The sequence below is a fragment of the Globicephala melas genome, chromosome 1 (assembly GCF_963455315.2).
Source record: "Globicephala melas chromosome 1, mGloMel1.2, whole genome shotgun sequence".
NCBI classification, from domain to species: Eukaryota; Metazoa; Chordata; class Mammalia; order Artiodactyla; family Delphinidae; genus Globicephala; species Globicephala melas.
This window is the reverse complement of record NC_083314.1, coordinates 153,093,235-153,215,130: the sequence shown is the minus strand read 5'-3', so window position 1 is coordinate 153,215,130 and position 121,896 is coordinate 153,093,235. Positions and strand designations below refer to the sequence as shown.

The following is a 121,896-nucleotide window of genomic DNA, read 5'->3' as shown; positions in this document are numbered from 1 at the left end:
ATTATGTACAACGTGCTCCATCTTTATAAAGTTCAAAAATACATAAAAGTATATAATGCCTGGTTAAGGAAACACATGGATATTATGCATATAAAATTATGGATATTCTGAAAGCAAGATAGGCGGGAAAGGGTTTATCACATATTGGGGGACAGTCAGCAAGTTTGTTTATCAGAAAGCACATGTCAGGGTGCAGTTGGAGATAAAGGTAGTGAGTTAAAGAAGGTGGCTAATTGGTGGGTGTCTTTGAAACCAATCTTCAGTTTTACTCTGATTTGGAAAGTAAAGAGGAGCAAGCTTTTAAGAAAGGGTGTGATAGGATCACAATGTATCAAAAGCAGTCACTATGCAGTTGGCTTGGACGGGAGAAGGAGCTGAGGCGCAGAAGTCCCTTAGCCCGGCAGCACTGGGAGGCTTCCCTGCTTTTAGGGAGCTTCCTCTTTGCTCTGTTCCTTTATCGGGGCAGACAGGCAGGGTGTGGCTTGTTGGTGTATAGGAACAGCTGGAAGGGAGTCTGTCAGGCAGATGGAGCCCCTGGCTGAGGGCTTCAGGCATTAGAATAAAAGATGAACTTTTCTCGGGCCCACCTTCGGAGTCCTTCCTGATGTTCCTGCCTGATGCCTCATCTCCCTGAACGGGCAGAGGGATGTTCCCAGCTTGGAGACTCCAGCTCAGCCGGTGAGGGACAAAGGGCCCCTAATTCCAAAGTGGTGAGTCCTCCTCCCTCTCCCCTCTCGTCGTTCTTTTTAGTCCTTTGATTTTCTCAGGATCCTCAGGTCTGTTGGAGAAACTATCCCCTTTCTTCATACTCACAAGAACATTTTAGGGGATGAAATGGAGTGACAGGAAATGAGGAGCACAAAAGGGGACAAGTGACAAGGGGACTGGATGGGTTTTGTCAAAAGACTCCTTTAGATATTACCGTCATCATTAAGTATGACAGCTGTCACTTATTTAGCCCTTACTCTTAGCCAGGTCCTGGCCGTGTGCTTTCAGACAGAACAGCTGTAGATTTGCTGGGTCTTCTTAAGCTGCTTGGAGTTATCAAGGGAACTTCCATTGCATGTTTTTTTTTTTTTTTAGAAAGAAACACTTTTTTAAAAAATTAATTAATTTTTGGTTGCATTGAGTCTTCGTTGCTGCGTGCGGGCTTTCTCTAGTTGAGATGAGTGGGGGCTTCTCTTAGTGGCAGAGCATGGGCTCTAGGTGCACGGGCTTCAGTAGTTGTGGCATGTGGGCTCAGTAGTTGCGGTGCACGGGCTTAGTTGCTCTGCGGCATGTGGGATCTTCCCGGACCAGGGATTGAAACTATGTCCCCTGCATTGGCAGGTGGGTTCTTTTTTTTCCTGCTTTTTTTAAAAAAATTTTAATTTTATTTATTTATTTATACAGCAGGTTCTTATTAGTTACACATTTTATACATATTAGTGTATACATGTCAATCCCAATCTCCCCTCCACCGCCACTTTCCCCCCTTGGTGTCTATACATTTGTTCTCTACATCTGTGTCTCTATTTCTGCCAGGCAGGTGGATTCTTAACCACTGCGCCACCAGGGAAGTCCTCACTGCATGTTTTTTTCTGCTTTAGAAGTTTTTGAAATTAAACTGTTTCAAATTTAAATGTAAATGACTTCCTGTGGGGAAAAATATTTCCAACATACGTAGTAGAAAAAAAATTTGTTACTATATGAAGAATTTTACAAAACATTAAAGAGACAAATGCTCAAATAGAAAAATGGACAAAGTAGAGACAGGTAATTGACAAAGTCCAAATGACAAAGGAATAATCAAAGAAATACAAATTAAGATGAAACACAACTAATTATTTTTAGAGAGATATTGTTACTCATTAAAATAATAAAGATGTAAAACAAAAAAACCCAGTTTTGTTACTCATTAAAATGACAAAGGGACTCCACTGGTGGCACAGTAGTTAAGAATCCGCCTGCCAGTGTAGGGGACATGGGTTCAAGCCCTGGTCTGGGAAGATCCCACATGCTGCGGAGCAACTAAGCCCATGTGCCACAACTACTGAGCCTGCACTCTAGACCCTGCGAGCCACAAATACTGAAGCCCTCCTGCCTAGAGCCCATGCTCCGCGACAAGAGAAGCCGGTGCAATGAGAAGTCCGTGCACCGTAACGAAGAGTAGCCCCCGCTCACCGCAACTAGAGAAAGCCCGTGTGCAGCAATGAAGACCCAACACAGCCATAAATAAATAAATAAATAAATAAATAAATAAATAAATAAATAAAATGATAAAGATGTTAAAAAAAAAACCCAGTGGTGGCAAGGTTGTGGAGAAACAAACAATTTCATACACTTTGGTAAATTGATATGACCTCTCTGGAGGGCGATTTGGCAATGCAAATTAAAAGTCTCACCATTTTAAAGATGGGAAACTCAAGGCCTAAGAGTTTAAGTGACTTTCTTAAAGTTACAAAGTCACACAATTAGGAACCAAGCCAAGTCTAGAACTAAGCCTTATAACTTGGCCCTCAATCCACTATCAATTGTAGTGATAAAGCTTATAATAGCAATGCATTGGGGAAAAACCTGAATATTCTACAATATGGAATTAGTTTTTAAATTCTTGCATATTTATGATGGAACACTGAAATCATTAAAAGAATATTTGATGGCATGGGAAAACTACATAATATAGTTCTTGGTGAAAATGTTGGGTATTAAAAAATATATATACAGTATAGTCCTACTTTAAAAAAAAGTTATATACATACACAGAAAAAATATTTGAAAAACCATATTGTCTTCAGGTGGAGGAATTACAGGTGATTTCAAACATTTTTGTCCTTTTTTTCTTGTAATTTCCAGATTTTCTATAATAGCTAGGATAAAAAAAAGCAATAAATTTTATTTGATAAAAATTTTAAAACAACTGAAATGCCATAGGGCTATGCTGAAGGTGACTTGGAGCTGGCTGACCGTGGGTGCCTGTCAGGGCAGGGAGTGTCCATCCCAGAGGGCAACGAGAGGGGCTCCAGAGCCTGAGGGAATTTGAAGCCAAAGACTAGGGCAGTTCAGATGGCCAAAAAGCACATGAAAATATGCTCAACGTCACTAATTATTAGAGAAATGCCAATCAAAATTACAGTGAAGTATCAGCTCACACAGGTCAGAATGGCCATCATCAAGATATCTACAAACAATAAATGCTGGAGAGGGTGTGGAGAAAAGGGAATCCTCCTGCGCTCTTGGTGGGAATGTAAATTGGTGCAGTATGGAGGTTCCTTAAGAAACTAAAAATAGAACTACCATATGACCCAGCAATCCCACTATTGGGCATATGTCTGGAGAAAACCCTAATTCAAAAAGACACATGCATCCCAATGTTCGTTGCAGCACTATTTCCAATAGCCAAGACATGGAAGCAACCTAAACATCCATCGACACAGGAATGGATAAAGAAGATGTGGTACACATATACAATGGAATATTACTCAGCCATAAAAAGAACAAAATAATGCCATTTGCAGCAACATGGATGGACCTAGAGATTATCATACTAAGTAAGTCAGACAGAGAAGACAAATATCATATGATATCACTTACATGTAGAATCTAAGAAGTGATACAAATGAACTTATTTACAAAACAGAAATACAGACACAGAAAGCAAACTTATGGTCACCAAAGGGGATAGAGAGGGGGTGGGGAGAGATAAATTAGGAGTTTGAGATTAACATATACACACTTCTGTATATAAAACAGATAACTAATAAGGGTCTACTGTATAGCACAGGGAACTCTACTCAATACTTTGTAATGGGCTATATGGGGAAATAATCTAAAAGAGAGTGGATATATGTATGTGTATAACTGATTCATTTTGCTGTACACCTGAAACTAACACAACATTGTAAATCAACTATACTCCAATAAAAATTTTAAAAAAAAGACTAGGAGAGGTAGTGAGAAGACAGGGCTTTTAGTTCCTTGAAGTAGGATGGATACAAGAAAAAAATCAAAATCTTATATATAGCAATGAAAAAATATATATTTATATATAACAATTTTGGGACCTAATGTCCTACAGGTGACTTACAGCAAAGGTGGCATCTAGACTGCTGATGATGGAAAACTCTCACTCACCATCTGTTCACCCTTTTATTTTTTCAGTCTTTTTCTTCTACCCTGTTTCTCCTCTACCATCTTTTAGTTTCCTCTCCTGTTCTTTGGTTTCTTCTCCCTGCCTGGCTTGGAAACTTCCATTGAATACCATGGTTCTCCTTCACTGTTGCTCTGCCCATGGAAGGCACTCTCAGAAATAGAATCTGACTAATCCTCCTCTTAACTCAGTAATTTTGTAATCTGAAGCATCAAGTTTCCAAATTAGGTTATTTCTAGCGGAGAACTGAAAGTTAGACAAACACTCTTGAAATGCTATTTTTCCTTTCCATGAAGCAGAATTATAGCATATTGGAGCTGGAAAGGAATTTAAAGCTTCAACTTGTCAAAATTCTTTAATTAATAAATTTCAGTTTTGCTAAATTTAGTTACATGTTGCACATTTGTTCATCAATATATTACACTTTATCAGTAAGTTAGGAAATAGAGATGAGAAAAAATTGCCCATATTTCCAACCACCTTAATTATTAACAACTATTCATATTTTATAGGACTTACTTTTAGTTCCTTTCCTACACACTCTTTAATGTAGTTATAATCATTGTAAATGTATTATTTTGTATTTTGCTTTTAACACATCATTAGCTTTCATTTGAAACATAGGTTTGATGAACCATAATTTACTTAGTCATTGCCTTATCGTTGTACCTATAGATGGTCCAGTTTCTCACTATTATACAAATACTACTGACATCATGTAAACTTTTGTATTTCAGATTCTTTCCTTAGAGTAGATTTCCAGACTATTTCTCACTGGATCAAAAGGCAAATACATTTCCTTACTTCTTGTTGTTTCCCAATTTACAATGAACTCAGCAAATGTAAATGAATCTCTCAATTTAAAGATGGAAAATCAGGACCTAAGAGTTTAAGTGACTTGCTCCAAGTTACAAAGTCACACAGATAGTAGAGACCAAGCCAAGACTAAAACCAAGCCATCTGACTCCAGTCCTCAATTCAGTAGGGATGTAAGCCTTTCTTTACCTTTTTGTTTTATTTAGCCTTAGATTTTTGGGAATGTTGCCGCTAGCTTACTCTCTGCTCTTCTCGGATGAGATTATGAGGAAGGAAATTCACACCTTTAATAAAAAAGCTAAGATCTCATATCACGTTAGTCACACTCTACCCAACAACAGCAAAATACACATGAAACATTTACCAAAATAGACTATATGCTAGCACACAAAGCAAGTCAATAAATTTAAAAGGATTCAAGTCATACTAAGTATGTTTTCTGGTCACAGCAGAATTAAATTAGAAATCAATAACAGAGGCCTGTCTTCTTCCTGACTGGTCCTGGCGGTTTCTGTCTGAGAACTGCTGATAGCAATATGTTTTCAGGACATGCCAAAATTGGGCACCTTGCCCCCCAGTTCAAAGCAACATCTATTATGCCAGATGGTCAGTTAAAAGATATCAGCCTATCTGACTACAAAGGAAAATGTGTTGGGTTATTCTTTTACCCTCTTGATTTCACTTTGTGTGCCCCAGAAAGGTGATAGGGCAGATGGATTTAAGAAACTCAACTGCCAAGTGATGGGTGCTTCTGTGGCTTTTCACTTCTGTTATCTGGCATGGATCAACACACCCAAGAAACAAGGAGGACTGGGACCCACGAACATTGTCTTGATATCAGACCCCCAGCGCAACATTGCTCAGAACTATGGGTATTAAAGGCCTACAAAAGCATCTCATTCGGGGGCCTTTTTACTATTGATGATAAAGGTATCCTTTGACAGATCACCATAAATGACTTTCCTGTCTGCCACTCTGTGGATGAGACACTGAGACTAGTTCAGGCCTTCCAGTTAACTGACAAACATGGGGAAGTGTGCCCAGGTGGCTGGAAGCCTGGCTGTGATACCATTAAGCCTGATGTCCAGAAGAGCAAAGAATATTTCTCTAAGCAGAAGTGAGCGCTGGGCCATTTTAGGGCCAGGCTGCAGTAGGTGGCCATGAGAACAAAACCTCTTTTGTACTATTGTCATGCTTAAAATACAAGACCTTACACTCAGCCCAGATGTGGTGTGGGGACAGGACAGGCCTTTCCTGCAGGTGTTGGGGAGGCCACCCTTTCTTCCTCTGGGGGGAATGGTCTGAGCTGTATTATGGGGCAGGCCAACTGATGTGTACAGTAGTAGGGTATCACTTTTGATCTTTTGTAGTTTCTATTAAACTTGAACTGAGAAAAAAAAAGAAATCAATAACAGAAAGTAATCTTGAAAATTTTCAAATATTTGGAAACTAGATAACACATTTCTAAATAATCCATAGGTCAAAGAAGAAATTTAAAGGGAAATTAGAACATATTTTGAATGTAATGAAAATGAAAACCACTACATATCAAAATTTCCAGATGTCACTAACGTAATACCTACGGAGAAATTTATGACGAAGCAACTAATGACTATATTAGAAAAGAGGACAAATAAAGTCATCTGTATTCTACTAAATGACAGTATTAGGAAAGAAGACTACAAATCAACAACCTAAGCAACAACGAAAAGAACAAATTAAACCCAAAGTAAGCAGAAGAAAGGAAGTAATAAAGATCTGAGCAAAAACAAATACAATAGGAAACAGAAAAACATTAGAGAAAATCAATGAAACCAAAAGCTGGTTCTTTGAGATCAATAAAATCGATAAACCTCTAGTCAGACTGATCAAGAAAAAAGAGACACGAATTACCATTATCAAGAAGGAGAGAGGTGACATTACTACAGATTCTATATATAGTAAAAGAATAATAAGGAAATATTATGAACATACTTATGCCAGTTAATTAAACAAATTCCTTGAAAGAACTCAAACTACCAAAAATCACTCAAGAAGAAATAGATGACCGGAATTACCCTATACTTATTAAAGAAATTGAATGTGCCTTTACAAACCTTCTCATAAAGAAAACTCCAGGCCCAGGTGCTTTCCTGATGATTTCCATCAAACATTTGAGGAAGAAATAATATTAATGCTGTACAAACTCTTCCAGAAAATTGAAGAGGAGGGCATACTTCTTATTTCATTCTTTGTGACCAGCATTACCCTAATTACCAAAGTTAGAAAAGGATATTACAAAAGAAGTACCCATATCCCTCATGGACATAGAGGCAAAAATTCTTAAAATTAAAAAAAAAATTATCCAAAGATATATAAAAAGGACACTTCCTCATGACTGACTGGAGTTTACCCCTAGAATGCCAGGTTGGTATAATATTCAAAAAAATCAACCAATGTCATTTACTATATTAACAAACTAAAATTAAAAATCATACGCAAAAAATAGGCTCTTCGGCCATTTGCAGGACTCAGCTACAACCGTTGTCCCCAGGATAGTGATCCGTATGTACATTGCACCTTCCTCTGGCTCCACGGTGATTAAGAAGAAACAGCAAGATGCGCTTGATTTCTTAGAAGCTAACAAAATAGGATTTGAAGAAAAAGATATTACAGCCAGTGAAGACAACTGGAAGTGGATGAGAGAAAATGTTCCTGAAAAGTCGACCAGCCAAAGGGTACCCCCTGCCGCCTGAGATTTTCAATGAAAGTCAGTACCATGGGGACTAAGATGTCTTCTTTGAAGCCAGAGAAAATAATGCAGTGTTTGCCTTTTTTAGGTTTAACAGCCCCACCTGGTTCAAAGCAAGCAGAAGCACAGGCGAAGCAGCAGCCATGAACCTTAAACATTTTGCCTTAAGAATCCTGAAAAAGGAGTCTCCAAAATTATCTTGGCTTCAAAAGAAATAGTCTTGATGTTGAAATAATAGATTAGTTGGTGTTTTCACATGCAAACAATCAAAATGAATACATAATTAAAATGTGAACGTTATGATGAGAAGAGTGGGAGATGAACATAAAATTTTAAGTAGATGTCATGGAATAGTATTGTTGTCTGCTGACATTTTATGTACTTCAGTGATTTTGAAAAGCAAACGCCTGTTCCCTTTTCTGGTATTATTATTGCAGCTTAAGTATATCTGTAGCTCTACACTGTGTAATTTCGAAAGGAGGGTGAGAAAGAAAGAATCTGTCTCTTGTTGCCAAATTGCCTCATTAGTTTTAGTGAACAAAAATATGTACCTTTCTGATGTGAAATCGTTGTGATTAAAAAGTAGTTGCAGGGCTTCCCTGGTGGCGCAGTGGTTGAGAGTCTGCCTGCCGATGCAGGGAACACAGGTTCGTGCCCCGGTCTGGGAAGATCCCACATACCGCGGAGCGGCTGGGCCCGTGAGCCATGGCTGCTGAGCCTGCGCGTCCAGAGCCTGTGCTCCGCAACGGGAGAGGCCACAACAGTGAGAGGCCCGTGTACCGCAAAAAACAAACAAACAAAAAAACCAAAAAAAAAAAAAGTAGTTGCAAATGATGTTTATGATATTTCAGACATTATAATTTCCTATAGTAATTATAACATTCCTATTCTTTTGAAGTTGAAACTTCTATGTACTGAACCACAGGTTTTCTAAGCTTCTAAATGTAGCCTTTCATTGCATATTTCAGTGGTCAGAACAGATGACCTCACATACACACACACACACACACACACACACACACAAAGTTGTATTCAGTTTCTGGATTAACTACACAGCTATGATGCAATCACGTTACTAATTTGCTTGCCCAGTGAAATATGCTTATAAATGTTATGGAAGTGGGATGGCAGATAAGTTTAAAATGACACCCTTTTGCAAAGAGCTCAGACTTTTAATGAACTATTTTAAAATGGGTTGGAACTGGGAATTCCCTGGCAGTCCAGCGGTTAGGACTCCACGCTTCCACTCCAGGGGCACAGGTTCGATCCCTGGTCAGGGAACTAAGATCTCGTGAGCCGTGTGGCATGGCCAAAAAAGAAATAGGTTGGAACTCATTTTTCCCCGTTTAAAACAACTTGTGATCACAAATGCCATTATCTCTCAGATATTTGACCTTTTTGTTTCAGCTTAGGCATATATTGTATGAGTACGTTAATCTAAGCAGAGAGAATCTTTTCTATGCCTCTATTCTAGCGAATAGCAGATAAAAGGATAATAATAATCCTTTTATATTTAATAATAATATAATTTCATTATAATTTAATATTATTAAATATTATTTTATTTAATAATAATCAGATAAAAGGATCCATTTGAAAACTGTTAATTTTGAAAACTTCTAAGAAGCCAAAACATTATGGCCTAAATCACCCAGAAGACATATATATTGTATTTTAGTTCCACGTTAACTTTTTATCGATACTTTAGTTCCACAGTACTAAAAGCAAACGCCTTTTACTTTAAAGTACTTTATCATATCATTTGATGTATGCAAGTCTGTGCTCTTTGACAAAATCAACATATAATGAAGACATGGCTTTGTTTACTGAGATTCAAACTTGATGCAATCTTTAAAATAAACTCAGTACTTTCAGAAACATAAAAAAAAATGTATAAAATAAATAAGCTACAAGTATATATAGTACAACAAGGCAATATAGCCAATATTTTAGAATAACTATAAATGGAATATAACCTTTAAAATTTTTGAATCACTATGTTGTACAACTGAAACATATAATATTGTACATCGACTATACTTCAATAAAAAAAGGGGAAAATTGTGTGATCATCTCAATACATACAGACATATTAGTTGAAAAAGTTAACATCCATTCTTGATAAAAACTCTCAGAAAACTAGAAATAGAAGGGAATTTCCTGACCTTGATAAAAGGCATCTATGAAAACCTTATGGCTATCATTATACCTAATGGTGAAAAAGGAATGTTTTCCCTAGGATCAGGAACAAGGCAAGGAGCCAAGGCAACAAGGCAAAAAATAAGGAAATAAAAGACATTCAGATTAAAAAGGAAGACGTAAGACTGTGTTTACTCATAGGTGATGTGATCTTCTATACAGAAAATCCTATGTAATCTACAGAAATGCTAGCATTAGTGAATGAGTTTAGCAAGGTCAGGGATATAAGATAAAACATACAAAACTCAATTGTATTTTTATATGTTAGTAATGAAAAATCAGAAATTAAAATTAATAACTTAATACTATTTATAATAACATCAAAATATTAAATACTTATGAATAAAGCTGACAAAAGATGTGCAAGATCTATATGCTGAAAACTATAAAATACTGCTGAAAGAAATTAAAGAAGACCTAAATTACTAGAGAGATCAACTGTTCCTTGGCCAGAACACTCAATATTGTTAAGATATCAATGGTCCCCAAATTGTGTCATGTACATTGAACTTTAGGAAGTGAAATGATGCTTTATATTTATTAGGGGAGCTTTCTTCATAAAGGAATTTCATGATAACCACACTGAGAAGGAAGGAAGTGATTTGTGCATTTTGTAACTCATGACACAAGGCTGTGCATTCACTCATTCACTCATCTATTTATCCATGTTTTACATTCTACCTGCTTCCAGAAAGGATCCCGTCAGTTTGCTTGCATGATACCCTGATATGTGCAAGATTGCCTTGTTCTGAGTGTAAAATGAGGACAGTAATACCTATTTTTCAGGGTTGTTGTCAATAGCAAAGATAATATATGTAGAGTACCTACAGGTGCAATAAATTGGAGGCATTATGGATACAGAACAATATTAATAACTCAAAAATATATTTATGATTTAGTATTAATTCAATCTTACAGTAACACAATGTTGATTGTTATAATATTGATATATTATAATATAAGTTAACTGAGGACATGATGCAAGAAGGCCATCCTGGCTAACCAGATGAGAAGAATAGATCTGGAGATCAGTATGGTGACCAGATAGAGGGTTATTACAACCATGTAAGAAAATAGGAAATAAAAGATTTGGCAGCACTTAATTTTCCACTCAAAGCTCTGAGAAGAGATGCTGTAAAGCAACTGTGGCTGTGGCTTCTGACTTTGGACCTCGGGAGGCACTTCCTGCTGTGCTTCTTTGCCTCCTGGACTGTGTGTGCCTTTGCCCAAAGTGGACTCTGTTTCTTCTCCTCTTTCTCCTTCCCTTCCTGGTCATCCTCCTGATTCTTTCAATATATTTGTTTCCTGATAATCACAGTTATACATGTTCAAGGTAGAAAATTTAGAAAATACACAGCAAAAACCATAAAGCTCACCTTCATTCCCCTCTCCCACCCTCAGAAATACCACTGCTTAATATCTACATTTTTGCCTTTTTTCTAAGCATATTCTGCCTAAATTGTATCATCCTATGCTTCGTTTTAAAAATTTATTGTTTGGGATATAGTGAAAATTTCCCAGTGCTATTAAAGATTGTTCTATCATGTGATTATGAAATACTGCATAGTATTTCATTGCAAGAATGTACCATAAATAATCATTCCCATTTTAGTGGACTTTTAGGTTGTCTTCAATTTTTTTCTTTTCGTAAATAACTTTGTGATGAGCATCTGCACCATCAAATCCTCATGCACATCCTTATTTATTTCTGTAGTATTCTTTTCTGGAGGAGAAATTACTGGATTAAAACTTTTGCCTAGGGCTTCCCTGGTGACGCAGTGGTTGAGAGTCCGCCTGCCGTTGCAGGAGACACAGGTTCGTGCCCGGGTTCGGGAAGATCCCACATGCCGTGGAGCGGCTAAAAAACTTTTGCCTACATGTAAACCTTTTGATACTTATTGCTAAATTTTCCTTGTGAAAGTAGTTTAGCAATGGACAAGGGAGTCAGTTTGCCCACATGTGTGCTGACTCTGGGTATTTTTCCCCCTGATATTTGATAATTTGAAGGAAGACAAAGCATATCTAACTGTGGTCTTAATTTGCATTTCTCTAATGACTGGAGAGTGAAAGTCCTGTATCTGGTGTCATCCTTTCTAGCTCTCCTCCCGAAGCTACCTCACCTGCCCTCATTACTCAGAGTGACAATTGGATGGAAGGACTTCATTTGCTTTTTTAAAAAAATAGAAATATATATTACATTTATTTGTATTTTAACAACCCACATTGTCAGTTTTTAATTATTCCTCATTTATTTCCAACTTTTTTTTTTTTTAATTTTTGGCTGTGTTGGGTCTTCGTTGCTACGTGCGGGCTTTCTATAGTGGTGGCGAGTAGGGCTGGGGAGGGTTACTCTTCCTGGGGCACACGGGCTTCTCATTGCAGTGGCTTCTCTTGTCACAGAGCACAGGCTCTAGGTGCGCGGGTTTCAGTAGTTGTGGTGTGTGGGCTCAGTAGTTGTGGCTCGCAGGCTCTAGAGTACAGGCTCAGTAGTTGTGGTGCATGGGCTTAGTTGCTCCGCGGCATGTGGGATCTTCCCACGGCTCGAACTTGTGTCCCCTGCATTGGCAGGTGGATTCTTAACCACTGCACCACCAGGGAAGCCCTGCTTTTTTATTCTTAGTATCTGGTGCAGACCATTGCACCACATGTTTTCTATGAATGCTCACTATAGCCCTATCTACGAGGTGGGTACTATTATTAACTCCACTTCATGTGTGAATGAGAGGAGACTTGGAGTAAACTAGTCTGTCCAAGGTCACACCAGGGAGGTGATGGCAGAACCAGGGCTTGAACCCAGGCTGACTCTAGAGCCCATCCTCTTAATCACTTAATGAACTATCTGAATCTAGGAAGATGGGGCCCTGGGGGTCTCCTTTTATTAAATTTCAGGCAGCCCTTGTTCAGCTTGCAGCTCCACATCACTCTGGGCGTGGCTACCCAGGTTGTGTTTCAAAAATACCTTCTCATTGAGGGTTTGGGGATTGGGGTAATTCCAGGGCATCCAGGGCCCTGCCTACTTCCCCTTCAACCTTAATTGATAAGGTCGAGAGCCTTTCTCATTTACCTAACTTGTCTTGTTCACTTTCTGAGTAGCTGGTAACCTGCAGGAAAGTGGGTGGGATGGAGGCAAAACAAACAAACAAACAACAACAACAAAACCATCCTAACAGTATTCCTGACCTTACAATGTCCTAGCGTTATGTTGCCATTTGCAACATCAGGGGATTGGGGGGGTGTTATATGCATGCATCATGATTTTAAAACAACGAACAAAGAAAACAACCCTAAAGCAGTGTGCTGCTCGCTGTGAGAAAAACAGAACTGGAAACGTGTTCAAAGCTTGAGTCCATCCTCAGTTTCCCCATCTTGCTTTGACTGCCCCACCTCCTCCAAGCCCCACTTCGCCATCTTCCAAGACCTGCAGAGATCTGACCTTATGACTTCCATAAAACTCTCCTCTATTTTTTTTTTTTTTTTGGTCAGTGCCACATGGCTCGTGGGATCTTAGTTCCCTGACCAGGGATTGAACCCAGCCCCTCTGCAGTGAAAGTGCTAAGTCCTAACCACTGGACTGCCAGGGAATTCCCAAAACCCTCTTCTTTGGAAAGGGTTTGAAGTCTTGGAGAGAATGTAAGAGACAGTTTCTCTCTTCCTCAAATATTTGCATTTGAACTTCAACCCCAGGGGTGACATGAAAGATTTGTTTCCTGCTCAAGGAATTTCAGACAGTAGCAAGTAGGAGGGGAAAGAGTCATACAGGAGGGAATCCCTTAGGGTCTCCCTGTGCTTAGTGCACACAGTGACCCACACCTCCCAGGGACGATCGTCCTCTTTTAGTTTAGTAATAATAACAATAGGCATATGTGGCAAGTGCTCTACATGCATCATGTCCTTGAACCCTCACATTTGCCTGTGAAGAAGTTTCCCCATTTATACATTAAGAACTGAAGACCCACAGATGTCAACTTTCCCAGGGACACAGAACTAGTACACGGGTGGAGCTAAGACTTGAACCCAGGTCTTTCTAACTGCAGACCCTGAACTTGTAGGATTAGTGCCTTCATAATGAAATGCAGGAACTTCACTGCCCTGGTTTCTTGTTTCTCAATAGTCAAACTTGAAAAGCTGTCAGGGAAGAGCTCCAGGCTACATTGTGGGTTCACGATTGGCTTGCAATAGGCACTTCCCAAGCCTGACCTGGGACACTAAATGCAAAAAGAAGCCAGTCCTCCCGTGTTTACCTGGCTAGCTCTGGGTATAGGTTCTCATTCTTCTAGACTCCTCCCTGTGCCTTCTAAGTCACACTCAGAGTGTCACCCTGCAGTGCTCACTCATGGCATTTATAGACTTAACCATGATGCCAGCCTCCGTGTTGAGCACTTACCTCCTTCAATCTTCACAATGATTCTGCCAGGAGGCACAGTTATTATACCCATTTCAAAGATGGAGAAACTGAGTCCCAGAAACTCAGGCCACATGGAGGTAAGCAGCAGAGCTGGGATTCAATACCTGGCCTGTGACTCCAGAGTGTACCCAATGCAGCCTCCATCTCTGCCCTACCTCCTGGGTGGTACCCTTTCTCCCATCAAGCTCGCCAACTCTTTCTGATGCCTCCCTGTGTCTGTCCTCCTAGTCTGGATGAAGATGGCAAGTTCCTCAGGCTCCTGGCTCTCCAGATGCTTCATCACACTCGTCTTCCTCCAGTTGCCTTTGCGTGTGTCAGGTGAGAGTTTCCGTACCTCTTTCCCTGCCTGCGACATCTGACAAAGGGGTTCCAAGAATAAGGAGGCCTGGCCCAAGGCCTTGTTTCTTCTCGGGTGCATGTTCCAGAGGGCAGGCCGGGCTTGGCGAGCCTCAGTCTCTCTCCGGGGGTCACGCAGTGCTGAGCAAGAGCTCACATCCAGCTTAGGCTCTTCGCCACTTGTCCTAGAGCCTCTCCTGCTGTTCTTTTCTTTGCTCGTTCTTCCTTCCGTCCTTCTTTCTCTCCTGTCTAGACATTCGGCTTGCTGCTGTAACACCATAGAGATAGTTTTGCCCCTGCTAATAGGGCTCGGGCAAAGAGTTCGCTGACTGCTGTTCTATCTCAGAGTGAGGATTTGAAGGGGGAGCAGGTGGGTGCTCATGAGAAGACTATAGCGGTTCCTGAGGAAGCACCTCCAGTTCTCCAAAGTCTCGGGCAGGATGAGATTGTGGTTGAGATGCTGAGTTTGAATCAATGTCTTCAGGCGGGACCATTGAAACCAATCCTGAGAGATAAACATCTCACTTTAAAGTCATTCCTGGGTCATCTGGGGTTTGAGTCGCTGAGAGAAGCAGAGAGCCTCACCAACTTGGCTGGAGGTCTCTCGCAAGGTGATGGAGGCAGTTGGGATGTGCCTAAGTCACCTGCCATTCGAGGTGGGGCCCTTGCCACGGAGAAGCTCTCAGAGGGTGGTCACAGGTGGTTTCTGTTTCAGCCCCATCTCCAGGGAGGTTCTCCTCATCAGCAGTGGCTCTTGCTGTGATCCTGCCTGTCCTGGGGATTTTCATCATGGTGGGCATTTACATCATCTGGAAGCAAAGAAGGTCAAAAGGTAACTAAGTGGTAAGGGAGCCCAGGCTGGCAGGAATTGGTACTGCAGCCTCTCTAGGAAAAGGCTGGGAGGAAGCAGACAGAGACTTAACAGTTATCCATAGGTTGTCTGGGAGAAAACTGGTAGAGCTGTGTTCTGGGGACCCACATTGAAGAGAGGATCAAAGAAAGTGCAGAAATCTCCTGGGCAGAGCTGTGAATTAATTAGAAGACTGGCATGATGCCAGTCTTCTAATTAATTAAGAAATCCAGGGCTTCCCTGGTGGCGCAGTGGTTGAGAATCTGCCTGCTAATGCGGGAGACACGGGTTCGAGCCCTGGTCTGGGAAGATCCCACATGCCGCGGAGCAACTAGGCCCGTGAGCCACAACTACTGAGTCTGCGTGTCTGGAGCCTGTGCTCCGCAACAAGAGAGGCTGCGATAGTGAGAGGCCCAGGCACCGCGATGAAGAGTGGCCCCCGCTTGCCACAGCTAGAGAAAGCCCTCGCACAGAAACGAAGACCCAACCCAGCAAAAAAAAAAAAAAAATTAATTAATTAATAAACTCCTACCCCCAACATCTTAAAAAAAAAAAAAAAAGAAATCCAATCATATCCATTAGATAAAACCCTCATTAATATGGTTGCATTTCATGGCTCGCAGGGTTGCCAAGGACCTTGAAAGTCACATGACTGAACACTCCTTTCCCTGTCTGATGGTTTGAAGACCCTCTAGTCCTTTCTAATGGTCACACACCCACAGTGACAAGGAGCAAAGTCCTGCTCAGGCAGCTTGTGGTCCCTTGGACAGCTCTGCCTGTTAGAAAAGGGCCTTCCTTAAGCCGAGCTTACATCTCTCTCTCTCTCTCTCCCTTCCAGAGAGGCTTCTCTATGAACACGCAATGGAGGTAGGTGAGTGTCCTGGGCTGGGCAGGTATGTTTCTCTGTTTTGTTCATTTTTGTGTCCCCAGGGCCCACTAATCTAAATTCCGGACCTGAAGATCCCAGCATCTGCTGGGTGGTGATGGTGGTGGTGGTGTCAAAACCTGTTGTTCCCAGTTTCCGCTGACTCTACCTTGTAATAGCTCGCCTTCCAGTATGTTTGGTGATTTTGTCTCTGAGCTCATGGCTTGATTTTATCCTGGGGGAGTCGTGTAGGTCTAAGGTAGGGGACCCTACAAATAATTGATAATTCTCTGCTAAGCGGTGCAGACTATACCAGATGCTGGGGACACAACAGTGAGTGAAAGCGGATACGGTCTTTGCCTTCTTGGAACTTCTGTCTAGTCAGGGAGGTATACGTGCATTAAATAATTACACAAATAAATGTGTACAGAAGCCACAAAAGGAAGTTCTGAAGGCTGCGAAGATGGTGACTGGGTGGAACCAACCAAACTTCAGGGATGTCAGAGGAGTTTCCAGATGATGTTCCCAGTGATGTTTCATCTGGAAGACGGACAGGCATGGGGGAAGAGGGAATAGGAAATCACCCACAGCAGAACAGCTTGAGAAAGAAACATGGTGCAAAAGTGAGGGGAAAGGTGGCAGAAGGTGCTGCTGCAGAGTTAGGCGGGGACCAGCATGTGAGGCCTCGCAGATCCCATGAAGGGTTTTCGTCTTTCTCCTTGGAGCTGTGGAGAAGCTGCGAATAGGCTATCCTGACCAGAATTGTGCTTCCAGAAAGCTCTCTCTGGCTGCTCTGCTGAGAGGAGACCAGAGGGAGCGAAACAGAATTTGGGGGCAATTTGGGCCGCTCTTTCTGGCATCCAAATGAGAGAGATGAGGGCCTGGATCAGGGAGGTGGAGGTGGAGATAGAGGAGGACAGGTTCAAGAGCCCATAAGCTCAATAGGAAGCAGGGACCCTCAAGGTAATGTCACAGAATCTCATTTTCTTTTACTTTCCTTCCTCTAGAAAATCTTCTCTCAGACCATGCAAAAGAAAAAGGTAATTATATATATAGGATAAGGGGTAAGGAACAAATAACATTTTTTCTCCTACATAAATGCTGGTGGTTGTTATACATACAATATATATGTGGTGTACGTGTATATACACACACACACACACCCACACACACACCCCACACATATATTCTCTGTTAATACCATTGGAATTTATTTTTTAATATCAAGGGGTTATAGGGTTGGTAGCAGTGGCCAAAGGGATGCCTGGGGTCAAAATTCATAGGTTCCTTCATTGGCTTTCCCACCAATAACCTAAAAAGAAGATTCATATACTATTTTAACATATATTAAAATGGTATTATAGGAGGATCCATACAATCTTTGCATTGAGAGAGGTGGTGTGATACAGTGGGAGGGGCATAGGCTCTGGAGTCAGCAGCACCTGGCTCAGATCTGCCACTTGCTGGCTGGGTTAAGTCACTTTACTGCTCTGAGCTTTGGTTTCCTCATCTGTAAAATGGGGATAATAGATCTCTTCACCCGATTATTTTCAGGATTAAAAGAGACAACTTAAAAAAAAAACCCACACAACTCCTACTACAGTGCCTGAAACCTTTCCCTTATTGCCATTTTGTCTTCATTAATTGAATGTTTGCTCTGGGCCACTGAGGGTAAAAGACAGACACCCCAGGTACCAAAAAGCAGGTGGGGCTCTGCCCTCTGAAAGTCTAGCTGGGAAGACAAGTCACTGGCTCAGAAATGGCTCCACCTGCAGTGATTTCGGCATCTCCTCCCTTCCCCCCTCACATCTGCTCCAGACTAGTTAAAGCATAGGGGTGCACACCTCAGGGACACAATGACCGTCGTGTCCTAGAAGGGAAGGAACAGTGTGGTGTAGTGAGGATGGCCTCCAACTAGGAATCAGAGGGACTTGGGTTTGAATCCTGCCTCCTTGGCCACTTACCAGCTGGATAATCTGGATAAATTTCCATGTCCCTCTGAGCCTCAGACCACCAGTCTGTAAAATGGGAATAATAATTATATGTACCTCATATTGTTGAGCAGATTCAGGGCCTACGTCATAAAAACAGGACACACTAAATGGAGGCTGTTGGTAGTGGGAATGGTAAAAATAAACCATTATCTTGTTAGGGACCATATCATATTCAGCTTCACTGCCCCAATGTCCAACACCTAACATATGCCCAGCCCTTAGCACAGGGCCTGGCAGTGAACTCAAATGTATAATTTCAACTCTGTGGCAGGGCCAGTGCTAAGGGGAAAATGTGGGCAGATGACCCTTCCAGAGAGGCTGCAAGTACTCCCCCAAAGCACAGAAGCATATGCACATGTCCCAGACCTTCTGGGGTCTCCAAATTTGTGTTTCTCCACAGTACTTCAGCGGGGTAGGGGGAGGTTAGTGTAGAGAATAACAGCCCACATCAGTAACTCGATGGTAGGCCTTCAGCTAGTTTTACACCATAGATATTATAAACAGTTATAAAAGGGTGGCAAGGCATACACTCATGGACACTCGGTTACAAACATATTGGAAACACTCATATGAACAGCGGAAATGAAACCAGACAGACAAAAGGAAGGGAAGAGGAACAAAAGTCAGGGTAGTCCAGGTCATCTGGAAAGTGGCACCAGCACCGGTGAATTCCCCAGTCTGCCCTTAGCGGGATGTGACTGTATTGGGGGCTGATAGGATTGTCATCATTCTTTCAGCCAGGGGTGGGGTTTGGGGGCTGGGGGGCATAGGGGTGGAGTGATGAGACTTCCTGGGCCCTGGGGATAAAGCGGCAGGATCTGCTCACTCGTGCCTCTTTCTCTGTTTTTTTAGGACGTCTCTATAAAGCCCTCAGTAAGTTCTGCTCCTCTTCCGTGCCACAAACCTCCTTCTGCTGACATCTTTGCTTTATGATGAGACTCTCAGATTCACCTCCTGGGGCAGAAGAGAGGGGGCAAGGCAAGGATACTTCAAGCATGAGGGTGGGAATTTCCTGGCTCCCTAAAGCCTCTTTTTCCTCAAATATTCTGTGCTCCTCTTTCCTGCACAATTGTTATGTAGTCACTAAATGGGAAATGTTTTAGCAAGAAGAGAGATACCCTCCATAGGTAAAGACGTCTGGGAGACACTTCTATCACTCAGGCATGACGTTGCCTTCGGTGGGATCATTCAACTGAATATGTGGAACAGTGCTTCTCCACCTGTTCATGTATGAGACCCTCTTCATAACAACAACAACCCCAAATCCTCAGACACGTGATATGTCTATTTGATTTTACATTGAGAAAACACGCATAAGAAAATCTAATGGAAATTAGTAATAGTTTTTAATGAACTTATATTTTATTCTTCTCCCACAACATCTGCATACGTTTATGTTGCCGTCACTTACATGTGTGAGATGTGTTGTTGATTCAATCTGCAAGTCAGGTTTGGCTCCCATAGGGACGCACTGACCCTCTGCAGTATCTCTGGGGACCCCAGGACCATGGCTGGGAGCCATTGCTGTTGGAAACACTGTCAGGGGAAAGTTCAGGGTATTGCTAGTGGGGATCTGCTCTGGGAATGCGGTTGGGATGGGACTGGAGCATCACAGGCATGTACAAGCCCTCATTCTGATTTGTCAAATTGTTATTCTTTAGAGAAACTCCGGCATGAACTGAGTAAGTTCCCCTGTTCTTATAACTTCTATACCAACTTATGTTGATTCTATGTTTCCAGTGAAAGCTCACTCCCCTTGTTTCTTCTTTTGTAGAGTTAAAGAGAGCTGCAGCAAACTCAGGTGAGGTGCACTCTCCCTGTCCCCCCACTCTACCTGCCCCCACTCCAACTGCACCAGGAGGTCTCCATTTCTCCATTACTTTAACAATCCCTTTTTCTGTCTTTTAGGCTGGAGAAGGGCCCGGCTACACTTTGGTAAGTTGCACCAGTTTAATGGATCCACATTTCAGAGCCCATTGCTCTGTTCCTTTGGAGGGCAGACTGTAATTAAAAAAAAAAAATTAAGTCAAATCTGTTTATCTGCTTATCAAATTTAAAAAATCTTTGATTCAGAAAGTCTCCCTTCTTTTAGAACACTGGCAAATAATTGGTTTACTCTTCTTATGGGTTTTCTATGATTTTTGAGATTTTTCTTAAGTTCATTGGTTACTTGTATTTTATCTTTTTGGCTTGTCTGCGCCTGTCCTATTCTGGCACTTTTCGACTTGTGGGGACTTTTTCTATATTAACTCTTGTCCTATTTTTCATAAAATATTTTTCTGAGTTTTTCATTTGCATGTTAATTTCCTCATTGTATTTTTTTTTTTTTGGATGCATGAGTGTTTTATTTTTCTGCAGCCTCAGTAGTTGTAGCACACAGGCTCAGTAGTTGTGGCTTGTGGGTTCTAGAGCGCAGGCTCAGTAGTTGTGGCACACGGGCTTAGCCGCTCCGCGGCATGTGGGATCTTCCTGGACCGGGGATCCAACCATGCCCCCTGCATTGGCAGGCGGATTCTTAACCACTGTGCCACCACGGAAGTCTCTCTATATTACCATGTTAAAATGATAATTATAAGCAATAATTTTAGCTAAGAAAATGAGCGTCACACACTCACTGTGTGAACAAGGCACTATCTCATGCATTAGCTCATCAGATCTGCACAACAGCTTCTCCAGCATATTATTCAGTGGTGCTATTATTCCTTCTTTACAGATGAAGAAACTAAGGTTTTGAGGTGAATAACAAGCCCAGGGTCGCATAACTAGCTTGTGGCAGAGCTGGGACTCAAAACATGCTATCTAGCTACAGGGTCTAACATCAAAGCCTGTTTATTATCACGCATTAGATTCCTTTGGACCAGCAAAGACAAAGGCAATATTTCCTAAGGACTAAGGCAGCTTCACAGATGGGTGAGAAACATTTCCTCTTTTACTTAGCAGACCACCAGCAGATCTAGGAGACTGGAAGACAGTTTTCTTTAGTTCCAGGACATGTGAAGGTGAGGGCACCATAAACTAAAATGGGCCGATGACAGTGGTTGCAGACCTAGGGATGATTATTCCCTCCAAAGCTACTCAAAGATCCCTTGAGACCTAGCCGTCTCAAACCTCACATCTCTGTGACTCTCTGCAGTGACTGTGACCCTGGACCCAGACACAGCGCATCCCAAACTCATCCTGTCTGAGGACCGCAGGTGTGTGAAGCTTGGAGACACAAGGCAGCCTGTGCCCAACAACCCCCAGCGATTTGACTTCGTCGTCAGTGTCCTGGGCTCTGAGTACTTCATAGCTGGCTGTCACTACTGGGAGGTGTCTGTGGCAGACAAGAGCAAATGGGCCCTGGGGGTGTGTAGTGAGTCAGTGAGCAGGAAGGGGAAGGTCACCGCCTCGCCCGCCAATGGACACTGGCTCCTGCGACAGAATCGCAAGAATGAGTACGAGGCCCTAACATCCCCGCAGACCTCCTTCCGCCTGAAAGAGCCCCCGCGGTGTGTGGGGATTTTTCTGGACTATGAAGCAGGAGTCATTTCCTTCTACAACGTGACCAACCAGTCCCACATCTTTACTTTCACCCACAGTTTCTCTGGCCCCCTTCGCCCTTTCTTTGAACCTTGCCTTCATGATGGAGGGAAAAACATAGCACCTCTAATCATCTGTTCTAAACTCCAAAAACCGGAAGAATCAACTGTCCCCAAGCCAGAAGAAAAAGGTCTTGCTAATGGAGACGTGGCCCTGCAGGTGGACCCTCTTCTGCTCCCCGCTCAGGCACAAGAGCTCCTCCCACTCACAGATATGATCCTGTCCTGGCCCTCTGACACTGGCCCAGCCCTGCAGGGGCTCAAGGTTCCTTCTTTTTAGGGATGAGCCTCATCACCTGCTCCCCAGATGCTCCAGCCCAGTGCCCTGGATTTCAGTCTCTTGGCCTAACCACCTGATTCTGGACCATCTCTCCTCCTTTCCCCCAGGCCCCTTTGTGGTTTCTCTTGTACCAACTTTCTCCCAGGGCTCAGTTCTAAACCATGTCTCCCTTCTGGGGACTTGAAGTTTACATTGCCCTGGAAGAATTCTTGAAAACCAAATGATGGGAATTCCCTGGTGGTCCAGTGGTTAGTACTCCGTGCTTTCACTGCTGAGGGCCCAGGTTCAATCCCTGGTTGGGGAACTAAGATCCCACAAGCCGTGTGGTGTGAGCAAAAAGATGGGAGGAAAACCAAATGAACAATCAGATTAGGTTTAGGTGGTGGTGTTGAATGTGTGTCACTGAGATACAGGGGCTCTTTACTCGAGGGGCTGTTTAAAAGCACTTCATCCTGCCTCATCCTGCACTCAGGCTTGTAGTCATGAAGTTATGATGACCAGTGACTTCTTACTTATCCTGTCAAGAACTGCTTTTCTCCTTTTCTCTGTTCAGGCCTCTAGCCCCCATAGCCAGCTTTTTAAAAGTAAACATGTTTTGGATCACACACTCTTCCTTCTTTCTTCTGGAATATAGGGCAGAAGGCCAGGGGAATTAAAAAAAAAAAAAGCCACCCTTTTCTATTTCCTTGATCCTGTTTACAGCATAGTTTGGTGACATTCAGTGCTAATGTACATGTTTTCAAAGCTAACTTGGTGATAACCAGGTATGGGGACTTTAAACGTGGTAGCCGTAATCCTGAAAAACCTCAGGAGGAAGCTGGGAGGTATGGCTTCAAACAGAGCAGCTCAGCTGTGTGTGGCCTTGAAAAGGCAGCAGTGGGTTAGGCCATCTGTTGCACTGGCCTTTTTGAATCCCCTCTGGGATTCAGAGAGGCCCAGCTAGAAGAAGTGGCAGTTTTAACCACCAGTGCAGAAGCTTTTGTTCTATAAGACCATAATATTGGAAAACTGGACTATTTGTGGAGCAAACAGCCTCTTAGATCAGAGAGTATTGATCTCACATAGGAAGTTGGTAGACCAGGTGTGAGGATAAAATAATGAACTTGCTTTTTTGGTGTGGGTTTCAGAAAGAACCCTAATCACTCTCAAGTCACACCACATATGTGATCTGACCTCTCTGTGGTGATGTTGGCTATCAGTTTGCAGATGGGTGCACAGTTCTGCCCAACAGAAAGTGGCTCTATGTGTCTGTCAGAAGTTCTCTTAGTGCATGTATTAGGGTTCTCCAGAGAAACAGAATATGTATTTTATTTTATTTTTTTTGCGGTACGCGGGCCTCTCACTGTTGTGGCCTCTCCCGTTGCGGAGCACAGGCTCCGGACGCGCAGGCTCAGAGGCCATGGCTCACGCGCCCAGCCGTTCCGCGGCATGTGGGATCTTCCCGGACCGGGGCACGAACCCGTGTCCCCTGCATCGGCAGGCAGACTCTCAACCACTGCGCCACCAGGGAAGCCCCAGTATATTTTATATGTGTGTATACAGACGCACACACATGCACACACACACACACACACACAGCAGGAAGAATATATATATATTTATTTATTATAAGGAATTTGTTCACACCATTATGGAGGCTGGCAAGTCCCAAGATCTGCAGGGTTAGTCAGCAAGTTGGAGGCCCAGGTGAGCCAATGGTTTAGTTCCCATCCAAGTCTGAAGGCCCAAGACCCAGGAGATCCCATGGTGTAATTCCTGTTTAAAGGCTGACAGGCTTAAGACCCAAAAACCAATATTTCAGTTTGAGTCTAAAGTAGGAAAAAGGTTGATGACTCAGTCTGAAGGCTGTCAGGCAGGAAGAATTCTTTCTTACTTGGGGGGTGGTCAGCTATTTGGTTCCATTAGTCCTTCAACTGATTGGATCAGGCCCACCCACATTAGGGAGAGCAATTTGCTTTATTCAATCTACCGATTTAAATGTTAATCTCATCTAAAAACCCCTAAAGGAAATACTCAGAATAATATTTGACCAAATATCTGGGCACCCTATGGCCCAGTAAAATTAACCATCACAGCTCCTGAATGGAATATTTTGTTTGCTTTTGTACAGTCCTTAAATAAAAGTTTGTTATTCATTGTTTGGCATGCTCTTATTTTCATTGTGAATGAGAAGTTGTGGGGAAAGGCTTTGGGCTGGTAAGAGAAGGGCACCTTATGGGATTGGTTTTGAACAGCCTGATTCCACCCATGCAAGCTTTAACCACAGTTAAAAATAAAGCCACAGCTTTATTTCTGCATCTGCCTTCTCAGTATTTCATTTATATCAGTTTATAAAGTAATAGCGTGTATGGGGTATTTACATTTCACTCATCCATATTAAATTTCAAACATACTTTTGTGAATATCCCAGTCTTAAAACTAATTCACATTATTCACATTGGCTGCACCCAAGGAAACTTACCAGCAGGAAAGAGAACTGACATTTATGGAGGCAGAAGCATTACATATGTTAACTCTTTTTCTTCTTCTTCTTTTTTTGGGGGGCTGCAGTGCACTCCATGCAGGCCAGACCAGGGATCGAACCCATGCCTCCTGCAGCTGAAGCGTGGAGTCTTAACCACTGGACCAGCAGGGAAGTCCTGACTCATTTAATCCTTACAATAAGGAAATAATGCTCTAAATGGCTAGGTAGTAGAACTGGGAGCATAAATCTAGTATCTAGCTCTGAAGACAATACCGTTTTCTCTTTGCACTGAAATACCTTGAAGATATGAGAGGCGTGTAGAATTTTAGCATACATATTTGATTAATTAGACTTTTTTTTTTTTAAGTTAAACCTGGAAAAAAAATCCTAATCCTGGATGTGCCTTAGTGGTCTTGTGTCTGAACTGACGAACTACAGTCAGGTTTAATTAAACAGCACTCAGAAAAAACCCTGCGCAGGGGTTTTGGGAAACCAGAGGTGGTTCCTTGGACAGAGAACATTTAGCTTCTCTGACAAATGTATTGGATTAGTTGATCTTTGAACTCCCTTCCAGGGGGAGGGACAAATTAGGAGTATAGGATTAACAGATACAAACTAGTATCCAAAAAATAGATAAGCAACAGGGATTTACTATATCATACGGGGAATTATACACAATATCTTGTAATAAACTATATAATGGAATATAATCTGCAAACAACTACCCCAAATCACTATGCTGTACACCTGAAACTAACACAGTATTGTAAATCAACTGTACATCAATATAAATAAATAGACTCCCTTCCAGTTCCACAATCCTTTGGCTTTAAATTACCACCAGTGAGGCGCGGGACTCTGGCTTCGCGGGGTGTCTACAGGACCATCAACGGTCGCCAGCTCAGAGTAAACAAGCAGCTCTGAATTCATGACCCCTTGGAGGTCATGTAGGTTAGTTAGCGCTACATATTCTACAACTTCCCAGACCGGTGGCCCTGAACGTTGGGCTTTTAACGCCAGAGCCCAGAAGGAAATCCGACGACCTTAGAGGGAATCCAGTCTCCACCACTAAATTCTAAACTCAAATTTCTTCTCTGCGGCTACCATCTTCCACAGGACTACAACTCCCAGCAGGCCACGCCCGAGGCCAAAGCTTACTGGCGGCCCTGCCCGAGTTTCTTGCCTTGTGGCAGCCAGTATAGCCAATAGCAAGGAAGGGCAACCCTCAGGAACCAGTCCTGGAGAGGCAGGGCGGATCCTTTCAGGGTTCCGGTTCCGACTCCTTCCCCCGGCCACCCGAGGCGGTGCTGTCCCTGACCGTACGGCTGGAGCTAGGTTGGTCGGCGTCGGGCCCGGGGTAGCGGTTGCTGGGGGCGGGGGGGGGGGGGGCGCGCATGGCGTCGCGGGGAACTCTAAACGTGGCCCCTTCCCTCTCACCGGGCAGTTGGGGCTGTGGCTTTGCTCCCCGGACCCAGTGGGGAGCAAACGGGCCCCTGTGGTCCCTCCGCCCTAACTCCTGACCCCTTCCCCCGGCCTGCACGACCAGACTGCTGGCCCCAAACCACTACCTTCCCGCCCTTCTCTTGGCCTTTGAGTAGTCCAGCCCCGCTTCCACTGACCATACATTTGGGGTCAGCTTCTTTTCTCCCACCGCTCCGGCCCCAAGCCCGTCGGCAAGCCTGAACCCAGCTCCTGTGCTCTACAACGCTCGTGCCCTCAGACTCCGCCCCGCTGCACACGACCCGGCCTCTAGGGCCGGGTCCCCTGACCAGTCTCCTCGGACCCTCTGACTCTTTTGGTCCTTCTCTATCTCTCACCCCTTATCCACCCCCCCCTGTACAATTCCCAGTTCTTTAACACAGTTTCCCTGATCTTTCCAAGCTCCTCTCTCCCCTTCCTCCCCCGCCAGCTCTCGACTTGATCCCAAAGACCCCGAACTAAGGCCCTTCAGCCCGCTCTCCAGCTTGGCCTCTTCCCTCTAACCCAGGCCTTTGGCCTTCAGCATCAGTGATCAACAACCCCACCTTCTTGGCGCTAACTTCTTAGACTTGGCTCCTTTACCACTGCCTCAGTCCCTTCCACCTTTGGTCCTCCCTGTACCTCTGAGCCTCCTGGGAAGACAAGCCCCATGGGCCCCTTTCTCCTCTGAAATGTAATATGTAAGAGCCTCTTTACTTTACCTGCCACTGTCTTCTCAGTAGATGGTGGGCTCCCCATCTCACTAAGTCCCAACGTTGCTCACCCATCCTGCAAGTCGTAGCTCAAAGACCACCTTTTCCGTCAAGCTGCTCATCTCTGAGCTCTTCAGGGAGATATGCCTGTGTCATCAGAACTACCATGGCGCTGTTCCTTCTTTCCTTTCTTCCTTCCCTCTTTCTCTCCTCTTCCTCCGATACTGGTGTAGTGCTTAAAAGCACTGGCTTTGGAGTGATGGGCATGGCTCCCAGTTCTGCCACTCACTTGCTGTGTGCCCTTGGGCAAATTACGATTTCCCTGCTTCCACTGGAACTTAACCTTCTACACTGTATGAGTTTCTGGAGTTCATGGCCTATTTCACTGCACTGTACCATAAACTCTTTTAGGGTGGTGACTATAATCTTAAATCTTTTTGCTGTTTTTTGACCCAGCATTCAGCCGTGGGTAGAGTCGCAGCTTGGTATATTGTGGGTTCTCAGGATAGCAGGATTGGTAGTGAATGGAGGCCATGTAGCTCATTGCATAAAGACAGATGTTGGAGCCCTAGGTGGGATGGGCAGCGGTAGGAAGTAAATTAGATCATATCCATTCCCTTGTACTTAAAAAAAGTTTTGAGCACCAGGCCTTGTGCTGGAGAGATTGCCAGAATGACCCAGTCCCTGCCCTCAAGTTGCTTATAAACTAATAGTGGAAATAGACATGTAAACAGATAATTGCAAATCACTGTAAAAGCAAGTACAAGATTCTGTGGGTGCATAAAGGAGGAAGTGGGCAGGAATTAGGAGATTGTTAAGGAATAGTGGGTGAGAATAGACACAAGTAGGCATGAAATGGGTTCTGGAGACAGGCCCGGCCTTCACTCAGTTCGTTCAGCAGATATTTATTAAGGATCTACTAGGTATGACTGCCACTGCTGTAGGAGTTGGGGTTATATTAATGAATAAAGCAAAGAACCTGGCCCTCGCGGGACTTAGGTTTTGCAGGGGGAGGCCGATACTAAATAATAGACATAAAAAACATTGTTAGGAGTTGAGAAGTGCTGTGGGGCAGGGGAGACTGAGTGAAGGGGAAGGGGTCGTAATTTTTTAATTTATTTTTTTGGAGGGGTTGTAATTTTTAAAAGGATGGTCAGGAGACAGTGAATAAGTATCGGAATAAATTGTTCCTGATTTTTTTTTACATTTTTGAAGGTGAAGCAAGCCTGTTATTTTTCACATCACTTATCTAGATTCTTGAAAAAGCACTCTCTAATAGAGATTGGTAAATTATACTTCACCTCCTTTTGTTTTTTTTAATAGATCTTTATTGGAGTATAATTGCTTCACAATGCTGTGTTAGTTTCTGCTGTACACCAAAGTGAATCAGCCATATGCGTACATATGTCCTCATATCCCCTCCCTCTTGAGCCTCCCTCCCATCCTCCCTATCCCACCCCTCTAGGTCATTGCAAAGCACCGAGCTGATCTCCCTGTGCTATGATGCTGCTTCCCACTAGCTAACTATTTTACATTTGGTAGTGTATATATGTCAATGCTACTCTCACTTCGCCCCAGCTTCCCCGTCCCACCCCGTGTCCTCAAGTCCATTCTCTATGTCTACATCTTTATCCCTGCCCTGCTTTTAAATAAAGTTTTATGAAAACAGACACACCCAATCATTTACAGATTTTCTATGGCTGCTTTATGATACAATGGCAGAGTTGAGTAGCTGCAACAGAGATCCTATGGCCCCCAAAATTTACTAAACATATACTCTCTGGTCCTTTACAGAAAGTTTGCTGACCTCCCACTCCTTAAAGATTTAAGGTACTGTCCATATTTCACATTTTAGATTATATGTACTGTACCATTTTTTAATTGAATTTTTTTTGTTTCCCAACAAGATCATGTAAGGGATCTTTTTCATACTTGCCTTCTTCACAGGGCTAGCATGTAGCGTCTTCAACAGTTGTAGTAGCAGCTGTCATGTACTGAATGACTAGTACTGCCACACTTTACACTGGGCATATTATAGGCATTTTCTCTAACAAAGTCCTGCTGTGTCTGTTGGTATCACAATTTTAGTGATGTGGAAGTTGAGGCTCAGAGTGGTTGAGTAATTTGCAGAGTTGTAAGGACTGTATGTGTCACTATAGGGATCCAACCCTAAATTCAGTCGGTGTCCCTTCCATTACCAGACCCCACCTGGAGCAGTTATGAAGCTTTCATTTTCCATCATCAGTGCCCCATCATTGTGCTTCCCTCCCTCATCCCTTTGTTCATGTCACTCTGTACAGTATCTCCACCAGCCCATGCTGCCTTTTGAAATGCTGTTACTTCTTCAAGGTTCAGAGGAACTACCACTCTCCTCTTATCAGTACTTTCTTCCCCTCATTCCCTGTCCTTGGCTGTCAGAACTCAAAGGAGTCTGTGCAGCTTAGCAAGCATTTGCTGATGTTTGCATAAGTAGGCCCTGTGTTGGGCACTCTGTGTGTGGGGGGCAGGGAATGTGTGTTTGGGAGACTGTGTGTGGTGTGTGAGTATAGCTGGATGTGTGTATGGTGTGTAATTGGATAGCCATGAATGTGGCTCTGTGTGTGGGAGGGTTGTGTGTGGTATGTATGCGTGTGACTGTGTATGTGTGACTGCGTGATACGTATGTGTGTTGTGAGAGTGGCTGAGTGTGTTGGTATGTGAGTATGGCTGTGTGTGGTGTGAGTCTATGTGTGAGACTGTCTGTGTATGCACTGCTGTGTGTGGTGTTTGAGTGGAAGTGGGTACTGACCAATCAGAACAGACACAGCCTAGGCCCTCAGTGGGTCTTGGAGGACCCCGATGTTAAGCCTTTATTTGCTAGACTGTGGTGAGGTCTGGGGAAGGGAAGGAGTGTACACGTAAGAGGATTCAGAGCTGGGCCTTGTAACCGAGTAGGAGAGCCTCAAGAATTAGAGATTCTGTTCTCTTCATTTTGAAAACAGGCAAATAGGTGGATGCTTTTAAGGAAGGCTTTTCAGAAACGATTAAACATAATGGGAATTTCAGTTAACTTAACAGTTAGGCAGAAAAATCGAACGCATCCCCAAATGGAAGCTCCTTTACTTGTAGGTGAATTCGAGTCTAGACTGTGGTATTAAGAAAAGTGACATTGTGCACATCATACAAATATCTTTTGGGGCTGGACAAAGCTGAGGCCTTCTTTTTGCTCTGGTGGGTAGCTTTAAATATCTGTGGAAGTTTGTCACTTGACAGTAAGTAAAGGCATTCTATCCGAGTATTCCAGTTAATTGAGGTTATTTCTGACGGATGGTTCCAAAGGGATGGTGTATACCCAACCCTTCAACCAGGACGAAAGATTCCCTGGGGTCTGGCCTGACCCAAGGAATAAAGGTGTTGGCCATTTGTGTTCATTCTCAGGGTTCAGAGATGGGCAGTGAGAAGGAGCAGAGCCCAGAACGGCACCTGCCTGAGGAAGGGGAACGGGGTAATAAGCCATGGAGAGTGGATGACTCAGAGGGTTCTTGGATCCCAGATGGGGAGAAAGAGCATGGGCAAGCAAGCCTGCCAGAGGGGCCACAAGGGCTCTATCCAGAGAAGCCACCGCAGGACGTCACTGTCCCCGCTGGAGAGCCAGAGGACCTCTCTGCTCATCCGAGGCACGAGGCTGATGAGAAGCCCTTTATATGTGCCCAGTGTGGCAAAACCTTCAATAATACCTCCAACCTGAGAACACACCAGCGGATCCACACAGGCGAGAAACCCTACAAGTGTTCTGAGTGTGGCAAGAGCTTCTCGAGAAGCTCCAACCGCATCCGGCACGAGCGCATCCACCTGGAGGAGAAGCACTATAAGTGCCCCAACTGCGAGGAGAGCTTCCGGCGGCACTCGGACCTCACCACGCACCAGCAGGACCACCTGGGCAGGTGGCCCTTCCGCTGCGACATCTGCGGCAAGAGCTTCAGCCAGAGCTCGGCGCTGGCCGTGCACTACCGGACCCACCTGGAGCCGGCGCCCTACATCTGCTGCGAGTGCGGGAAGAGCTTCAGCAACAGCTCCAGCTTCGGCGTGCACCACCGCACCCACACAGGTGAGCGGCCCTATGAGTGTGCCGAGTGCGGGCGGACCTTCAGCGACATCTCCAACTTTGGGGCGCACCAGAGGACCCACAGGGGCGAGAAGCCCTACCGGTGCACGCTGTGCGGGAAGCACTTCTCCCGCAGCTCCAATCTCATCCGCCACCAGAAAACTCACCAGGGGGAGCAGGCTGGGAAAGATTCCAGCTGAAGAGGGCGAGGAAGAGAGAGAGCAGAGCCTGGGACCCCAACCTAGTGCAGAAAGATCTTTAGGATCTCCTGCTGCCCCCTTGACCTCAAGCCCTTCCTCCCACTTTGGAGAATGGTTTTCTGTTGCCTCTGAAGCCAGGATCTCCAGGAAGTCCTGAGAAGGGACTCTGAGTAAAAATCTTCACTTTTTTTCCAGGCCGATTTCTTGTGGTAGAAAGTCAGAGGACCCCGTCTTGGCTTCACCTCCTTGGGGTGAAAGAGAAATAAGGTAGGCTTAGGACATGCTCATATCATTTGGGCAACTGTCCCCTGGCCTTTGAGGAAGTACCTGTGAGGTGGGCATCACTGTCTGGAGGTCCTCTGTATAGTATGTGGACCGCTTAGGGCACACTGCGGTGGTCCACTAGTTCCCACCTGCTGTGCCTCAGCTGGGCTGGGAGGAGCAGGGGAGAAAGGGGCCCCCTTGGCCCAGAGAAGAGGTCTGAGGTCCTACTTTCGGAATGAAAGGGAAGCCCTCAAGGAGCCATGATCCAGGGACCCTCACACTCCCTCCTGTTTGTGACTTGTCACCCCCGCCCCAACGTGCATCTGTTTCCCCAGGGTTAGCAGTAAAAACCCTTTAATGAAAAGGACCCGTGTACTTATTTGGGGGCATCGAAGAAGTGGGGAGGTGGTTGCACCACAGCCACTCCGGAAGGGAGTTGAATTCCAAGAAAGAACGGGTGGCTGCTCTGAAAAGCAAAAGGAAGCAGCTGACTCTGAGGTCTGTGAGGAGGAAGGGGAAAGGGAAGGAAGTAATATTAACTGAGCATGCACTCTATGCCCTGCATTCTGCAGGTCACTTTCACATTCTTTATCTCATATAGTTGTCGAAGCAACCGCAAGGGAGTAAGATGAGGCAAGTGAGGAAAGGTGAAGTCACTCGCTGTGAAGTCGCACAGCAGGTATGTGGCGGAGCCAGAGTTCAGACCTGGGCCTCCCTTGATTCTGAGCTGATGCTCTTTCACTACATTCACCTTGCTGGCTTCTGAAGGAGGAGCCACTTAGGGGGCTGGCCTGGGACCAAGTGATTCCCTGTAAGTGGGAGTTAGTGTGGCCTCTTGATACAGCCCTGGACACTTTGCCCTGTGGGATGTCAGTGCCAAGCATGAGAACCTTTTCAACTTTAGATTGATTATTGATTGACACTTATTCGGTGCCTAGGAAAATGACAGTGACGGAATAGGGGGTGAAGGGTGGGACAAGATGAACCTAAGGTCTGCCCTTAGTAGCAGTAGTGCAGTTCCTAACTGAACTGCTCGTTAGGGATCGTGCCTGGCTTTCTGCCCTTCTGAAGGCCTGGCTCCACGTGGCAGTTTTCAGTGTTTTCTGCATGGAGGTTTAGTGTTCATCCAGATTTCCTCCAACAAATACAAAAGACCCCTCTCTATCTCTCTTGCCAATCTGGAGCCCTGCTCTTCCAGAGTGAGGGGCCCTCCTCATTTGTAGCCAGTTGGCAGAATGTGACTGGCACTGCTGATGACCTGACCTATCACATGGGATCTTGCCGCCTACCCAGGAAGGGATATGCCAGTCGTCATCCTATTCTCACAACAACCCTGTGAAGTAAGAATTACCCACATTTGACAGATGCAGAAACAGGCTTACATGGCAAGTCAGTGGCAGGGTCAGGAACCTAACCTACTTTACCCAAACCCAAAGCCTGTATTTTTTCTGACCATAAAAGACGACTTCCCAAACAATTCCCTGACATTTTGTAGGATCCTTTTCAGCTTACAAAGCACTTTTATTTCATATACATTTTCCTGCTCCTTGAAAATCTCCATACAAAATATTTTAAACATATAGTCACCCAACTTGCATGTATGAATTGCTCCCTAATAATAGAAGTTGCCAGGGGCTTCCCTGGAGGTCCAATGGTTAAGACTCCATGCTTCCGCTGCAGGGGGCACAGGTTCGATCCCTGGTTGAAGAACTAAGATCCCGCATGCCATGTTGCCAAAATAAATAAAACTTTAAAAAGTTGCCATCTAACACCTACTGAATGCCAGTTACTATACACCATCATTTCTGATCTCCATGACTAGTCTGCAAAGTAGTAGTATCCCCATTGTCAAGATAAGGAAATTCTGAGGGGTTAAATGACCTGACCTAATGGCCGAGCTGGGATTCCAATCAGGTGCCTCTGATTCCAAGGCCAGCTCTTCATTTTGCTCATTACCAAGCTAGGTCTGCTGTTCTCCTCTCAGTCTGGGGAGCTTGGTAATCCTTCCAGACCCAGAGCCTTAGTGACAACTGCTGTGATTCTTTTGGAGTCTGCTGCCAGTGAGACCCAGGACCTGCTTTGGTCTTGGGACATAACTTGCTGGCCGATCTCATTTGCCCTTTTTTGACCAAATTCATAGGCTAGGTTTTCTGTGTTGGTCCAGGCTATTGAGTCCTGACTAGTCCATTTATTCACCCTCTGACTTCCTTTTTTGCTAGCTTCCTTTGTTTTCTCCTTCATTCCCTTTTCCTCTTCCCTTTCTTCTCCCTTTCCTCTCCCCTTCTTTCCTTCCTTTCCTCTCCCCTTCTTTCCTCCCTCCCCACTTCCTTCCTCTCTCTCTTCCTCCTAGTTACTAGGAATACTGACAGTGAAGATGTGGCTCCCGTGTTCTCTGATGTGGGGTGGCTGTCAGGTTTCAACAGCAGGCAAACCTGGAAGGGTGGGGCCCTCGTCAACTCCCGGCACTTGATCCTGGTGTGGTGACCACCCACAGGCTCCCTGCCCTTAGCCTGAATTCAAATGAAGCCCTTTCCCTCCCATCAACCTTATGGCCTTCATGCAATTCAGTTCCACCCACCAACATTTATCACGTGGCTATTATGTGTCAGGAAGCAGGAGGTTCTCCCTGCCTCACCTAAGGGAGTTTTAACTGGATGCCCGGCAGGGTCCAGAACAGGGAAGGGAGGCTGGGGGTAGGCAGGGAGAAGGGAAAAGCTGTGCACACGTAGCCTATGTTCAGGCCCTCTTTCTTCCCTCTGCACTGGAGGAACTTGACCCCTGAACTCTCTCCCCCGTGATAGGAAAGGTACAAGGGACATCAGTACAGCCATAGGCAGAGCCCCTGGACCCCAACTTCTGTTGAAACAGGAAGTCATGCCTGGTCTCTTTCTGCTCTGAAAGTTCTGGGTTCCTTCTGCTATGAGATCCCAGATGAAAGGAGAGACCCACGTGCACCTTTACCCACAGGCCTTGCCGCCTACCATCCAATACTCGCTCCTTGGAATCAAGGCATTTCCCCAGAGTCTCTAGTCAACAGGGAGACATTAACCCATTACTGTTTGGGTAACATAACTTCTTTCCCATTCACTATCACAGTACAGTAGTGCAGGCAAATTACAGGATTGCTTTTGTCAGAGCCTGGAAGAGAGGCCTGGAGCCAGTCCTACACACGTCTGGGTATTGGAAAATAGTGATTATAACAGCATTTACTATTGAGCCTAATTTCTAAATCTTCACAATGCTGCAAGGTAATTATTGTTTCCATTTTGCAGATGATGAAATTGAGGTTCAGTTAGATCAAGTGACTTGCTCATTTAAGGTCACATGGCTACTAGGTGGCTCACCTGGGATTGTAACCAACCCAGGTCTCATACTAATGCCTTCTTAATGACCGCATGGTCGTTAAGCCTTGCTCCCTGGAGCCCCGCTCCCTGTCAGTTCCCGCTACTCCTTAGAGCGGTCCCATCCCAGAAGGATGTAGTTCTGTCACGTCTCTCTCATGGTTGTTTGGCTGGGCCTAGGAGTTGATGCTCCTGGGAAAGGTGGGGTGTACAGAGCCAAGGCAAAGCTGCTGAGGGTGAGGTCTGCTGGGGAGAAGTCTGGACAAGGACAGAGGGGTCAGCTGCAGCCCCGTGGAGCTCCTTCTTGTTCTCCCTCCACATAGGGCATCTCCAGGGCAGTGCAGAGTCCTGCTCTTGTCCCCAGGGTGTTTTGGGACCCGAGGACAAGCGAGGCTTGCTCTCCTTTCTCCTTATCCGACTCTGAGAAGCTGCAGGACTTTCTCTTCCCCCTGCCCTGTCCAGGGCCTCAACCTACTGGCCTGAGGCTCCCACCCTGGGTTTAATTTCCACCAATAATGCGCTCAAGTCCTGGGTTGAGACGCCAGACCAGGGTACAGCCCACAGAGCTCCTTCACCTGCAGTAGCGGGCTAGTGACAGGTGGGAGGGGGGGAGCCTCGCGGCCCCAGGTAGCTGTCCCCCTTGTAGGGGGTGGAAAATAACTGTCCCTTCACCCTTCAGAGTTCTTGGCTGAGACCCCTGTAACAGGAGACAGATTAACAAGAGAAAAACAAGTTTATTCATGTGTACACCTCACATATACCTGGGAGACACCCAGGGAAAATGAGTTAACTTGCCCAGGTGGCCTAAACCATCTTTAGCCAAATATGAAATAAAGAAAGGTGAGGGTGGGAGAGGAAGGCAGTTATGGGAAGTTACCAGGAAAAGCAGGGTAAACAAAGGTAAGGTTTGTTATGCAGATTAAGTCTCTGCCTTCTCCATTGATAACATTCTCTTAAGATTTAGTCGTCTCCTCCAAGTGCAGCGAGGTAGACACCCTTAACAAATGGAGATTTCCTTTATAAGCATAAATTTCCCTCTCAAAAAAGTAATTTCTACTCTGTTTTCCCAAGTTTCTCCCTTTGAGTGCAGGAGATTGGCACTTAAACCCAGAGTTCCAAGGCAGGATGATAGGTGTCATTACAGTTGTGCCCGGGGTGTGTGTGTGGGGGTGCTGTAGGAGCCCCGGGGAGGGCCCTAACCTGGCCTGTACTAGTCATTGGGCCTCAAAAGTGAGTAAGACACAGTCCTTCCTGCAAGGAACTCAGAGGAAGAGAAACTCCCTTCTGAACAAGGTGTTGGGGGAACACAGGTGGGATGGCTAACTCTGCAGGGGAGGAGAAGACAGAGAGGGATTGAATTTGGTCTTGGAGAATGAGTAAGTGTTTACTAGGTAAAGAAGAGGAAGGCTATTTCCGACGGAAGGGAAGCCTTAGTGTTTTAGGGAACGGCGAAACATCTGAGGTAGTGAAGATTGCCCTGTGTGGGGAGGAGATGAGGCTTGGTAGGTAGTTGGAGGCCGGGTCATGAAGGGTGTTGGATGCCAGGATAAAGAATTTCAGATTGTGGACAGTAGAGAATTTTAAAGCCGAGGGATGGCATGATCGCATTCACCCTCTAGGAAGAACACCAGGCTAGTGTGGAGTACGAACTAAAGGGGGCAAGTAAGTCGGGAACGTGTATGTAGAAGCCAGGTTCCAGCTGGGGCCTCCCAACCCACAGAGAGCTCTCTGATTGCCTCAGAGCCTTGCCAAAGCCACAGCACGGGAGAGTCCAAACCTGCCACAATTTCTGCAGATTCCTGGCCCTTAGGCTCTCATGGTCTCTTGCCTGAGGTTCCTGCGGTCTGCGCAGTCCTTCTCTGTGTTGACAAAAAAATTAATCAGTCGATCTAAGAAAGAAATGGAAAATTTTATTAGAGCCAAACTGGGTATTATGACGCGGAAACAGCCTCTCAGAAAGCTCTGGGAACTGTTCCACCCTGTTTAGAGGTCAAAGCTCAGTTATATAGGTTTCTGAGACAGAGGACTGTACATTAAGTGACGTATTATTGACAGTTTACACAATCCAGATCTACGTGTACAAAGCAAGTAGCAGGTCATGGGTCATCATGGGCCCTTACAAGATTAAGAAGGAACGTTATCTCCCAAGGAGCTACGACCCTTGATGAGATTAAGAAGGAATGTTATCTCCTAATGAGGTCTGGTTAGTGCAGGTGCACAACACACACTAAAGGGGAGGGAGGAGGAAAAAAGAAAAATGTTATTTAAATTTTTCTTGTTTTACCATAAAACATGAATTTTACTTCATCATCTGTTTTGTCCCCATTTGCCTTATCACAGAACTAAGCACCTTCATGGGTTCCCTGAGAAGTTCTGTCATACCAAGCATTTTGTGCATTTAGAATCCCTTGAAGAGATTGGGAATCTTGGGGAGAGGTCACATCATGGTGTGTGGCTAACTTGCTCTTCTTTTTTTTTTTAAAAAAAAGTTTATTTATTTATTTTGGCTGTGCTGGGTCTTAGTTGCGGCACGCGGGGTCTTCGTTGTGGCATGCGAAGGCATGAGAACTCATAGCTGCGACATGCGGACTCATAGTTGCAGCATGCAGGATCTAGTTCCCCAACCAGGGATTGAACCCGGGTCCCATGCATTGGGAGTGCAGAGTCTTACCCACTGGACCACAAGGGAAGTCCCTGCTCTTCTTTCTTCCCATCGCTGTCCTTACCCCTTCTCCCCCAGATTGCCACGGAAATTCCAGGTTGTTTTACTCTATCATAAAAAGCTGTTTAGTTTTCCTCAGCCTCTGATACTAATTTGTATACAAAAACACATCAAGGGGCTCAGCAGAACAAGGTCTCACCACTTAACGGTGGTACACCCACCCCAAAAAAAGCAGCTGTAAAAAACCCAAACAAATAAAATACCCTTGAAGATTTGCAAAGCATGTAAACATATTAAAGTTCAAGACAGTAGTGTGAGCACAAGTGGTTGTTTCCCCTTCCTTTTGAGACCTTCATTAAAATGACAGAATAGGAATGTAAACACATAACAGCAAAGAGAATGGCAGGGAAGAGGGGTGGCAAGTGTAGAGATTTCAACAAATTTCTAGAAGTAAATGACAGCACACTGGTTGCTCAGCAGAGTGGAGGAAGCCATAGCCCAGAAGGTAGGCAATGGGAGTGAAAGCCAGTCTTCCTGGCAAGATCCCAGAGAGGCTCTGAACTCATAACCAGCAAGTGCTGAGACAGACATGAAAAGTGGACCTAAAAACAAGGGCGTTTGTAGAAGGTCTGTCTATGCAGAAGCTTGTACCAGTCACCCCCTAACCCCTTTACCTTCAAAATGGAGAGTGATTGGCACTTACTTCCAGACAAGCAACACACACACACACACACACACACACACACACACACACAGCAAAACCAAGAAGGCTTATTCTATAGAAATCCAGTAAGTCCCCAGGAGAAATCTAGGGTGTTTAATGTGTTGACATCCCAGAATAAAACTTTTGTTATTGTGACATTTATAAACCCTCCCCGCACCCTTTCCCCCACCAATCACCCACACATTCACCCTACCTGCCTGCCAGAAAACCCTACTGCCAAAAGTCCTTCATGTTCTGTCTCAGGGAAACAGATACAGGGAAACAGAGGAAATATACAGCAACAGAAGACACCAGCTCAGTTACTAAGATTGTTGGTCTGTTATTCCATAAACATGCAACCAGGAGGACCAGAATTATAAAGACAACTAAAAGCGTAAGAGAGAGACAAGATAAACAGAATAAGTGACTCTAGACAACAGAAAGTTGTAATGGCACAGTAGAATCTTTTTTTAAAAATTGAGGTATAGTTGATTATAATATTATATGAGTTTCCAGTGTACAACATAGTGATTCAGAATTTTTATAGATTATACTTCATTTAAAGTTATTATAAAACATTAGTTATATTCTCTGTGCTCTACAATATATCCTTGTAGCTTATTTACTTTATACGTAGTAGTTAGTAACTTAATCCCCTATCCCTATCTTGCCCCTCCCTCTTCCCTCTCCCCACTGGTAACCGCTAGTTTGTTTTCAGTATCTGTGAGTCTGCTTCTGTTTTGTTATATTCATTCATTTGTGTTATTTTTTTAGATTTCACATATAAGGGATAACATACAGTATTTGATTTATTTCAGTAAGTATAATACCCTCTGAGTCCATCCATGTTGCTGCAAATGGCAAAATTTCATTCTTTATGGCTAATATTCCATTGTGTGTGTATATATATATATATATATATATATATATATACCACATCTTCTTTATCTATTCATCTGTTGATGGGCACTTAACTTGTTTCCACACCTTGGCCACTGTAAATGATGCTGCTACAAACATTGACGTACATGTATCTTTTTGAATTAGTGGGGTTTTTTTTTGTTTTTTTTTTTTGTTTTTTCAGCTATATATCCAGGCGTGGAATCGCTGGGTCATATGGTAGTTCTATTTTTAGTTTTTTTGAGAAACCTCCATATTGTTTTCCACAGTGGCTGCACGAATTTACATTCCCACCAACAGTGTACAGGGTTCCCTGTTCTCCACATCCTCGCCAACATTTGTTATCTGTGGTCTTTCTGATGATAGCCTTTCTGACAGGTGTGAGGTGATATTGTGTTTTAATTTCTTTGATGAGTAATGATGTTGAACATCTTTTCATGTGCCTGTTGGCCATCTGTATATCTTCTTTGGAAAAATGTCTGTTTAGGTCTTCTGGCCATTTTGAAATTGCATTGTTTGTTTTTTTGATATTGAGTTGTATGAGCTGTTTATATATTTTGTATATTAACCCCTTATTGGTCATATCATTTGCAAGTGTCTTCTCCCATTCAGTAGGTTGTCTTTTCATTTTGTTGAGGTTCCCTTTGCTGTGCAAAAGCTTTTAAGTTTAATTAGGTCCCATTTGTTTATTTTTGCTTTTGTTTCCTTTGCCTTAGGAGATCCAAAAAAATATTGCTATGATTTATATCAAAGAGTGTTCTACTTATGTTTTCTTCTAGTAGTTTTATGGTTTCTACCCTTACATTTAGGTCTTTAATCCATTTTGAGTTTATTTTTGCATATGGTGTGAGAGAATGTCCTAATTTCATTCTTTTACATGTAGCTGTCCAGTTTTCCAGCACCACCTATTGAAGAGACTGTCTTTTCCCCATTGTATATTCTCACCTCCTTCGTTGTAGATTAATTGACCATAAAGGTGTGGGTTTATTTCTGGGCTCTCTGGCACAGTAGAATCTTTAAAAACTCTAATGATATCCTCAGAAAGATCTTGGAAGAGACTACCTCCATAGAACAAGAAAGGTTGCTAGTGGAAAGAGACCAACTGGAAAATTAGAAATAACTTTTGGATATTGAGCATATGATAGCTAAAATAAGATATTCAAGAAACCACTTGGGAGATAACAAGAAAAGCCCCTAAAATATAAGGCAAAAATACAGAGATAGGGAAAGAAGAAATAAAGGACACAGAAGATCAACTTCTTATGATGAAGACTGCTGGTTGTCCTCCAAAATCTGTTCACCTTTTTTATTGGGGGCACTTAACTAACTAACATTTCCTAGTCTCCTTTGTAGTTAGGTATAATCCTATAATTTAAGTTCTTGCCACTGGAAAATGAGCAGAAATGGCATATGACATTCCTGGGCCTAGACCCTCAGGAAAGCAGGCATGCCTTCACATCATTTTCTTTCCCCTTTTTACCAGCTGTAACCTGCAGGAGCCCAGCTTTGATGATTGCACACTATACAACCATCTAGGTTGCAGACTATACAACCTAGTGTAGACTTGCCAGATAAAACACAAGGCACCCAGTTAAATCTGAATTTCAGATAAACAATGAATCATTTTTAGTATAAGTATGTCCCAGATATTGCATCTTAGTGGATGGCAGAACAACAGGATAAAAAGAACTGGGTTTTTGAATTTAGCATGTAGCAATGCTACCCCATTCACTTGGATACACATTTCAAAACTGTTAATGACAGAGAAACACACTCTTTTTGTACTCCAAGCCACTGTGTTGTTTGGTCTCTTTATTACAGCACCCTAATCTTTCATCCTAATACTTAGAGTGAATTTCTGCCATAACAAGACTGTTATCATCTCAACTTGAGTTGTTTTTCAAGGGGTTGGGGTGAGGGTGGGAAGAAGAGTGGAATATGCATTCAACATTCTGGCTTTTCAGAGGGTTTCCCGAGGGACTGGTTTCTGTCTCTCTTGACTTGCAGTACTGATGGGGAGCCAAAATACTTCGGATGCCACTAAGCACAACATAGTTTGGGATGCTGCTGAGTGAGGTGGCTTGACGCTGTAGCACCAGAGAACTTTCAGTACCACAGACAGACACCAGAGGGAGCAAGAGATTATGAAAAAGAAACCTGAAAAAGAAACCAGCAGACCTCTCTAATTGGAAAATTAGCTGCACAAGCTCAGAGAAGTCGCATCCACCAAAAAAGTTTTCAGAGATTCTCCAGAATCTCTAGTCAGGTTAATTATTAAAGATCTTCCCCTCACAGAAGCCCGTCCAAATGAGGATATCAACAAAGAGACAGAAACTATAAAAAAGAACCAAACAAATTCTGGAGCTGCAGAATACAGTAAGTGAATTGAAAACTTATTAGGGGGGTTCAACAGCACACTTGATCAAACAGAAGAAAGAATCAGCAAACTCAAAGAAGGTCATTTGAAATTATTTAGAGTCATAGGAACAAAAATAAAAAAGAATGAAGAAAAGTGAAGAAAGCCTAAGGGACTTATGGGACACCATAGAGTAGACCAATATATGCATTATGGGAGTTCCAGAAAGAGAAAAGAGAGAGAACAGGACAGAAAGCATATTTGAAGAAGTAATGGTCAAAAATCTCCCAAAACCAAGGAATTAGACATCCAAATTCGAATATGTTCAAAGGACTGCAAGTATGATGACTCCAAAGGGGCTCACAACAAGACACATTATAATCAAACTGTCAAAAGTCAAAGATAAAGAGAGAATCTTGAAAGCAGCAATAGAAAAGCAACTTGTTACATACAAAGGTAGCTCCCATAAGATTACTGATGTATTTCTAGGAGAAACTGTACAAACCAGAAGTGAGTGGAATAATACATTCAAGGTGCTGAAAGAAAAAAAGAAACCTTGCAACCAGTAATACTGTATCTGGAAAAACTGTCTTTCAGAATGAAAGACAAAGACTTTCTTAGATAAACAAAAGCTGTGGAAATTCATCACCACTAGACCTGCCTTATAAGAAAAGCTAAAGGGGGCTTCCCTGGTGGTGCAGTGGTTGAGAGTCCGCCTGCCGATGCAGGGGACACGGGTTCGTGCCACGGTCCGGGAAGATCCCACATGCTGCAGAGCGGCTGGGCCCGTGAGCCATGGCCGCTGAGCCTGCGCCTCCGGAGCCTGTGCTCCACGATGGGAGAGGCCACAACAGTGAGAGGCCCGCATACCGCAAAAAAAAAAAAAAAAAAAAAGAAAGAAAGAAAAGCTAAAGGGAGTCTGCAAGTTGAAACAAAAAAGCATATAAAAATATACAGCTTGTTGGTAAAGATAAAAATATAGACAAATAGAAAATACTATAATACTGTAGTGGTGTTAAGAAAAGCACTTTTAATTCAGTATAGAATTTAAAAGACAAAAGCATAAAAATAACTATAACTATAAAACTATGTTAATGGATACAATTTATATACAGATGTAATTTGACATCAGTATAAAGTAGGGGTGGGGAGATGCAAAGGAGGTTTTTTTTTTGAATTTTTATTTTATTTTTTTATACAGCAAGTTCTTCTTAGTTATCTATTCTATACATATTACTGTATATATGTCAATACCAATCTCCCAATTCATCCCACCACCACCGCCCCCTTGCTTTCCCCCCTTGGTGTCCATATGTTTGTTCTCTACATCTGTGTTGCTAATTCTGCCTTGCAATGGTTCATCTGTACCATTTTTCTAGATTCCACATAATATGCGTTAATATTCCATATTTGTTTTTCTCTTTCTGACTTACTATACTCTGTATGACAGTCTCTAGGTCCATCCACGTCTCTACAAATGACCCAATTTCGTTCCTTTTCATGGCTGAGTAATATTCCATTGTATATATGTACCGCATCTTCTTTATCCATTTGTCTGTCAATGGGCATTTAGGTTGCTTCCATGACCTGGCTATTGTAAATAGTGCTGCAATGAACATTGGGGTGCATGTGTCTTTTTGAATTATGGTTTTCTCTGGATGTATATGCCCAGTAGTGGGATTGCTGGGTCATATAGTAATTCTATTTTTAGTTTTTTAAGGAACCTCCATATTGTTCTCCATAGTGGCTGTATCAATTTGCATTCCCACCAACAGTGCAAGAGGGTTCTCTTTTCTCCACACCCTCTCTACAAACATTTGATGTTTGTAGATTTTCTGATGATGCCCATTCTAACTGGTGTGAAGTGATACCACATTGTAGTTCTGATTTGCATTTCTCTAAAAATTAGTGATGTTGAGCAGCTTTTCATCTGTATGTCTTCTTTGGAGAAATGTCTGTTTAGGTCTTCTGCCCATTTTTTTATTGGGTTGTTTGTTTTTTTTAATATTGAGCTGCATGAGCTGTTTATAAATTTTATAGATTAATCCTTTGTCCATTGATTCGTTTGCAAATATTTCCTCCCATTCTGAGGGTTGTCTTTTCATCTTGTTTATAGTTTCTGTTGCTGTGCAAAAGCTTTTAAGTTTCATTAGGTCCCATTTGTTTATATTTGTTTTTATTTCCATTACTCTAGTAGGTGGGTCAAAAAAGACCTTGCTGTGATTTATGTCAAAGAGTGTTCTTCCTGTGTTTTCCTCTAAGAGTTTTATTGTGTCTGGTGTTACATTTAGGTCTTTAATCCATTTTGAGTTTATTTTTGTGTATGGTGTTAGGGAGTATTCTAATTTCATTCTTTTACATGTAGCTGTCCAGTTTTCCTAGCACCACTTATTGAAGAGACTGTCTTTTCTCCACTGTATATCCTTACCTCCTTTGTCATAGATTAGTTGATAGGTGCATGGGTTTATCTCTGGGCTTTCTGTCCTGTTCCATTGATCTATATTTTTGTTTTTGTGCCAGTACCATATTGTCTTGATTACTGTAGCTTTGTAGTATAGTCTGAAGTTAGGGAGTCTGATTCCTCCAGCTCCGTTTTTTTCCCCTCAAGATTGCTTTAGCTGTTCGGGGTCTTTTGTGTCTCCATACAAATTTAAGATTTTTGTTCTAGTTCTGTAAAAAATGCCATTGGTAATTTGATAGGGATTGCATTGAATCTGTAGATTGCTTTGGGTAGTAGAGTCATTTTCACAATATTGATTCTTCCAATCCAAGAACATGGTATATCTCTCCATCTGTTTGTGTCATCTTTGATTTCTTTCATCAGTGTCTTATAGTTTTCTGAGTACAGGTCTTTTACTTCCTTAGGAAGGTTTATTCCTAGGTATTTTATTGTTTTAGTTGAAGTGGTGAATGGGATTGTTTCCTTAATTTCTCTTTCTGATCTTTTGTTGTTAATGATTAGGAACACAATAGATTTCTGTGCATTAATTTTGTATCCAGCAACTTTACAATTAACTTTATCAATTAGCTCTAGTTGTTTTCTGGTGGCATCCCTAGGATTATCTACGTATAGTATGTCATCTGCAAACAGTGACAGTTTTACTTCTTCTTTTCCAATTTGTATTCCTTTTATTTCTTTTTCTTCTCTGATTGCCATGGCTAGGACTTCCAAAACTATGTTGAATAATAGTGGTGAGAGTGGACATCCTTGTCTTCTTCCTGATCTTAGAGGAAATGCTTTCAGTTTTTCACCATTGAGAATGATGTTTGCTGTGGGTTTGTCGTATATGGCCCTTATTATGTTGAGGTAGGTTCCCTCTATGCCCACTTTCTGGAGAGTTTTTATCGTAAATGGGGGTTGAATTTTCTCAAAAGCTTTTTGTGCATCTATTGAGATGATCATATGGTTTTTATTCTTCAATTTGTTAATATGGTGTATCACATTGATTGATTTGCATATATTGAAGAATCCTTGCATCCCTGGGATAAATCCCAGTTGATCATGGTGTATGATCCTTTTAATATGTTGTTGGATTCTGTTTGCTACTATTCTGTTGAGGATTTTTGCATGTGTATTCATCAGTGATACTGGTCTGTAATTTTCTTTTTTTGTAGTATCTTTGTCTGGTTTTGGTATCAGGGTGATGGTGGCCTCGTAGAATGAGTTTGGGAGTGTTCCGTCCTCTGCAATTTTTTGAAGAGTTTGAAAAGGATGGGTGTTAGCTCTTCTCTAAATGTTGATAGAATTCACCTGTGAAGCCATCTGGTCCTGGACTTTTGTTTGTTGGAAGATTTTTAATCACAGTTTCGATTTCATTACCTGTGATTGGTCTGTTCATATTTTCTGTTTCTTCCTGGTTCAGACTTGGAAAGTTATATCTTTCTAAGAATTTGTCCATTTCTTCCAGGTTGTCCGTTTTATTGGCATAGAGTTGCTTGTAGTAGTCTCTTATGATGCTTTGTATTACTGCGGTCCATTGCAACTTCTTCTTTTTCATTTCTAATTTTATTGATTTGAGTCCTCTCCCTCTTTTTCTTGTTGAGTCTGCTAAAGGTTTATCAATTTTGTTTGTCTTCTCAAAGAACCAGCTTTTAGTTTTATTGATCTTTGCTATTGTTTTCTTTGTTTCTGTTTCATTTATTTCTGCTCTGATCTTTATGATTTCTTTCCTTCTACTAACTTTGGGTTTTGTTTGTTCATGTTTCTCTTGTTCCTTTAGGTGTAAGGTTAGATTGTTTATTTGAGATTTTTCTTATTTCTTGAGGTAGGATTGTATTGCAGTAAACTTCCCTCTTAGAACTGCTTTTGCTGCATCCCATTGGTTTTGGATCGTCATGTTTTTGTTCCGTCGTCATTAGTCTCTGGGTATTTTTGATTTCCTCTTTGATTTCTTCAGTGATCTCTTGGTTATTTAGTAACGTATCGTTTAGCCTCCATGTGTTTGTGTTTTTTACGTTTTCTTTCCCTGTAATTGATTTCTAATCTCATAGCGTTGTGGTCGGAAAAGATTCTTGACATGATTTCAATTTTCTTAAATTTACCAAGGCTTGATTTGTGACCCAAGATGTGATCTATCCTGGAGAATATTCCATGTGCACTTGAGAAGAAAGTGTAATCTGCTGTTTTTGGATGGAATATCCTATAGTATCAATTAAATCTCTCTGGTCTGTCGTGTCATTTAAAGCTTGTGTTTCCTTATTAATTTTCTGGCTGGATGATCTTTCCATTGGTGTAAATGAGGTGTTAAAGCCCCCCACTATTATTGTGTTACTGTCAATTTTCTCTTTTATAGCTGTTAGCATTTGCCTTATGTATTGAGGTGCTCCTATGCTGGGTGCATATATATTTATAACTGTTACATCTTCTTCTTGGATTGATCCCTTGATCACTATGTAGTGTCCTTCCTTGTCTCTTGTAACGTTCTTTATTTTAAAGTGTATTTTATCTGATATGAGCATTGCTACTCCAGCTTTCTTTTGATTTCCATTTGCATGGAATATCTTTTTCCATCCCCTCACTTTCAGTCTGTATGTGTCCCTAGGTCTGAAGTGGGTCTTTTGCAGACAGCATATAGATGGGTCTTGTCTTTGTATCCATTCAGGGAGCCTGTGTCTTCTGGTTGGAGCATTTAATCCATTCACATTTAAGGTAATTATCGATATGTATGTTCCTATTACTGTTTTCTTAATTATTTTGGGTTTGGTTTTGTAGGTCCTTTTCTTCTCTTGTGTTTCCCACTTAGAGAAGTTCCTTTAGCATTTGTTGTAGAGCTGGTTTGGTGGTGGTGAATTCTCTTAGCTTTTGCTTGTCTGTAAAGCTTTTGGTTTCTCCGTGGAATCTGAGTGAGATCCTTACCAGGTAGAGTAATCTTGGTTGTAGGTTCTTCCCTTTCATCACTTTAAATATATTGTGCCACTCCCTTCTGGCTTGTAGAGTTTCTCCTGAGAAATCAGCTGTTAACCTTATGGGAGTTCCCTTGTATGTTATTTGTCATTTTTCCCTTGTTTCTTTTAATAATTTTTCTTTGTCTTTAATTTTTGTCAATTTGATTACTATGTGTCTCGGCATGTTTCTCCTTGTGTTTATCCTGCCTGGGACTCTCTGTGCTTCCTGGACTTGGGTGGCTATTTCCTTTCCCATGTTAGTGAAGTTTTCAACTATAATCTCTTCAAATATTTTCTCGGGTCCTTTCTCTCTCTCTTCTCCTTCTGGGACCCCTATAATGCGAATGTTGGTGTGTTTAATGTTGTCCCAGAGGTCTCTTAGGCTGTCTTCATTTCTTTTCATTCTTTTTTCTTTATTCTGTTCCATGGCAGTGATTTCCACCATCTGTCTTCCAGGTCATTTATCCATTCTTCTGCCTCAGTTATTCTCCTGTTGATCCCTTCTAGTGTATTTTTAATTTCAGTTATTGTATTGTTCATCTCTGTTTGTTCTTTAATTTTTCTAGGTCTTTGTTAAACATTTCTTGCATCTTCTCGATCTTTGCTTCCATTCTTTTTCTGAGGTCTTGGATCATCTTCAGTATCATTATTCTGAATCCTTTTTGTGGAAGGTTGCCTATCTCCACTTCATTTAGTTGTTTTTCTGTGGTTTTATCTTGTTCCTTCATCTGGTACAAAGTCCTCTGCCTTTTCATTTTGTCTGTATTTCTGTGAATGTGTTTTTCGTTCCACAGGCTGTAGGACTGTAGTTCTTCTTGCTTCTGCTATCTGCCCTCTGGTGGATGAAATTATCTAAGCGGCTTGTGCAAGCTTCCTGATGGGAGGGACTGGTGGTGGGTAGAGCTGGGTGTTGCTCTGGTGGGCAGAGCTCAGTAAAACTTTAATCCACTTGTCTGCTGATGGGTGGGGCTGAGTTCCCTCCCTGTTGGTTGTTTGGCCTGAGGCAACCCAGCACTGGAGGCTACAGGCTGTTTGGTGGGGCTAATGGCGGACTCTGGGAGGGCTCCTGCCAAGGAGTACTTCCCAGAACTTCTGCTGCCAGTATCCTTGTCCCCGCGGTGAGCCACAGCCACCCCCTGCCTCTGCAGGAGACCCTCCAACACTAGCAGGTAGGTCTGATTCAGTCTCCTACGGGGTCACTGCTCCTTCCCCCTGGGTCCTGATGTGCACACTACTTTGTGTGTGCCCTCTAAGAGTGGAGTCTCTGTTTCTCTCAGTCCTGTCGAAGTCCTACAGTCAAATTCTGCTAGCCTTCAAAGTCTGATTCTCTGGTAATTCCTCCTCTCGTTGCCAGACCCCTGGGTTGGGAAGCCTGATATGGGGCTCAGAACCTTCACTCCAGTGGGTGGACTTTGGTGGTATAATTATTCTCCAGTTTGTGAATCACCCACCCAGCAGTTATGGGATTTGATTTTATTGTGATTGCGCCCCTCCTACCATTCCACTGTGGCTTCTCCTTTGTCTTTGGATGTGGGGTATCTTTTTTGGTGAGTTCCAGTGTCTTCCTGTTGATGACTGTTCAGAAGTTAGTTGTGATTCCGGTGCTCTTGAAAGAGGGAGTGAGCACATGTCCTTCTACTCCACCATCTTGATCCAATCTCAAAAGAGTTTATATATACTATTAAAGTTAAATTGTTATCAGCTTAAAACAGATTATTATAAGATGTTTTGTGTAAGCCCCATGGTAACCACACACAAAAAAAATACCTATGGAAGATACACAAAAGAAAATGAGAAAGGAATCAAAGAATGTCAATGCAAAAAGTCAGCAACACACAAGAAAGGCAGAAAGAGAGTAAAAGAGGACAAAATAGTCACAAGACAGGCAGAAAACAATGAACAAAATGGCAATAGTAAGTCCTTTCCTTTTAGTAATTACTTTAAGTGTAAATGGAGGGACTTCTCTGGTTGTGCAGTGGTTAAGAATCCACCTGCCAATGCAGGGGACACGGGTTCGAGCCCTGGTCTGGGAAGATCCCACATGCTGTGGAGCAACTCAGCCCATGTGCAACAAGTACTGAGCCTGTGCACTAGAGCCCATGAGCCACAACTACTGAGCCTACGTGCTGCGACTACTGAAGCCCGCACGCCTAAAGCCCGTGCTTCACAACAAGAGAAGCCACCGCAATGAGAAGCCCATGCACTGCAACAAAGAGTAGACCCCCTGCTTGTCACAACTAGAGAAAGCCCATGCACAGCAATGAAGACCCAATGCAGCCAAGTAAATAAATAAATAAATGTAAATGGATCAAATCCCTAATCAAACGACATGGAGTGGCTGGATGGATTAAAAAAAAAAAAAAAACCCTGTACTCATTGTTTGCTGTCTACAAGAGATTCATCTTATGTCTAAAGATACACATAGGCTGAAAGTGAAAAGAAGGGAAAATATTCCATGCAAATAGAAACCCAATGAGAGTAGAAGTGGCCATATTATATCAGACAGAATAGACTTTAGTTAAAAACTGTCACAAGAGACAAAGAAGGACATTATATAATGATAAAAGTGTCCATTCACCAGGAAGATATAACAATTATAAATATACACACAGTTAACATTAGAGCCCTGAAATATATGAACTAAACATTGCCAGATCTGAGGAGAGAAATAGAGAGTAACACAATAATAGTAGGATATTTCAATACCCCACTTTTGATAATGGATAGATCAATAAGAAAGTAGAAGACCTGATCAACACAATAAACCAAACAGACCTAACAGGTATAAACAGAATATTCTATCATGTTCTATCTATTCAACATCAGCAGAATACACATTCTTCTCAAGTACACATGGAACATTCTCCAGCATAGACCATGTTAGGCCACAAAACAATCATACCAAGTATCTTTTCAGATTACAATAAAATACAACTAGAAATCAGTAACAGAAGGAAAATTGGAAAATTCACAAATATGTGGAAATTAAACAAACCACTCTTGAGCAACAAATGGGTCAAGTAAGAAATCATAAGGGAAATTAGAAAATATCTTGAGACAAAATGAAAACACAACATACCAAAATTCATGGGATGAAGAAAAGCAGTACTAAGAGGGAAGTTTATAGCAGAACATGTGTATACTAAACAAGAAGAAAGAGCTCAAATCAGCAACCTAAATTTATACTCTAAGGAACTAAAAAAAAAAAACCCCAAACTAAACCCAAACTTATCAGAAGGAAGGAACTAATAAAGATTAGAGCAGAAATAAATGAAATAGAGATTAGAAAACAATAGAAAAAAATCAACAAAACTAAGAGTTTTTTAAAATATTTATTTATTTAGTTGTGCTGGGTCTTAGTTGTGGCAGATGAGCTCCTTAGTTGCAGCACGTGGGCTCCTTAGTTGTGGCTCACTGGCTTCTTAGTTGCAGCTCGCGTGCTACTTAGTTGCAGCTTGCTGGCTCCTTAGTTGCAGCACACAGGCCTCTTAGTTGTGGCATGCGAACTCTTAGTTGTGGCATGCATGTGGGATCTAGTTCCCTGACCAGGGATCGAACTCTGGTCCCCTGCATTGGGAGCATGGAGTCTCAACCACTGTGCCACTTAGGGGAAGTCCCTAAGAGTTGGTTTTTGAAAAGAGCAACAAAATTTACAAAACCTTAGCTACACTAAGTAAGAAAAAAAGAGAGGACACAGATAACAAAAATCAGAAACGAAAGAGGAGACACTGCAACTTCTGCCACAGAAATAAGAAGACTCATATGAGACTTTTGTAAACAATTATATGCCAACAAATTGCATAACCTAAAAGAAATGGATAAATTCTTGGAAACATACAATGTACCAAGAATGAATCATGAAGAAACAGAAAATCTGAACAGACCAATAACTACTAAGGAGATTAAATCTGTAATCAAAATGCTCCCAACAACAAAAGGTCCAAGACCAGATGGCTTCAAAGGAGAATTCTACCAAATATTTAAAGAAAAATTAACACCAATCTTTCTCAAATTCTTCAAAAACTTGAAGAGGGAGGAACACATCCAAACTCATTTTATGAGGCCAGCCTTACCCTGATCCCAAAGCCAGACAGGCACTACAAGAAAACTATAGTCCAATATCCCTCATGAATTTGATGCAAAAATACTCAACAACATACTAGGAAACTGAATTCAACATCATATCAAAAGTATTATACATCATGACCAAGTGGGATTTATCCCCAGGATACATGATGGTTGAATATATGAAAATCAATAAATGTATATACCACTAATAGACAAAGGACAAGAATCACATGAACATCTCGATGCAGAAAAAGCATATGACAAAATTCTACATCCTATCATGTTAAAAACACTCAACAAACCAGGTATAGAAGGAATGTACCTTAACATATTAAAGGCCATATATGAAAAGCCCACAGGGAACATCACACTCAGTGATGAAAAACTAAAGCTTTTCCTCTAAGATTAGGAACAAGGCAAGGATGCCCACTCTGAACACTTTTATCCAACATATACTTGAAGTCCTAGCCAGAGAAACTGGATAGATAGATAGATCAATAGATAGAAAGACAGATAGATATAGATAAAAGGCATCCATTAGAAAGGAAGAAGTAAATTTATCTCTGTTTACAAATGAACTGATCTTATATGTAGAAAACTCTGAAGACCACGAAAAAACTGTTAGAAGTAATAAATTCAGTACAGCTGCAGAATTAAAAAATCAGCATACAAAAACCAGTTGCATTTCTAGAATAATGAACTAACTGAAAAGAAAATTAAGAAAACAATCCCATTTACAACAGCATCAAAAAGAATGAAATACTTAGGAATAAGTTTGACCAAGGAGGCAAAAGACTTATACACTGAAAAAAACAAAACATCACAGAAAGAAACTAGATGCAAATATTGATAAATGAAAGACATCCCATGTTCATATTGGGGAAGACAATATTTTAAAGATGTCTATACTACCCAAAGTTATACACAGATTCAGTGCTTTCCCCATCAAAATCCTGACATTTTAAATAGAAATGAAAAAAAAATCCTAAAATTCACATGGAACCACAAAAGATCCCCAAAAGCCAAAGCAATCTTGAGAAAGAAAAACAAAGCTGGAGGCATCACACTTTCTGATTTCAAAATACATTATAAAGCTACAGTAATCAAATAGTAAGGTATTGGTATAAAGACAGACACATGGAACAATGGAACATAATAAAGAGCCTAGAAATAAACCCACACACATACAGTCACCTGATCTTTGACAAGAGAGCCAATAATACCCACAGCCAACATCATACTCAATGGTGAGAAGCCAAAAGCATTCCCTCTAAGATCAGAAACAAGACAAGGATGCCCACTCTCAACAATTTTATTTGACAGTTTTGGAAGTCTTAGCCACGGCAATCAGAGGTGAAAATAAAAGGAATCCAAATTGGAAAAGAAGTAAAATTATCGCTCTTTGCAGATGACATGATACTATACATAGAAAATCCTAAATGCAACTAGAGATTATCATACTAAGTGAAGTAAGTCAGAAAGAGAAGGACAAATACCATATGATACCACTTACATGTGGAATCTAAAATATGGCACAAATGAACCTACGTACAAAACAGAAATAGACAGAGAACAGACTTGTGGTTACCAAGGGGGAGGGAGGGAGGGAGAGGGATGGACTGGGAGTTTAGGGTTGGTACATGCAAACTATTACATTTAGAATGGATAAACAACAAGGTCCTAATGTATAGCACAGGGAACTATATTCAATATCCTGTGATAAACCATAATGGAAAATAATATATAAAAAGCACGTCTCTATGTGTATAACTGAGTCACTTTGCTGTGCAGCAGAGATTGGCACAACATTGTAAATCAACTGTACTTCAATTTAAAAAAAAGGAAAGAAAAGAAAATCCTAAAGATGCCATCAGAAAAATACTAGAACTCATCAGTGAATTCAGTAAAGTTGTCAGATACAAAATTAACATACAGAAATCTGCATTTCTATACACTAACAATGAAATATCAGAAAGAGAAATTAAGGAAACAAATTAAGGAAACAAATCCATTTACCACTGTATCGAAAAGAATAAAATACCCAGGAATAAACCTACCTAAGTGGTCAAAAGACCTGTACTCCAAAAACTATAAGACACTGATGAAAGAAATTGAAGACAACACAAACAGATGGAAAGATATACTGTGTTCTTGGATTGGAAGAAACAATATTGTTAAAATGACCATACTACCCAAGGCAATCTATGGATTCAATGCAATCCTATCAAATTACCAATGGCATTTTTCACATAACTAGAACAAATAATTTAAAATTTGTATGGAAACATGAAAGACTCCAAATAGCCAAAACAATCTTGAGAAAGAAGAACAAAGCTGGAGGAATCACTCTCCCTGACTTCTCCCCTATTACAAAACAACAGTAATCAAAACAGTATGGTACTGGCACAAAAATAGACATATAGATCAATGGAACAGGATAGAAAGCCCAGAAATAAACCCACACACTTATGGTCAATTAACCTATGACAAAGGAAGCAAGAATATCCATTCGAGAAAAGACAGTCTCTTCAGTAAGTGGTGCTGGGAAAACTGGACAGCTACATTAAAAGAATGAAATTAGAACATGCTCTAACACCATATACAAAAATAAACTAAAAATGGATGAAAGACATAAATATAAGATGGGATACTATAAAACTCCTAGAGGAAAACATAAGTAGAACACTCTTTGACATAAACCACAGCAATATTTTTTTGAATCTGTCTCCTAGAGTAATGGAAATAAAAGCAAAAATAAACAAATGGGACCTTATTAAACTGAATAGGTTTTGCACAGCAAAGGAGACTATAAACAAAATGAAAAGACAACGCTCAGATGGGAGAAAGTATTTGCAATTGACAAGGGATCAATTTCCAAAATATACAGACAGATTATATAGCTCAATATCAAAAAACCAAACAATTCAATCAAAAAGTGGGCAGAAGGGACTTCCCTGGTGGTGCAGTGGTTAAGAATCCACATGCCACAGTGGTTAAGAATCTGCCTGCCAGTGCAGGGGACGTGGGTTTGAGCCCTGGTCCGGGAAGATCCCACATGCCATGGAGCAACTAAGCTTGTGTGCCACAGCTACTGAGCCTGCGCTCTAGAGCCCACAAGCCACAACTGCTGAACCTGTGTGCCACAACTACTGAAGCCTGCGTGCCTAGAGCCTGTGCTCCACAACAAGAGAAGCCACCACAATGAGAAGCCTGCGCACCGCAACGAAGAGTAGCCCCCGCTCACTGCAACTAGAGAAAGCCTGTGTGCAGCAACGAAGACCCAACACAGCCAAAACTAAATACATAAATAAAAATTTAAAAAATAAATGTGGGGCTTCCCTGGTGGTGCAGTGGTTGAGAGTCCACCTGCTGATGCAGGGGACACGGGTTCGTGCCCCGGTCCAGGAAGATCCCACATGCTGCGGAGCAGCTGGGCCCGTGAGCCGTGGCTGCTGAGCCTGTGCGTCCGGAGCCTGTGCTCTGCAACGAGAGAGGCCACAACAGTGAGAGGCCCGCATACCGCAAAAATAAATAAATAAATAAATAAATGGGCAGAAGACCTAAACAGACGTTTCTCCAAAGAAGACATACAGATGGCCAATGGGCACATGAAAAGATGCTCAACATTGCTAATTATTAGAGAAATGCAAATCAAAGCTACAATGAGGTATCACCTCACACCAGTCAGAATGGCCATCATCAAAAAGGCTACAAATAATAACTGCTGGAGAGGGTGTGGAGAAAAGGGAACCCTTCTACACTGTTGGTGGGAATGTAAATTGGTGCAGCCACTATGGAAAATAGTATGGAGGTTCTTCAAAAAACTAAAAATAAAGATATCATATGATCTGGCAATCCCACTCCTGGGCATATATCTGGAAAAGACAAAAACTCCAATTCGAAGAGATACATGCACGCCAATGCTCATAGCAGTACTGTTTATAATAGCCAAGACACGGGAGCAACCTGAATGGCCATTAACAGATGAATGGATAGAGAAGATGTGGTATATATTCACTGGAATATTACTCAGCCATAAAAAGAATGAAATAAGGCCATTGCAGCAATATAGGTGGACCTAGAGATTATCATACCAAGTGAAGTAAGTCAGACAAAGACAAATATCATGTGATATCACTTATATCTGGAATCTAAAAGAATGATACAAATGAACTTATTTACAAAACAGAAATAGACTCACAGACATAGAAAACAAATTTATGGTTACCAAAGCGGGCAGAGTGGAGGAGGGAGGGATGAATTGGGAGTTTGAGATTAACAGTTATATACTACTATATATAAAATAGATAAACAACAAGGACCTACTGTATAGCACAGGAAACTATGTACAATATCTTGTAATAACCTATAATGGGAAAAATCTGAAAAAATATATATGATATGAATATATGTATGAATCACTTTGCTGTACATCTGCAACTAACAACATTGTAAATTAACTACTTAAGTAATAATATTAAAAAGAGAGAGCTAAGAATACACAATGGGGAAGGATAGTTTCCTCAACAAATTGTTTTGGAAAACTGGGTATCCACATACAGAATAATGAAATTGAACCCTTATGGATTAAAGACTTAAATATAAGACCCAAAACTGTAAAATTCCTAAAATAAAACATAGAGGAAAAGCCTCTTGGCACTGGTCTTGGTAATTTCTTGGATATGACACCAAAATCACAGGCAACAAAAGCAAAAATAGACAACTATGACCACATCAAACTAAAAAGCTTCTGAACAGCAAAGGGACACAATCAACAAAATGAAAATGTAGCCTACAGAATGGGAGAAAATATTGCAAACATTATACCTGATAAGGGGTTAATATCCACAATATATAAGGAAGCCCTACAGCCCCAGTGGCAAAATACCAAAATCTCAATTAAAAAATGGGTATGGACTTGAATAGACATTTCTACAAAGAAGACATACAAATGGCCAACAGGTATATGAAAAGGTGCTCAACAGCACAAATCATCAGGGAAATGCAAATCAAAACCACAGTGAGATGTTAGCTCACACCTGTTAGAATGGCCACTATAAAAAAAAGAAAATGAGGGGCTTCCCTGGTGTCAGAGTGGTTAAGAATCCACCTGCCAATGCAGGGCACACAGGTTCAAGCCCTGGTCTGGGAAGGTCCCACATGCCATGGCGCAACTAAGCCCTTGTGCCACAACTACTGAGCCTACGCTCTAGAGCCCACAAGCCACAACTACTGAGCCCGCATGGTGCAACTACTGAAGCCTGTGCACCTAGAGCCCGTGCTTCACAACGAGAGAAGCCACCACAATGAGAAGCCCATGCACCGCAATGAAGAGCAGCGCCTGCTCGCCAAAACTAGAGAAAGCCCACATGCAGCAACGAAGACTCAACGCAGTCAAAAATAAATAAATAAAATAATTTATAAAAATAAAAAGTGAGAATGTGGAGAAATTGGAACTCCTGTACACTGTTGGTGGGAATATAAAAATGGTACAGCCACTCTGGAAAATAGTAGAGAGATTCCTCAAAAAATTAAAAATTGAACTATCATATGATCTAGCACTCCCATTTCTGGGCATATATCTAAAATAATTGAAAGAAAGATCTCAAAGAGATATCTACATTCCTATGTTCACTGCAGCATTTTTCACAATAGCCAAGATGCAGAAACCACTTAAATGTCCATTAATGTAGCCTAGATAAAGAAAATGCAGTATATAATACAGTGAAATACTGATCAGCCTTAAAAAAGAAGAAAATTCTGCCATGTGCAATAATATGGATGAACCTTGAGGACATTATGCTAGATGAAATAAGCCAGTCACAGTAGGACAAATACTGCATGATTCCGTTTATCTAAAATAGTCAAGCTCATAGAAACGGAGAGTAGAATGGTGGTTACTAGGTGCAAAGGAAATGGGAGGTATTGTTCAATGGGTATAAAGTTTCAATCATGCGAGATGAACAAGTTCTAAAGACAAATATAGTGCCTTAGTAACAACAGTACAACATAGTACCTGTACAACACAGTGCCTATGGTAACAATACCATTTGTAAGCTTAAAATTTAAGAGGGTAAATCTCATGTTAAATGGTCTTACCACAATAAAAAATAAATAAATAAGATGTACGGATACAGAAAGATCGAAAGTAATTTAAAAAGATATCCCAGGCAATTACTTACCAAAAGTAAGCCAGTGTGTAGCTACATTAATATGAGAAATCACAGACTATAAGGGAAAAAGTATTATTAGGGTCAAAAAGGACCACATAATGATGAATTATAATTCATCAGAAACATATAATGATCCTGATGCTATGAGAACCTAGTAAAGCCTCAAAAGTTAGGTGTGGCCTTGTTGCTTCTGGGTGGAAGCTCTAAGAATTAGCACGTGCTTTGCCACATGCCCTTGTTTTCCTCCACCATGGCAATCAGGACTGTCCAGATGGTACCTTCTCCATCAGCCTGGGTCCTAGAGTGAGGATAATGAAAATACTACTAGCAATTCATGATGCACATGGAGCATGAGTAAGAAATAAATCTTTACTGGGCTGCTTGTTTCTGACAGCTTTATTGAGGTAAAATGAGCACACAATGAACTACACATATTTAAAGTCTACAATTTGTTAAGTTTTGGCACACATATGCACCTGTAGAGCCATCACCACAATCAAGATAATGAACACATCCAATATCCCCCAAATTTCTTCATGTCCTTTGTGATCCCCCCTCTCATCTTCACCCTCTGCTTGGTTCCACGTGACCACTGGATCTGCTGTGGTCATTGTAGATCACTTGCATTTTCTGCAATTTTATATACATGGAATCATACAGTATGTACTCTTGTTTGTCTTTCAATCAGCACAATTATTTTGAGATTCATGCATGCTGTAGGGTTCATAAATAGTTCATCCATACTTATTGAGTTGTATTCTGTCATATAGCTGTACATTTATGTATTTATCCATTCACCCATGGATGGACATTCTGATTGTTTCCAGTTTTTGGCTATTACCAATAAAGCTACTATGAACATTCCTGTAGAAGTCTTTGTGTGGACGTATGCTTTCATTTCTCTTGGGTAAATACCTAGGAATGGCTGGATCAGATAGTAGCTGTATATTTACCTTGTAAAGAAACTGCCAAACTGTTTTACAAAAGTGTACAATGGTGGTTTTGATTTTCATTTCCACAGCGACTAATAACATTGAAAACCTTTTTATGAGCTTATTTGTCCATCACCCATATATCATCTTTGGTGAAGTGTCTGTTTGAATATCTGCCCATTTTTTATTGGGTTGTTTGTTTTCCTTTTCAACTCAAAACTTCTGACCTTTGGAAGACACTGTTAAGAGAATAAAAACACCGTTGAGGACAGGTTGTGTGTGTGTAACTATAAACAGTAGAACAAGGGAGATCTTTGTGGTAGTTTTGTATCTTGATTGTGGTGGTGGTTATACAAATAGGTACATGTGATAAATAAAACATACATAGTATCAATGTTAATATTCCTGGTTTTGACAGTATATCATAATTATGTAAGATATAACTGTGAGATAATAGGAAATATATATATTGGTCTCTGCCCCTGGTTCCTGGCCCAGAGCTCCTAAAACCCTTGTGATTTCCTAAGTGATAAGAGCACTAGGAGCATCGTTTGTTCCAATATTTGGTCTTTGACCCCATCCCTGATACAGGGTGCTAAATCCCTTGGAACTTCCTGTGTGATAGGAGGGTCTTTTGTTCTAATGAAATGACTCTGGGTGGACTCCCGGATGGCTCTTAGATGGGGGCTGGTCACCAGAAAGACCAAGCCATAATAAGAAGCTTGGGATCCGGCCCCCCACCCCCGCACCCCCCCCTCCCCTGCCACAGAGGCTGAAAATAGAGTTAATAATTGATCATGCCTGCATGAGGAAGCCTCCATAAAAATCTCAACAGAAGGGGTTCGTGGAGCTTCCAGCTTGGTGAACACATCCACCTTCAGGGAGGGTGATGCAACCCAACTCCACAGGGTCAGAAGCTCCTGTGCTTGGGACCCTCCCAGACCTCGCCCTATGTATCTATCTGTTCATCTGGCTACTCATGTGTGTCCCTTATCATATCTTTTAATAAACTGGTAAACGTTAAGTCAGTGTTTCCCTGAGTTCTGTGAGCTGTTCTAGCAAATAACGGAATCCAAGGGGGAGGAAGTCATGGGAGCCTCCGATTTGTAGCTAAGTTGGACAGAAGTTGTGGCTAATCATGGGGTCCTACTATTTGCCATTGGCCTCTAAAGCATGTGTGTGTGGGGGGAGGACTCATGGGAATGAGCCCTTAACCTGTGGGATTTGATGCGTCTCCAGGTTGATTGTGTCATAATGGAGTTAAGCTGTAGGACAACCAGCTGGTGTTGCGGAGAATTGCTTGTGAGGAACCTATCCCCCCGCCACACGCACACATCTGGTGTCGGAAGTGTGAGTGTGGTAGTGGTGTGAAAGTAAAGGAGAAACACAGGAGGAAGACTGGGTTTTTCTAACTCAATAACCACTGAGGGAAATTGGGTGAAGGGTATACAGGGCCTCTGCACCATCTTTGCAACTACCCCTGAATCTAAAATTATTTCAAAAAAAAATTAAAAAGAAAATAAACAAACCCCAGACTTTCTAAAATAAATGGTGTTTGGACAATTGATTATATATTAGGGAGAAAATAAAATTGGATCCCTATCTTACAATATACATAAAAGTCAACCCCTAGAGTATTAAAGACTTTAATATGAATAGAAAATTATTAGAGAAGACAGTATGGAAATTGTCTTTGTGACTGCAAGATAGGAAAATATTTCTTAATGTTCAAAAAAGAGCACACCAAAAGGAAGAAAATCAATAAACTTGACTACATTTATATTAAGGATTTTTGATTCACATAAAGAGAGTGAAAAGATAAGCTACAAACTGAGAGAATAATTGCAACACATAAAACCGAGTAAGATTTAATATCTAGGCTATATAAGTTACTTCGATACATCAATAAGAAAAGACAATTCAACTAGCAAAATGGACAAAGAAATGAATGGTATTTTCACTTAGGAGAAAGCATAAATAATCCATAAACATTTGAAAAAATTTTCCAGTTCATCTGAAATCAGGGAAATGAAAGTTGAAATCATAATAAAATCCAATTACACAGCCACCAAATGCAAAAGTTAGATAATAGTGAATGTTAGCTAGAATATGGACTAAAGGGAACTTTCACGTGTTGCTGATATTGGTGTAAACTGGAAAAGTTCCCTAGGAAAATAGTATGTCGTTACCTTAATAAGTTGAACAATGCATACACTCTACAAGCTAGGAATTCTACTATGAGGTATACTTCCTAGAGAAACTCTTGCACATGGGCAGCAAGAGACATGTAGAAGAATGTTTATAGCTGCATTGCCTATAATAGCAAAACATACAAACAAACAAATATAACAAAAATGATGGCTTCATCATTTTGAGATTTATCTATGTTATTGCATGAAGCTGCATTTGATTTTCACCACTCTATTGTATGAATACTGTTGTACGGGGGGAAATGCCACAACTTATTTACCTATTCTTTTCATTAAAAGCCCTAAAGCCAGACTGTTTTACGGGTGAATCTTTACTAAACTTTCAAAGGAACAGATAATTCTTATCTTATACATGTTATTCCAAAGGGGAGAAATTATCCAACTCATTTTTGTTTTTTGGTTTTTGTTTTTTTTTTTTGCGGTACGCGGGCCTCTCACTGTTGTGGCCTCTCCCGTTGCGGAGCACAGGCTCCGGACGCGCAGGCTCAGCGGCCATGGCTCACGGGCCTAGCCGCTCCGCGGCATGTGGGATCTTCCCAGACCGGGGCACGAACCCGCATCCCCTGCATCGGCAGGCGGACTCTCAACCACTGTGCCACCAGGGAAGCCCCAACTCATTTTTAAGAGGTTAATATAATACTGATACCAAGACCACTTAAGGGCAGTAGAATGGACAACCTCATTTGTGAACATGCAGCGAAAATTCTAAATAAAATATTAAAATTTAAACTTAGTAGTAAATTTAAAAATAATGTATTACATACAACCAGAGTACAGCTTATTCTAGGAATGTAAGGATTCTTGAAAATTAAAAACTGTCGTTGCTTTTGGCTTCCTAACCTAGTCCCACTACGTATTTGTAGGCAATAAATAGCACAGGCAAGGAGGACAATCCAAGCAGTAAGCCGCTACAGTTACTGTGAACCAGGACAAATTATATGGAGGACCAGGGAATGAATGTCTGGGGTTCGTTCATACAGCAAGGCTAATGATTTCAACATACGGATAAAACAGATGTGCAGCTGCATGATTTATTAACTTTAACTAGGTTGAAGTTGACAGGGAAAACACCTGTCTTATGGATCCAGAACCCAGAAGCTCTCCTGGGTGTAAAGGCTCAGGATAATGTTTTTCTTTCAGGACATCATGTCTTTGTCTTCTGCATAAATCCCTTGTAGGTGCCTCCCCAGATCTTCCCCCAAGGTAGAGTTAACATCTCTAACTTCCACTTATTTCATTTGCAGGTGGTATTATTGCCTTAGAAGATCACAATTTTACAACCATCATGTAATGAATAGATTCAGGTAAGGATCATCAATGTATATACTAAAACTATTGGGTGAAAGATTGCTGCAGAACAGGAAATTTACATGGTTTCAAAGTATCATTCCATAGGTTAACTGATTAACTATAAAGAGGAAAAGGTAACTTTAGAGTAGAATTCTGATGGATACCACCTGAAACAAATTATCAAATTTACCATCACCAGTAACAAGGCAAACTGACATTATGTGCCTCTTGATGTGATGTGATGGGAAGTACACATCATCACACATATAGTATTTTTGCCAAAAATGATTCACCTGAATCTAATTGTTGAGGGGAAGGTGACCAAATCCAGATTGTGGGACATTCTAAAAGACAACTTCCCTGGACTCTTCAAAACCAGTAGAGTCATGAAAGACCACCTATGTGTGTGTGCATTGCATACATGCATGTGTATGTGTACTGTTCTAGATTAAAGATAAAGATAAAAGGATACTAAAAAGGCTTGACAACCAAATGCACTGTGGGATCCTTAACTGGATGGTAGGTCAAATAAGAAAAAAATTATAAAGGAAATTGGCGATAATTGATGAAATTTTACCATGTTATTGTATATTAAATATATTAATGTTAAATTCCTTGGATGTAATAATGGTATTGCAGATATTTAGGAGAATGTTCTTGTTAAAGAACTACGTGCTGAAGTGTTCAGGCATAAAGCATCTTCATGTCTGGAAATTTCAAATGGTTCAGCAAAAAGAGAAAAAAGTACATAGATGGATACCCAGATAAATAAAATGTGGCCAAACGTTAACAACTGGTGAATCTAGGTAATGGATAAGCTATTAATTCATTATACCATAAGTTCACCTTTTCTGGGGATTATTTTTCAAAATAAAAAGTTGGGGGAAAAAGAAAAAAGAAAAAACTAAAAAAAAAATGCATTACTACAGTTGGCAAAAGGCAAGGGCAGCAAGGGAGAAATGATATGCAGTGCAAAATTACAGAAACTTTAATCTTACTTGGTTAATCACCCACTGTGTTCTTGAAACCCTCACTTTTGTGGTCACAAAAATGGAAACATTCCATACTTTTTGTTTTTCTCCTCTCTCTTCATGAGGTCTGACTCATCTGAATAACTTCTCCTGAATTTACTTATTAGTGAATTTATTTCTTGGTAGTTAACCTTGATGCTTTTCCCACCTGTTATATAATAAACTCCCCTTCTCAATTCGCCCCCATTGATCAATGCTGTCCTTTCAACAAGTGAAATTCACCTTAATAGCTTAAAGGAGGAAAACTATATGATTGTTGCCCTCAGTGCAAGGAAAGCACACAATAAAATTCAGTGCCTCTTAAAAAGTGAGAAAAGAATTTCCTTAATATGAAAAGGAGCATCTGTAGCAAAACCTCCATCAAACCTCATACATTAAAGTACAAGTACGCTTATGAACCTTAGAAGCATTTCCTTTAATAGTGGTAATGAAGTAGACGATTAGGATGCAGGGTACTTCTATCACCACTAATGTTCAGTGTGATATTGGAGGTCCTGACCAACACAATAAGACCAGAAAATGAAAGAGTAACTCTAAGTATTGGAAAGGAAGAGATTTATTTGCAGATTATATGATCATTTGCATAAAAATAATCATAATAAGAATAGCTAATGTGTATTGAGTACTTAATATATTGCAGGAGCTGTTCAGTAAGCATTACATGTATAAATGCCACTTAATCCTACTTTAAAACAACCCTAGGAGATAGGTATAACTATTATCCCCATCTTACAGATAGTGACAGTAAGGCACAGAGAAGGTAAGAAATTCGCTCAAGACCAACCAAAGCAGTCTAAAATTCTAGGCCCTTAAGTTTTAATCACTCTTCTATATTATAACTTTACTGTCATGAACACAACTTGCGACAAAGAGAGGTATGAGAGGTAGTCAAGAGCCAATGCAATAAAATTAGTATGTCTTTAGAGCTAGAGGAGAAGGCGTAACAGTGGTTCTCGATATTGGCTACATACTGGAATCACTTGGAGAGCTTTGAAAAATCCTGATGCCCAGCCTGCAGCCAGACCAATTACATCTGAATCTTGGAAGAAGGGTGGAAAGGCCTTGGTAGTTTTTAAAGAACAATTGCACTAAAATGTCTTAAGAGAACTCAAGAATTCAAATTGTGGTGTAAGTTTCCTTTCTTGCAAGCTGGGTGAGGTTGCACACTCTGAGCAGATGAATTACAGAAGGGTGTAATTTGAACCCAGGAGAAGGATAGGGACTAGAAGTCCCACATTGTGGTGGAGACTGTAAAAAGGTCTCAGTGTATCCACATGCGGCTCAGATAGAGTCATCCTGAACCCTGCAAAGCTCAGGTGTCAAATCTCTGACTGATAATGACTTATTGTGCTAATAAATTGTCAACCCAATAGCCTTGACTTGTTTAAGGTGTCAATCTCAGCCTTCCTAAGAAGGTAACTATACCACAGCCAGGAACTGTTAAGCTGGTTACCTCAATGTGGCCTCCCTAGATGTTAACTCTATCATGATTGTGAATTGTTGACCCAGTAATCTGAAATCCCTGGAGATGGTAGAACTTCTTTCTCAGTGCGTAAGTGGCTTTTCAAGTCTGAAAAGGCTTAGAATTAAATATAGAAATGGGGACTTCCCTGGTGGTCCAATGGCTAAGACTCCATGCTCCCAATGCAGGGGGCCCAGGTTTAATCCCTGGTCAGGGAACTAGATCCCACATGCTGCAGCTAAGAGTTCGCATGCCGCAACTAAAGATCCCACATGCCACAAGTAAGACCCAGCACAGCCAAATAAATAAATAAATATAGAAATGATAAATAAATCAAACCTATCACATAAAATACTTTTGTGTTTAAAATAATTGTGTGTATGTGTTTGGTACTTAAAATGTAATTTTGAAATAATATGGCATATTGAAGAATCTAAGAGATTAGCCTAGTTTGGTAGATTAGACCTACGAAATGTAAGGAAATTTAATTGTTTGTAAATAATAATATTCTTTTTTATTTATTTATTTATTTTGCGGTACGCGGGCCTCTCACTGTTGTGGCCTCTCCCGTTGTGGAGCACAGGCTCCGGACGCGCAGGCTCAGCGGCCATGGCTCATGGGCCCAGCCGCTCCACGGCATGTGGGATCGTTCCGGACCGGGGCACGAACCCACATCCCTTGCATCGGCAGGCGGACTCTCAACCACTGCACCACCAGGGAAGCCCAATAACAATATTATTTAAAAAAAAATTTTTTTTTTGGCCATGACGTGCAGCTTGTGGGATCTTAGCTCCCCAACCAGGGATTGAACCCAGGCCCTTGGTGATGAGAGCACAGAGTCCTAACCACTGGACCACCAGGGAATTCCCATGTAAATAATATTAGAATACTAGATCTACTAGATCTATATGTTATTTATTTATTTTAAAATTTATTTATTTATTTACTTGTGGCTGCTTTGGGTCTTCGTTCCTGCATGCAGGCTTTCTCTAGTTGCAGCAAGTGGGGGTTACTCTTCGTTGCGATGTGCGGGCTTCTCATTGCCGTGGCTTTTCTTGTTGTGGAACATAGGCTCTAGGCACATGGGCTTCAGTAGCTGCAGCACACGGGCTCAGTAGTTGTGGCTTGTGGGCTCTAGAGCGCAGGCTCAGTAGTTGTGGCACATGGGCTTAGTTGCTCTGTAGCATGTGGGATCTTCCCGGACCAGGGCTTGAACCTGTGTTTCCTGCATTGGCAGGAGGATTCTTTTTTTTTTTGTGGTATGCAGGCCTCTCACTGTTGTGGCCTCTCCCGCTGTGGAGCACAGGCTCCGGACGCGCAGGCCCAGCGGCCATGGCCCACGGGCCCAGCTGCTCAGCGGCATGTGGGATCCTCCCGGACCGGGGCACGAACCCGTGTCCCCTGCATCGGCAGGCGGACTCCCAACCACTGCGCCACCAGGGAAGCCCTGGCAGGAGGATTCTTAACCACTGCGCCACCAGAGAAATCCTGATCTATATGTTATTTATACATATGTAACAAATTTTTGTTAAGTACTTGGGAAGAATTTGCTCACCAGAGATGAAACTTGATTGAGCAGGCATATGATGGGTGTAAAATGAAAAGAGAATACATGAAATTTATATTCAGTTTACAATGTTTAATGAAATTACATTTTATAAATTTTAAATTTTTTTTTTTTTTTTTTTTTTTTTTTTTTGTGATACCCGGGCCTCTCACTGTTGTGGCCTCTTCCGCCTCAGAGCACAGTCTCCAGATGCGCAGGCCCAGTGGCCATGGCTCACAGGCCCAGCTGCTCCGCGGCATGCGGGATCCTCCCAGACAGGGGGCACAAACCCGCATCCCCTGCATCGGCAGGCGGACTCTCAACCACTGCGCCACCAGGGAAGCCCCCCAAAATGGAATTGTTTAACAGAGTTTAATTGTTCTGCCTGAGTTATCCGAACAATAATAAAAGATCTCCTTAAGCCTAATCATTATTTTTATATAAATATAATCAATTTATAAATAGAATAATATATTTGTAAGTTGAACTTTTAAGTTTTAAATAAAGCCAAGGTTTTGAGTTTGTAGATGAAAAAATTTAATATTAATTTAGAACTTAAAATGCTGTAGTCTTTTGTGCTCACAAAATCTACCCTCAGACATGAAAAAAAAATCACATCAACACTATTATTATCTGCATTTAACTGATGAAGAAATGGAAGCTCAGAAAGGTTAAGAAAACAGGAATCAACTCCATGCGTGTGTGGCTTTAAAGCCTGTGCTCTTAACCAGTGTGCATGTGGTTTCCCTGATGGATCAACCTCCTGAAAAGTCAAATGACTTTGGAATAATTAAGTAAACTATTTTGAAGTGACTTAAGCAATGTCTGCTCATATGCATTATAGGTTGACTTCACAGCTAAGCGGTCAATTTCAGCTCAAGGAAAGAGACTTTACTGGCTCATGTGACAGAAAATTCTGGCTTCAGGCAGGGTTGCTACAGACTCAAACCCTGCTTCTCTCTGTCCATCAGTCTGTGTTGAGTCCATTCAGACACAGGCTTTCTTGTGGCGCAAGATGACTGGTGCTATCCCTCTGGGCTCAAGGACAGCTGGAAAATGTGGCTGCCTCTCTCCCAGTGTTCCCACAAAGAAATCATTGCATCTCACTGACTCTGATTAGCTCATGGGTCTATTCTGGAACTAATTACTGTGACCGAGAAAATGTGATGTTTTAAATGGCCATGCCTGGCGTCTCAGGTTGACCCCTAGAGTTGGAGGTGGAGTCAAATCCACCACAAACACGTGGGCTGAGAGTAGGGAGGGAGCAGTCCTGGAGAAGGGTGATTGGATGACAGTCAGAAAAAACAGATGTCCATTACAGTGGGCAAACTTTTCTCTTACTTAAGTACCTCACTATATCATTCACATGTACTGCTGACAAAGTCTCTTCCTTTTGGCCAGGAATCACGATACAACATTATAACTTAACTGTGTATCCTTTATTCTGCCCATTATTGCATTTTGAGAGCAGGGATATCTGTCTTTCCTTCCATCAGTGACCAAAATAAAAGCTGTTCAGGCATTTATGTAAATGAATGAAACCCAGATTACAGGAGCCTGGGTTTGTTACCTCAGAAGAGAAATAAGGAAGATGGGAAAGTGTTTTTATGGTATTGTGGGTGGTAGCTATGTAGTATAAGGAAGGTAAGTCAAATTCACCAGACACTTATTGATAACTTCTTTGTGTTAGGCTGATTCCTGTTGGGGACAGTGTTCCAGTGGCCTTCAAGGAGCAACCAGCCTAGAGGAAGAGACAGATGGAAGGTGTTGGTTACTGTGATTTGGTTTCGGCCCAGATCCATGTTACAATGGGCCACCATATAGCCCTTGGTAATGGGTTGAGTCCTGGAGAGGGTTGGGGTTATCAAGTGTAATGTTGATTGGGTTTAAGGTTTTTAGTTTCCATTTATTGAGCACCCCCATCAAGTTACTTATACCCAAGGCCTGGGGCCTGGGGAGTAGGCAGGTCAAAAGGCTCCCAGAGTAGGCCCAGGTCCTGGCTCAGGGTTAAAACCACCACTTCAGAGTGTGAAGAACCTAGCCACAAGATACCCACAAAACCACAGACATATGGGGCAAATTGAGACAAAGCAGAGACCATGCTTCCAGACACCCAAAGGAATGGAGCATTGTCCCAGAGACAGCATGTCTACAGACATGGAAAGGGTACTGCTTAGTTCCAGAGCAGGGGTGTGCAGGGTACCTGAGCTTGAGACTTTGTGAAATAGAGTTGATCACACTTTTTACTTTGGCTGTTCAGAGGAAGGACATCTTTATCAAACTGCACCCATTCTGAAAACCTGACTGTGGTCATTCAGAAGCCAAGGCTTGCATAGGAAGTGGGGGAAAACAGGAGTAGAGCTAGAGAAGGAGCCATTCAGGCTCTATGAGAGAACAGCTCATTCCTTTTCCCTCCTACCTTCCTGGAGGGAGAGGCTAGTGATAGAAGGCAGCCCACCATGATACTCATTTCTCAGTGTATGTGGGTCTGAGGTAAACATGGAGAACTTCTTAAGGGTGAACAGGGAATAGCCTGCCCTCCTGGTCAAATGGTAACCCTGCTGCTGTTACATATGGGCCCAGGACGGCTGCCCATCACTCATCACTCAAGGCCTGCCAGACAGTTCCCTTGACCCAGATGCCCCAGGTAGGGGATGGAAGAGAACCTGAATAGGGAGCTGGTACCCTGTCAGCACAACAGGAGCAGAGTTAGAAAACACAACCCCAAGGGAAGCCAGAGGAATACTAATCTGGACCCTCTGGAAAAGTTGTCTTCAAACTGGGTATGCATACCCCTGGGGGTTCACAAAAACTTTCCAAGAGGTATGTGAGCATATTTAGCTTACAGGGAATCAATGTAAAGGTGCTCAGCTTCCAGGTGTACTCTTTACAAAAATTAATCTGACTAAGAGGAGTGATGACAGCAAGATGGTAAAATAAGAAGCTCAGACTCCCTTCCCCAACAGAGACATTGACGTAACAATAATAGACAGTCCAAAAAGCCTTTATGAGAATTCCAGAAACCAGTGAAGAAACTCACAGTACCCAGGCAAACTAAAAGCCAAGAACAGCTACACTGAAACAGATAAGAGGAACCATTTCATTTCACTCACAATAGCCCTTCTCCCAAGCTGGCACGGCTTGGAGCACTCAGGAGTAGAATAGAAATCATAGAGTGAGTGCTCTCAGACCACAGTGGAATTAAACTAGAAATTAGCAACAGAAAAATGGCTAGATAATCCCAAAATACATGGAATTTAAAGTATTAAATAAACTTTAAATAACACAAAACTTCTAAACAACACACAGGCCAAAGAAGAGATATCAAGAGAAATTTTTAAATGTTTTGAACTAAATGAAAAACACAACTTATCAAAATTTGTGGGATGTAGCAAAAGAAGTGCTTTGATGGCACTGAATAACATATATTAGAAAAGAGGGAAACTCTAAACTCAATAATCTAAGCTCTACCTTTGGAAGTTTAGAAAAAGAAGAGAAAACTAAATCAAAAGTAAGCAGAAGAAAAGAAATAATAAAAATTAGAGCAGAAATCAATGAAGCTGAAAACAGGATATCAATAGAGAAAATGATCAAAACCGAAAGCTGGTTCTTTGAAAAGATGAATAAAGTTGATAAGCCTCTAGCTAGGCTAACTGAGAAAAAAGAGGACACAAATTTCTAATATCAGAAGTGAAAAAGGGGGCATCTGATCCCATGGACATTAAAAGGATAATAAAGGAATATGAGCAACTCTATGCCCACAAATTTAATAATCTAGATGAAATGGGCCAATTCCCTGAAAGATAAAAACTATCAAAACTCACATAAGGGGCTTCCCTGGTGGCCCAGTGGTTGAGAGTCCGCCTGCCGATGCAGGGGACGCGGGTTCGTGCCCTGGTCCGGGAAGATCCCACATGCCGCAGAGCGGCTGGGCCCGTGAGCCATGGCCGCTGAGCCTGCACATCTGGAGCCTCTGCTCCGCAACTGGAGAGGCCACAGCAGTGAGAGGCCTGCGTACCGCCAAAAAAAAAAAAAAAAAACCTCACATAAAAAGAAACAGGCTATCTGAGTAGGCTTATATTTATTAAAGAAATTGATCAATATTTAATAACTTCCCCAAACAGAAAGCACCAGGCCCAGGTGGCTTCATTGGTGAATTCTACCAAATATTTAAGGAAGAAATTATATCTATTTTCTACAATACCTCCAGAAGACAGAATCAAGAAGGACTACTTCCTAACTCATTCTATGATATCAGCATTATGCTAATACCAAAACTAGACAAAGACCTTACAAATACAGAAAACTACAGAAAAATATCTCTCATGAACATAGATACAAAAATTCTCAACAAAATATTAGTAAATGGAATCCGACGATGTATTCAATATAAAAAGAATTACAGAGGGAGGATTCTGGGAAGATGGCAGAGTAGGAAGCACCTGGAATCTGTTTCCCCACCAAGACAACAATTGAACTGGCAGAATCTGTCTGATGTAACTATTTTGGAGATCTGGCTGGAGTCTACTGAAAGCCTGCAACTTACAGGGGAAGGCCTGGATGATAAATAGCAGTTAATTCTGGTCAATTTCAGCTCTTAGCACAGTAGCAGGTACTCATCCTCCGCTCCAGCCTCATAGCAGGCAACACACACATTTCTTGGAGTAACCTCCACAGAGCTAGTGGGAGCCATGGTGAATAAAAAGGACACGGTCCTCCAAATATTGGGGATCTGTGCTCTGATTGCTGCTGCTGCTTTCTTTTTTTAAAATAATTTTTATTGGAGTACAGTTGATTTATAATGTTATATTAGTTTCAGGTGAACAGCAAAGTGAATCAGTTATATGTATACATATATCCACTCTTTTTTAGATTCTTTTCCCATATAGGTCATTACAGAGCATTGAGTAGAGTTCCCTGTGCTATACAGTAGGTCCTTACTAGTTATCTATTTTATATATAATAATGTGTATAGGGGCTTCCCTGCTGGCGCAGTGGTTAAGAATCCGCCTACCAATGCAGGGGACACAGGTTCGAGCCTTGGTCCAGGAAGATCCCACATGCCGCAGAGCAACTACTAAGCCTGTGCTCTAGAGCCTGTGAGCCACAGCTACTGAGCCCGCGTGCCACAACTAGTGAAGCCCACGCACCTACAGCCCGTGCTCTGCAATAAGAGAACCACTGCAATGAGAAGGCTGCGCACCACGACAAAGAGTAGCCTCCACTTGCCGCAACTAGAGAAAGTCTGTGCACAGCAATGAAGACCCAGTGCAGCCAGAAATAAATAATAATAAATAAATATTTTAAAAATCTTTAAAAAATACTGTGTATATGTCAATCCCAATCTCCCAGTTTATCCCTTCTCCCCTTTTCCCCCTGGTAACCATACACTTATTTTCTATGTCTGTGACTCTATTTCCGTTTTGTAAATAAGTTTATTTGTACCATTTTTTTAGATTCCACATATAAGCAATATCATAAGATACTTGTCTTTCTCTGTCTGACTTACTTCACTCAGTATGACAGCCTCTAGGTCTATCCATGTTGCTGTGAATGGCATTTGATTGCTGCTTCTGATCACAGAGGTGCAAAGAGAAGGGCAGCTATTGTTGTTGTATCTTCCCCCACTGTCACAAGCCACTCCCCCTCTGGTTCAAGTGACTTCCAGGTGATTTAAAGGACCAGCACCCTTTTCCTGCCCTTCATTTTTCTTTTTCTCCTTTTGGAGCCCAGATATTAAAGACTAGGAGATTCAAAAACAACTGCATATATGGGGAAAATTAGAATGTGACTGTACATACCCAGGGAAAGATGCAGGTCCAGAAAAGACCTGAGGAGACCTTAAGTTTACATCTCAGGCTGATCTGTGGCGCAGAGACAGCCTACAACAATAAAACAAAAAAAACAAACAAATCCATCAAGTCCTGGGGATGGGAGAGAATATGATTTCCAAAGTTACCACATTATTAGATTCAAATGTCCAGTTTTCAACAATAAAAAATCACAAGGCATACAAAGAAACAAGAAATCATGGCCCATTCAAAAAATAAAAAAATTTTAAAAACCAACAAAAACTGTCTCTGAAAAAAGCCTGATGGCAAATCTACTAGAAAAGACTTAAAACACTTGTCTTAAAGATGCTTAAAGAACTAAAGGGAGATGTAGAGAAAGTCAAGAAAGTAATCTATGAGCAAAATGGAAATATCAATAAAGAGATAGAAAACCTAATAAGAAGCCAAAAAGAAATTCTGGAGCCAGAAGTTATAATAACTGAAATGAAAAATTCACTAGAGAGATTCAAAGTCACATTTGAGCAGGCAGAAGAAAGAATCAGTGAACTTGAAGATAGGACAATAGAAATTGTTAAGTCTGAGGAACAGAAAGAAAAAAGATTAAAGAAAAGTGAACAGAGGGCTTCCCTGGTGGCGCAGTGGTTGAGAGTCCGCCTGCCGATGCAGGGGACACGGGTTCGTGCCCAGGTCCGGGAAGATCCCACATGCCGCTGAGCGGCTGGGCCTGTGAGCCTGTCCGGAGCCTGTGCTCTGCAACGGGAGAGGCCACAGCAGTGAGAGGCCCGCGTACCACAAAAAAAAAAAAAAAAAAAAGAAAAGTGAACAGAGCTTAAGGGAACTGTGGGACAACATCAAGCAGACTGATTATATGCATTGCAGGAGACCCAGCATGACGAGAGAGAGAAAGGGACAGAGAGAAAATTTGAAGAAAACAGTGTTTGAAAACTTCTCAAATTTGATGAAAAATATGAATATAAACATCTAACAACCTCAATGAACTCCAGGTAAGATGAACTCAGAGACTCATACTGAGATATAAAAGCAGCGGGAAAGAAGCAAATCATCACACAAAAGTGAGTCTCAATAAGATTTTTGGCAGATTTCTCATGAGAAACTTTGGAGGCCAGAACGCAGTGGGCCAACATATTCAAAGTGTTCGAGGGAAAAAACTGTGAACCAGAATCCTATATCTGGCAAAACTGGCCTTCAAAAGTGAGGGAGAAATTAAGACATTCCCCAATAAACAAAAGCTGAAGAAATCAATCTCTATACTTGATCTGCAAGAAATGCTCAAGGGAGTTCTGCAATGTGAAATACAAGGACATTAAACAGTAACTTGGAGCCATATAGAGAAATAGAAATCTCAACGGAAGTAAATACATGGGCAGTTACAAAAGCTAGTATTATTGTAACAATGGTTTGTAACTGCATATTTTGCTTTCAACATGATTTAAGAGACTAATACATTTAAAGAAAAAAATCTAATTAGTCTAAAAGCTAGTAGTCTTGTAACTGGTTTGAAACTCCAAATTTCATTTTTGACATAATTTAAGAGACTAATGAATTTAAAAGAATTATTAGTTTATGTTTTGGGGCACACAGTGTATAAAGATGTAATTCTGTGGCATCAATAACCAAAAGGGGTGGGGATGGAGATGGAAAGGAGCAGAGTTTTTGCATCTTATTGAAGTTAAGTTGTTATAAATTAAAATTAGAATGTTATAAGTTAAGGATGTTCAATGTAGTTCCCATAATAATCACAAAGAAAAGAACTACAGAATATAAACAAAAGAAAATGAGAAAGGAATGCAAATGTTTTGCTACAAATAAATCAACTAAACACAAAAGAAGACAGTAACACAGAAAATGAGGAACAAAAATCTATGGAGCATATAGAAAACAAGTAGCAAAATGACAGAAGTAAGTCCTTCCTTATCAGGAATTACTTTAAATGTAAATGGATTAAGTTCTCTAATCAAAAGACAGAGACTGGCAGAATGGATAGAAAACACATAATCCAACTATATGCTGCCTACAAAAGACTCACTTTATTTTATTTATTTTTTTAAACTTTTTATTTTATATTGGAGTATACATATACATGTATCCATTCTCCCCCAAACTCCCCTCCCATCCAGGCTGCCACATAACATTGAGCAGAGTTCCCTGTACTATACAGTAAGGTCCTTGTTGGTTATCCATTTTAAATATAGCAGTGTGTACATGTTCATCCCAGACTCCCTAACTATCCCTCCCCCCACTTTCCCCTTTGGTAACCGTAAGTTTGTTTTCTATGTCTGTGAGTCTGTTTCTATTTTGTAAGTAAGTTCATTTGTATCATTTCTTTTTAGATTCTGCATATAAGGGATGTCATACAATATTTCTCTTTCTCTGTTTGACTTACTTCACTCAGTATGACAATCTCTAGGTCCATCCATGTTGTTGCAAATGGCATTATTCCATTCTTTTTAATGACTGAGTAATATTCCATTATACATATGTACCACATCTTCTTTATCCATTCCTCTGAAAAGACTCACTTTAGATCCAAAGACACAAATACAGTAGATTGAAAGTGAAAGGATGGAAAAAGATATTCCATGGAAATAGTAAGCAAAAGAGAGCAAAAAGACAAAATAGACTTTATATCAAAAAAGGTTACAGATTACTAGGGGTATTAGCAGAGGTAAGGGTGTAAGAAAAAGCAGGCCAGAGAGTACAGAGTTTTAAATGGCAGGCTAGGTATTCTTTCTGCAGTGTACAGTCATCAAGGCCATCCAGCAGGGAGGAGCCATAATCCTAGACCTGAGTGTGAAGGATGAAATGAGAAGAGTGTGGAGGAAGTCAACTTGGTTGAGGAGTTATTTCAGTTTACTCAGAGAACAATATACCTTTTTCCATAAATGTCCTGATATAAAATACCCCTAATAGGGCCTGCCTCTGAAAATATGTCTCAAAGAGTTAGACGTGATTTTTGAAAGTATAAAACGAAAGGCTAAAGCTTGGCCCAAGCTCCAGCACCTATTGCCCCAAAATAAAAGAACAAACAAATGTACAGATTTTGACCCAGTTGCTTTTGTTCTAATTGGTTTTTAAGAGAGCCAGCATAGGTTGGCTGTATAATAATACAATAATAATAAAACACAACATTGTAAATCAACTACACTTCAATTAAAAAAAGAATTAAAGGGCTTCCCTGGTGGCGCAGTGGTTGAGAGTCCGCCTGCTGATGCAGGGGACACGGGTTCGTGCCCCGGTCTGGGAGGATCCCACATGCCACGGAGCGGCTGGGCCCGTGAGCCATGGCCGCTGAGCCTGCGCGTCCGGAGCCTGTGCTCCGCAACGGGAGAGGCCACAACAGTGAGAGGCCCGCGTACCGCAAAAAAAAAAAAGAATTAAAAACAAATAAACAAACAAAATGATTATAGTAACCATTGAATGAGCACTTGCTATGAGCCAGGTACTGTAAGTCTTTCCTCATTCAATACTCACAAACCTGTGATGTAGATTCACTTATTATCATCATTTCATAGATAAAGAAACTGAGTCTAAGAGAGGTCAGAGTCAATATGCAGCATTACTTAGATTAAAATGCTGTGCTTTCTATTTCAAAATCATGTCTTTACCCATTGCACTTCATGTGCTTAAGCAGCTGTGCTTGGCAGACAGCGTATAGCATTGCCCCTAGGGATGATGATGTGACAAGAAAAGAACTGCTTGACTTCTTTGTGTCTTGATTTGTTCAGCAGTAAGTGGAAATAATAACTGCCTTTTCATCAGGCAGAGTAACGGGAGATAAGACTGTTTTTCCCTCTTGGTTTGATTGCAAAAGAGGCCATGTCCACCCATAGGTGTGAATGGAAATAAGAGGCCACTTACAGAGTGTGGTTTGTGTTGGTGGCCCAAGTGCAGTTGCCTCATCTATACAATGGGTATAATAATAATAGTGTCCACCTCCTAGGATGTTTGTAAGGATCCAATGTATTCATACATGTCACAGATTTAGGACAGTGCTTGACAAATAGCACTCGCTATCTAAATACTAGCCATTACTGGTATTAAAGATAGAAACTTGGCTACCAGGGATCACTGTGGCCATAAATATATGTAACCTCCAAGCAGAGATAGGGAGAAGCCTCACTCACCCTGGCTTTTTCTCAGTAGGCATTTAGTTAGGAAGATTAGCTAGCTATAATCTTGGCCAATAGTAAGCAGAGCGCAAAGAAAATGACAGGGATGGAGAAATAACGTTATCAGAAAATAAAAATAGCTCCTAATTTTTACCATTTCTAAAATCAAGCACCACATTAAGAGTATACCAACTTGGTCTTGCCTAATCCTCACAGTTCTGTGGGGTAGGTGTTATTAACTGTGTCCTCTGTCAGCCTCCACTCCCACCTCTGTAAAAAGACAATAGAAGGTGATGGGAGAGGTGGGGGGAGGGTGGTCCTGCTGGGCTCCTGGCCGAGCAGCTTCTCTTGGCTCTCTCCGAGGCAGGAAGCGCCTCTTCCACAGGACATCAGTGTAAGCCTGAATAACAAAAAGAATTTCTCCCTCCTAAGCCATGGCACATCAGTTGCACAGAAATACCACTTTGGGAAACAGTCTTCAGGAGAGCCTCGATGAGCTCATACAATCTCAACAGATTACCCCCCAACTTGCCCTTCAAGTTTTACTTCAGTTTGATAAGGCTATATATTCAGTGTTGGTACAGAAGGTCAGGAACAGAATCAATTCCAGGCCTGTGTATGTTTGGCTACCTTCCCTAAAGAGTTACTGAGATTTCAAACGTCTGAAACATTATCTGCAGGATTGAAGGGCTCTCTAAATACCTACAGATTCTGCGATAATGTATGGACTTTTGTATTGAATGATGTTGAATTCAGAGAGGTGACAGAACTTGATAAAGTGAAAATTGTAGCCTGTGAGTGGGACCTCTCTGGTGGACAAGTGGCTAAGACTCTGTGCTCCCAATGCAGGGGGTCCGGGTTCGATCCCTGGTCAGGGAACTAGATCCCACATGTCGCAACTAAGAGTTGCGCATGCCGCAACTAAAGTTTCCTCACGCGGCAACCAAAATAGATCCCGCAGGCTGCAACTAAGGATCCTGCATGCCACAACAAAGATCCTGCACGCAGCAATGAAGATCCCATGTGCTGCAACTAAGACCCGGCGCAGCCAAATAAATAAATAAATAATTTTAAAAAGTGTAGCCTGCGATGGTAAAAATTCTGGCTCCAATACTACAGAATGAATAGAAAAAAACTGGCTTTTTAATGCCATCCTGTTATTGTTCATCTCTTTTCGAAGAGAAGCATAGGAGACTTTTTAAAAAATTTATTCTAGCATTGCAGAAATGACTACACTGTGCCGTACTATCAGAGAATTCCAGTAGAAAGAAGCTTATAACTCTGTACCCTCTTACATTACATTTATTATACATCATGAAGAAACAGAACTTTCTTTTTAATGACACATCAAACACTGTTGCCTTCCTAAGACTATTCTTTAATAAATTCATTTTAAAACAAACAAACAAAAAGTGATGGGTATTCTTGCCTGGGCAATATGACCCCAGAGCCCACACTTCTAACCTCTACCCTCAGCTTCTTTGAGGGTTTACCACTGGGAACCAGACGTCAAGGTGGGGGGTCAACAGGCTGGGGTGGAGGTGGGGGAACTAAGACACGCCATAATTACACCACAGTCTGCAGTAGGGTTTAAGGAAATAAATTATAGGCCCCCAGTACTTTGAGTTTCCTCGTTTAAAATCAGATTTTAAACCCTAGGCCACAAGTATCAATGGTACTTTCTGAGAAACTCTGATTGAAGCCTGTTGACACAAGTGCTTTTGAAAGTTCAAAACACCAATAGATCTTGTACCCTCTGCTTAGAAAGAAAGGAGGGAGGACAGAGAATATCTACTTCCCAGGTTTTATAAAGTTTAGATTAAATTTATACTTATTCTTGTTTTTTTGGGTTTTTTTTTTTTTGCTTTTTAATTGCTTTATTAACTTCACATTTTCCATGCAAATGGGTGAACCTCTCAATCTGAGTTTGTTGACAGAAACTCAGATTGGGTGCCAAGGCAATCTCCAATTAGAAGCTGGTAACACAGAACCCACCTGACATGGAAATTACGTAAGGTTCACAGCAAATGGATCAGAAAAGGTGTATCAGGAAAATGCAAGAGAAAAGAGAACAACAGTGGGAATCACAGTACTAATCTCATGGAAAATGGCAGGAGTCAATGCATAAGGCAGAATTCATCATGATGGTCATGGTGATTAGAGAGCTCCCCCATAAAGATATGTAGACAATTCCTCAACTGCAACTCCCTAAGTTTTCTCCTGATTTCGCTCATCTCTTCATGAACATTTCCATGTAATCTCCATCTCCACCCATCCCATCTTTGACCTGCCTATTGGGTATGGCTCATCAGAAATTAGGGGCAAGTTGGCGAGCCTGTCCCCGTCTATTATCTCCTGCCGGCTGGTGGCCTTCGCCCCCTCCCAAAAGGCGGTTTTCCTTTCCTTTTTGCACAGGCTGCTCCATTTCTTCGTTTCCCTGGGCCTTCCTTGCTGTCTCCTGCTCCTCCCGATTCCCGCCACAAGTGCGCCACCGTGAAACTTAATACTTATTCTTTATACTTATTTCTATCTTGCAGAGCAGTAGAAATTTCCAAGACTCGTTACTGGGAAAGGCAGTGAAATTTCTGTAAGAGTCAGAGGTTTGTTTTCATAATTATCTTCCATGGGTTGTTTTCCCCTTACAATATATTTTCATTACAGAAAACTATATGTGTTGCAATATAGGTCCCCTCCAAGTTGTAAAGTCTGTCACAGGAGGGTGGATTTGCTCACTAACTCTATGATAACTAACCTGCTAAGCATAACTGCATATTATAATGAACACAAACAAAATACCAAAACTGGGAAGTTTCTTCTTACATTAAAAAAAAAACCCAAAACAAAACCCAAAGTCCTCATGTGATATATGAGGCCCTACACGATCTAGCATCCTGCCACCTCTCTGCCCTCATCTCCCTGTCGCCCTGGTCCAGCCATCCTGGCCTCCTTGCTTGTCCTTCAACACACCAGACATGGTCCTGCCTTTGTACCTTTGGACTTGCTGTTCTCTTGGCTTAGAAAAGCCTTTCCCCCAGATTATGCATATGATTTGCTCCCTTACTTCATTCACATTTGTTCAGATATCACACCCTCAGGGAGACCTTCAAATTATCTCATCTAAAATCAAGCCACCCACTTCACCCTCACATCCATCATCTTCTATTCTTTGGTTTGCCTCTTCTTCCCCATAACACAAATCATCATCTGATACTTTATTATACGTTTGTTGATTGCTGATTGCTGGGTTTTCCCCACCAGAATGTAAGCTCCATGAAGGCAAATCTTTGTTTTGTTTGCTGCTGTATCCCCAGCCCTAGAACAATGCCTGGCACCCAGCAGGTGCTCAATAAATGAATGAAGTGAAACTAATGAAAAGATATGGGTTCCATGACAGGAAAGAGCTTGCACTGGGAACCCTGCACCAGGTGGTTTAGGAGATGCCGACCATCAGAGCCAGAGATGACCTTGAGAAGGGAAGAGATCCCTGGGAATTCACAGAAACCTGGGGGGTGAGTACCAGACTTTATGAAGGGGGTGAAAGGGGGGAATATGGAGTAACTCTAACTGACACATGCATCACACACACATTATCTTATTTCATCTTAATATCACAACAGATGAGGAAATTGAAGATCAGAAAGGTGAAGTGACTTACCCATGGTTATTCAGCTAAGTAGCAGAGCCTCGATCTGAAGTCAACTCTGTCTGACTCTAGAAACCATGTTCTTTTCAAGACACCACACAGCTGAGGAGAAAGTTTGGCAAAGAGTGTGTGTTCAGTTAAGTAACAGTTGAAGGAATGAACAAATGATTCATAGAGAAAGTGTTAATTTGGTCTTTTTTGAGATCAAACAGCCTTATGGAGAGACCAAAGGCAGACCTGGAGAAAGAAGGAGATTGAACAAAAAGTTTTAAGATTAGATAGTTAGGTGAGGAGCTGTCCAGGGAACACTGAGTACATCAGCTTAGCTGGATCTTAGAGTGTTAATGGAGCATTTTGGGAGATAAGGTCTCCAAGGACCCAAATGTGAAAGATCTTGACTGCTTGCTTATGGAATTCGGACTTTACCATGAGACGGTGGGGAGCATTAAGCTGTAGAGTAATGTGCTCAGACACCGCTTTAGGAAGTCATTCTGGGGTGCTGGGGATGGGATTACCAAATGGATTTATTGTAATAGTCCCAGTGAAGAGTTATCGCCAAAGCAGTCAGTTCTCTCTGAACCCATGAAAGGTTGAGGTTAAAACCAGCCCTGACCTAAACATTCACACAACAGCCACTAGTTGGCAGCAATGTCCCAAGAAACAGGTGAGCCAGCCTCCAAGTAGGAGCTTCCTCAGCCAGCTCCTTGGGCTGTGATGGGGTATGGTCACCTGGTGGAACACAAGAGTAGTTGGGAGAACAGCCTGTGTGGAGGGAACCCCAAAGACCCACAGGGGAAGGAGTATGTGGAGGTCAGAGGACAGGGTGATCAATGCCTGGAGGATGGTTGCAGTGGGATGGGGGGCAGGGGTGAGAGGGGAGGCTGCATCTGAGAGGTAGAAACTGATTGCAAATGGCCTTGAATTTCCAGGCTAAGAAAGCTGGACATTATCCTGAGGGAAATGGGGACCCAGGAAACCCATGTTTAAGTAGAAGAGAAACATGACTAGACTTGCCTTTTAGAAAGATCACCAAGATTGCAGTGTGGAGAATGAGGGGAAAGAGACAGGAAGCAGAGAGAACAGTGAGGAGGTGCTGCAGTGATCCCCAGAGAGACGATGAGTGGTCTGAACTAGGGTCAGCAATTGAAGTGGACAGAAGGGGTCAGATTTGTAGGTGACTTAAGAAATAAAAATCATAGAATGAGAAAGAGGGCATTAAAATGTAGTTTTCAAAAAAAAAAATGTAGTTTTCACAGAAGAGAATGAATATTCTCTCCCCATTATTAAGAACACTTTCTGAATTGTTGGATTTTCTCCCTAAAACTGCAGTGGAAGAGCTCAGATCGTGGAACTTCTTTAGGTCTAAATTCACTCAGTCTGTGGTGGGAACCGGCGACAAAGGAATGACTTAGCAGTTGCCTCCCCACTGGTGGAATAACAGTCAACTGTACAGTGTGGTGAGGGCTTTGATGGAGGAAATACAGGACAGTGTGGGGTCCAGCGGGGGAACCTGATGTAGGTTTCCAGAGAGAGGAGACTTGTGAGCCCAAAATATGCAAAGGATCTCACAAAACTGTCAGTGAGCTAAGCACTGGAAAAGAAGGGAGTCTGGGAGCAGCCCCGTTACCTGTTTACCCCTTTTCGTCACAAACCGTAGGCGTCACCTTATGCGCGATAAGGTGTCCCAGGTGAGCTACATTCTCCAGGATGAAAGCGCTAACCCAGCCACGGTCGCCAGCTCCTGGAGCAAACTCACTTCCCAGAAGACAGACATGCTTAGCGTCCCTCAGAGGCTCCTGGACCACCGCCCAGGGCAGACAGGCTGTGATTGGTGGGAGCCTGGGGCCCGCCCCTCACCAGCCCCAAACTGCGGTTCTGATTGGTGGAGAAACAGCGTAGCCCCGCCTCTCCCGCCAGTCGGCAAAGGAGGCTACCCAGGTGGGTGCGCGACCGCTGAGGGGGCCCTAGAGCACCGCTGTTACGGTCTGGGAGAGATGGAAGATCTCCCCGGCCCCAAATCTTCTACACCCGCGATGGACTGCAGTCCCTAGAGAAAAGGCGTCAAGGGACCGGAAGCTGTGCTTCCCGGAGCATTGTGGGCCCAGGCGGGGGTGGGCCGGGTCTTCCGGCGCCTGCGTGCACCTAGCAGTTTGGGAAATGGTGGCCCCCGGCACGTTGGTGTAAGCCCTGTGAGGGGCGGGAACCCGGGAGTGGGTTCTCGGGCATTTTCAGACCAGGGTGTGGAGCCCTGGGCTGGGGTGGGGCCGGGATGCTACCGGGCGCCGCCCCGCTTTGGGGCCTCCTCGGGCGCCACTGCTTTGCATCCTTAAGCTCAGGCCTCTAGCGTGCCCCTTCCGCCCCAACCCCACCCCTAGTCCGTTTCCTTCCATCCGGTGGGAACAGCAGCAGGGGTGCCACCATAGGATTTTAAGAGCGCCGAGTGCGCACCTGGCATCCTGGGCCCCTGACTCCTCTTTGCATTACCCCTCCCGGGGCCCCTGCGAAGCAAGAGCTAACTCCTTTCAACAGAAGCCTGCTGGGGCCATGTGATAAGGCCTCCTCCATCGCACCTGGTCCCAGCCCTTCATCGGTTAACCACCCTGCCCCCAGGCTCAGGCAAGGCACAACCCTTCTCCGAGCCTCACTCCTGATTTGTGAGATGGGGATGGCTAACTCCTCAGATTCTCTGTACCGAATGATAATACACACAGGCACTGCCAATTACGATGTACCCGTTTTCCCTTCTCACCCTCTCCGTACAACCCCGCTTCATGGCAAGCAGATTTTATAGTTTAACCTGTGTGCAGTTATGAAGGCTTCGACAGGCATATCCACCCCACCCCCCGATTTTGTCAGCCGAGCCTCTAGGGACAAATATCCTTGGTGCTTTTATTTCAACTGTTTTCTGAGTGCCTGCTCTGTGCCAAGCACTGTATTTAGTACTGAAGACCCAGATGAACCAAATTGACTTCTTTCCATGAAATTGAGACTAGTGGGGGAAATAGGAACTTGTGATAAAGGTGGTGATAAAAGACATGTGATAAAAGATACAGTGCCACAAGAAAGGAACAAATGAAGTGCTCTTGAAATTCAGGGATTGGGAGAAGGCGGTTAGAAGTCTTTAGAGGGTGTGCAGTAGCCTATAAAGCTGGATCAGAGGGGGCATTCTGAATTAAATAGATGGGAGAAGGCAGCTTGACAGCTCACTCTGCCCATGCAGTGAACATGGTTCATTTTGCTTTGGAGGGGCTGGGGGTTTGGGGTGAGGAGTGGGGTATAGGGTGGGGGGTGTGCAGTATAATTTTTTTTTTTTTGGCCACGCGGCTTGCGGGATCTTAGTTCCCTGACCAGGGACTGAACCTGGGCCACCACAGTGAAAGCGCCGAATCCTAACCACTGGACCACTAGGCAATTCCTGCAGTGTAATTGTTAAAAGCAGGGGTTTTAGCGTATTTGCTGTGAGACTTCAGGCACGTTCACCTCCTTGAGCCTGTCAACTGTACAGAGATAGTACCTACCTCACATTCAAGATAACGCGTATTATCTTGATGCCTGAGCATCAAGGTCAGCACATAGCTGTCATTTTTTTGAATACCAGCTATCCTACGTGAAGGAAAATGGGAATGCCTCGAATGCCAAGATTTTTAGATTTTTCTCTAGGTAATAGAGATCAAACAGATTTTTAAGCAGTAGAGCGTGTTGATCAAAGGTGCTTGGAAGTGACTGAATCTTGGAGTCAAAAAGTCTGAAGCCGCTCTAATAGTTGCTTCTTTCCCATTCCCATCCAAATCTGTCTACCCTCAACCCATATGCATTTCAGAACGATGTTGCTAAAAACCAGCCATTTATATCTGCTTAGGTAAGTTACAGAGTAAGGTGGTGTATTTACAAGTTGGTTTGTCCAGATATACTATAACTTAGTGTCTGTATTTAATATTGACAACCAAAAAATATATATAAATATCTTCCAACTATACACAGCAGGGCAGGAGTGTTCACGTCTTCTTGAATAGTGAGTTCTCAGTTTCCCATGGCCCTCCTCTCTTGGTGACCGTCTGGCCCTCAGTGCAAAGGAGACTAGCACCTGGCAGCCCAGTCTGGCCCTTCCCCTCTCCTCCCTGTACTCCAGTGCTCCCAACTGGTCTCAGGCAAGGGAAGATTAATTTGAGTGGTTGGGTAGGAAGAGACAGGAATGGGCGAATCCTAATGGAGCCTGATCCTGGAGCCTGATCCCTAGGTGGGGAGACCCAGGCCCACAGAAGGAGTGGCCAGAGCCACCTCTTAGGGTAGAAGACTCATGGTTCGTAGTTCGATTAGTGTGTCCTTGGGTCATAGGTCCGGCCCTACAGATTAGCTTGGCAAAGAAGGCAAGTGTCTAGGCAGGGCTTGGTCCCCACCCTCAGGCACTGAGCCATTCAGGGTGAAGCCAGGGATGTGGATAAAGGAGACTCTGGCTGATAAAAAAATAATAACAAAATCAGTAATAAAAAAATTATAAAACCTGTTGCTTGTCTGAATAGATCTGAGCAACAGTCTTGTTAAAATCCTGGAGCCATTAAAAGTCCTGAATATTCTTCTGGACATCACTACTGGCTGAAGGAAAGAGCCCCAGGCCCAGCTCTGCTGAGATCTTGTCAGTTTGAAAGTCTCATCCAGCTGCCTGTGCTCCGAGAGATCCTTGGGCTGCTGGGAGCAGACCGGGCTGGTGGTGTGGGGCACCTCACACTTGTGAATCAGCTCCCAGGGGGTGGAACAGCTCCTCGGGTGTCTTGTCACTTTGGCTCGCTCCCCCCTGCCGGAAGCCGGAAGCAATCTCATCGAAGGTCCTGCCTTTCGTCTCGGGAACTTTGAAGTAGGTGAAGATGAAGAACAGAACCAGGAGCACGGTGAAGATGATGAAGACATAGGGACCACACAGTTGCTGAAAGATACACAGAAACACTCGGTTGGAGACCTGACCCCACATCGGGCCGTAGGACCTTGGCTAAGTCACTTTACCTCTGGGCCTTTGATCTGAAAAAGGGAACACCCACCGACAACCCAGGAGCATTGGGATGTTAGTATTAGACTCTGCGGCAGCTGGCATGTGATAGGAGCAGTTTCCCACAGCAGAGCAGAACAGAAAATTCAAAGATAAGGAAAGAACCCTGTGTGACTTGGGCTTCTGAGCCCCAGCATGATTCCCGTAAGAACGGTAGGGACAGCATTTTGCACAGTACTATGGGGTCCTGCATGCAGGAGAGAAATGCTGAGTGTGGGCACTCTGGGAGTTCTCACCTCCACATACTGGAAGCACATGCCCACAATGAAATTTGAGGTCCAGTTGGAGAAGCCAGCGACAGCAATGGCAGCTGGACGAGGGCCCTGGCTGAAGAGTTCAGCCACAATGAACCATGGGATGGGGCCGGGGCCCACTTCGAAGAAGGCCACGAAGCCAAAGATGGCCACGATGCTCAGGTAGGACATCCAGGGCAGCCGCTCCTGTTGAGGACGAGAGACGGGAGGAAAGTTAGATTGGGCTGTGCTGGATCCTCAGAAGAAACAAACTGCAAAGGCAGCCCAGGGCAGGCCTAAGAGCTCTAGGCTGGAAAGCAGGAGGCCAGGGTTGATCCTGGATTTGCCGTGTGACTTAGGTACCCTGTGCCGGGTCTCGGATTCCTCATCTGAACAAAACAGTTTAAGTCCTGTGTGGTCTGCCCTCCCAGAATGGTCATGTAGTTGCGTGTGGAAGGCGCTAAGAAGAGGTCCCTGGGGTCCCCTGGCTCTGGCTGTGGAGCAGTCTGCTTACAGTAGGAGGATGTGGAAGAACATTCCTGGGGGTGGGTGTCAGAAGGCTTATAAGGTGCCCTACTCGGGACTGGCACAGAGCAGGCACGTGGTTTTACGTATAATCATTCTCGAGGAAGCTGCAGTAGAAAAGTTCTATGGGCTTCGTTCCAGATCCCAGATCAGCTGCTCACTGCCTACGGTATTGCCAGGCCTCTCGGCCATCACCGCACTCTAAGCCTTGGTTCGGCTGTAAAATGAGTGTACTGGTGCTTTCCTTGCCCAGGTGTTGGACAATCAAGCGTTGTGTGTGAAGTGCCTGGGACAGGATCATCACAGAGATTACAGTCACGGGCTTGGGGCCAGCAGACCTGAGGTTGACTCCTGGCTTCGTCCTTTATCTGCTATGTTACTAACCTCACTGGGGGAGGCTTCCTCACCTGAGAAATGGGAATATTGACTGAACTACACCTGTGCGTCGTGAGGACTGAGTGAGATGAGGCATGTTTCCACGCCTCTGTGGTGAGGAGGGCATTACTTTCTAGGGCTGTTCTGAAGATGAATTGAAGATGCAGAGAAGACTTTGAAAAATTTAGTATCAGGCAGAGTAGCTCCTGGGGAGAGAGAACTTGAAGTCTGGGGCTGGAGGTGCGGTGGTGAGAAAGCACCAAGCAGCGAGGAGCCATTTGAAGACAGGATGGGAGCGGGATGGAAGGAGCCAGCCTTAAGAGGCAGAAGGTCAGGCCCACGCCCGGGATTGTGAGGGGTGCAGAACCAGGGCGAGGGCAGCCCCCCCTGCCAACACCTGGCCTCCAGTGCTGCTCGCCAGCCTGGGGCTGAGACAGGCACTTTGGGGTCTGATGCCCACGTGAGCTCCCCCCACCTGCCGCCTGGCCCCCCGAGCAAGGCAACTCACCAGCAGCGCCAGCGCGATGGTCATGAGCACCGCACAGCCTGCCATACCGGCCAGGCCTATGAGGTGCAGCGTCCGCCGGCCAGCTCGTTCCACCACAAACAGCTGTGGGCAGAGAGGATGTCAGTGCAGCCTGCCTGGTGCCCCTCTGAACATACCCCTTCCTCCGGGAGGGTGGCCCCCAGTGCTGGGAAAGCCACGTGGCACTGCAGAGATGGATGCCTCCTCCCTGGGGCTCAGCTCGGGGACTACACAGGATCTGAGGGAATGCGAGCTGGCCCCCGAGAGCCAGACAGCTGAGCATTCTGGCTGTGGCCTTGGGCCAGCCATTGCACTTCTCTGAGCGCCAGTGTCATCAGCTGTTTGATAGAGTAATGAACTTGACGAGTTGTCCAAGATGAAATGAGAGAGCACTTAGGGAGCCCGTGATGCGTGCCTGGCTCACAGTAAAGGCTGCTGTTTGGTCATGAGGCCCTGAGGCCCCAAACTGGACCCCAGCTGCCGACTGGCTGTGGGCAACGATGCAAAAGACTCACCGACACGACAGTGAAGGCTGTGTTGACGATGCCGGAGCCGATGGTGGCATACACAGGCTGCTGCACCCCCGCCTTCTCGAAGATGCTTGTGGAGTAATAGAAAACCTACGGGACACAGAATTCGCGGAGCTCAGCCAGGTGCGGTGGCTCTTCCCCGGCCTCTGTCCCAGTGGGGTCAGGACACACGGTCAGTAAAGAATGAAGGGGACACTGCACCAGTGCCCTCATGGGTTCTGGTTCTAAAGGACAGCTGCTCCTCTGGCAGGGGCTCGTCTGTTGTTTTAAGTGTGGGACCTGTCCACAGCACACACTTGACTGCAGGGTTTGGCTGGGGCCACAGGAAAGGGTGGGTGAGGGCACTCACAGCATTGATGCCAGACAGCTGCTGGGACAGCTGCAGCACCACGGCAATGAGGATGGGCTGACGGTAGGCGGTCGAGCGGAACAGCTCCAGGATGGTGACCTTCTTCTCCCGCATCATCTGCCGGCTCTCCTCCTTCATCTCCTGCAGGTCGCGGGTCACATCCGAGGTCCCGCGCAGCTTCTTCAGCACTGGGGGGGCCGGAGGGAAGGCGGGGGTGGCTCAGAGCAGGGAGGAGGCCGGGGCCGGGGGCGGGGAGGGGCAGGGCCCGCCGTACCGCTCTTGGCCCGGTTCTCCTCGTTGCGGTTGATGAGCAGGAAGCGGGGGCTCTCAGGGCAGAAGGGCAGCAGAATGCACTGCAGCAGGGCTGGGATGAAGATGACGCTCAGCAGCAGGGGCCACAGGTCCTGGTTGCCCATGATGGAGTCCAGGCCAAACACCTGGGGGCGGCAGGGCCAGAGCAGCAGCTGTGAGCACCTTGCCCTGGGCCCACTCGCGGCCCCGATCCACCCAGGGGCCTTCTTCGCCTGCTTTGTGGCAGCTGCTGCTTTCGAGAGAGGGCTCTCGTTCTCAGTCTAGTTCTGCCACTAACGTGAGGCTTAACTTCTCTGAACCTCGGTTTCCTCATCTGTGACAAGGGGGAAGTAGGACCTACATCACGGCATTAGTGGGGGATAAGATGGCAGGGCTACAGACACGTCTGGCAGGGGGATGGGGGCTGCTACTTTGCCACAGGAGGATTTAGGGATGGGGCAGGGAGAGCCTCGAGAGAGGGGAGTGCATATATATATATATATATATATATACACAAGCATCAAGGCGTGGAGGTGTGAGAGGGTCGGCATGTTGAGGAACCAGTGGGCTGCCCTGTGGTTGGATCCCCACAGTGAGAAGAAAGGACGCGAGGCTGAGTGGGCTGGGATGAGAAGGGTCCAGGCATCTGGACTTGCTCTCCCACCGGGGGGGCCCCGGGAGAATGGTGAGCGGTGTTCTCGGGACCTGCGCCTAGGATGTGTCTACGAGGCTGCCCTTTGCAGGGCTGTGGAAGGCCAGGTGAGGAGTTGAATCAGGACACACACCTGAGGCACTGGAGCCACGGGTGGGGGCTTACCTGGGCGATGAGGATGCCGACGACGATGCCCAGCTGGTGCAGGGTACCCAGGGCCCCGCGAAGGTCCGTGGGGGACACCTCCCCCACGTACATGGGCACAAAGCCAGTGGTCAGGCCGCAGTATACACCAATGACGAAGCGGCCGAGGATCAGCATCTCAAAGGACTTGGCCAGTTTTGAGAAGCCCATGAGCACAGCGGACACAAAGGCCAGCAGGTTCATCATCAGCATTGAATTCCGCCTGGGGGGCAGGACGGGGAGGAGGTCACAGGTCAGGCAGGTCCCTGGACCCCCCAGAGGCCCCAGGGGCTGGGTCATAGGTAGACCCTAGGACAGCCAGGGAAGGCCCCCCACCTCCCACTCCCTGGGCAGGGCCAGGACCCCTTCTGCTCACCGGCCAAAACGGTTAACGAAAAGGCCCACAGAGAAGGAGCCAATCATGCCCCCCACGGAGAAGATGGCCACAGAGAGGGACCAGAGCGTGGTCAGTGTGCTGGGCAAGATGCGCTCCCCATAGCGGTGGATCCACGTCTGGTTGTAGAACTCCTCAATCACCTGCAGGAGCAGAAGCAGCCTGGTGGGCGAGGCCAGGACCCAGTCATCCTTCTCCCTTGCACTCCCCCACCTCAAAGAGGACCATTTTATCACGGGATGCTAGAGGCGGCCCAGGGCCCAGCACCAGGCCCAGCCCCAAACTCGCTGCTTTCTTACGCCGGGTGCCACCCCTTTTGTGGGCCTCAGCCACCCACACCACCGAGGGAGAGTGGCGCCGGCTCTCACACCTCCCCCAGGGGTGGTTTCCAGTGCCCCGTAGTTTCAGGCACTCAACAGGACTTTCTGGGGATGATGGCAAGTGAACAGTGGTGGAAGTTCAGGCATAGCAGAGAGAGGCTCAGAGAGAGAGTGCTTCTTCCCGCATGCCCCTCCCCAATCCCCCTTGCTGGGGGGGAAATACAGCTGGACAGAGGCCCTTCGAGGAAGGGAAGGGCAGGCTGACTTTGCACTCAGGCCTGGTGTGAGCAACTTGCACACAAATGCTTGCGAGACCCACCCCCGGCTGGCCTGGGAGTTCCCCTCTGAAGGACCCATGGCCTCGTCCCCTCTCTCAGGTGCCCAGTTGGGCGGTACAGGGAAAGCTACAGACAAGGAAGCAGTTCCAGGAACTGGAGACACCTGTCCTAGAACAGGCCTCCTGCTAGCCCTGCCCCCACCAAAGGGAGGGCCTGGCTGGCCCAGGCTCAGGAATGTGGCAGGCGGGCAGCACTGGTTCTGCTTGCTCACACTCACCCCTCCTCTCAGGTGATGCAGATACATGCCCAGTGCCTCGGGACAAGCCAGACCCACCCAGCAACACGCGCAGCCACAGGCCCACCGTACCCAGAAACAGCCTCCTGTGTACACACGCCATCACACACACGAACTCGCGCTCACATAATCTGAACATTCCCGACTTCCGCCAGTCACAAACCTGCATGCCCCTCTTCCCCTCCCCACTTGCAGCTCAAACTCAACTCCGCGCGAGCCCAACCCATCTGGCACCCCTCCCCACTGCAAGTTTGTGTGCACCGGGCAATATGCAGCCTCTCATACAGTACGATCTCCACTGGCACTGCTCTTGGCCCTCCATAACCCTCCCAAGCTCCAGGGGTCTAGCAGAAGAGGAGGCTGTGGGTAGCCGCAACCGCCAAATGGGGAACCAAGCCCCACAGTCCCAGGAGTGCCCACTGAGTTATCTACTTGTCTGTCCCAGGGAAGCTGGACAGCTCAGGGGTGAGGAACCCGGACGCAACCAAGTTCAGACCCAGCTCTACCACTCATCTCCAGTGTGACCGAAGGCAAATGATTTTATCTCGAATGACATTAGCAATATCCACTTCCATAGTGTTGCGGGAAGTTAATGAAACACCCTTGGCAGTGCTCACACGGTGCTTGGTACCACCACTGAGCTGAGGGACCCCACCACGTTCCGGTACTGACCCAGGGGCAGTGCAGGCCACTGACAAAGGCTAACAGAGCCTGCGTCCCATAATTCAAAGTCAAGGCTCCTGCCAGGTATCAGTCCCACCTCCCAGCATCTCTACTTTTGCCCTATGCACCCTTTCCCCCAGTTCCACGGTTACTCCTCCTGGAGGGCCCACCTGCCTTACCACGCTGAAACCTTTTGAGACCCAGCTCAGAGGGTCCCAAGAGTCTGTCCTCCCTGAGGGCAGGGACCCCAGTGGATTCACCCCAGGGCCTGTCCCAGAGCTGGTGCAGGGGGGCCTAGCAAGTGGATGGAGGAGCAATGAAAGGGCCTTAGGCTTCCCTCCTAGCAGCCCTTGCTTCTGCCAGGGGCAGAGAAGGCAGATTTCAACAAAACAAACACAGAGTGCTTGTGTTCTTCAAGGGACAAAACCAACCCCAGAGGAGGACTGGTTGGGAACAGTAATGCTCCACTTATCAGGCTCTGCAGAGAGCAAGCTGTCCTGGATAAGGGAACTGTCCAGATAGATGGCCCTCACCCCTTGGAGGGCCCATCATCTGGCTGGAAAGCTTTCTCCCTCCCGTCCCTCACACTCTGCCGCCCAGAGCAACCAGACCTACAAGCAGGGCTCCAGGGCACTGATGTCCTTGGGGCTCTCTGCAGGGGCAAGGAGAGGTGTTTGCCCCAGATGACACTTAATTTTTGCATGCTGTAGTTCTCAGGCTCACCCCCTGCCCCCTGTGTTTCAGATGCTTGTCTCACAGAGCTCTCCACATCTCGTTTTAAAATTTGTCAAGTCGGCTAATGGAACTTGCCTGAATTGTACGCAGAGCCAATACGTGTAGTATTTAGGCAGTAAGTGCTTACTACCTAAATGGGTTTAAGGGTGTGAGGCTGAGGTCTTTAACCCTCTCCTTGGGATCTGGCTGGAGATGTTGAGGAACCATGTGTTAAGTGAGGTGTTACCAGAGCCTCCCCAGTTAAGTCTCCTGCATGTGGTAACAAGTCAGAGGGGCCAAACCCTGGCCATGGCTAGCTCCTTTATGGCTCCTGAGCCCCTTGCTGCTTAGACCACTTTATGGGGTTGAGGCACGGTGAGCAGCCAGCACCGTCCACCTTGGCCCCAGGCTCATCCTCTTCACCCCCCAGCAGCACTTCTTGGCCAAGCCGAGGTTGCCCACTGGGTTCCTGCCTCTTGATCTGGTGCTTGAGATTTGTGGGAAGAAGCCAAGTGTGGTTTTCCTTTCCTGTGGGCGGTGCGTGGGCTGTTTGTCCTCTCCCCTCGGGTCCATGCCCTGTGTGGGGGGTGAAGCTGGCCCTTGGCCCAGGAAAGGCGGTGGGTCCCTGGAGAACAGGAGAACCCTGCGTGGGGAGAAGTTCTGGGGTCACCTCTTCCACCCAGCCGCTGCCTTGAGCATCATCCAGCAGTGGCTGGGTGCCCGTCATGGAAGAAGAGTCTCCTTACTGCTCTGCACCCTTAACAGGATCCCACAGGCCCGGTCTCGGCAGCGAGCTTCCTGGCGGCCTCCTCAACCCCGGCTCATGTCTGAGGCGAGGCCTCACACGTGCTTCTTCTGAATGTTCTTTGCTCACATTCTGGTTACAAGCCTGGGAGCTACCCTTGATCCTGCCACTGCCCCACATGCAGTCACTCACCAGGTCCTGTCCATAAAATCCTACCTCCTTATCGGTCCTCCTCTCTACTCACGCAGCACCTGCCCTAGGTCTCACCTGGATTCTGTTCCTGATTCCTCCCATCCACCGAAGCCAGATTCCGATTCCCACCATTATTCCCTGACTTGGCAGTCGAGCCCTGGACGTCAAGCAGACCAGGCTCAGCTCTCCGTTTGTCTCTGTTCCCTTGCCAGCCCATTCCCAACCCCTCTCCCTGCCAAGGGTCGGTGTGAGTGCCCGCGTGCTGGGGAGAAAAGGCAGGTCCCGGTCAGCCATGGCATCAGGCTGTTGGAAGCTGAGGGGCTCTTAGAGCTCTTTCTCTAAGCATCCCCTCATTGAACCTAGGGCAGAGGCTCACTTGGCGACACTGTAGGGGCCAGCCTGGAGAAGCAGGATGGCCCTGGGCAGCTGCCATCCCTTGGACTGAATGGTTTCCAGTAAAGAGCTATTCCTCATCCCAGCAGTTCTCCTGGGGGTGAGGGTGGGGAGAGGCTTGTGTCATGTCTGTCATCCCCCCTCCCTTCCCTGCCTGGGTAACTGTGGCTGAAGGACCACACGTCTCTCTGTCTAGAGCAGAAGTTCTGACTTCCTCTGTGTCAGGGCAGCGTCTGTAGTGAGGCTCTGGGTGTGAGGCGGAGCCCACTGCCTGGCACATGGAGTAAGCTGTTCCTTGTGTCACTGTTCTCTCAAGGAGAGAAGCCATCTCCTTGAGAGGAACATTAAGGACAGAGTTTTCCATTTTTTAATTACTGCAAGACAAAGCATTAACCTAGGAATTATAGTACAAGAAAGAACCTGAAGGAACTAGAGGCTTGTCCTGGGGAGTAAAGCTCTATCTTCAGAACTTGCTGGCTGCCCAGGCCGAGGGACCCAGCAGGTCTGCAGAGCCCCAGGGCACAGACTTCAGCTCAGGGGAAAGAAGAGCTTTCTAGGCTTCAGAGGGTGAGATTACCCATGTTACAGTTAGTGAGTCCCCTGTCAGCAGGGAGCATACAAGTCAAAGTTTGGATCAGGGATTGATATAAACAATTTATGTAAAAGGCTAGATAGAAAATATTAGAGTCTGTTGATGACTGCTTATTTTTCTTCCCTTCCCTCCCTCCCCGCCACCCCAACCTTTTAAACACGTAAAACCCATTCTTGGCTCATAGGCCATACAAAAACAGGCTGCTAGCTGGATTTGGTCCCCCTGCCAACCCGTGTTCTAGAATTCCAGACCACTGCCAAGAGAAGGGGTATATGTTTTGGAATTGCTGGCTGCTCTCCACATATTCCCTGCAGAGGCCTGGTCTCCTAGATCAGCGGGCCCCAACCTTTTTGGCACCAGGGGCCGGTTTCATGGAAGAGGGTTTTTCCACGGACCGGGGGTGGCAGTGGGCGTGATTCAGGCAGTAGTGATTCAGGCAGTAACGCGAGCGGTGGGGAGCGGCTGACCGGCCCGCCCGCCGCTCACCTCCTGCTGTGAGGCCCCCCCGTACTGGTCCCTGGCCCGGGGTTTGGGGCCCCCTGTTCTAGATCATCCTGAGAGGGAATCAGCTCTCTCTCAACCCTTTCTTTTCTTAGATATACTGTGGGGATGAAGGGGTTAAACAGCCGCCCAAGCTTCGAGGTCCAGTCGGGAGGAAGAAAGGGCCAGCTTGTCCAGTTCAGCCCCTCAGCCTGGCTTTGACCCCTATTTCCAGTTCCCTACCTACCCCTCCCCCACAGCTGGGGCTGCCCCCGCCCCTCGCCCCAGGTGGTATGTCTCCATAGCAACTCAGCCACGCCCCAGGGTCAGCTGGGAGTTCGGAGACAGATGCTACAGGTGGGGCTGGACAGATAACTTCTGGGTTCCTCAGGGCCTCTCCCTGGGGCCTGGTGAAGAGGCCCAGGCAGCCAGATGGAGCTAGAAGCTGGGCCCCAACCCCAGAGCAGATGATCGGACCACCCTGGCTGCTTTTCTGGAAGAGCCCTGATAGGGCTTCTCTCCAAGCCTTTGCTCTGACCTCCTCACTGGTCCCTGGCCTTTGGGGTCTCCCCTGCAAACAGAAGGATCTTCATTTCCCCTGCTCACAGCTTTTCTTGTCTCCCCACCACCCTCAGGATGAAGTGTCTCTTCCCACCCCACATGGCAACGCCCCCATGCTGCCCGGGCACCCCACACCTCTGCACCTTCGCTTTGCTGCTGCTTCGCCTTCTGCCTGGTGAGCTGTTGGTCACTTTCTAGAGAATGCGCCATCCCTCCTCTGGAAAGCCTTCATAACCTCTTCATTACTGCAGTGGTTCCCAAACAGGGGCAATTTGCTCCCCCCCCCCAACGTCTGGAGACATTTTTGGTTGTTACACTGGCAGGGGTAGAGGCCAGGGATGCTGCTAAACGTCCTACAGTGCATGGGACGGCCTCCGTGATGCCAAAGAACTATCTGGCCACAAATGTCTATGGTGTTGAGAAAAACCCTCCTCTATGGGCCAGGTACCCTCTCCCTCCCCCTTGTCCGCTTACACCAGCCTGTCCTTGTTTCCATCACCACCCCGGACAGCTAACTATGAGGCACTGTGTGCTCCCTCTAGACTAAACTCCAACAGGGGGACAGTCTGGTTCATCTGGGTCCCAGCACAGGGCTGGAGGCGGAAAGCATTGTCACTAATTGATGAACAGGCCATGAACCGGAAAGGCTTAAGAGATGAGGGGGCTTCCCTGGTGGCGCAGTGGCTGAGAGTCCGCCTGCCGATGCAGGGGACGCGGGTTCGTGCCCCGGTCCGGGAAGATCCCACATGCCGTGGAGCGGCTGGGCCTGTGAGCCATGGCCGCTGTGCCTGCGCGTCCGGAGCCTGTGCTCCGCAACGGGAGAGGCCGCAACAGTGAGAGCCCTGCGTACCGCAAAAAAAAAAAAAAAAAAAAAAAAAAGAGATGAGGGAGCTGTGGCAGGGTGTCGTGGTGTAAGAGGCTGTGCAACTGTGTGTGGGAAACTGGGACGTCTGTGCGTGACTCAGCTTGAAGTAAGAGCAGGAGAGAGCAGCAGGGTAGCAGTTGTTGGCATGTAAAAGGGTGTTTCGGTGCCTGTAAGTGTAACTGCCATTTCTTCTGTGGTGGTCAAGGATGTAGACTGGAGCCAGACTCCCTGGATTTAAATCCCAGCTCTGCCACTTACTAGCTGTGTGCCCTTGGTTTAATTGCTTAACATCTCTGTGCCCTAGTTTTTTATAAAACAGGGATTATGGTGTCTCCCTAATGGGGTTATATTATATGGAACAATTGAATTATTGTTTCTAATGCATTTGGAACAATGCCTGGCACGTGACAAGTGAGCTGTAAGCTGTGAGAGTCCATATAAGCGAAGATGGGCGAAGGGGAGAGGGGGCCCAGAGCCCTCTGGATCTAGGCAGAGGTAAGGAGAGGCTGCCTGGAGCCTGGGCTGGGAAGCCCATCTTGCCTCCAGTACTTTCACTCACCAAGCAGGTCGTCCTGGGCAGACCTCGCCTGCTCTCTAGACCAAGTTCTTCCTTTGGCAAACAAGGAACGTTGAGCCTGCGGACTGTCAGGCCCCTTCCAGCCCAAGCGGTCTGGTTTCTGAGGATGCCTCAGACATGCCTGACACTGTCCCTTGGCCGGGAACTCATGGTTCCTCAATGGCCTTTAGTCACCTCTGTTGGCAGCTCAGCCGTTTGGGGAGGGGAGAGGTAGTTCTCTCCACTCAGTATGATGGTCAGGACGCCCTTGCTCATTTATCTGCTCTCTGTGTGACTGGGCTCCCCTCCTACCCTGCAGAGGCCGGAGGCCTGGCAGGGATGTCGTCATCAGGCGTGAGGCCTGGCGTCCATCTGTAACTCAGCCTCTCACTCTCCAGGTGACCTCTCCCAGCCTCGGTGCCTCCTTTATGAGGGGAAGATAAGCCCGGCCCCACCCACCTTGTGGGGCTGCTGTGAGGAGGCAACTTATTAGGAGGTGCTTTGTAAACATTTAAGATGATGTTATGATTAATTAACCACTTCCAAGAGGAAGCCCTTTGGGGCCTGTTTTATGGAGGAGACCAAGCTTCCGGTAATTAACAGCAGTACTGGCACCCTCACCTCTAGTGGGACAAAGTCTCCATTGGCAAGTAGGCCAACCTGGCCAGCGCAGTGCAGTTTCCTAAGGGAAGTGCCTCTAGACAGACAAGGGGGGTCGGCCTGGTCAGCGCGGGCCGTTAGCAATTCCCCATCAGTGGAACACTTCATGCCACCGCATCTCTGCACAAGCCGTTCCTATTGCCTGGGATACCCGCCCCTCCTTCCCTCTGGGGCCGATTTGCCCTCAAGGTCTAGCACAGCTGCTAACTCCTTCGTGAGGCCCCTTCTGTCTCTGCCATCAGCCCTACCCCCAGCATTAGTCATTCCTTTCTCTTCGTTCCCATAGCACCGAGAAGCCCTCCGTTAATAATACTGCGGCTCTTCCCAAGGGGTCTCCCCTCCCCACCCCACCTCTGCACTCTGGATGGTTGAATGTCTGGAGGGCAGGGACAGGGCCCAGCTCTGACCATGTGTCAGGCAGCTTCCTGAGGGCCAGGGTGAGCCTGCGGTGTTCTCGGCTCTATCCCTCCCCCCATCTAGGGCAGTGCCTGGCATAGTCCACGTTGAGTGACGGTGTTGGCACAATCACTGGGCCCTCCCAGGACAATGGCTATGGTGCCTCCCGAGGCATGGCTGTCGGCTCTGAGCCCCGCTTTCATCTCTTCCTCTAGTGTTGTCCTCTCCCCTCTTCACCTGTTAAGTTTATCCTGTTTGCTCCGGGTTGGGAAAACTACGGCCAGGCTTATGAGAAGTGTCTGTAAAGTACAAGAGTAAACAGGCGGAGGAGTGCCTGAGCACACGCTCCCGGAAACGCCACGCAGGTCTCTCACCTCAGTCCTCAGAGGCCAGCTGCCCAAGTGACCTTTGGACAGGTGCCCGCAAATGCTCCTATAAATGTTTACCGCTGGGCCGTCTGTGCTGCCCGGATCCCCTGCCCGCTGTCCCGCCCATCTTCCACTGTAATTCTCACCTTTCGCCTGTTTCTGATTAGATGGGAAGTCCCAAGAATTAGAGAACATCACTCTGGGTTTGTCCACAACTGCACCCTTGGAAGTGTCTTAGTCCCTTCCGGCCAAATGCGACCCCTTTGCCTCTGCTCCACCACCACCGGCCTCCTGAAGGACCACCCCCCCCCCTCCTTATCTTCACCCTCTCCTCCTCTGCTGATTCCTTACAAGCTGTTTAAAACTGAAGTCTTCGTATTAAAAAAAACCTTAGCCAGACAACCCCTCTGGTGACCACCCTTCTTTCTTCCTTCTCTACCGAGTTCCTTGGAAGGGCTGTCTCTGCTCTCCCCCATCTCCCTTCTCCCTGTTCAACCCATTGCAGGGAGGTCTCTACCCACAGGACTCCACTTGGACAGCCTTTGCCACAGCAGGGTCACCGGAGGGTCTTTTGCCTTTGGCAATATGGAGCTGATCTGCCCAGGTCAGCCTCCGGAGCACCAGATAGCATCCTTTCACTCCGTCCACATCTGAGTGCCTGTTCCTATGGACGGGCACTGCTCTAGGGACGAAGGACATGGCCATGGACGCTCATCCTCAGGCGCTTCCATTCTTCCTCTGGCTCAGAAGGGTCTTGTCTCCTGGCGTAGAGGTGCCAGCTCTCCTCCTCCTTCCCAGGATCTTCTGTCAGTGGGTGTGCTCTCCAGGGCTTGACCCTTACTTCTCTTTTTACTCTGCAGTCCCTCTGGGAGATCCTTCTCTATCACTATGGATACCGGTGACCAACCTATCGGTCTTCTCCCACTGACTACCCTCCAAAGAAACAGACCCCCGTGTCCAAGTGCTTGTCCCGCCGTGTCACCAAACCTCAGTTCCTGCATATCCCACGGCACCTCCCTGCTCTGCCTCCAGACCCACATCGCCCGAACCAGAAATCTAGAAGCCAGTTTTAAACCCCACTCTCTCATCCTCAGGCTGAATCGATGATCAGCTCCTGCCCATTCTTCCTATTCAGTGTTGCTTTTTCTACCCCTATTACAACAGCAGCCTTCTCACTATTTCCCTGTCTCTAGTTTCACATTCTGAGACCCATCCCACTGCACCAGACGCCTGAATCATTTCCCTAAAATGCAAATCTGATCCTATCCGTCCTCTTTAGTGGAGTTCTGAAGTCCACACTCCCCAGCTCGGCCTACACATTGGTGCCCACCTGCCCATTCTTGCTGTGCCACGCCCTGCCAGTGGCTGAAGATTCTGCAGATGAAACTACCGACCACAAGAGCCCCTTGTGGGCAGCTTCTGGCTTACCTCGTCGCCCTCCCATCCTTCTCCCTCCTCCCATTTACCCTAGTGACGCACAGACTTTCTTTCCTCTGGGCATTTTATCCCCACCTGTGGGCCCCTGCTTACCACAACCCTGTTCTGTTTCTGGAAAACACCTCTATCCTGTTCTTAGAGTCCTAGTTCTGTCACCATGCGTAACTCACTATGTGATCACAGTCACGTGACCACCCCTGTGATCACTTAATCCAGTGCTTCTCATCTTTTGCTGCACATTAGAATCAACTGGGGAGCTTGAAAACTTTGATGCCCAGACAGCATCCCAGACCAATGAGGTCAGATTCTGTAAGTGTCAGGGGACACTGTCTGTCCCCTGTCTCTAAGACTGTACACACTTTGCATCTGTAAGGATTCCCAAAGGAAGCCAGCTCCGAGGCACACACCTTGGCAAGATCTGCTCAGAGCACTTAGCAGAAGCAGGGCTTGGAACTGCTTCAAGCATGGGCCCACGGTCGCCATTTCCCACAAGCTTGGAAAAGCCCCATCACGTCTGCTGCAGCTGAGCATGACTCAGCAGGCCTGGCCGCTCTGGTGACCTGCTCCCCAGCATCGGGTGTGGCCCCCACGGCCACCCTCCGCCTATTTGGAGGAGGCCCAGCTCCCCCAAACAGGCCCCAATCCTCGGGAAGCAGCCACATTCACTTCCTGGCCTCACCCGTCTGGACCATGAATGTGGCCTTGACAGGACAATCCACTCTCATCTTGTCCTGCCCGGGAAGGTAGAGACTTTTAAACTGACCAGGTGGCTGGTCCAGAAGACAGCCTGAGGTTGTGTAAACAACAGAGTTTGGCTTCTGACTCCACCATCCCCTAGCTATGTGACCTTGAGCCCATTGGTCATTTGACCTGCCCTGGGCCTTGGTTTTCGGGTGTATAAAATGGAAATCACCGCCCGACCTTATGAATGTACACAACAGGCCTGGCGCAGAGGAGGGCCTCGTTACAGTCTCCTTTCCTGCCCCCATCCTCCGCTCTCCTCCCCAGAGCGGTGGGTTGGCTACGCTGGAGGCCCTCACCGGTGCACCCCCCAGTCCCGACACTGGTGAGCACGTGAGGACAGATCTGGGTTGTGCTGTGGGGAGAAGGGAATAAGCGCACACTTGCACCCCTCCAGTTCCCTAGGGCAAGATGCCATTTTTGCTTTGCCTGGCCCAGGGCCTCCAGGGAGATAGGCAGTTTCAGCCTAGAATGGGCTCCCTTACAAGGGAGTGTGCTGCATGTGGATGGGTGAGAGCACGGGCTTGGGGACCACCTGGCAGGGAGGGCGCCAAGGCAGACTGGTGTCGTATACCAGCTCCATCCCTGACTAGCTGGTCATGCTGGGCAGGTTCTGGCCATTCCCCACACCTGCAGGGTAGGAGTGGGCACGGCTGCCTGCCTGCCTTAGGGCTCGGTGTGATCAGGTGAGAAAAGCACCACGGAAGCCCTCTGTAGCCCCAGAGGGCCGCACGAATGCAGCATCACTACACCGAACACGGCTTCAATTTTTACAAATTTCTGTGTCGGGTGGGAGGTTGGTCAAGATGACCTATAAAGGGCTTCCCTGGTGGTGCAGTGGTTGAGAGTCCACCTTCCAATGCAGGGGACATGGGTTCGTGCCCCGGTCCGGGAAGATCCCACATGCCGTGGAGCGGCTGGGCCCGTGAGCCATGGCCGCTGAGCCTGCGCGTCCAGAGCCTGTGCTCTGCAACGGGAGAGGCCACAACAGTGAGAGGCCCGCGTACCACAAAAAAAAAAAAAAAAAAAAAGGTAACCTATAAAGACCCCGTGGTTCTGTGGGCCCCAAGGTTCCAAGGCCAAAGCTAAGAGTCTCTAACCCATTCAGGGCCAAAATATTGGCTGGTAAGGCAGATGGTGAGTTGATGTAAATGACTCCAATGTCCAAGAGGCAGGGTGAGCACGTGTGTGTGTGTGTGTGTGTGTGTGTGTGTGTGTGTGATGGGGGCAGGGGTGCACAGCAGAGCCCTCTGGTCTCGAGAAGCCTAGGACAGCACAGCACTCACCTTCTGGGGGGCATTGATGACTCCAGTGTTGTAGCCAAACTGCAGGGAGCCGAGCACTGCCCCTCCCACGGCCAGCATGAGGCGGCCCGTCAGCTTCTGCAGAGAGAAAAGCCCACACTGTTGGAGGCACGCCAGGCCCAGGTGACTAGAGGGCAGGGCCTGGGCTGGCAGGTTCCCTTGTTCAGATAGCTTGCCTGACTCCTGGCACCACACCAGCCCTTCTCTGAAGAAACCTGGCCACTTCCTGACCTCAGGTGCCCAAACCAGCCCTGCCAACTTCTAGACACCGGGCTGGCCAGACTCATTCCTGGGGAGAGAGGGTAATTAGGGTCTTCCCCCTCTCTGTAGCCAGGGCTTGGCCTTCTCCGGGGTCTCATTCCCCTGTTGAAGCCATGCCTGGGCTTGAGGTGGCTCCAGCCTCTCTGGCTGGGAGGCCCAGGAACCAAGGCAAGGGGGGCCCAGTTACGTGGGAGGAGCGGCATGGATGGGCGAAGTGCCCTGGATTTGGAGCCCAAGATGCCGGCTTCTAATTCCAGCCCACCTGCCTCCTTGCTCTGCGAATTCCAGCAGGTGAGTCCCCTTCCCCACTCCTCCCGGCCCGTCTGGTTGCTTGTCTGCAAACCCTCGCCTCCATTCACAGGGTAGATACTGAGGCAGAGACAAGTTCCAGCTTACTCAGGGGTCTGCAGAGAGCCAGGCTGAAGCTCGGGGCAACCATCCCCAGACCACGAGCTTCCCAGGGTTGTTAGGACACAGATGACATACCAGCCAGGAATGTGCTTTGGAAAAGTACACGACACAAGGTGAGTAAGAGTGCTGGGTCGAGGTGTTTCCAATGGGCAGAGGGCTGGGGGAGAAAAAGGGCAGTGGGTTCTGTCACCTGGAAGCCAAGGGCCGGAGGCAGCAGGGAGGGAGGAGGCCAGCAGGCAGGAGGGCCCGGGGAGAGCAAGGTGCCTTGCTAGGGAGAGGACTTTTGTTTTCTTTTAAAATGAAGACGCCAAGATGTATGACAGTTAAGGCAGGCCCTTAACTGACCGAAAGAACGGGGCCCGGGGGGAGGGATGCCAAAGAAATGATGGGCGGGCATTCACCAGGTGCACCACACAGGGCTGGGCACTGGAGGGGAGGGGTGGAGGCACAGATCCTGAGCCGCACCTACCTGTGGAGGGGAGAGCCTCAGCTTGGCGATGGCCTTGGTCTCACCCCTCCCCCCAGAACCCAGAAGCAGCCCTGACTTCAAGATCCTCACAGATAGCGCTGGGCTTAGCTGTTAATCAGACACATTCCTAGTATGTTCTTTTCATTCTCTAGAAGCCGTCAGGCCATCGATTGCGAAAGCTAAGGTTCTCACGTCAGAGGCTGAGAGTAAGGTTTCAGCCAGCAGGAGTTCAGAGCCCATTCCTTGTCAAGGGAGAGCTGGATCCTTCCTTCCCACGGGCTCCTTCCTGGCCAGACTCTGGACATTCATCCTAGACGCTGGGCCTTTCCTCCCAGCGGGCTGCACTCCCTGTAAATCCTGTCTGTCACAGCCCACCCTGCCCAGCACCCCTCAGAGCCTCCCTCCCAACTCCTTAGGGAGCCTTCAGACCCAAGGCTGTTGGTTCCGAGTGGGTGGTGAGCACCTGACAGGCCTCCTCTGGTGGGCCCCGGCCAAGCCCAACTCCTCGGGTGACCACTGGGATTAAGTAAGAGGAGGTCACAAGGACGGCACGACAGCAGCTGTTGAACCCCCACGTGGGGGCTTTCTGCCTGGTGAGTCACAGGTGTCACGGCTCAGGGTTGGCCTTGAGGTTGGCCATCGTCTGATACTAATGGTATACAAGGTATATATTATTCTAGTACACACTCGAATAAATAGAAAACTAGCAACGCAAACCTAGGATTTGAAAAAATGTGGCATAGCTATATAATGGAGTACTTAACAAAGAAAGCTCTTTAGGTACTGATTTGGCATACTCCCCAAGTTATATTAAGTAAAAAGCAAAGCTTCAGAACAGCGTGTTGTATGCTACCTTTTGTGTGGGAGGGAAAAAAAAAAAAAGGCTAGGATGGGGGAGAATATACACATCTACTTCCTTAAAAGAATGCACAAGAAAGGTAACAGTGTACCTTGGGGATCTGGGTGGCAGAGGCAGGGTAGAAGGGAGAATTTTCATTTTATATCCCTTTGTACGTTTTTGAATTTTGAACCACATGAATGTATCACCTATTCAAAATATTTTTTACAAGCCCTGTGGTTTCATATTATTTAGAACACAGCAATTTAAATAAAAATAGAAGTGAAAAATGATACAGATGATATGCGGCTCTGGTAAAAATCGTGCCCTTGCACGAATGCCCTCGCAGAAGGGGCTCTGCTGGGGGCAGTACTGTTACTACAGCCCTGTCTCCAGTCTGGCTCTGGTGTGCCAGGGGTCTCTGGGCCTCTGAAGTCAGTCTTGGGGCCCTGCTGAGCAGCTGTGCCTCTGAGAGCGGGGGCTGCTGGGAGCCAAGGACAAAGCCCTCTGCTGGACTTTGCCACTTGGCAGGTCAAGGTCAAACTCTGCTTTAGAAAACCTGCCCACCCACCGGCTGGGTTACATCCACATCCACCCAGGCAGGCTGCTGCGTCAGGAACTACTAAAAGGCTCAGTGACTCGCGCCCTGGGCCCTGGTCCTGACATCAAGGAAGAGGCATCAGGTCCACTGGGAAGGGGAGGCTAGTGTGGTCCGAGCTTCAGTTGGTGCACTGCGGGAGCCCTGCAGGGACAGACTTGTAATTTTGCCTGGGACAGTCAATCAAAGGTGGGTTCCTGGGAGGTGACACTGGAGTTGGGCCGTGAAGGACATGCAGGGAGTCTGCCAAGTGGAGAAGCGGTGGCAAGACTGCATTCCAGGTAGACAGAACAGTACGTGCAGGGGGAAGAAGGGGGTGCCCTGCAAGGCCGGATCTAACGGGGTGCTCAGTGTGGCTGGATGCTAGATCCAGGGGAGAAGCATGGCCCCCGCTCCTGGGTAGGCAAGAGGCACCCACCACCTCTCGCCCCCACCGCACCCAGCGTGCTCACGACAGGACTTGGAATCTGAAGACCCAGGCTGAAAGGCATCGAGCTGCTTCCCTCACCTTGGAGTTGAGATATGTGGTAGCCCTGACTCTGGGTCTCAGTTTCTTCACATAAGAAATGGGGATAAGAGTGCCTTCCCTTAAAGCTTGCTGTCAAGCTCTGCATCATGGAGCCGGCAGGGTTCACTCGACAGGTGTTCGCTGAATCAAGGAGGGATGGGAAGTCCCCATGGTACCATCTGCCTCCACCAGTCCCGTGGCTGGAACTGAAAGGCGGTAAGTCCATTCATTCAACATGTATATATTTACGTGCCAAGCTGATGGACTCGTTGGTGATGCCTTAAAGAAGGGGTACAAGCCCCACAGCTCACAGCTTTCTTGTGGAAGCCTTTTATAGGGGTGGAGGAGCAAGGGAGAGTCTAGAATCTGGGACCACGGCCGCCCATCACCACCCCTGGGGATGGGGCTACCTCCTAGAACATCCCGTGCTGTTCCAGGCCTTTGCCCTTGCTGTGTGCTCTACAGTCTCCAGCTTCTGCTCCAAGCAGTTGGGAATACCCATCTGCTGTCCACCCACCACACTGGGAACTCCTTAAGAATGGTACCTAGGGTGCCCAGAGTAGGGCGCAGCGCTGAATATTTATACAAAGCAAACCTGTCACTTCTGAAATTAACTTTTTGGGCAAAACTGGCTCTGCATGTATCTGTTCTCTGAGAACAGTGTTCATCCTAACAGATTTGAACTCGGCCATGTAGCAAACCCCTGATGAGTACTGGAACATCAGCTCTGAGAGCTGGAAACAGCCTAAAAGTAACTCTCCAGGCCCCCACCCCAACCCACAGGGCTGTGGAGGAAAGACCTCTGACCCGAGTTCAAATCCTGATTCTCCTAGGGGTGCCCCAGGCCTCTCAGTTCAGCAAGCGCTTGGGCTCGGGGTCCTGCACGAGGAGGCTCTCATGCCCTCACCCCTCACCACCCCATCCCAATTCTGGGGGTCTTGAGGCCCACTTAGAGCTCTCCTCCTCCCAGGAAGCCACTGATGAAATGTTGGCTTCAGAACCTCTCCTCCCACACACGGGGATGCCGGGTGGCCTAGCCAGGTCATGTAACTTGCCAAGCACCGTGCGTGGCCTTTCGACTTGCGTCCGTGGGCCGGGCCTTTCCCTGGCATGTACTCCAGCTCTGGGCTCTACCAGTCAGTACTGGCGGAGGGAGGGCATGTGGCCACGCCATTCAGAGGTAGGTTACTCCCAATGGGAGGAGGGTCCGGGAGGAGGGTCCTGGAGCCGGGATGAGCCAGATGTCACTCACATCCTTTCCTCCTCCCACAGATCCTGAGTAGCCCTGGGTGCACTGGAGCATGGGACAAGGACCTTGTAACTGCGTGGTCCCCAGTTCTAAGCAGGGTGGAGCAGGGGTTTATGGGATCTGTGACAGCTCCCTTTTTATTTTTTTATTTTTTACTTTAATTTTCTAAGATTTCATTTGAACAAAATTCTGGGAGGTGAAAAAAGAAGCGCAAGGAACTGCAGAATTGCTGTAATACCCTCATGCGATTGATGGGGAGTCTAAGGTCAGAGGGTAGGGGCCCAGGATACTCGGCAAACAAAAGCTAATTCTGGGACTTGAGTTCTTTGGATTCCTGGACAAGGCATTTTACCCTCTGAACTCTTCCAGCCTGTCAGGTCTTTTCAAGAAGAAGAGTAATAACCATGTGAAGCCTGACCTTCAGGTGACCTCAGGCATTTACTCCTCCCAGCCATCTTCTTCAAGTCCTCCAGTGATGTCAGGACTTCTGCATGGCTAAGCCTCCCCTGCACCCCGCAGGGGCCCTGGAGGCAGAAGGTGCTCATCAGTCTTTAAAAGCAGAGAGGAGAGGGAGCTGCCGCTTTTATCAGCACCAGCAGCACCGGGCAGGCCCTAGGCAACGTGCCAGGGGCTGCATCCACATCCTGATTTAACCACCATCACCAGGCTCTGGGGGAGAGATGGCTCCCACTTCACGGATGAGAAAATGGGAGACTCAGAGAGGAAAAGGCGGATGATCAGGAGGCCTTCGGCTGCTGGAAGCTTCAAGCTGAGGGGTCTCTGCTGCCAAACCCCTCCTGCTCACGTCCTCCCCTGCTTCCGGGTACTGGTCCCCAAAGGAAGCAAGGTTTCTATCTGCTCCTTCCTTCCTATGTAGGTCAAATTCCATTCCAGCAACTCGCTGGGCCTTGCCCAGTTTGAGCCAGGACAGCCCAGGCCCAAGCTCAGAAACCTCTCGGTCGCTTGGGTAGATTTTGCTCTAAGCCCAGGTGGGTCAACTATGGTCCGTGGCCAAATCCAGCCTGCCAGCTAAGAATGGGTTTTACATTTTTAAGTGGCTGGGAAAAAAAAAAAAAAAAAGGCGGCTAATATATTGTGATACATGAAAATTGTATTAAATTTAAATTTCAGGGGAGTTCCCTGGCAGTCCAGTGGTTAGGGCTCAGTGCTTTCACTGCCGTGGGCCTGAGGTTCAATCCCTGGTTGGGGAACTAAGACCCCACAAGCCGTGTGGCTCGGCAAAAAAAAAAAAAAAAAAAAGTCAAATTTCAGTTTCCATTAATAACATTTGATTGGAACACAGCCAAACTGTCCCCCATTCCATTGGGGACCAGAAGTCTATATTGTTTATGGCTGCCTTTGTGCTACAACAGCAGACCATGTGGCCCACAGAGCCGATGGTATTTACTTACAATTTAGCCCATCACAGAAAAAATTTGCCCATCTCTGCTTTAAGCTCCAGGTGCTCTGAATTGCCAAGTGCAAACCCAACACACGAGCTGCACAGGACTTTTCAAAGCCTTCCAGGCAAAACCAAATCGTCTTCCAAAAAGGTGTTAAATGCAAACAAATGACTCCCTGAGAGTCAGCACCCAGGCATCTGGAGAAGCTGACACCCCAGAGAGGTATCCATTCAGTGGAGAGGTGGGCACCAATTTGACTATGATAAGATTAATTTGATAAGACCATGGGAATATGTAAAGGTCCCCAACACTCTCAGCAGACAAGTTTAAGTACCCCACTTGTGTGACCTTGAAAAATCCTCTCCCCCTAAGACCTCCTGTTCTCCATAAGAGAGGTTTCCTAAGAATAAGAAATTATATTACTAAGGAAGGACAATACCTGAGTGCATGTTCCCAACGCTATTCTAGTCAATGGGGATTCAGCAATAAACTCAACCGAATCCCTGCTTCATGGAACTTGATATTTTAGTTGGGGGCTGGCAGCGGCGGGTAGGGTGGAAGGATAGAGAAAAAACACCTAAAATACATCAGGTGGTGAGTGGTATGAAGAGAGAAAGTGACGAGGACAATCACTTAATTCTTAATCACAGCGGGACATTTTGTGATGGAATATTATGCAGCTATTGGAAAGAATGCAACACATCTGTATGTACTTGATACGAAAAGAGTGCCAGGTAAAAAAGCAAAGTACTAAACGACGTATAGAATGTACATTTTGTGTACGGAAGGAGGAGATAATGAACTTGTATAATGGCACTTCCTTATATGTGCAGAGAGAAACACTGCACGTATTGGTGGGTGAACAGGATGGGCTGCACTGGGCTGCACAGAACTATGTAGAAAGCGTGATCCAATTACACTGAATTCCATTTATAGGCACACATACACACATGCACAAAAAGAGGTCTGTGAGGGTAAACACCAAACCATTACAACTGGGAGAAGATGTTTACTCTCCTCCTTTGCATGCTTCTCTATAGTTGGCTCCATTACAGTACTTCTGTAATTAAAAAAAAAACCCTGCAACCTGACCTAGAGAGGCAGGTATTATCCCTGTTACAGTTGAGGAAATTAGCTCCAACAGGAGCTGTGGCTGGTCCAATAGAGCTGTTTCTGGTGGAGCCCTTTCCTCCTCACTCCCCAGTGCCAAAATAATGGGGGTGAACTCTGGGCTAGGCGCTCTGGGCAGATGTCCTGTCCAGCAGAGGCCTCAGTAGCCAAAGGCTCGTTAAGCTGGGGTCTGGCGACAGCTCTCTCCCCTTCCAGGGTACCAAGGCCCTGGGGAGGCAAAAGCCAGCAAGGTGGTGGTGCTGAAGTCTTAGAAAGGGTGAACACTGCCCTCATTCTGCACGAGTTCAAGGTCTGGGAGCCCTGCTCCGTTACTGCAAAACCCCAATGTTTATGCATTAGCTATTGAGCTACTCCCTCCCTGGCCTGGAGGCTGGATGGCAGAGCCTTAGGCTCCACTCCATGCCTCCCACAGAAGAGGCCGGTAACAACTGGAGGTTTGTTTTGGTGACCAGGCCTAGACACAGCCTCTCTGAGCCCATAGGTCCAACCAGGAGCCTTCTCAACCTCTACCATTCTGGGACGCAGGTTACCAAACTGAGCGGCTCCGCCCAGGAGTGAGGTGGGGGAGGGGTGAGGTTGCAGGTCCCAAGCCAACACTGCATGCTTCCCCTTTGTCCCAGGCCTCCCCAGCTCTGCCAGCTAGGGTGGGAGGGGGAGAGAACTGGATGCCTGTACCCTTGGAGCTGGAGCAGAGCTCTAGGCCCTGACATCCTGTGACCAGGAGGCACTGGGTAAAGCTGAGCTCCTTGAAGTCACAAGCTGATTACAGGGGGATTGGGGGTTGACCCAGCTCCAGGCCAGGTAGGGTTGGTCCCGGAATGGCCCAGCATGGGACAGGGATCATCATGGAGATGTTGACGATGTCCGTACACCCAAACTGGACGTGCAGAGGGTCCTTCCACTGAAAATAGCCGCCACCCTGCTTGAGGGCACTGGGCAGTCGCCACAACTACCATGCGGAGTGAGCCTCCATTTTACAGGGAAGAAAACCGAGGCTCTGAGGAAGGCCACTTCCCCCAGGTCATAGTTTTATGAGGATGTGTTTTGTTTCCATTCACAGAAGGCTTTCAGTTGTCAAATTATATCTAATCCAACTATTAGACTGCACCCAGAAAGTGGCTGGAAAGTCTGGGAGTCGGGGAACTCCTGCTCATTTGGGGTGAGTGGAAGGTGGCACATAGGACAGGGGTGTGCAGAAAAAAACATGTTCTTTAAAAACAATACTGAAGAACATCTCAAATTTTTTGTGACAGCCTTATCTTGGCTAAGCCTCTTTCCTTCTCTGGCCTCAGTTCCCTATTTGTCAAACAGGGTTGGGACATGCACTGGAAGGTCCCTTCCTGCTGGGGACTTTCTTTTATCCTCTTATGCCATCCTAGAAAGGCTAGCAGGTGTTTTGTGGTGGGAGGCTAGTATGTGACCTTGGAAAAGTCATTTTCCATTGGATTGTGATGTCATCATGACTTGTTATCACCCTCACGGGGGCGGGGGGCAGGGTAGCCACATCAGTTGACCCATCTCTGGGCCTGGCACTCTCACCCATGGGCTACTCTGCAAACCAGCTTCCTGACAAAACCCCTACTGGAGAACTAGCCAGCAGAAACTTTAATGATTTACCCAACCAAGCGATACAGCCCGGGCATCCTGGGACTCCCCAAAAGCTCATGTTGCCCAAATGCCAGACTTCTGGACAGAGGCTGCAACCCAGGTAGCAGGTCACCTGGGGCCCAGGTAGGTGCAGTGCATCATGGGAATCCAGAGAAGCAAGGGATATTTATGGAGCATCCATGGGGACAGATAGACACATTTATTTCTGAATTCTTACAGACACTCTAATGACAAAAATGACATCATTCTGCAGACGTGGCAACTGAGCTAAGCTGGAATTCAAAACCACAAATGCAGGACTTCAAAAGCCTATGCTCTTCCGTACCACTGAGGGGCTGAGGAACCCCACGGATTTCTCATTTTTCCTTTGTCTGGAGGGCGGAGTGGCAGAGTCCTGGGGCATGACTGGGGTGCTAGGAGGGACTAGTTGGGAGTTCTTCACAAAGGGCTGGGTGAGACATCTGGGGGCAGGGCTCACCCTCATCTGCTGCCCAGGACGGAGCATGAGCAAAGCGCTGGCTGGGACAGGAGGGTCTTCAACCTGTCTCCTCCCTACTTCCTACTCAGTTAAACTCAGCACAGTGAGCCACAGAGGAGCACGACAGAAAGCAGGAAAGTCAGCTGAGTCAACTGCGGAGATGAGGAGGAACATAGCCGAAGGAACTTCAGAACTAGACACACCTGGTTTTAAGACCTTGGGCAAGTGATATAACTTCTCCAGGCCTCAGTTTAACCTTTTGCACAAAAGGGCTGGGCTTGCTGATCGAATCAGCAGCTCCAAAGGGAAGGGCTTTTTTCTAGAATGTATACAGGATGATCCATAGAAAGTTTAGCAAAAAAATAAAATAAAAAATAAAATGTTTTTACTATAACTGTTATCTGTATTTGTCTTTTGAAATTTCTACTTTATGTAGGCATATAATCTATTATTATAACAGTGCACATACATGAATTTATAAATACAGATAAAGCACTGGGAAGGAGGTGCTCCAAAATTATTTATTGATGGAGCCGGCAATCAAAAGTTTGGAGGATACTGCATGAAAAGCACCTACCTGCTACAGAACTGGCTGGCACATGGGCACCCCTGAAGTTAGGCAAACTCTCTCCCCTCAGCTCAAAATTCAAGAAAGTCTATGGTGAAAAGGGATAGTGTAGACTGAAAGCCCTTTCTGATTGGCCTGGGTTCAAATCCAATTCAGCCACTTACTAGCTGTGTGACTTCAGGTAAGTTACTTCCCTTCTCCGAGCTCTAGGCCCCTGAACCAGCAGAGCTATATATGGAGGGTCAGTGACACTGAAAAGCATTTGAGCCCAGAGCCTAGTGAACTACAAGTGACTGTTGACTTTCTCCTCCACTTTTCTGTCTCCTCTCAGAATATTCACTTCTCCACTCAACAGATGAACACCCAGGTCCTGCATCACATGCTGAACAGACATTTCTTACCCTTGCAGGAGTGAAAAAAGTTTTCCCTCTCTTACAGACAGTGAAACTGAGGCCCAGAGAAGTTAAGTGACCTGCCAGAGCCCTGAGGTAACACAGCAAATATTTAAGCTTTGCAGTGGCAACGTTCTCACCACTAGCTAAAATAGCTTCTCATTTTATTTTTATTTTGTTATATCCCAGCATAACGGCTCACCTATGACTGTCAGGAAATGTGTTCTGGGCTCAGGGTCTCTCTTCAGGCCAGGGCGGGGTGGTGAAGCAAGTTGTTTGCCTTCATCAGGCATAAAGGAACCTTTTCCCGCTGAGGGTACAGCCTGGCGTCGCTGTCACGCACCTCTCCGCCCAGCCAAGACCTTGTTCAGTTCCACCGGACACCTCCACAGCCCATAGGAAGGGCAGTGCAGAGTTCAGTGCTAACCCCCCATGCCAGGTGGAAAAACGGACATCCTCGTGCCTTCCCTGCCGAATTTCAAAGAAAAAAGTCACTTGAAAATATTCTATAGAAAGGGGAGGAAGGGAGGGAGGAAAGAAACAATGCCCTACAACACACAAGGTGGGGCCCAATAGATATTTGTTGGAAAGGAACCGTTCTGGGAAAGTCACAAAGATCCCCCGTAGGACAAGCCCGTTTACAGATGAAAAAAAGAGATCTTATCTAGGCAGTTGCTTGCTCCCGGGGGAAGGAAGAGTCCTCATCTATTCAGTCCTGCGTCCCTCAGCTCCCTGGAGCGCGCTACTCCCACTCCACTCCAGCCAGGAGTCCCTTCCCGACCCTCGGCCCCCCCGGGATCGCGGCGGCGGCCCCTGGGGTACTCTCTCCGTCCGGCCCTCACCAGCTCCGCCCGAGCAGGGAAACGTGCCACCTCAGAGCACATCTCCCCAGGTCTTGGCAAAAGCTCTGGGGCCTGCACTACGCGGAAAGAGGGCCTCGGAAGTCAGGTTTTTCGCCTCAACCCTGTAGCCAGGCACCCTGGGGTTGGAGCCCGGGCCTTAAGAGAGTGCCCTCCGCCTTGGAACCCCGGAGGACCGGCGCGGGGACTGCGCGAGGCCGCGGAAAACGCCCAACACCAGGCCGCGCGCCCAGTGTGGCGCCCAGGAAAAGGGAGCATCTGTTCCGAGCCGGCCGAGCGGGGGCGGGTCCCTCCTCCTCCAAGCGCCCGGGCCGGGGCCCGGCCGGGGGCTCGGCCGGCTCAGCCAATGGGCGCCGCGCTCGGGCCCCCTCCCCCGCCCCGGGAGAAGTCGGAGCAGGGCCGCTGAGGAGGAGATCGTGAGCGACGTGCCGCGCCCGGGCCCTGGGTCCCCCGGCCCTGCCGGGACGCGTGGACGGCGCGGCGCCCCCGGAAGGAAGCCAGCTGCTCGCTGCGGGCGCCAACAACGCACGCGGCGCCCACGCGCCCGCCAGATCCCGACCCCATCCCCGCCCAAGTCCCCGGCAGCGGCAGGGCGCTGCGCTCCAGGCCCGCGCCGAGCATGGCTCTGAGAGGCGCGCCGCCGGCCACGGGCTCACAGAGCGTCCGGGCCGCCGGGGAGGCCCGGGGAGGCCTAGGCCGGCGGAGGGGTGACCGGGGGTCCGCGCCTTTGTTCCAGGTGGGGAGGGCCCGCGGGCGCGCGACTCACCTTGCTGCTGGGCTCCATGGCCGCGCTGCGCCGGAGGCTCTGGCAGCGCCGGGTGCGCGGGCGGCGACGGGCGGGCGGGCTGCACTCTGCGGATCAGGCTCCGGCTCCGGTCCCGAGACTCCGACTACGACTCTGACTCCGACTCTGGTCGCTTGGCCTCCCGCTCCCTAGCGAGCTAGCTCCTGGGACCTGCGGCCCACGATCTGAACGCTCGCTGGGGTTACCTCTGAGCGCTGGGACGTTCTCGTTTATAGGACCCCAGCCATTGGCTGGCGCGGCTGGGGTGCGGGGGTGTGGGGAGGAGGGGTGGGCAGAGCCTTGGGGGCGGGGACTGGGGCACGTCCGGGGCGGGGCTCCGCGGGGAGGGGGCCAGGGCCGGGGTAGTGGGGCGGGAGGGCGCCCCGCGGGCACCTCGCTGTGGCTGAGCGTCTCCCCTGCTCTCTGGGTCCCGGGAGTTCCCTCGCTGTGTGACCCTCAGCAAGTGTGCGCACCTCTCTGAGCCTCGGCAGCCTGTAGCAAAATGGAGGAGCTCGTACCGGCTGTGAGACAAAATAGGAGCGGCAAAGGGTAGCGCTTAAGAGCAAGGACTGGAGTCCTCACTCCGCCACCGGATAACTTCGGGAAACTAGCTGTACTGATAGAACCACCTCATAGGTTTGTTATGAAGATTAAGTGAGTTAATATTTGTAAAGTGTTTAGAACAGCTTCTGTTACGTGGTAAGTGGTATTTAAGTATTTGTTAGACTACGGGAGGTCTCGCTCCGCGATTTTCTCCCTTCCCCTCTCCATCCCCACATTCCTGTTTGTAAGCCAAGCCTTGCTTTAGCACAGGCTGGGCCCTCTGCCTGGAAATCTATGCCCACCTCTTCTTTGCACTTTAATATCACCCCCTTTGTGAAGCCTTTCTCCACTCCTGACAGTACATGTGACTCTATGGTGACAGGTAAGTGTGAAAAATATGAATGGTAGGAACATAGGAGAACTTGGATTCGAACCAGCTCCACTGTAGACCAGTCCTCGAGTGGTCCTAGGCAAGGTGCTGGCCTATGAGGCTCAGCTTTCTTCTGGGTTAAACGGAATGAACATGACCACCAACTTCATGTGCTATCATGAGAGATACAATGTCCAGATAAGCTCGTGAAATACTTAGCACAGGCTTAACGCGCCGTAAGTCCCCCTTTAGTGGTAGTGGTATTACTTCATCTTATTTCATCTGATTTCACCTCGTTTCTTCTTCTAGACCCGTGTCTTACTCGAGACACAGTGAAAGGAAAGAGCCCCCCCAGTCCAAAGGTCTGGACAAAATCCTGAGGTTAGTTTGAGGGTCCCTTTCCCTATGGAGGGGCCCAGGGAGGGGCTACTTTCTGTTGGGAAGGAGGAGCCTGAGCTGACCCCATGACCCCTGGAGTCCTGTGTCTGGGCTGTGGGTCCAGTGCTGGCCTTGGGAGGGGGCACCCTGGCTGACCAAGAAGCCCTGGAAGGGAAGGCCTGCCCCTTCTGGGCACACCCCTGCCCATGGCTCCTATTTCTGCGGTCTCCCAGCTGCTCAGCCTGGAAAGCTTAGGGCCACCCCTCTCCTCGTCTGGTGCCAAGGGCCCCTGAGTCCTGTTGATTTCACCTTCTGTACCACCTCATCCTCCTTCCCTTCCTTCTGTCTGCAGGGCCTCCAGTGCCTCTGGCCTCATGTCCTCTAGTGCTGACCCTCACTCTCCTGTTCGTACGTCCCCCGTTGCCGTAGAGGCAGCAAGGTCCAGCCTGGCTAGCAAGGCCCTCAGGGCAGCAGTTTACAGGCTCAGCCTCACCCCTCACACCAGCACTTTCCACATCTGTACCTTTGCTCAGATTGTTTCTTCTGCCTGACCCCTCCACCTCCACCTCACCAAGCCAAAATGCTTCTGACGGCACAAAGCACCCCTAGAATGGGGCCCCTTCCAGGAAGTGTCCCTGAGTCCTCCAAGAGCTTGTTCTCTCCTTTACCCTTCGATGCTTCTTAGTGTGCTGCTGTCCTTTCTGTCTCCCTCCAGACTGAGCATCTCGAGGATGGCTTCTGTAGCTGAGACACAGGGGTGAAGGAGTGAAGGAAGAAGGCAGGAATGAATGAACATATGAGCAGCTAGTCTGCCTGTTTCCTGCCAACACCAGTGTTCCCTTGAGTACTTTTTGGGTTTTGCCACGTCCCTGCTCAAAGTCTCTCCATCGCTCCCTGTTTCCGAGCACATCCAGTCTACTGCATATGTCTCCTCCCAGCTGTGGGTACACCCCACCCAGCTCATGGGGCATACTCACCATCAGGCTCCCTTTCCTTCTCCAGGCCAGTCCTGTGCTCGCCACTTCCCCAGGGACAGAGGCAGGCAAGCCTGTTGCTAGCCTTATGGAGCCCCCAAACTGGAGAGGATGAAGCGGCGAGATGCACAGCAACAGTACCAAGTTGGGTGTGCATGGTTAAGAATGTGTATGGGAGGGGCTTCCCTGGTGGCACAGTGGTTGAGAGTCCGCCTGCCGATGCAGGGGACACGGGTTCGTGCCCTGGTCCGGGAAGATCCCACATGCTGCGGAGCGGCTGGGCCCGTGAGCCATGGCCGCTGAGCCTGCGCGTCTGGAGCCTGTGCTCTGCAACGGGAGAGGCCACAACAGTGAGAGGCCCGCGAACCGCAAAAAAAAAAAAAAAAAAAAGTGTATGGGAGAGAACTTGTACCACAGAGGAAGGAGAGGGAGTGGAGAGAGCTTCAGGAAAGGGAGAGGGCAGGCTGAGCAGGGTTTAGAAGGCTGAATATGAGTTCACCAGGTGGGTCAGAGGGAAGGCCATCCTTGGCAAGGGGAAGAACATGTGCAAAGACAGTAGACAGGCAGAGAGTGACTGCTGAAGGGGAGAAAGAATCTCTAGACCACACTCAGAGACTGATGGTGGAGCCCTGGATTTGGACTCCTGAGTCCCAGCTCTGCTATTTACTTGTTAAACATCACCAAGCAAATCCTTTCTCTTTTCTGAGCCTCAAGACTCACATCTGTAAAATGGGTGTAACAATCCCCTCCTGACTTGGCCAGAGGAAAAACGGATTGTGTGTAAAAGTTTATCCAAATAAACAGTACTAATTCATGATGTCAGAAGTCCAATCAAACCCCCTTCCTATGGTCAGGGTGGGACTTGAAGACAGAGCAGAGTGGCTAGAAAAACAGCTTTACCTTCGCCCTACCCCATCATACCTGCCCCAACAGACTCCCATTAACTGCTTGAAATTGCATTTCTAGATGTTCTTTGTGTAAAAGCTTTATGATCCCTGGAGGGTACAGTATAGAGGTAAATTCATCAGAAGCTATTGACACTGATCAGATATTAGAGTCACAGGTGGGCTAGTTTAGTTTTTGGATGGCTGAGTCCTGGGCAACCGGACTTAACTGCAACCAGAGAGGAAGCACCAGAGAAAGCCTAAGGAAGTGAGCCTGGAAGTTTGGGATGCCTGGGAAGAGAGAGCGAATGCCCAGAGCGGGCTCATGGAAGTGCAGCTTAAGCCAGAGAGCCAGGCTAAGCAGCCCCTGCGGCGGGAGTGCAGGGGATTGGGAGCAAGAAGAGATGAAGTTAGGGGGAATTTGATGGGAGCAGAACCTGAGGAGGGGTCAAATGCCAGGTATAGGAGTTAGGGCTTTATTCAGTGGGCAGTGGGGAGCCATGGAGGGTTTTTGAGCGGGGAAGGACCTGAGGAAGTCTCAGCCTCCTCTCAAGCCTTCCCTATCCCGAGGCTTTAAAGGGAAGTGTGAGGAGGCTGGGGTGGAGCCCTTGGGCTCCGCTTGGAAGGACCAAGTGCCCACCTCCCCAAGCTGGTCTCACACTGGCAGCTTTGTTCCCTGGAGGCTGCTTTAGCCCAGGAAGGAACTCGGACTTTTGGATTCCAAGCAGCTCTAGCCCTAGCCAGTCGGAGGAAAAGAGCTCCCTGGGACTGGCGGGGCGGTGCCAGGTGGCCAGGCGGATGCCGGCGGCCTGGTGCGTGCCTGTGCGCACGCTCGCACGCTCCGGGACCCCAGCCGCGCTGGGCTCGCTGTGCGCGCTGGGGGCGGGGCGGGGTGAGGGGGTAGGGGTTGGTAGCAGCAGCTCCCGAGTCTGGAGTGAGTAAGGGGTGCCCGGGAAAAGGCGCTTTTTTTTTTTTTTTGCCTTTAAAGGCAAGTGTCTCTGGCAGCAAGCAGAAAAGGCTTTGCTGAGTCAGCTGCCGCTGATGCAAGTGGAGCTGGCAGGGACTGGGACTGGAGAGCCCCTGATCTGCAGGATATTCTGCAACCCCGATCCTCACAGGCTGCAGGTACACACTGTATTGGACTCCTGGAAGTCCTGATGGGCCAGGGAGGACAGTTTTGTATGTTTAATATTTTCATTCTGATTTGCGCACCAGTTCATACCACCTGCTCTCAGAGAACTTTTCAGCTTCCCTCCTTTATCCTTTCACAAGCCCCTCCCCGGCCCTCTGCACACGCTTTCATCAGGGCCACCACCTGCTCGCCCGATGCTGGGGGATATTGAGGGAACACTTCCTTCCCCCAATTCTCTCCCGCACCGGGCTTGTCTGTCCAGCTGTCCCCAGGACAGCCCTCTGAATGCCCCACAGGTACCTGGCCTTCACCATGTTTAAGTCTAAACTCATTATCCTCTCCCATCCCTCCTGGTCCCCCACTGCAGAGACGGTTCCTCTATCCACCAAATAGCCCAAGTCAGAGATCTGGCATCTTCCTTGACTCTTCTCTCTCCCTCATCCCCAATATCCAACCAATCCTGTGGACTCTGCCCTTCCAAAATAGCACTGGACTCCATCCCCTTCTCTCCGTTCCACTGGTCCTGTGCTAGCTCTGCTCATTCTTCCTCCCACCTGCCACCTCCATGGTCCCTCTCAAACATCCAGCCAGCACATGGTCATTTCCTTGTTTAAGCATCTTTCCCTGGCACACAACAACGTGGCTACAGCTCACAGACACAATGTTGTGTGAAAGAAGCCATATGCAAAGGAGTGTGATTTCATGGATGCAAAGTTCAAAAACAGGCAAAACTTATTTATAGGATTAGAAGTCTGGGTATTAGTTACCCTTGGGGGGATGAATGACCCTCAGGAGGTCTGGTAATCAGGGCTGGGACCAAGGTGAGGCAGATGAGGCAGGATCAATATTACTGATATTTCCCTTTTGCCCTGAGCCTTAATGTGACCCAACACAGCATTGTTACTAATCCTGTCTTTATCTAAAAGTTTAATATTTTGTCATCATGCATTTTCTTGCATTAGTTTTGATTTTTAAAAAATATTGCATTAAAACGTTATTTATCCTGATGGCTGAGCTTTTCGGTACCCCCTTAAATTTTACCCAGGAGGTGAGTGTCTCACTTGCCATGTCCTAGTCCTGCCCCTGCTGGTGATGTTTTGTAATCAGAGTGCTGGTGACACGTGTGTGTTCAGTTTGTGAAAACTCATTGGGCTGGACAATTCCAGTTTTTACACTTCCCTGTGTGCATGTTAGGCTTCAATTAAAAAAAATTTTTTTTACTTAAAAAAAATTCTTTCTGTGGTTGCAAGGGAATGACCGCTGTCTGCTTCTTCCAGCACCCCCAGCACCCAAAATGGTACCTGGCTTCTTCCAGTTAGTTTAATCCCCACAAGACCTCAGTGAGATGAGTCTTTTTCTCTCCATTTTCTAAAAGAGAAAACTGAGACTTAGGGAAGTGAAGTGATTTGCCCAAGATCACACAGGTAGTAGGTATGAGTCCTAGCACCTTGATTTAAAAAAATAAACAAAAACTCTGACCTGTAGCACCTGCTCAGTCACCTGGCCCAGCACCAGCACGAGCAGTGCACCAGGGCCTGGCTCTTTACCGCTGAGATTACAGTTATTTGAGCCGTATCTTTCCTCCCAATAATGACCTCCTTGGGGTAGGGGCTCAGGCATCCCTGTCTTCCCTCTGTCCAGCGAGTTACTTAGAGCACAGAAAAGAGGCTCTAAATGTTTAATAAATGAATGAAGCAAAGAACGAACGAGTGAGGAGGCCGGCAGTGATATACGGTGGGTGGAACACAGGCTGGGGAGGCAGATCTGCTAGCTGTGTGTCTTTGGGCTTATTGCTCAGTCTTTCTGAGTCTCAATTTCCCCACCTGTAAAATGGGAATAATATCCGTACTTACCTCAAAGATTTAGTGAGAATAGGAAGTGAGAAGATGACTGTCAGGTGACTGGCGTATAATACATTCTTGAAAAATGGTAACTATTGTTACTCTTTCCAGTGTTTCACGTTCTCAAAGCCTGATTTACTTTAGGGTGGCAGGGATCGACCTCTTTCGATTTCCGTGTATTGTTGGAAGCAGGGGACCTGATGCAGACCCCAGGAACTTTCCTCCTTGAGCCCACAGAGAGGGCCAGTGCAGGAATAGTCCGCAAGTCTGGCTTTAGGGCCCAGCTCTACCCTTCCCGTGGTGTCATCTTTGATGAGTTGCTTCTTCTTTGTGAGCCTCTCTTTTCTCTCTGTAAAATGGGGCTCAGAATAATCTTGACCTTGTGGGGCTCTGGGGAGGGTTCAGTGGCTTGTCCCTGGGCCTAGTCCACAGTATGCCTTCCGTTAAGGTTGGCGCCCTGGGGAAGAGCAAGGAGACCAGAGGCTCTCAGACCCTAAGAAGTCCAAGGACTGATGGGTAAAGCAAATAAATAGCCTGGCTGGGCTCTGTTTTGTTCTTAGAACTTTATTTCTCCCGAGAAGTGAAATAACAATGCCGTTTATGCTGGTACAACTTTTTAACTGTGCAAAACACCTTCTCAGTGTCATTCCTTGGGTCCTCCCCACACCTTGTGCGGAGGTCAAGACCAGATTTATTCATGTGCCCATTGGACAGGTGAGGAGACCGAGGCACACCAAGGTTAAAGCCATTTGCTTGAGGTCACACCAAAGGAGGAATTGGGTAGCAAATGGAAGGTGTGAGACCTGGACCTCTTTACCTCCAGATACCACTATGCAGCAATTTGGAGCCAAAAGAAAGCACAGACCTCACCTCCTGAGTGAGCGGCCATGGCCCAGTCGGCATCCGGCTGCGCGCACTTCCCCCACTCCCAGCCCCACCTGGATGCCACCTGGCAGTCACATGTACATTCATCATGGAGGAGCCGGCTGACTCACCGCATTATACCGGAGCTGACTCACCCTTTAGAAGATGGAAAGTGAGACACTGAAAGCCTGGACAAGCCCTCCCTTCCTCACTGAAGCTTGAAACCCACGGCAGCTTAGCTCTTAAGAAAGGGAAAGCACTGGAGGTGGACATCCCTGGACTCAGAAGGCAGTGGTTCTACTCCACTCTGGGCAGTTACGGGTTTGCTGGGTGACTTCAGGCAAGTCACTGTCCCTTTCTAAGCCTCTGTATCTTCAGTTTCGTAATGAAGGGGTTGCATCAGGTGACTTCCAAGACCTTTCTAGCTCTGGGTTGAGAAGCCTTGTCATAATAAGTGCTAGACCTCAGTGTCCTCATTTTTTTTTTTTTTTTTTTTTTTTGCGGTACGCGGGCCTCTCACTGTTGCGGCCTCTCCCGTTGAGGAGCACAGGCTCCGGACGCGCAGGCTCAGCGGCCATGGCTCACGGGCCCAGCTGCTCCGCGGCATGTGGGATCTTCCTGGACCGGGGCACGAACCCGTGTCCCCTGCATCGGCAGGCGGACTCTCAACCACTGCGCCACCAGGGAAGCCCTTCAGTGTCCTCATTTTAAAAAATTGTGATAAAATACACATAACATGAAATTTACCATTTTAACCATTTTTAAGTGCGTAGTAGTTCAGTGGCATTACATATATTCACACTGTTGTGCAACCATCACCACCATCCATTTCTGGAACTTTTTCATCTTTCCAAACCGAAAGTCCTTACCCGTTAAGCAATAACTCTCCACTCCCCCTGTCCCCAGCCCCTGGCAGCTACCATTCCACTTTCTGTCTCTTTGAATGTGACTACTCTAGGTGCCTCATTTAAACCGTCCTTGTCTTTATTTTTTTATTTTTATTTTTTTTGCGGTACGCGGGCCTCTCACTGTTGTGACCTCTCCCGTTGCGGAACACAGGCTCCGGACGTGCAGGCTCAGCGGCCATGGCTCACGGGCCCAGCTGCTCCGCGGCATGTGGGATCTTTCCGGACCGGGGCACGAACCCGTGTCCCCTGCATCGGCAGGCAGACTCTCAACCACTGCGCCACTAGGGAAGCCCTGTCCTTGTCTTTAAACTGTGATAACAACAACAACAAAACTGATAACCAATGTCAAGGGTAATTTGATCCTTCTCCCAGTGGGCAGTTGGCTCAGACTTGGATTGAAGTTTCAGCGCTTCCATTCAACAGCTGTGTACCCTCAGGCAGGTTGCTTAACCTCTCTGCCTCTCCCATTTCCACATCCCTAAAATTGGCCTAATAAGTCCGGCCTTGCAGAGCTGTTGGCAGGCTCACAGGAGACAGTGGATAGGGAGGTGTTTGGAAAGTCCAATGCCCCTGCTAGAGCTTGTTATATATGCCCTCTTCCTGGCATGCTGGGGCTGGGACCCTGGCTTAGACTGGTAGGTGTGAGAGCTGGAAAGACGTTAGAATTGTGCTTTTCAACACATTTACAGATGAGAAGACTGAGGCCTAGAGAGGCGGATATGACTTGCCTAAAGTCACACATGGAACTTTATACATTGTGTGCATCTATGCCTCTCGCACAGTGCCCTGCACGTGGCAGGTGCCCAACAGACGTTTGCTGTTGAGGCTGGAAGGCGGGGGCCGTGTCATCGAGGGAGGGCCCTGACTGCTTGGCTCTAGAGCCCTCCCCTCAAACAGCTGGCATTCCAGCCTGTGTACCCTGTATTGGAAAGTGGCTTATAGAAGGTGCTGGGGCGCTAGTCTTCTGTCTTGGGTGTTCTTTCTATTGGTTCCCAGAGGCCTGGCCTTGTGGCTGAGAGTCCCATCTGTCTTATTTCCTTAGAAATAGGAATTTTTTGGTTGCCAGTATCAATATATTTAAGCCAACTTCAGCCAATAAAGGAGACTTCATTAAAGGCAACAGAGGTGTCCGGCAAACAGTGGCAGGGGTGCAGTCAGATGCTGACTAAGCTTGGGACCTAGTAGAGTGCCACCAGGATGGTCTACATCCCTCATTCTTGCTTTATTTCTCTTTCCCTTCACAGACAGGCATGTTCTGCTCCACGTGGTAGCCTGTAACCACCACACAATGCCAGCATTTACCTGGGACCACTTCAAGGCTGACTCGACTCTCTCCTGGTCTGGATTCCAAATTTCTAGAAGAGAGAAGCGGATTGGCCCAGTTTGGGTGAGATGTTTGTCCTGGGTCCTATTGGCTGTGGTTAGGCGGTGGGGTCATAGAAAACGAACAAGGCTGGCAGGGCTCATATCTGTTGTGAGGGTGGAGTGGAGGAGGGTGCAAACACATGCACCCGTTAAAAATGTGGAACAGAGATATATGGTCATTGACATGGAAAGGGAGTCAAGATATTTTTGAATTGAAAAAATGGGTTACAAAACAGTATGTTTATCACATTTTAAAAAGTAAATATGCATATGTAATGTAATTGAATTTCCATACATAGATGCTAAATGTTCATTGAAATTACGGGTAGTAGAATTAGGGGTAATTTTTCATTTCTTCTTTTGAAATACCTGCATTTTTCTCTAATGAATGAGTGTCAGTTGAGTAATAATAAAATGATCACTTTTACCACCCAGGGCTGCAGTGTGTGTTAACTAAGACATTTATTCACTTATTCAATAAATATTTATTAAGCACCTAGTACATGATGGTGCTTGTGAAAGCTGCACGATGACTGGCCAGCAGTAGAGGTTCAGCCATTGGGGTCATCCAAGGCTCTCCCTCCAAGATTTGCACAGCAGGCTGGGTGCTGAGACACAGGTGCTTCTGCACTAATGGTCTGTACACGTTCTGAAAATCTAGGAGCTTTCAGGGTGTTTAGGTGTTTCAGGGTGTTTCAGCTATCTACTGCTGCCGAATAACCACTCCAAAACTTAGTGGCTTTAAACAGCAATGATGTATTTCTCTTGATTTGGGGGATTGGGCAGTTCTGTTCCCCGTGATGCAGCTGAGGTTATTTATGCAGTTGCATTCGATGGGGTACTTGGCTGGGGCCATTCTCCACACATGGTGTTGCATCCTCCTCTGTCTCCAGCAGGGTAGCCTGGGCTTCCTTACAACATGGCGGCTGGGGCCACATGGGAGAATTTCTCAAGAACAAGCCCAGGTGTGGAAAAACTTATCAAGCCTGCTCATATCAATGCAAATCATTCTGGATATGACTTGCTTGGTCTCTTAATCTATAATGAGCATTTTCTCTTTGAGTAAATATTCTTCCCAGCCTGATTTTTAATGGCTGACTGATAGCCCATCATTGATTCAACCAATCCCCTACTGATGAATATTTAGGTGGCTTTCATTTGGGAACAGTTATAAACAACACAGTGAAGATCAACTTTGTACCAAAAACTAGGTACAAATCCTTGTAGGAGAGGGATTGCAGAGTCAGAGTCGAAGGAGACGGGAATTTTTAAAACTTTGCCAAATCGCCCTTCAAAAACATAGTATTTACTTGTTGCATTTCTACCGGCTGTAAAGGGACCTACCCTTTTCACGATCCTCTGGTCAATCCTGGATGTGGTTTATCTTTTTAATCTTTGTCAGTTGGATGGGTGAGAAATGGTATCTCATC

The 121,896-nt window shown here is 45.9% G+C and overlaps 3 protein-coding genes, 1 long non-coding RNA gene and 3 pseudogenes across 17 annotated transcripts; 4 read left to right on the top strand and 3 right to left on the bottom strand.

Moving 5' to 3' along the window:
* Positions 1 to 521: 521 nt before the first annotated feature.
* ERMAP (erythroblast membrane associated protein (Scianna blood group)) lies at positions 522 to 24,287 on the top strand. Its single transcript, XM_030867076.2, has 10 exons — positions 522 to 710; positions 14,509 to 14,598; positions 15,332 to 15,448; positions 16,305 to 16,337; positions 17,339 to 17,371; positions 19,178 to 19,198; positions 19,987 to 20,007; positions 20,100 to 20,126; positions 20,234 to 20,260; positions 21,459 to 24,287. Exons 2-10 carry the CDS (start codon positions 14,514 to 14,516, stop codon positions 22,181 to 22,183), a joined length of 1,089 nt encoding a protein of 362 aa, XP_030722936.1. The 5' UTR covers positions 522 to 710; positions 14,509 to 14,513; the 3' UTR covers positions 22,184 to 24,287.
* LOC115858845 (peroxiredoxin-1 pseudogene) lies at positions 5,482 to 6,151 on the top strand (annotated as a pseudogene).
* LOC132596884 (adapter SH3BGRL pseudogene) lies at positions 6,171 to 7,823 on the top strand (annotated as a pseudogene).
* A 1,634-nt stretch (positions 24,288 to 25,921) lies between the features above and the next one.
* Positions 25,922 to 108,943, top strand: ZNF691 (zinc finger protein 691). Of its 13 annotated transcripts, XR_011377409.1 has the most exons (7): positions 28,581 to 30,905; positions 61,341 to 61,400; positions 72,097 to 72,221; positions 77,885 to 77,947; positions 78,742 to 78,856; positions 93,397 to 93,497; positions 100,272 to 108,943. XR_011377409.1 is itself a non-coding variant. In XM_060306756.2 (3 exons), the coding sequence occupies exons 1-2, from the start codon at positions 30,125 to 30,127 to the stop codon at positions 61,385 to 61,387; spliced, it is 828 nt and encodes a 275-aa protein (XP_060162739.1). In that variant the 5' UTR covers positions 28,581 to 30,124; the 3' UTR covers positions 61,388 to 61,400; positions 70,448 to 72,029. The 13 variants fall into 13 exon arrangements, 8 of the variants coding, with proteins under 8 accessions (XP_030722891.1, XP_060162739.1, XP_060162734.1 ...); XR_011377410.1 differs by lacking the exon at positions 72,097 to 72,221; XR_011377411.1 differs by lacking the exons at positions 72,097 to 72,221; positions 77,885 to 77,947.
* Positions 28,289 to 71,728, bottom strand: LOC132597995 (uncharacterized). Its single transcript, XR_009565592.1, has 3 exons — positions 71,227 to 71,728; positions 36,485 to 36,566; positions 28,289 to 31,347 (listed from the first exon to the last, which is right to left on the bottom strand). It is a non-coding gene; the product is annotated as an uncharacterized lncRNA (long non-coding RNA).
* On the bottom strand, positions 77,198 to 81,121 carry LOC115858833 (protein BEX3-like; annotated as a pseudogene).
* On the bottom strand, positions 83,575 to 111,457 carry SLC2A1 (solute carrier family 2 member 1). 2 transcript variants are annotated; one of them, XM_030867011.2, is made up of 10 exons: positions 111,190 to 111,457; positions 99,632 to 99,727; positions 88,072 to 88,232; positions 87,678 to 87,918; positions 86,844 to 87,006; positions 86,570 to 86,757; positions 86,206 to 86,310; positions 85,673 to 85,774; positions 84,268 to 84,471; positions 83,575 to 83,911 (listed from the first exon to the last, which is right to left on the bottom strand). In XM_030867011.2, exons 1-10 carry the CDS (start codon positions 111,205 to 111,207, stop codon positions 83,711 to 83,713), a joined length of 1,479 nt encoding a protein of 492 aa, XP_030722871.1. In that variant the 5' UTR covers positions 111,208 to 111,457; the 3' UTR covers positions 83,575 to 83,710. The 2 variants fall into 2 exon arrangements, with proteins under 2 accessions (XP_030722871.1, XP_060162714.1); XM_060306731.1 differs by lacking the exons at positions 99,632 to 99,727; positions 111,190 to 111,457 and adding an exon at positions 90,757 to 91,500.
* Between the last annotated feature and the right edge of the window lie 10,439 nt (positions 111,458 to 121,896).

Excerpts from the sequence above, each read along its gene's own strand:
- ERMAP (XM_030867076.2), top strand. The coding sequence starts at position 14,514 with ATGAAGATGGCAAGTTCCTCAGGCTCCTGGCTCTCCAGATGCTTCATC. Across the intron at positions 15,449-16,304 it reads GAAGCAAAGAAGGTCAAAAG|AGAGGCTTCTCTATGAACAC; the intron begins GTAACTAAGTGG and ends TCTCCCTTCCAG. Across the intron at positions 19,199-19,986 it reads ACGTCTCTATAAAGCCCTCA|AGAAACTCCGGCATGAACTG; the intron begins GTAAGTTCTGCT and ends GTTATTCTTTAG.
- ZNF691 (XM_030867031.3), top strand. The coding sequence starts at position 30,245 with ATGGGCAGTGAGAAGGAGCAGAGCCCAGAACGGCACCTGCCTGAGGAA.
- SLC2A1 (XM_060306731.1), bottom strand. The coding sequence starts at position 91,086 with ATGACGGGCACCCAGCCACTGCTGGATGATGCTCAAGGCAGCGGCTGG. Across the intron at positions 88,233-90,756 it reads AGGATGAGCCTGGGGCCAAG|GTGATTGAGGAGTTCTACAA; the intron begins GTGGACGGTGCT and ends CTGCTCCTGCAG. Across the intron at positions 86,311-86,569 it reads AGCTGTCTGGCATCAATGCT|GTTTTCTATTACTCCACAAG; the intron begins GTGAGTGCCCTC and ends TGTGTCCCGTAG.